The sequence below is a fragment of the Pollachius pollachius genome (genome assembly GCF_949987615.1).
Source record: "Pollachius pollachius genome assembly, chromosome: 6".
In the NCBI taxonomy this organism is placed as follows: Eukaryota; Metazoa; Chordata; class Actinopteri; order Gadiformes; family Gadidae; genus Pollachius; species Pollachius pollachius.
Genome location: NC_136939.1, coordinates 5365750 through 5495749, shown reverse-complemented (window position 1 = coordinate 5495749; position 130000 = coordinate 5365750). Strand labels below are relative to the sequence as shown.

General features: G+C 44.6%; 8 protein-coding genes and 1 long non-coding RNA gene across 12 annotated transcripts in view; 4 read left to right on the top strand and 5 right to left on the bottom strand.

Annotated features, from left to right (window-relative positions):
• Window positions 1-9109, bottom strand: part of LOC307077055 (rap1 GTPase-activating protein 2-like) — a 43862-nt gene extending 34753 nt beyond the window's left edge. Inside the window, 2 exon segments of the mRNA XM_079738317.1 lie at window positions 2595-2630; window positions 9015-9109. Coding sequence (XP_079594443.1) covers window positions 2595-2630; window positions 9015-9058 — 80 coding nt within the window. The 5' untranslated portion in view covers window positions 9059-9109.
• Window positions 9110-14366: 5257 nt separating this feature from the next.
• On the bottom strand, window positions 14367-35939 carry LOC307076487 (uncharacterized protein). 2 transcript variants are annotated; one of them, XM_079737513.1, is made up of 12 exons: window positions 35655-35939; window positions 29814-29966; window positions 26679-26786; window positions 23407-23866; window positions 21893-22123; window positions 20397-20512; window positions 19890-20034; window positions 19477-19529; window positions 18964-19061; window positions 18475-18649; window positions 17989-18189; window positions 14367-17429 (listed from the first exon to the last, which is right to left on the bottom strand). In XM_079737513.1, the coding sequence occupies exons 1-12, from the start codon at window positions 35673-35675 to the stop codon at window positions 16146-16148; spliced, it is 3045 nt and encodes a 1014-aa protein (XP_079593639.1). In that variant the 5' UTR covers window positions 35676-35939; the 3' UTR covers window positions 14367-16145. The 2 variants fall into 2 exon arrangements, with proteins under 2 accessions (XP_079593639.1, XP_079593638.1); XM_079737512.1 differs by having other exon boundaries at window positions 21893-22126; window positions 35655-35938.
• A 1413-nt stretch (window positions 35940-37352) lies between these two features.
• LOC307077579 (hexokinase-4-like) lies at window positions 37353-53041 on the bottom strand (the record flags this gene model as incomplete). The annotated part of the gene is made up of 12 exons (XM_079739009.1): window positions 37353-40191; window positions 40854-41087; window positions 41522-41677; window positions 42567-42750; window positions 43341-43440; window positions 43826-43921; window positions 46147-46269; window positions 46808-46956; window positions 47388-47550; window positions 51735-51827; window positions 52580-52620; window positions 53026-53041. 12 exons carry the CDS (start codon window positions 53039-53041, stop codon window positions 39984-39986), a joined length of 1563 nt encoding a protein of 520 aa, XP_079595135.1. The 3' UTR covers window positions 37353-39983.
• A 309-nt stretch (window positions 53042-53350) lies between these two features.
• On the bottom strand, window positions 53351-71771 carry uimc1 (ubiquitin interaction motif containing 1). Of its 3 annotated transcripts, none has more exons than XM_079738270.1 (22): window positions 71634-71771; window positions 71161-71279; window positions 70885-70963; window positions 70305-70423; window positions 69898-70054; window positions 69486-69628; window positions 67815-68963; window positions 67133-67214; window positions 66808-66914; window positions 66553-66671; window positions 64001-64238; window positions 62487-62591; window positions 62333-62373; window positions 61852-62048; window positions 61183-61244; window positions 60120-60264; window positions 58435-58692; window positions 56944-57028; window positions 56212-56326; window positions 55455-55503; window positions 55298-55325; window positions 53351-53918 (listed from the first exon to the last, which is right to left on the bottom strand). In XM_079738270.1, the coding sequence occupies exons 2-22, from the start codon at window positions 71251-71253 to the stop codon at window positions 53636-53638; spliced, it is 3654 nt and encodes a 1217-aa protein (XP_079594396.1). In that variant the 5' UTR covers window positions 71254-71279; window positions 71634-71771; the 3' UTR covers window positions 53351-53635. The 3 variants fall into 3 exon arrangements, with proteins under 3 accessions (XP_079594396.1, XP_079594395.1, XP_079594397.1); XM_079738269.1 differs by having other exon boundaries at window positions 71558-71647; XM_079738271.1 differs by lacking the exon at window positions 67815-68963 and having other exon boundaries at window positions 71558-71647.
• A 174-nt stretch (window positions 71772-71945) lies between these two features.
• On the top strand, window positions 71946-80502 carry znf346 (zinc finger protein 346). The gene is made up of 7 exons (XM_079738272.1): window positions 71946-72058; window positions 73176-73279; window positions 73520-73621; window positions 73828-73975; window positions 74382-74645; window positions 75978-76077; window positions 76399-80502. Exons 1-7 carry the CDS (start codon window positions 71965-71967, stop codon window positions 76679-76681), a joined length of 1095 nt encoding a protein of 364 aa, XP_079594398.1. The 5' UTR covers window positions 71946-71964; the 3' UTR covers window positions 76682-80502.
• Window positions 80503-81054: 552 nt separating this feature from the next.
• On the bottom strand, window positions 81055-85885 carry LOC307076672. Its single transcript, XR_013811908.1, has 3 exons — window positions 85765-85885; window positions 85450-85544; window positions 81055-82474 (listed from the first exon to the last, which is right to left on the bottom strand). It is a non-coding gene; the product is annotated as an uncharacterized lncRNA (long non-coding RNA).
• A 260-nt stretch (window positions 85886-86145) lies between these two features.
• On the top strand, window positions 86146-88277 carry LOC307076696 (E3 ubiquitin-protein ligase TRIM35-like). The gene has a single exon (XM_079737782.1). The coding sequence runs from the start codon at window positions 86276-86278 to the stop codon at window positions 87659-87661; it is 1386 nt and encodes a 461-aa protein (XP_079593908.1). The 5' UTR covers window positions 86146-86275; the 3' UTR covers window positions 87662-88277.
• Window positions 88278-91726: 3449 nt separating this feature from the next.
• On the top strand, window positions 91727-115253 carry LOC307077578 (uncharacterized protein). Its single transcript, XM_079739008.1, has 3 exons — window positions 91727-91885; window positions 102060-102993; window positions 113581-115253. Exons 1-3 carry the CDS (start codon window positions 91767-91769, stop codon window positions 114979-114981), a joined length of 2454 nt encoding a protein of 817 aa, XP_079595134.1. The 5' UTR covers window positions 91727-91766; the 3' UTR covers window positions 114982-115253.
• A 2430-nt stretch (window positions 115254-117683) lies between these two features.
• Window positions 117684-122380, top strand: LOC307077577 (E3 ubiquitin-protein ligase TRIM35-like; the record flags this gene model as incomplete). Its single annotated transcript, XM_079739007.1, has 3 exons — window positions 117684-117710; window positions 118403-118419; window positions 118570-122380. 3 exons carry the CDS (start codon window positions 117684-117686, stop codon window positions 119873-119875), a joined length of 1350 nt encoding a protein of 449 aa, XP_079595133.1. The 3' UTR covers window positions 119876-122380.
• Window positions 122381-130000: the final 7620 nt, after the last annotated feature.

Below are 130000 nucleotides of genomic sequence, written 5' to 3'. Positions count from 1 at the left end.
GAGAGAGAGAGAGAGAGAGAGAGAGAGAGAGAGAGAGAGAGAGAGAGAGAGAGAGAAGAGAGAGAGAAGGAGTGGGGAGTGAGAGGGAGAGAGAGTGAGAGCAGGAGGGGGGAGGGAGAGAGAGAGAGAGCCAGTGCCGGGGGAGATTTGAATGCAAACAAATATATTTGTATGGATGGATGGAGATTAGTTTTTTTTTGTGTAGTTGGATTTTATATGGGAAGGGAGTGAAAGAGAGACACAAAGAGAGAAAGTGAAAGACCAGATCTTTCTATCCATATATCCATTTGTACCTTCCTCCATTGATCCATCTATCCGTCCATTTCTGTCTTTTTTTCTCTCTCTCTCTCTCTCTCTCTCTCTCTCTCTCTCAAATTCAAATTCAAAAAAGGTTTATTGGCATGAGAAATATACATTTGCATTGCCAAAGCAGGTGAACCATAAAATAAACAGCGTTATAAAATAAAAAGTAAAAAGGTAAGGTCTCTCCCCACCCATCCACCGAACCGTCTTTCCATCCATTTATCTATCAGTGTATCTAATGGGGCATGTTAGCAGCTTAGCATGTTAGCCTGTTGTCGTGTGTCCAGTGAGCCAAAACGCCTCACAGCACAGCCAGGTCCCTGTGCTCTTCCTCACGCCTGTCTGAGCCTCTTCATCACAACCGCGCTGGATGGAAATGAAATGCTGGCCAAATTGCCTGCGGATTGTCAGGAAGATCTACGGTCGGAGGTTACAAGCAAAGTGTGTATCCCCCTGTGTGTTACCCCCCTAACCCTTTACAGCAGACTCCACCGTTTTCCCTGATGAGGTTGTTCCCTTCTTTCCTGAATGTTATTGACGATGCTCTTAAAAAAAAAAGCACAGACTCCAGCCCTGTTTTCATTTATGTTTTCAATTTTGTAAATGTGTGTAGAACACTTTAATGTGCTTGTGTGGATGGGGGCTGTGGTAGTGTGTGTGTGTGTGTGTGTGTGTGTGTGTGTGTGTGTGTGTGTGTGTGTGTGTGTGTGTGTGTGTGTGTGTGTGTGTGTGTGTGTGTGTGTGTGTGTGTGTGTGTGTGTGTGTGTGTGTGTGGCAGGGAGAGGGGGGGGCGGGCTAAACATGCTTGTTGTGTTTGATGTGGTTGTCACCCGCTGTGTCATTTGAAATTTGATTTCCAAACGTTGGGCAAATGAGCACGTCTTTGGTAACGCAGGCGCGCATCTATGTACATTAAGCGACCTCTAGTGGTCAGGATTATACACGACAATGATTTAATTTATAAGCAGCGTAAATACCAACATACCATGATGGGTGTTATATATTCCTTTTTCCATGTTTATCGACCATTTGCACAGACTAGAGCATCACATTCAGGTCCATCTTTGACCTCTTGTATGTGTCACATCACCAGGAGTGGGCGTGTCTGTGCGTTAACACGGAGATAACGAGGAAGATGATAAAGGGAAAGGATTCGCAAGTGCATCGACCTTGACAGCGACGGCCAAGCGGACGCGATGATGATCTACATTACCTGACATGAGAAACACTCAAGGGCACAGAGAAACAGACGCATCCACAGCCAACCTCGCACACACAAGCTCATTCAGGCTTGACCTTCCTTCACGTCGTTGACCTCTGTCCAGGGACACACACACACATACAAACACACGCACCTCTCACTCACTCACTCCTCTCCCCGACTCCTCTCCGCTTGTGTATTTGACACTGTTACATTTCCAGCGGTCCATGGTAGGACCTTGAGCTTCTATTAGGTTGTATTTGTATGTTTTTATAATTTGACCCAGTCTCTCTCTCTCTCTCTCTCTCTCTCTCTCTCTCTCTCTCTCTCTCTCTCTCTCTCTCTCTCTCTCTCTCTCTCTCTCTCTCTCTCTCTCTCTCTCTCTCTCTCTCTCTCTCTCTCTAAAATCCTGTATTTTTAATATTTCCTTAGGCTTCCCTGTGAAATGTGAATGCATGTTTCAGCACAGTGACATTTCTCTTTTGTGTGTGCTGTAGTCCTCAGCTTCTTGGTGGCTGGACCTCTTCCATGTGACGCATGCGTTGATCCCACACAATGTGCCGTTGAGTTACTTGGAGAGTGAAATGTAGTTGATTCAGGTCTTAGGACAAGCTTACTGATTGAAAGCATAAGCTTCAACCCACTCCCCCCCCCCCCCCACACACACACACAGAAACACACACACACACAGAAAAACACACAGACACACACACACACAAACCCACATACATTGAAATAGCGACAAGCGGATCCACTCTATGATACACATAGGTTTTCAAGCTTAGCCATCAGTTATTGAGTAGAAGTGCACATAAGTGCCTTCCGTTAATGCTGATGGTATATAATGGCATTCTCAGAGAAAGAGACGGCATACTTAAACACCACTGAATTTACTGATATTTCAATTGAGAAGATGAGATCAGTCAATCCAATCATGTTTGTTAAGATTGTTATTTTGTGTGTGTGTGTGTATAAGTGTGTGTGTGCGCGTGTGTGTGTGTGTGTGTGTGTGTGTGTGTGTGTGTGTGTGTGTGTGTGTGTGTGTGTGTGTGTGTGTGTGTGTGTGTGTGTGTGTGTGTGTGTGTCTTACCGAGCTCTCAATGCGCTCACAGTGCTCTTGTCGATCCTGCAGAGAGAGTGAAAAACGATACGATTACACAATTAAAAAACAAAACCCAACTATTAATAAGATTCACATCACAAAGCGGGGAAGGGGACACACCAAACTCACACAACAGAACTCCAAGGTTCAAACAGTTTACCAAAGTGAATTGTTATTTTTTAATAAGTTGTATCTTATCACCTGCAGGTGTGTGTGTTTGGTTGTGTGTGTGTGTGTGCCTATATGAATGAATGCATGTATATGGCGTGGGAGTGTATGCGTTAAAGGGGACATATTATGAAAACACTTTTCCTGGGATTTGGGGTGTTGTTTTGGGTCTCTGGTGCTCCGACACGCATACAAACTTTGAAAAAAGTCTGTACATGATTGAGTGAGATATCCATTTCTGAAAGTACCCCGCCTGCAGTTACCAAAGTTTCGGCGCCCCCTCCTATGTAGGAAGGGGGCGCAGTTGAATATTACCTCCCACTTACCCACTCCCCTCAAGTCAGAGCATGGCTAAGATTTTCGGGGGGAACTCGGCGGCAGCTCAGCTCCGGGAGTACAATCCCTCTCTCTGCCGGACAGACCGGAGGAGGAGACATGGAGGAGAAAGGGATTGTACTCTCGGAGCTGAGCTGCCGGACTGTCGCCGAGCTGGCCCCGCCGGACTTCTGAGCTCCTGGAAGACACCCGCCGGAGCAGGCGGAAAGCTTCGGCGGCAGTTCAGCTCCTGGAGTGCAATCCCTTTCTCCTCCATGTCGCAGTTCATGGACTTCAGAGAGTCAAGGCCAAAATTCCTTTCCCCGAATATCATCCGAGGCACACGTAGCTTTTGGCCGTGATATTAGATATAAAATTATATAAATACCCATATATAATATTATTATTATTATATTATATTATATTATATTATATAGATATAGAGCTCCAGGAGTCCGCAAACGGCAACAATCCCTTCTCCTCCATGCTGTGGTTCAGTCTGACAGCTCATTGGTCAATGGGAAGCAGCTCATTTGCATTAAAGCTACAGACACCAGAAACAGCGCATTCTGAAGAGACTGAAACAGGGGGGAATAGCAGTAGGCAAGATTTTTTTTCCTTAAAGCTATATCCAGCAAACAGCTTCAAAAACCTGTTTTCTGGAACTCAAATACTATGTGTACTTGTTGTGAAAACGCCAGAATATGTCTCCTTTAATGTATGTTATGCCATTTAAAGTGTGTGTGTGTGTATAAACAAATGCATACATATGGTATGTGAGTAAATGTGTTAATGTATGTTGCACATATAAACTGTGTGTGTGTGTCTGTGTGAGTGTATGAGTGTGTGTGTGTGCATGCGTGTGTGTGTGTGTATTCCGTAAAGGTGTGATCTGTTGTATTGAAGCACTGTGCTGCATTGCTTCAATAAATACTGGAGTTTTATTGGAACACACGTCTTGTAATAGCTCTGTTGACAGACACACACACACACTTGTTAAACTTCAAGATAAAGAGCAAACTCAGGTGTCATGTTTATCTTATCCACAGAGTGAGATAGATCATTGTGAAATGGAACACGGCCTGAATGGTAAACATTGACCAAGCTGTGTAGTTTAGCAGCTTGCATAAAAGGTGTGTGTGTGTGTGTGTGTGTGTGTGTGTGTGTGTGTGTGTGTGCACGTGTCTTTGTGTGGTTCATGTATTAAAAACAATTTTAAAACATTAAGTCACTTCAACGTCCACAGAAAATATGAACCGTGTAAACAAAGGACATGAGATGAGTGAGAAAAAATCAGAAAGAGAGAGTGAGAGAGAAAGAGAACCAGAGACAGAGATAGAGGACAGAGAGACAGACAGAGACAGAGAGCCAGACAGAGACAGAAAGACCGACAGAGACAGAGAAAGAGCGAGGTAAAGTGGTACGTCTCTGTGTTAAAAGAACCTTTTGATGACTCAGATAATAGGCTCTTCCCTGTGGTCATCAATTAAACATGACCGATTGAGCCTACTGCTAAGTCTGCTCTCTCTCTCTCTCTCTCTCTCTCTCACACACTCACTCTTCTCCGCAAGACACATTAATACACACATATTGTGCTTATCCCATACAAACTGTGTGCTGCACACGTTGAAAGAGAGGGAAGAAAGGGACACAGATTGAAAGCAGGTGGGAGAATAAAGAGAGTGGCTAAATGAACAGCTAGCCGGCTTTGTTGATCTAAAGTTATGCATAAGTTATGTATAAGTTGCGTTCAGCGATCTTCTAACCACGGCTCAGTCCCACTTGCCTCCTGTTGGGTTACCGATTACAGCTGACAGAATCCAGTAGAATAGAGGTCCATGTTTGACAGCGTGTGTTTGTGTTGTGAAGGGTAACATGAATGAATTATGCCCTTTAAAAAACGAGAGCTTAACAGGATAATCGGTAAGGGCACAGAGCAACACAAAACACAGTTTTGTTGGCCTCTCTAAAAGTCACAACCAACAGCTCTGTTATTACTACCAATCCTACACTTTCGGCCTGGCATTCAGCACTAGTCGGCCCTGGCTCATGAGATCTGTCTCAGACTGGAGATTAAAGGAAACAAATACTAGAAACAAATAATAAATGAAGGTGATGTTTACGGGGTGAGACAGATGTTACCATTTCTAACCTGGTATGAGTCGAGTTGGTTGGATTAAGCCACCACTTCCACTGAGCCCTGGAGTCAATACTGCATTATTTAATATGGAAACTCAATTACATCACTCTATCTATATGCCTTCCGCCTCTCCCACCCTCCTCCTTCTCTCTCTCTGTACAAACCCACTGCCTCTCTCTCTCCCTCTCTATATATATACATACCTACTCTCTCTTTCTCTCTCTCTATATATATGCATACCTACTCTCTCTCTGTCTCTCTCTCTTTCTGTGTAAATATTCATATAAAAATACTGCCTCTCGCTCTTTCTCTCATTTACTCTTTCTACACACACTTTCTGCCTCTACTTCTCTTTGTCTCTCTCGATTCACCCCGTCCTTTTTGTTCTAAAACCTCTCCTTCACATTCTCCCTCTCTGTTCCCGTGAAGAGAGACAAGGGGAAGGTCTCTGGGAGAAGGAGCCACACACAAGGAGGAGAGGTAGAGAAGGTGAAGAGATGGACAGGAGAGATGAGGAGGTCAGGAGCGAGACGAACGGTGGAGGGAGAAGGAGATGAAGAAAGGAGAGAGGAACTAGGGAAGAAGGCAGCGACAGGAACAGGGAGGGCTGGAGAGAGGAGGAGAATGAGGGAGAATACAAGAGCGATAAGATACGGACTAGTGAGCAATGGAGGAAGCGAGAGAAAGGGGAGGCCCTTTCTCTCGCTCCCTCCATGGCTCACTGGGGTAGAGAGGGAGGCTTACGGGATCTGGGGGGAGACTGAGACAGAAATACTCCTGAAAGGAAAAGTATCCACGGGACAGATGGACAACTGTAGAGATGCAACAGAGGATAAAAAGAGTGCTGTGAGAACCAATTCAATGTTCGTAAAGAGAAGGTGAGGTGAGACGGAGGGGTAGAGAGAGAGAGAGAGAGAGAGAGAGAGAGAGAGAGAGAGAGAGAGAGAGAGAGAGAGAGAGAGAGAGAGTATCCCTGCTCTAAGAAGCTGACATATCTGTGTGGAGAATTAGAAAGAGAGATTGAGAAAGGAAGACAGAAAGGGAGTGAGACACAGAGAGAGAGAGAGAGAGAGAGAGAGAGAGAGAGAGAGAGAGAGAGAGAGAGAGAGAGAGAGAGAGAGAGAGAGAGAGAGAGAGAGAGAGAGAGAGAGAGAGAGAGAGAGAGATGGAGTATCCCTGCTCTAAGAAGCTGACATATCTGTGTGGCAAGTAAGACAGATGCCTAGCACTGAGTGCTGGATACATTGACTCTAATAAGATTGAATTTGACTACCGACTCATTCGTTATTCATAAGGTCTCCATTGTAAACGTTGTTCATCTTACATCATCATTAACGTTTGTTGTGTGTTGTTTTGTCGTGTTTATCCAATCCCTTGCCAAGAGTGCTTCATCATTCATGCCAATAGAGCAAACATTGAAATGAATAGAGAGAGAGACTGGGAAAAAGGGGAAGGCCATTAAAAGAGGCTGTGGGAGAGAGACAGCACAACAGAACCTCTTCTCTGTTGCGTGGCCGAGGTCCGGGGAGAGGGGAGGAATAAAGATGAGCGGTGGTGGAGGGCGAGAGAGAGAGAGAGCACATGGGGGAGCAGGGGGGTTTGGGGGGGGGGGGGGGTATGGTGGCAGGGAAAGGTGAATGATTGAGGAACGCCTGTGTGGGAATCTGCAAACCTGTTCACTCTCACCCACAAACACACAAATACACGCGCAGACAGAGCTCACACGAAAACACACAAATGCACACACACACACAAACGTGTACACAGAGGCGCACACACACACCCTCACACACAAACACACATATGAACAGGCAAACAATCATGCAGGCAAAGCCCACATATGAGCAAGCAAATAAACACGCAGGCAAACAAAACACACAGCACACACAGGAGCATAGAAATACATGCTTCCAAACACATGCGGGCAAAGCCCACACATGAGCAAGCAAATACTTAAGCAGGCAAATAGAACACACAGCGACCCCGAAAGACGCATAGAAAATATACTTCCACACACATGCATCCACACGCACACAGAGCAAGGCAAACACCCACCTGGTTGGGGAGAAGGGGACAGACATACCAACAGACATGTAGGCTGACAGACAGACACGCTTGACTGAGAGCGAGTAATCACGGAATATTACGATTTCCAAAAATCTAAAATAAGGCAGTTTCGACCGGGAAAAGTTGTACTGTGACAGCCTAGGCGTCGTTCATGTAATCACAGAGTGATTCATGCACAACTACACGTCCCAGAGAGGAAGGGCTCTGGGTAGTAGAAGAGCCCCAGTGGTGGCACTCCATCAAACCCCCAGAGATTTGTGATGTCAACACGGGGAAGAACCCCAGCAGCCCAACCACGCTCTGGGGATGGCAAGATAAAGGCCGCTCCATTTGCCAATGTTCAACATAGTTCCTTTTGATGGACCCTACTTCAAAACCCTGCTCCCTGTCGCTAGCCTCAAGGGCCTCTTGGGAGAGGACTGTTTGATGAGTATTTTTACTCTCTTGGTTTTCTTTTAGTTTTTTCTTGGTTCCCGCATCTAGTCTATTTTGCGGTCCTTCTGCCACCCACAAACAAGACATTTTGCCTCAACCTTTTGATCTGTTTGGGAGAGAGGGAGGGCAGAGGTATTGTGTGGGTGGAAGAGCAGGAGAGATGATGTGTGTGTGTGTGTGTGTGTGTGTGTGTGTGTGTGTGTGTGTGTGTGTGTGTGTGTGTGTGTGTGTTTGTGGTGAAGGGGGGGGGTTAATGGAAGTTGGGATTGGGATCAAACCAGGTGATGATACGCGTCAGGACGAAAAGCTGAGGACCCGGCGTGCGGAGATGGTGTGTCACGTAAGACACGTGAACTGCAGTATTAAGGCCGTACGCAGGATTCTGTGATGTTAGAATTTAGCATTTGTATACTTGCCGAGTATGATTAAGCGTTTGTCTTTCTATACAACAAGCATTACATCATAATGGTATTTATGTTGAGTGCTATTTGTTAGCACCTCAACCAAAGTTTAACAAGGTAGTAGTGGAAGAAATTCCATGATCAAAACAGAGGGATAGTGACTGTTTAGGAGAAACGTTTAGCCGACAATGTGTGTTGTTTAGCGGGTCCAAGGTAATTTATTATATATTGACTATGAATTGAAATATAATTGGGTGAGTTGCATTCTTAAACAACTTGTACATAATTTGTTTTAGAAAGTGTTCATGTGTTGATGTACCAAAGCGGAAGAGGGGTGAGATTGCGATGCGATTAGCCGTGTGGTTAAGTTTTGTACCAAGCGGTTAGGCTCTGCCAGAGCCTGTAGTTTAGGAAGAACTAGAGAAGACTAACTGCATACAGAATCATTCATTTAGAATGCAGCTTTGCACACACAGTATGCATGCACACTCACACTAACACATGTATGCATAGACACACACATGCAAACATACACACTTATAAAGATAATGTACATACCGGTGTACACTCACAGATTCTTACACATGTAAACAGACGCAAACACACACACATTCACCATAACACATGTATACACACACACACTTACAAACACACATGCACACACACCACTTACAAATGTATGTATACACACTTTTAAAAAACACACCACACGCAAATGTATACACACACGTACATTTATACACATGCACACACCTACTTACACACATGCACACACACACACTGACAAACACCACTTACAAATGTATACACACACACACTTACACAAGTATACACACACACACACAGGAATATGCAGACGCACACACGTATACACACACTTACCATCCAAATCCCCCGAATGACACGCTTCTCTTTCTCCTCAGCATGTTCCCGGTCTCTTTCTGTCGCCTCTTTGTCGTCTGTTTCCCTTCGCTCTCCTCTTATTGTGTCTGGAACGGTTGGATCCTCCACTCCCCTCTCTCTCTCTCTCTCCCTCACCCTCACCCTCTCTCTCTCTCACTCTCCCTCTCACTCTCGCCTGGCACTCCAGCTCTCAGCCTTCCTCCCTGCCTCTCTGGCTCTTCATCGGCTGTCTATAAATACTCCCTCACTACTCTCAGGTTAGCTTGCTACATGGGTGCTGCTGCTGCTGCCCCGTGTGTGTGTGTGTGTGTGCGTGCGTGTGTGTTTTGTTATTTTCTGTTTACTTGCTTAGTTGTTGCTTATCTACATCCCCAAATAAGGGCTTTGCACCCAGCTGTGCTGTTTCTATCTCTGCACACATGAACCCACATTAATGACAACATTTGTGTGTGTGTGTGTGTGTGTGTGTTTGTAAAAGGTTAATTGAATAATCAGGGGAGTGTGATGGAATGCATTTTCACCTTTTAGCATGAATAATGGCCATGCCTGCTCTACTCCACTCTCCACAGAAGAGTACTGCACTTGTCTGTCGATCGAGTTACAAAATCTAAAAACCGAATTTCGCTGCGAGCAGGGTTCGAACCTGCGCGGGAAGATCCCATTGGATTTCAAGTCCAACGCCTTAACCACTCGGCCATCGCAGCTGTCCTCAACCACGTGATAGTGGACAATTTTGTTGTGACACGCTTTAAGCCGTTTAAAGTCATTTTTCTAATGTGAATTATCCTTTAATCCTATCATTTCGGCCGATAGTACTGAACATGACGTTCACTATGTGTGTTATCACGCAGAACATTCACATTCGTAGAGAGCGTGTCACTCAGGTGACGTGAATTTAGCACCAAAACTGCCGCGAGCCTCAGTCCAACAGGACTTCCGACGAAACGGCACCGGGTCCACGCGGCTGAATAATGAATGAACAGCAGCTACACACGGAAGACATGGAGCCGAAATAATGTACCGCAAATTCCGGTAGGAGGTGTGCAGGCGATCAGCGAATTTTGAGCTACGTTAAAAAATGCATGCAATTTAGCGTTTTAGTTTTGTTTTATCAACGACTTATTGCAATGTTACGCAATTCATTACTTCTATATAAAAAAAATGCTTTAATTCTCTGTAGACCTATGTGTTATCGATGGTCGTATAATTCATTGCCCTGAATTGAGTGTCTTAGCCAGTGTCGGTTGGTGATCAAAAATGTTGGTGAGGCGGAGTAATAGACGGGAATTTTTTTAATTTGGTAGATTTAATTTCCTGTATTCTGGTCCATTTTGGGGATGGCCACTACCTATTACCCATTGCCTGCTATTCATTCAGATTCATAGCCTAACTCCTGACTTGCAGGGCCTGGACAAGCTTACACTGTATACAGACCGACTTTATGGCCATTCCACTAGCCATTGCTATTTGGCCCATTGTTGTTATTCTGATATTGAGACAAATCATTATCACTGTCCTATAGCGTCAATTTTTGTGAGTCTCAATGTCTACTTCAAATACAGTTAGAAATATGGGACAGTTGCTTCACTTTGTTTATATTCTACAGGCCGAAAGACTTAATTAATATGTAACTTACTTGCTCCTTTTAGGTGTAACATTGCTTGGGGACTCCAATTCCTCCACTGAAATGGGTGGAAAAGTGCTTACAACTCTCTGCTAGTTAGCGAGCTATCTTTTCTCTACATCTAGCAGTTGTGTAGCCCGAATGCTGCTGAGGGAGGTAATCTATTCGATTGATTCGCTGAATTGTCCAATCATGTGGTGATAACAAAAAATAAAGGGATACCATTGGCCTGGGGCTCACACTGGTGCGACCCGAAGGCGAATTTTCTTGCGCCAATGAAAAGCTGTCTCTGCTTGAAAGACAGCAAAAAGTTTGCGAGCTTAGGGTACTGTCGGCGTTGGAAACGGACCCGAGACTGAGCTGGGCTATACCCTCCCTCACTACTGGACTGAGGCGAACCGAACCGAACCGCAACCTCCGGTGGAAATGCGCCATTACATCGACTTCAACTTGGCCGGCGCCCCTGACTTGGGGGAGGGCTTCATTTCGAATGCCCAATAACTAGCCTAGCCCAAATCATTGACGTCCAGACGCATTTGTATGGTTGCTGGCAGTGGCACGTACGGTCTATCGCACAATTAATCGAGGATACACGCTATGTAGTTTTGTTGATTTATTTTGTATTTATTATAGTTGATTCATAGTTGGCAGATACATTCGAGTGAATATTTCACGGAGGGTCGGCGCCCTAGCGCCCTCTATTGACCCACCGCCACTGGTCTTGGGAGGACGTCAGAAACTACCAGAAGTTGACTCAATAGTCCCATGTATCTAACCCTAACCCTGTTGGACATACATCCTTCATACCCACATATTGTATGAAATAAATAGTCGAACCAACACTTAGCACTTATTCTATTTTCTTGAAATAGACTAAGGCCCCGTTTATACAAGGACGCTTGCGGGTAAAAACGACAAAATATTTTATCGGAAGTGCCTTTCGTTTGGAGGGTGACGGCGTTTTTGGGGCTTAAAAACGCAAAAATCTGAAACCACCCTCCAGAGTGGAAAACTTGAATACGCTCCGCCGTAGCGTTTCCGTCTACACTGCCAAGACGCAAAACTCTGCTCAGATCTGCTCACGTCGCGTACGCGTTTACGTCACATATAGCGGCAGTACAGGGAAATAAACAAACATGTTGTATTATTTCCATGCGTCGGACCGTCAAGCTGCTCTGGCAGCTCTAATAAACTTACAGGATTCTTCCCACGAAATGTACAGGATATGTACAGATAGTATTACTGAACAGAGAAGGATCTGTAATTATGTTTTGGTTTTCGCGGCGCAGATAAGAGAAGAAGGAAGATTCTACACATACGCTCAGACGTGGTGGTGTTGTGTGATGGTGTATCACAGCACCACCTAGCCGCCTGACATGCATACCCAATCGAAATCCACACACTTTTGCGTCACCGTATGAACGCAGATTTCCTCCCGAAAACGCTCGTCTAAACGCGGAATAAAAAGTGAAACGCGACGCCACTTCTGCGTCTTCTGTTCAGACCGTCATCATGTAAACGTAGCCTAAACGAAAGGCACTTCCGATAAAATATTTTGTCGTTTTTACCCACAAGCGTCCTCGTGTAAACGGGGCCTAAATTGTTTCAGACACAAATATTGTTTACAATAGACTGAGAATCAACGCGACGTTGGAGAAGAAGAACCTGATGAAGCTGTCAGCAAAATAATTTCTTATATGATCGGATACAAGGTGGCTCCAGGCCGAACTGTCCGGTCCTTAGTAGGAGTAGTTAATACTAGGACTAATGGGTTGTTAAATGTTGTAACCATTTTAACGCGTTCATATTGAGGCACTGCCAATATAGAGATGTGTTCAGAATGACACAATGGAACATGCGGGGATGTAGCTCAGTGGTAGAGCGCATGCTTCGCATGTATGAGGCCCCGGGTTCAATCCCCGGCATCTCCACCTCTTTTAACTCGCCCAAAATCGCTGTGAGAAAGTAACCATTCATAAATACTCCTTACAAGCCAACCTTTGTGGATTTAATTACTGTAGCTAGCCCGGATGCTCACCCCATTAAATTGAATTAGTATGCTGATCTTAACCATCATTTTAGAGCAGCAGCTGCTAATTTGCAATCGTATTGCACTAAACTAGCTACATTACTTGGGTACGGTTTCTTTCATATTAATATACTTAGAGGTAGGCTACATTGAAAATTAAACAAAATCGAAGTAGGAGTAAGCATGTTTGTGATGAAAAGCACTGATTCCACTGGGGCTCGAACCCAGGACCTTCTGCGTGTAAAGCAGACGTGATAACCACTACACTATAGAACCATAAATAGTAACATACCAAGTGTCTGTATCACAACATCCTCCATCATAGTACATGCGATTGTGCAATGTATTCAGTACAAAACAAGGCCAAGAACGCCCACAGACCATTGACGATGTTAGTAAAGATGCCACTGAGAGGCGTTTCTTCTAAACAACCATGGAACTTGATAGACGCCACTCGAGTCGCCCTTACCGTGAAATTGTTTACCTCGTAAAATAAAGGTAACATAATAATAAACACAAAAAGGGAATACATTTCTCTTACTAGGTCAACAGCTCCGTTTGCTGGATCTGCTGCGTCAAAGAGTTGTTTAAAAGTATTGACTTCAGCAGTGGTTCCCAACTTCAGCAGTGGTTCCCAACCCCTGACTTTAGGTGTCCCATTCAATCGATCAGGACCTTTCGCGAAGCTTCTCAAGCGACAGATGACATGCAGTGACTGAGGAAAGTGCCAGTGACCTCTTTGTACACAATTACTACTGCAAGAGGTAAACCGTGGAAAGAAAGTCAGCAACGCTGTTTATGCTGCTACCAGTATGTTTATTTAGATAACACAAATGAACACTAAAACATCAATGGAAAACATTATCATGGAAAACATGGATAGTGTTAAACTCTTTTAAATTATAGCAAGCCATGATATAGGCCTATTGATTGAACAATATTTAATATATTTATTTTCACTTATCCATATTCGTTTTTTTCTTTTATTGCAAATGTGCCTACTACAAGAACAAAAATCCCACGTACCACCTGCAGTACTCTTGTGTACCTCAGGATGAAAAACAGTACACTACACAAGATGTAGTGAATTGTATATGTTACAGTTCTCCGATATCGCCTCTAGATGTCGCCCTAGTACCTCTGTAAATCGTGGTTCCGCATTCACTCTACTGCATGCGGAACCTATTACAACGGGGTTGCGCAGTGTTTAAACCACAGGCTTAAACTCGACGTTAATTTTGAAGGTCTAGAAAATTAAATCTGGCAGCTGTCCTCGACATTGCCTTCACAAAATCTTTATATTTGTAAAGCATTATAAAAAAATGGAGGCTAATTTGTATTGACCCTTTTCGTCTGTTGTTCTAGGATTAACTGCAAAACAGAAAGATAAAGCCCTCGGGTTTATTTGCAAATTACATGAGACGAATTGAGAAGAATAGGCGATGCCATATTTACAAATTGTGTTCCACCTGTCGATTACCAATCGAGTCCAAACCTTACTATTGAGCCTGGATATATTTGTAGGCTATCTATTTATGTAGGCTCATATACATTTTTGTATGGATTTATTTATATCCCCTTCAAACTCATTATGTGCAACTCAAAAGGACTTTCCACCCAATTCAAAACTAAATAATCCACCCAGAAGGAAATAAACACAGTTCAAGATATATTTCAATTTTATGTCTTTAATTCAGCTAAATCTTAGATTTTCTTATTTTCTTGTGACTAAAAATCTGCCAGTGGTTTAAAATAATCTCGTATACTTTTGAATGTAATAACAGTGGTTTGTCATCTTGAAAAATAAGCCCAAATCACGCATGCATTCGGACTCCAAGACTTCTCAAATCACCGGCAGAGTTCTAGAATCAAGACGATGCAGAATGGGCATCCGGTTTAATTAAAATAATACAACAAAAAATACAATATTTAAACAGACAAATAACAGCATAAGGTCAGCCTTGTGTCATTGTATGGTTTTATAGTCGAGTAAATAGGTGGGCATACAAAAACGAGTTGGCCAATGAAAAAGGTGTGTTGATATAAATACAGTGAGACGTTACATGAGGCAATGGGTACAGTAGATGTGCAAATGGATCCGATGTTTGAGAGCGACACAATGAAAGACACAGTGTGGCGGTCTCCAAAACAAAGCTTCCAGCTCGGCCTCCATCTTCTCGACCATAGAGACCAATGCCTCCATTATTATCAAATACCTGGACTCACACCAATAGCATTTCAGTTGCAGCGCTGAACACAAACAAAACAACATCGGATGGTTCGTTTGAGCCTCAGAAAATAACCTGTGTTTTGTGCCATCCATGACATTTGCTTTTAGTGTCGGTTACTCTTAAAAAAAATTAAATAAAACCATAAACCTGCCAAGAAGTAGTAATTAATGTTGAAATAAACGCTTCTCATATACTTTGGCAGTTATTTTCACTGAGATTGGGCGTCCAGGACGTAACCCGCCCCTCATAGTTTAAAGAAAGCTGTTTTTAAACTACCAGCTACTAGTCGTATACTGGGCAAACGAAACAGACGGAACGTAGTGAGAGTATTTCACACTCCAACTGCTCATAAGACACAATCTCCCTCGCTCTCTCGACGGCACTCTTTGCAGTGACGAGAGTCGCTGGGCAGAAATGGATGACGATAACGGCTATAGGCTAGCATTTTCCAGGAATGCTCATTGTCTCTTCCTCTCCCCCTTCTTCCTGACACCGGCGGCGGACTTGGGAAGGAGATACGTAACAGCCGCTCAATCATGAAGCTATCTTTAATGGGACAGGTGTTAAGCGAAAGGAGACTGAAACAGAAAGGAGCCCAAGGTCCAGGGATCCCTTTAGAGTGAACACAAGTCAACGCATCACAGGAAACAGGACCAGGACAACCTGATTTAAGGCACGAGTGTGTAAGACCAAGGGTCGGCTATTGTATTGCACCTCTTGGTTGCAACCGGACGTTGCGACTACATTATTTATCAGAGCCGTACAGCCCCGCGTAATATTTGTACATTTTTTAACACTATTGGTTAGAAAATAACAGCTTATCTCTACAAAAGTAGAGGAATAATAATTCAAATAAGCTAACAAAGTGATATATATTTATATATATATTCTCTGATGGTCTACATAATATTGAAACAGTATCTAGAAGTGTCCTTGAAAGAGGGGGGGGGGGGGGGGGGGGTTAGAGAAGGAAGATATTTTCAGAATAAACAAGATGAAAGACAAAACAATAATAACCCAGCAAATGAAACCATGAGCTGGCGTTAGGGATCACCTCGCCTCCAAAACAAAGAGCAAGAGTAGGTCTGGGCGCCAGGTCCTCAGGGCCTGGTTGTTGCCGGTATAATCCGGTTTTGACACAGTAAAGGGGCGGGCCGGCCCGTAGGTCCAAGCCTAGCAGAGTCACGGGGCCCCAGGTCGCCCCTGCGGTCCGACGCCCGGCTCCATCAGCTGTTCTGAGTCACCACCGCGGGGAGCAGTGTTCTGGCCAGACCCTGAGCGGGAAAATCCCCACACCTCACTTCCTCTTGGTCCTCCGCCACTTCCTGTCCGCCCGTGCTCCCGTCCCGGTCCGGCGAGAGGCTCACAGAGTTCCCCCCCTCCCCCGCCTCGTCGTCGTCTCCCACCAGCGGGGGGACGACGTCAGCGACCTCCGGCCCCACGTCCGGCCCCTCATCTTCCTCTGCCGCGGCCGGCCGCTGGGGGCCCCCGTCGCCGCCGACCCCCTCCATCGGCTCCTCCTCCTCCTCCTCCTCCTCCTCCTCCTCCTCCTTGTTGCCGGGAGGCGGGACAGGAAGCGACGTCGCCGAGCCGGCGTTTTCCAGGTCGTCGTCCAGGTTGACGCTGAAGGGCGGCAGGCCCATCAGGAAGGCTCGGATCCGGCTCGGGGAGCTGAGGTCGGCCGGCTCCTCCTGGGGGCCCGGCTCCGGGGGCCCAGAGGCGAGGGGCCTCCCGTCGGGGCCCAGCTCCTCCCCGTCGGTCCCGGCCGGCGGGTCGCCCGGCGCGGCCCGCTTGGCCGGCGTCTGCTCCAGGGACAGAGCGGCGGGCCTCTTGCTGGGGGCCCGCTGGCTGAGGTTGAGGGGCAGCGCCTGTTCCGGCGGGGGCGTGATGGGCGAGCGGGGGTGGGGGAGGGGCTTGGCCCCGAGGTCCTGGGCCAGCACCTCGGACAGGCGGCGGGTGAACGATTGCAGCTGGACCTTTCCCAGGGGGGTCCTCATCAGCTGGCGGACCTGCACGCTGCAGTCCAGGTCCAGGGGGAAGACCCGCAGCGGGGGCAGCGGAGGCCGGGCCTTCCCCTCCCTGGGGGCTCCCTTCTGGGCTCCCTCATCCGCCGCGCAGCCCGCGCACGGCTGGTGGTCGTGGTGGTTGTGCGCGGGGCAGGGCTCCGCCCCCGACTGCAGCGATCGGGGGACAGGCTTGTGGACGGCGGGGTCTTCCCCCCCGTGATGCAGGCTGAGCCGGGTGCGGAAAGTGTCCAGGGGACAGACGCCCTTCGAGGGGCCGAAGGTCCCCAGGATCAGGGGCTGGCCCAGGGGCCCGGAGAGGAGGCTGCCAGCGGAGAGGGGGGTGACGGTCATCCCCCCCGGGGGGTCCGCGGCCCACTGGTTCCCCTGTGGCCCGGGAGTGGGGAGGAAGGGGAGCAGGGGCGCCGTCAGAGGGGAGAGGTCCGGGGTGAGGGGCATATGGGCCGTGTGGACCTGCAGGGCCGGCTTGGGGGAGGGGCTCTGGACCTGGCAGGGGGAGACACAGGCAGAACCAGTCAGTTCAAAGGGTTGTCAAATAGTTTCCCCACGATGCCAACCAAAATCAGAATCAAACACTTTTCCTAACAGAATTTGCCCGCAAGTAAAGAAATTGAAAAAGACAGAGATATACTACGATATACAGTTTATGCATAATCGCTAATCCTTTATACTAGTTTATAGTGTGCCATGTACATGCTTTACACTCAGTGCTAAGCCAGCAGGGCAACGACGCCTCCCTTATCACCAGGTTGTAAACGGTGAGTGGACTGCATCTATAAAGCGCTTTAATCCAACGCGCTTTTCGATAGCGCCTGGCATTCACACACCGACGGCGGCGTCCACCATGCAGGGCGCCAGCCAGCTCGTCGGGAGCAGTGGGGGGGGGCGAGGTGCCTCTCCCAGGGACACCTCGACACTCAACACACTAGCAAGAGCCGGGGATCGAACCGGCAACCCTGGCGGCTACCAGTCAACCCGCTCTACCTCCTGAGCTGCTGCCGCCCGAAGGTTGTACACCTGGTGTTCCTGAAGGGGGGTGGGTTACCGTTAGCGGGGATTCTGGCGGTGGTGCTGGCGTGGGGGCGGAGCCAGTCGAGGGGGGGGAGGAGGAGGGGGGGACTGCGGTCTTGGCCTTGGCCTGCTGCTGGGCCAGGAGCTTGGCCTGGGCCAGGAGGGTGGCCTTGTTGCGTCTGCCGGGGGGGCGGCCGCGACCCCGCTTCACCACCGCCGTCCCGTCGGGGTTAACCTACGCGCACGCACACGCACACATGCCCGCACACACACACACAGACACACACACACACACACACACATGCACACACACACACTAAAGTTAATTACATTTGTTTTATGCAATCTAAAATCCAAAAAGGTAAACAACATAAAAAAACTGGTCTTACTTGCATATCCACCCATTAATAAAGAAAGACAGTGAGCAACAACAATGCTGTGGATCCACTTGAAGACAAGTCGTTCCGGGGACACTCTGGTAGTCTTGGATTACAGCGGGCAAATATAGACGCAAACTCACAGCAGGGGCTTTGGCGGGCTGACGGGCACTCTGCTTCGCTTTGGCCCCGGGCTTTCGGCCCCTGGGCTGGGCCTTCTTCCCTCGGACGGCCTTGAACTTTGTCGGAGCGGGGGATTCTGGGAGTTTGAGTCCTGCGCCCCCAGCCCGGACGTGCTCCTCATAGCCCAGCATTAGTCTGGGGGGACGGACAGTGAGTGAGTGAGTGAGTGAGTGAGTGACTGACTGACTGACTGACTGACTGACTGACTGACTGACTGACTGACTGACAAGTGAACAAGTGAAAATGAAGTTGGAAATGAACGGTCATGTCATTTCGTATAAAAAAAATCAGTTCAATTACACCGTTCACCGTTAATACCATGTTCATATCGAACTCAATGTGAACATCGAGTAAAGCGCACATGAACAACTATCGGGAGAGTAACGCAACCCTGTAAAACAGCAACAAATACGCGTCCATTTTGAGATGTTGCTCGACCGTCAGCTGACCTCTCATAGTGTCTCCTGGTGCAGGTGGCAGCACTGGTGCTGCCAGGACAACCGCCCAGGTCGTTGTACACCACCTTCCACAGGCGCTCCGACGTCACCTGTACACACACACACACACACACACAGGCACGCGCACCCACAGACCGACACACACAGTTAACAAGGGCTGTGGCTGAAAGGTTTCTGTGGATGAGTGTGTGAGGAAGGCAAAAGGTTTTAGGTGTGTTTTAGGTTTTGTAAAGACAGGTCACAATAGGAAAGCTAATCTTGCATGAAGGCCGAAAGACCAGTTCTGCTCATGCTCAGTATTTGCACAGCTAACCAACAATGGAATGGCAACAATTGAATTGTCCCTGCACGCACATTGTTAGCCTCGTTCTGACGCATCAGAACTCGAGTCAGCAGCTAAGCGGCTTGTGAAAAGAAGAAGTCACTACAAGAGGAGCAATCTTCAAAATTATTCTAAATCATTGCTGATGGACAGTGTTTTGAGAGTTTCAGTGACAGTCTTACCTTTTCGTAGCCGCCCATTCCCTGGACCACCGAGTACATGCGGAACAGATCAACTGAAGGAAAGCACAACAACCACAACATAAGCGCCTTGTCCAGACATAGCGGGCAAGTAGTGCTCATCAAAACATGTAAGAGAGGACCTCAAAATATAAATACTGTACTAAAACCGATAAGTCTCGTGAAAAGATTCAGATCATTAACACCAATCAAGAATGGAATCAAGTCAGGAAAAAAATAATACACAAACGCTCCACAGCCTTTCGCTACAGGAAGGGAGGAGGAGAGGGAGGGAGGGAGGGGGAGAGAGGGAGGAAGGGAGGGAGGGAGAGAGAGGGAGGAAGGGAGGGAGAGAGAGGGAGGAAGGGAGGGAGAGAGAGGGAGGGAGGCTCCACCATCGTCCGTGCGAGACTCACTCTTCTTGAAGCCCAGGTTGGGCACCTTGTTGATGGGGCGGCCGAAGCGCTCCATGAAGACAAAGAGCTGATCCAGGAAGAGCTGTTCTTCGGGGTGAGGGAGCCAGGCCCTCTCTGGGCTGGTGTCCGCGCTGCCCATCATGTTCTGTTACAGAACACAGAACACACACAGGTCACTTCAATGACTGGAACTAGGGCAACCCACCCGGGAGCATGTAGGAGAACTACCAGACTGTTGGAATGAATCATTGAGTGTGACAGCACTCAATGAGACTCCAGCTTCCCCTTTTCAGAAGGATAAATTAATTTAATATCCTGCTTGGATTGCATTTATTCCCAATTTTCCCTACATCTATTTTGGGAAACTATGCTGGTGGTAATCTATCATATTAATGGAGATAAATAGGAAGAAAAAAATAACGGAACTAAAAAAGGATTTACCTCACTTCAGTGACTGCTGAACTCAATCTATTCTGTACACTGCAGCCTGGAATACATGAACAATACCTTCATTTTGTCTATCCAGGATTCTGATTGGCTGCGGGTGAGCAGTTTCGGCGTTTCCTTGACATCCCTCTGTTTCTTCTTGCGCGGTCGACCCCGTAAACTCAGAGAGGGACACCCTGAGGGGAACACAAAGACACATTAACCTCACACAATCATCTGCAGGATGAGATGGCGGTTTCATATAAAGATTTTAATAGATAATAGTTGGTGCATTTCATTGAAATGGGGAAATAGTCATTGGATGGGTGGAGCTTATGAATACGTGTACAGTCCAGCACCAAGCTAAAAATTTTTTTATATTAACCGTTTGAAACAACACTCATTCTATCTTTCTCAGAGCAGCCAGCAGGAGGCGCTGTTAGTCTGCTTGAAACTCTTCCAAGTGCAGGAAGTCGTTTTAAATGAGCCCAGAGTGTGACGTCATTTTTCCTGCCCAAATAAGGGGTCAGTATCGAGCGAGAGCACTTCAGCTATTGCAGCTGCAATGCAACCCTCATGGGCAACAGTGCCCTTTCAATGTACGTCCTCCAAAAGTGCTGACCGGCCCAGATTGATAGCATAAGTGTCTGAAAACATAATGGAAGGGATCCCTGCAGAGAAATAACTATTTTCTTTTCTACCTTTTGCTTGATCTGGTCTGTTTGTTATTGGGTCTAACCAAGTCTTGCTCGAGGTATAGCCTCACTCTCAAGATTAGGGTTGTCGCAGGAAATATCCCTATTGTCATTACAATCTCAGCCCTCCTTCCCCCAATCTGTTAGATAACACTAAGCCAAGCTCTCTGTAGTCCAACACTACAATCTCCAGCCAGCACTCCTCTCTCTCCAACTCTCTCATTTTCACTGCTCTGTTCCGGCAACAGCTCAAGTCTCGTGAGAGTTCAGAGCGAGACTTCCCCTTTGAGCGAGATTTGGGTTGGACACTGACAATCCGACCGGATCCAGCGCAGATGGACGGATGCCATCACCCCTAGAGGGTTACAGTCGCAAATGGGCTGCAATGGAGCTCTCTTTTAATGCTGGACGGAAGCCACAACATGTTGTCGCCATTGGTCACTTAGACCCAAAAGGATGGGAAAATGGGGTCCAGGTTGAAAAATCCCATCCTTTAGAGCTTAACTGCTTTAAAGCTGCAATCAAAGACCCATTCAAACTGGTGGTGCAGATTCGCAAATAAATACACTTCCTTCTTCAAAAGTATACGTCAAATATGAAACAATAATTTCAGCAAATAAATATACAGTACCTCCTACTTCAAAAGCATACGTCAAATATGAAACAATAATTTCAGCAGCTAGAATAATATATATAGTATAGACTATAGTATATAGTGGTATCTTTAAAAATAGAAAAAAAGCTCGATTTTACCATGTCGTATATAGGGGCGTTTCGCACCCACAAATAATAAGAATGCAGAAGTTTAAAATAAGGAACAGAGATTACACATTCTCACTGTAGGACAAAAAATATATACATACAAAAAAGGCAAAGACTCACTGAAGTGGGGCCAGAGGGCGGAGCTGGCGTCCAGGCTGGGGTGGGTGAAGGTCTCCCGGCAGAACATCACCCGGGTGTTGGACAGCGCCACCCGCAGGCCGCCCAGCGCCAGCAGGCGGGGGTCGGCCCCGCCCGGGACCCCCGGCCGGTCCTGGAGCCGCCGCTGCAGGGAGCGGAAGCGACAGTACTGGGGGTAACTGAGCACCTTGACCCCCTGGGGATCCACGGGGGCTGCTGGAACCAAGGAACAAGGGGGGGGGGGGGGGGTGTTAAAATCAAGAGTGAGGGGACAGCTCCCTCTCTGGTGATACATGGTACTACAACGGCAGTCTGATCAGGCTGATAATGTCGCAAGCCAATCACAACGTGAAAAGCTCTAAATGCGGCTTTTTGGTGCAGAGTGGGTTAAAGTTTTGGTTATTCCTTCACTACCTTCACGACCAGCAGTTGGTCAATAGAAGATGGAGGACGCTACGGCGCAGGATTCAAGCGTTCGATCCCGACAAAATGGTTATGAGAAAAATGCCTTTAAGACAGATGATCATTTTCAAGGGAACGTGGGACAGGACAGCAAACCAAAGGCACGTCGCCGATATACCAATATTAGTCAGATAACAGGCAGTAACCTGATACGGCCTCCTGGAATAGCCCGGACCGAAATAGCCAAGGGCTTACTAGGTTTATTTTTTTTGACGTTGTTTTCAAAAAAACATTCACGTTCAGTAAAGATTCTATATGGCCTGCACAATAGACAGCAATATTCAGACTCATGCATGTCTGTGTCATTCCCCAACTATAAATAGCGGTGCTTCATTGGTTGCTATGCCAACCAGTGTAAAAAATTGATCTTATGCATGTGGGCCACTTTGAAGGAAACCACCCTGTGTAATTGCAATGGACCCTCTCTGTGATTATTTGCAGATTTCCAAAGGCAAACTAATACCCAGGCAGCTGCTCTGTGATTGGGCTAGACCATAAAAGGAACAAACACCATAAAATGAATAAATCTTTGCAGATGTGCTTTCTCTTGAGAAAAATATGCAAAAAAAAAAATCACATAATTGTGTTGTGCTTCAATATACAAATGTCTGCTGCTGCTTCCCGCTCTTTGGTATAATCAATATACAAATGATATACAAATGTACAAAATGTCTGCTGCTGCTTTTCTCTCTTTGGTATAACTGAGAAATAGAAAAAGAATGCTGTCCTCAATTTAATTGTATTGATTAATTGAAGGGCGGGGAGGGGGGGGGAAAGCAGGCCCGTTGATTTTTGCCTCCCGTTCCCATCAACTTCAAGCTCACGTAATTACACTGAGTTTCCGCCTCGTCTTTTAGTACTCTGATACTGTTATCTGCCCACTCCCTCCAAACCCTCCTCTCCCTGACGGCTCGGGTTCTTCAGTTGGATCAGGGGGGAGGGACGGACGAACAAACGGACGGACAGATCAAGGGCAATACAAACAAAATGGACCTGGCTTTTGGTTCCCCCCCCGCAGTAGCGGCGACTCTCACCATTGCACTGGTCCCCAGGTGGCTGGCTGGTCGGTTCTGCTGTGGTTCCGCTGCTCGGGTCTCCCGGTGCCGGGCTGGTCAGTTCCGATGTGGAACCGCTGGTTGGTTCCGCTGTGGTTCCGCAGGTCGGTTCTGTGACGCCGCTGCCGCCCTGATCTACAAGTGTCTGGCTGGTCGGTTCTGCTATGGTTCCACTGGCCAGTTCAGCTGTGGTACCACCGGTGAGTTCTGCCATGGTACCACTGGTCAGTTCTGCTATGGTTCCGCTGCCCTGGTCCAGTGACTGGCCGGTCGGTTCTTCTGTGGTTCCGCTGCCCTGGTTCTCCAGGGGGAGGTCTGGTGCTGGGCTACTGCCACCGGGCCTCTTCTGGTTCTGCCACACCACGGGCTCGAGACACGCCCAGCGCACCAGGTCCTCCACCGGGACCACTATCCTCCTACACACGGCCAGCACCTCGTCCTGCACACACACACACACACACACACACACGCACACACACACACACGGCTTTACATAATATGTAAATTTCCTAAAGTGCACACTTGAGGATAATGGAATCGGAGGCAAGCGGGTCTGTGTGAATGAATGCATCGGTCAGCACTGGTCCAAAAGTACTGGGGCAGAGGCGCCGTCCCCCCAGTGGAAGTTTACCGGGGATTCTGAAATCGCCGCCGCTTAATCTATTTTAACTCATCAGAGAGGAGTTGATCCAGCTACCCCTGGCCATGGCCTCCGCCAAACCCCCACAGTGTACCCAATGCTTGGTCTGATCTGAAATGCATTGCACTTTCTAAAATGCTTTTTTAACTTTGCCTTTTTTTTTTCTATCTATTTTACTATTTTTTTGCATATGTTTTCTTTTACTTCACTATTTTTTTATTTTATTGTATGACAATGTTTATGCCTGAAGCACTTTGAGTCTGCCTTGTGTATGAAAAGTGCTATATAAATAAAGTTGCCTTGCCTTGCCTTGCCTTGCAGTGCACGCAAGCAGCACATAAATAACATGAAATCCCCCTGCCAGATCCTTTAAAGAGCCCAAAGAAAAGAAAACAGCCCTGGAAGAGGGTTTCACAAGGCCTTGATGCCCAATAGGGGAGGCCATACACAGGGCTGCTAAGTGTAGCAAGACAAGAGACAACCGACACCCGACCAAGGTAAACGGATGATGAGGGGGAGGAGGGAGAGACAGGGCGGTGATAGAGCATCAATACCCTGAAGGACATCACACACTCTGGGAGGGACCAAATGTTTTGGTCTAGCAGTGAAATATATTCCCATTGCCTTTCATTTTGTTCTGGAGAGGTAGAGAGGAGGAAGAGTCAACTTTTCCAAAGAGCTGTGTCAACAAGGCTACTGCCTGGACATCGTGCTGCCCTGCCCTGCAAGACGAAAGCATTTACTGCCTGGGAGCCACGTGAAGGCAAAGCATTCCTGGATGGCTCCGCTTTGGCCACGGCCCCCATGGGCCCCTGAAGCTGATAGAGAAGCCCAGGGACCAGAGTGTGGATGGAGGGGGAGGTTCCTGCTCCCAACGTGAAGTGGGACACCGATCAGGGAACAACCGAAAACCACACAGGTGTTCTGTGTTGGCCTCACCACTTCTGGACTGGAACTGTGACTTTTTCATATCATATTTGTGGCGAGGACTGTACATGTTTTGTAACGCCGTGTGTGAATTGCCCGGGGCATTACTCTGACACACTTGTGCACTGTGACAATGTGATATGGATCACAGTCAATTGTATTGATGCATCAACTGTTGGTCCCCCTGAAAGCAAGCTCCAAATCTAGGTTAAAAGCTCAAATAAAATGTAGGTTATAGAAAATGATTAATTCCGGATGAATAACGTTTACCACAACCATTAGCCGTTCAGCAGATTCTTTAACCCAAAGTAAGTTTTTATCTTAAATATTTTAGTAGATAGGCTATTGGGTCACTTGGAACACTGCCAGCCGGAATTTTGAACAGTTGAGATTTAAGAAGCTATCAAATAGCAGTTGACCCTTCAATGGGGAGATCTGACGTGTTCAACTGTAGTTCAACTTAATCTGAGGAACGCAGTGAAAACAATCAGGGTTATAAAAAGGCAGCTGTCGTTGGGTTTATGGTGTCCTAGTTCGGGTGTGTTGGCGTGAATATAGTGAAGGCTCGATAAATGTATTTAACCGGGGGAGTCTAAACCTGGGGTTAGCATACCCTTGCAGGAGTAGCTAGCTCTTGTAGCTAGCAACAGTAGACATCTCTTATGAGCCGTTGACAGCCCATTACCCATGACCATTTATTTTGAGGAACTGGAGTATGATAGCTACCCCATTTTGCAATTTCTGTTTATGTACTGAAGAAGAAGTTTTCTAGATTTACAGTTGGTCGTGTTGAGTAAGATATGATTAGTCTTGGTTATATTTGATAAACTTTATTAGACCTTTTGGTACCAATGCCTTCCTTGACTGAGTATACTTTTTTAGGAGGATTTACGTACACCTTCATATTAGGATTTGTTTTATAAAATATTTATACCATAAATATTTCACACATGGATCCTTTCTTGGCATGAAATTGTTTGACTCGAAGCATACTTTATGTCGAAATGATTAAGTGCAGGACATAATCAGTACGCGGGGGAGGGGAAGTAAGGATCTCACCACCAAATAAAATTGTAATAGATAGATAAAAAAATGTAATAGATGGTGCCCAAATTGTAATCAAAATAATACCATTTATCTTTGCCTCTACAAAGGCTGTAAGTCATATGAATATACAGTAAGATAAAATAAATAAAAAATATAAATATACTAGATTAAATAGTGTGGAGTCATTACACATTTTATAAAATATGCTGGACGAAAATGAGAAGTCTAGGTACACAGCAGGTTGAAACCGGATTTATGATTTACATTTTAGCCATGTGTGGTTCTCTCCTTCAGTGGTGTGTTAATAAGAGTCCACAAGCAGAAGACATGCTGGGACATTGTGTGAACCAACAACATACAGCAGCAGAAGGAAGTGACTAATGACTTTACATTCATGACCTGAAACAGCCCCCTTCATACGTAGATATGGGACGTTCAGTTGAACCATCATAGAAGAAGTGGGAAGGGTGGGGCCAGAAACTAAACTTTAAAAAAAAAAAAAAATCATATTATAGCCTACTTCTTTTTTTTTTACGAATGAATACTGTTTTAATTAACAATTATAATTAATCCATCTTCCCTGCCACTGGATTAAAAAATCTAATATATGGCTGAATATGAATAAGCCCGCCCTCACCTCCCCATGCTGTCTTGTCCTCCCCTTAGGAGTGTCCTCCGGGAGGAAGTACAGTCTAGAGCTGGCCAGCAGGGGGTGCTGTCCCTGCTCCTCCCACAGCAGTGTTACCTAGAGACGGCGAAGAAAAATAAAGACAGGTAAAGCGACGCATTTCAATAAATATTCATTATTTACATACAACACTATATTTACCCACAAAAAAAACATTGAAACTCATCGTTATCTGTAATCCTGAAGGAACACCGACACAAGGGAATGATTAGCTGAAACTGAAAAACAGTAGTCACATATATACAGCTGAGTTCAGTCTAATAATTAACCAATGGCCACCGTACTTATGGTTAAAACAACCATTACTGCAATCACTAGGTACCTAAAGAAAGGTTCTTAAATCATGGGTTTCCATCACTAAAATAAAAGTGTGTGGGAATAGACGATTTAAGACTACAGTTGAGTAAATGAATATTAACCAAAACAAGGCCTGACAATTTATCCATCAATATCCACCCACACTTGGACAACATTTGGGAATGGTGCGCTTACAATTTGACCTTTCAGAAAGAGCTTTGTTAATTATAATAAATTGAGCTGGCATTGAAAAGGCTTTTTGATATGATTAATACATCTTTCATTCAGGATATTGAGTGCACTTATTGTAACCTCCCGGCTTCCATTCCTTCACAATGATGGTATGTAAATCATAGGTTTGGGCCATGCAAAACCGTAGCAGGTGGAGATATTCCGGATGTGGTTGAAGACACAATTTTATTATTACGCAACCAGTAGAATAAAAAAACAGCCTTAAAAATTCAAGCCCCATTTTGCGTAGAGGATGGAACTTAAATAATGAACTCACTTTACAAATAAGTTACTGATCCCAAAGGCATGACAGTGAGCCAGAGGTGGAAAATTACAGGTTTAGAGAGTGGAAGAGCTGCCATGCTCCACCCCTAAAGAGCCAGCTGACTTCACGCCTTACTGGGACCTCTGGGCCACTCCGATTAGCAAATCAGAGATGGGCGACTCCAAACACAGGGAAGGATATCAACTCCTGAACCGGGAATGTCCACCTCTGACTGTGACTGTGGTATTGCTCCATTTATTTATCTATCCATCCATCTATGTATCTTATAAAACCAAACAAAAACATGGCATTAAAAATGTTTAACATACTGATGAGGGGCGTTAAGATTCTTTTCATGGTTGTCTTGAGCCGAGGACTGGAGACCTTGTTGAATTTGAAACAGCCTTCAGGCCTTTACAAACATGACACCTTGGAGTGTTTTGCTGACAAGACAGACGCCTTGTATTTGGTCATTTGAATAAAACAATACAATGAAACAATTTGAGGTTGATGCATCCATAAAAAAAACAAAGGAGGCCACTATAATAAAGCCACAAAAGGCATTAGGGAAAAAACAAATGAATAGAAAAATACATCAAAAATAGCAAGGCCGTACCCTCCACCAAATACGCTAAATGGGCTGTCGCCATTTTGTTAGCATATGTGAAGCCATTCCCAGAGGTTGAAGGAATGCTAATCGAGTTAGCATGTTTCTGCCCTCCATGCATTTGAATAACAATTGATGAAACCGTAACTACTCCCATGACCCTGAAAGGTGTCCTCAGATAAGCCAGAGGAACTCAATACAATATGACCTTTGACTGTCATCCAACCAAACCATTCACAAACAACCCTCCCCCCAAAAGAAAGAACCTTAATTAAATGAAACAGAGTCCTTCGGGGAACTCTGGTTTCATTTCGACTGCAGCGTCTCAGTCCAATTTCAAAATATTGCAACTACATTTAAGTCTAGCCCATTGTAGATCGACTGGCCACAGTGGCAGAGGACAATGGAGCAGGGGAGAGCTTCCTGTAGCATTAGGGGTCAGTGCGCAGACAGTGGGCGCTGTATTAAGGAGAACTGAATTCACTACAAACAGTCTATTGGGCTATTGGATGTCGTGTCTCCCACTGCTGACCTTCTGCATCTCCCCTTTCCAAATCCTTATTAGATTCCACATGCGGCTGTCAGATAATGGGATAATCTATGTAGATCAAAAAATACAAACAAATGTTTAACGTTCCATCGCTAACACGGTTCACGTTTGCTGTAACCGCAGTAATTGATGTTCCTTCTTGTTCTTCTTGGATAAAAGCGTCTGCTAAATGCCCAAAATGCATGTAAAAGAGATGTAATTGCTCATTTGCATCCACAGTCAGTGCCCGTCTAACAGATATACAATGAAAAGTATGACTAAGTGAGTAATGTATAATTAAGGGATTATTATTAGTTATGTGATTCTGTACACAAAGGAATGTGTGACTCTCACTGCAGCCATCATCCTTCTTGAAAATGATGTACAACGAATGATATTATTATGATGATGTCATTACTATTATTATTCATTAATAATACCAAAACCCTGCAAAAACCTCTTGAGGGGGACTCAGTCTTACGATTATTAAAGTCTTGGTTGCATACATTAAAGATTCAAGCTTAGAGTGATTCTATGCATTCTTTTTATATTAGGGTTCGGGAAAAATTCCACTGCTGCTTTTGCAACCCACTCGAGCCTCACGCTGAAGTGGTTTGGATGAAGTGCCTGCCTGGGTCTAGCCCACAGATCCAGACTTGTAGATGAAAGCAAACAGAATACTTATTAACTAATGCCGTTGCCGTTGAAGTTTCCTCCCCCTAATGAATCAAGAGTCGTCTTCTGCCACGCGATTGTGCTTTGGATGATTGCGCTTGGTTTGGGAATACAATGAATAAATTGGAAAGGAAAGGCTCATAGTGGGCCGACTTTTACTTTGAGATATTGTGGCGACCGCTTCGACTAAAGGTTTTTTATTCGCCATTTGTGCAAAAAACACTTAGGAATTCTTGTTCAGGTCTTCCCAAGTCTAGTTCAGAATATATGAGAGAGAGAGAGAGAGAGAGAGAGAGAGAGAGAGAGAGAGAGAGAGAGAGAGAGAGAGAAATAAAAAATATACAAATTTAAAAAATTGGGATGAAGACAAACTGCACATTCTACATTGCATTGCAGAGAGCACCACAATAAGAAGTGATAAAAAATATACAAACTAAATAAAAAAACTCCCCCCTTCCCCCGGTTCACCCCGATGCCTACCTCAGCGATGCACACAGGCTCCTGGGGGCCGCGGCGGATGTAGTAGAACTCTCCGAGCCGCCATACCTGGAGGGGCCCGTCGGGCTGGGCCCTGCAGCTCACAGATTTATAGAAGGAATAACTTCCCCGCTGACAGGAGGGCGAGCGCAACCACTGGGAACCCAGAGAGACAGAGAGAGAGACAGAGGAGAGAGACACAGAGACAGAGGGAGAGAATGTCAACAGAATGTGTATGCAATGGAACAGGTTACATTTGCACATAAAAAGGAATTTGAGTCTGTATGTCGTTGGGAAACAGAATCACGGTATGGAAAGAACACACAGTGGTACAATGTATTGTACACACAAGAGCAGGTATTTCCATCAAATAACCGGCAGGGACGGCCAGTCTTTCTGTTTAAGCAACAAACTACCGAAGTAAAGATGGTTCTTGTTGCCGTGGTATGTTATCAGTGTGTGTACGACACAATTACTCATCCCCCATTTTGAAATATGTATTTTTGTTTCTCCACCAGTTTTTTTTTACACTAGAATTAAAAAAAAGCAATACCAACTGCCTGCCATTCTCTACTGCAAAAGAGAAAAAAGGCTTGACTTCTGAGAGAACAAAACCTGTTTACTTTCAGCCTGCAATAACAATTGGTTCTCACAAAGCCCTTTTATTTCACATGACTGATAAATGATAGTTATGTAAATGATGGTGGAAGATATTTCCCCCACAATGTGCACATATCCTGGCAAAAAAAATGGGCTGATATTTTAGGCCTTCCTGGAACCACGATTTCTCCTAAGGAATGTGTACATCAATCTTATTATATAATATAAAATAACACTACAGTTTAAAATGAGTTTCTCCAAAATTCTCCAATTCTATAGATCTCACTTGGGAACAAATACACCCAATCATAATCATAGATCTATAGAACTAGTTAGGCCAGTTCTGGAGACTATCTACACAGCAGATGTTTGAATTAACTTTACCAAGTATGTGGCCCTGCTGGGGTTAACGTGTAAGGACACACACTGGAAACAAAATACCACTCATTGACATGGAATTCAGCTTCTAGCAGATTGAAGAAGATACAAGCACAAAGCATCAAATTGTTTGTAATAATGTGCTTATTGTAAGACACTTCTTCTCTAAGTTAAGAGCAAATTGACAACGAATGAAGGACTGTAGACGCCTGCATCTTGTCGCTAAATTTCGCGCAAATATCGTTGCTATAGTCTATACAAATATTGTTTCTTGAAATGGCTGTTTGGATTATTTAATACTACTACACAGAAGAGAAAAGCCCTGATAAAATGCTTCTTGTGCCCAAAAACTAAATTAAAATAAAGACTTTTGCAATTGTTCAAGCTCTTGGATCAGAACAATGCTTTTGATGTGCCAGGAGCTAAAATACACCACCTTCTATTCAACCAACCGTAGCAGGGGAAAGGAAGGCAAATCCATGCATACATTTTTACATCAACTTTGCTGTAGTCTAAGAACGGAAATGAACATAATTTAACCTGACAACCACCATCCCCCCCACCCCAGGATAATTCTCCCATAAAATTCCAAGTTACAACCTGCAAGGTGAATAGAAGATTATTTTTTCAGAGACATACACTCCCATGACACACATTATTACCCCACCCAGTGCTGTGTTCACACTCTGCTGGATGTTTCTGCATCAAGTTGACATCGAAGGACGGTAAATCAATAAATCGATATGATTTGCAAAAGAATACGCCTCATTGGCGGGGATTGTTTTCTAAAAATAAATTTCTGATATACATTATTTACAGAATCAGTCACCGATTCAGCACAATGCAGTCAGGCCGATACACGTCAGAACCGCAACCTGTACTCGTTCTGCAGACTTTTTCTTGGTCCAGGATAGCTCCCCTAATGTACATGTATGGAAGGTGTATTTGACACAGCCCCACATCGCAGCTGCGCCCGGCCATGCAGTTGTTCACCTGGCCCTGACAGTCTGAACTCCTCCCACTGGGGACCGCCACTAAGACGTAGACCAGAGAAGCGCCAGCTGTGTGGAAGCAGCTGGCTATCAGAGTCCTGAGGAACTCCAGCTTTCTGTGAGGCGTAAGTGTGTAATGTGTCAGAAAGTGGGAGGGACTAAAACCAGGAACAGAACAAACCAGTTCAGCCTCATCGAACATACTGAGAGGTAGAATCCCAATGAGACTTCTGTGTTGGGAGTCAGTAAACAAGGACTGATATAAATAATAAACTGGCTGATTGTGCTGTGGAGGATGTTTCATAGACTTCGCACATTCGTTCCTCAGAATTGTTTGTCCACGAAGACATCCATTCTCAATGTAAATTGGAGATCTTTGCAGTTCTTTTACATGATAAAGTATAGCTTTGTGAGAACGATTTTGGCCATATCATCCAGCCCCAATTGATGGTATCTGCCATCTTAATCTGACTTAATTCTTCCCTGAAAACAGATGACAGCTTTCAATGAGCACCAAACATACCTCAACTAATAAGACACACAAGAGTAGCCACTATCAAAGTCCAGTTTGCTTACAAGTCATCGGAACGTATGAATATTCCATCCATACCAATATATGAATAATTGACAAATCACAATGAAATGGAGAGTAAATTATTCAGCTGTACCACACCTGCCCGACGGGGTTACATATTCGTCCGTAAAGATGGTACATAAAATAGAGACTGAAACGTACACTGAATAGTATCGCCTCAGAGGAGCATTGAAGCCTCCAAAACGTTTGTGAAAGGTTTCATATCATATGTCATGACCGTTCACTTCCTTTTCACAGGGTTTCATGACAGACACGTAACAACAAAGTGCCCGGGCAAAGTCTGAACCACTTTCTTTACAGAATATGAGCAGAGCTACAGGGAAGCAGCACAGCAATTATTCATATCTAATCAAGAAATCTATCTTATTATTATTTTTTTTAATTTCCTGCCATTAGTCAGTTTTTCTACCGAGCAGAATAGAAGAACAATGTCATGTGAGCATAACCTTAAATCCAATTGGAGATTAAATAAAGCCTTAAAACACAGAGTTATTCGGTTTCGGTTTGACACAAATCCCCATAGAAATGACAATAACCTCTTCACGTGTTTTCAGAACTCTGAGGATGTCTAGCGACTCATTTAGGGATAAACTCATTTTAGGTAACATGCATCACATTGTTTTCTTCTTATTTTACAAGTGATCTGATCACATCATTTAAATAAAGTTTGCAGCTACAAAAGGCTTAAACAAGATTATAAACCCCCATCATGACTCATGATTGTGTAGGAACACTGCTTGGCCAAATAAGGGAGGAAATACAAGAAATAAAGAATTCAATGAATACCATTTAAAAGAGTTATAATAATAAACACATGGAGAACGTGATCTGGATTATAGTTGGATGCTTCTGACGCTGTGTTGTGTTTCGTCCACTTGTATTTATAGGTAAATTCATGTTTCCGCCTTTTTGCAATCGGGGTCTACCAATGAAGTGCAGCCGGGAGGGCCCCATGCCTGGCTTCAACTCCACCCCCTGGGGGCCGTCCCAACTCCTAGGCTGCCTACGACTCAAGAAAGTTAAATAGTTCGGCCAGGAACCTAAACAATACCGTTTATATGTCTGCCTGTACATATGTAGTATCCGTGCTAAAATATCCACACTGTTCGCCAAGCATTCAGTAATAAGTGGGGACGACAGTATGGTGGTATTTCACTCATTGCCTAGTCATATCACCCCGCTGAAGGAGTGATGTGGCCTTCTGCGGCTCCGCTTCCACAGCTTTAGAATCCAGGCTCTATATTAATCTGCTTAGCGGCTAACATTACTCACGAGTGCCACGACGAGTATGTAGTCATTAAAGACTTGTTTCTGTACAATCGACCCACATAAAACCACCATTGGTCTGATGAAAAGTTACCAACCCCCTTGCAACTTGTGCTTTGTGGGCATGTGTTCACAAGCAATGGAAAAAGAGAAACAAAGCCTTTTAAAACAAATGTACCAGAGGGCAAAGAGGACGCATGCAGCATATTAGCCAGATAAAATTATAGGATACAATAGGGCTGGCGTCGCCTATAGACGCTGGTGTGGTTACAAACTACTGCTTTTCTTTAACTGATATGATTTGGATGAGAAAATAAAAATACCATGTGGAAAAACCGATATTTATAGAAATTGCTTGCAGACACTTCCTACACCAAAATAGTCACAGGGCTCAGAATTTGTTTCTCCAAATAACCATTACTGCGATCCATGCGTCGGCTCCACTAAACACCCAACCAATATACTTATATAAATCCCAACCACTCCCAGTCTTGTACGTATGCCCCAGCTGCCTACATGCGGAAAATTCTCAAATTCTCACTAGTGCTGCTGTGTGTCTCTCTCTTTCTCCCCCAACCCCCATCATATGGATCCCCCTCCCCCTGCAGCAGGGGCACTGCAAGCCGCCGCCGCCGCGCGCACACGCGGCGCGCACGTGCAGGAGCGCCAGGCGGCCCACTAGCGGTGGAAAGGAGGCAGCGCGCCCCCACAGAGCATGAACCACATCATGCAGACTCTGCTCTGCCAGCCTGGCTCTATCTACATTTGGAAATAGGATTTAAGATGGAAACCTTATTTTTAAACTAACCGGTTCGTCAGTTTTCACCTACTGCTGGAAATTGATGACGACGTGTGTCATTTTGGGGCAGGGGGAGGCAAAGAGACGAGGGATTAAATTAAGATATCGCTTTATAGCTTAAATAATACATTTGCCTACACAGAATTGACCTTGGCAAGATTATTATTCAAAGCAGTCCTTTTGTAAGAACGAAGCACAGCATTTGATCTCCGGGCGAAACATTTTACGACAATTACAAAATAAATGGAAACATTACATGTTGGTATTACGAAATGTACGAACAAAATGTGATAAATAATAGGTCTACCATAAAAACGACATCAAAGAGATTTGATCAAAAAAAGATCATGTAACAGTTACGCGTTCCACCTATCAAACCATGTGTCGTCGTATGCATTTTGGATTATAATATGGGGTTGTATAATACAGTAAAGATAATGCTGGCTATTTCCAGTACAGAAGTACAGATGGATTTCCTTCTCATATTAACATTCCAAGTTAGGCTAAAGCAATTAGACAGGCGACAAAATGTCGGGCACTTGATAATAATATCAATATGCTTCACATTACAGCCAATGCTGCTCCACCTAGTTCACTCGAAACAATATTTCAATCTTTAATATCACCGTACTCCAAAATCAACACAACTATTTTCAACGTTAACAAATTTTAAATTACGAGTTGATATACGTTGGTGTTTCTGTTGCTGAAATTGGCAACATAAAAGTTTCGTCATATTAGCTCCAGAAAAGCCCTGAATAAATTGTTATTTTATGTGGAAATATGGGAGTGGGGGTTGGTAACCCAGAGGAAGATTGTCGACACGACACAAAGAAATAAATCATTAACTTGACGAGTATATACTAAATATTAAAATGATATTAAAATAAATTTCGCTTGAATAAATGTACATATCGTGTCACATATTGCATTCTCTTTCAAATAATACCAGCGAGCAATTTCTCCTCTTGGAAAGTTCAGACTCGTTCAGTAAAGTTGTAATTGCAGGCAGAACTCTTGGCTTGCTTCATAGGATAACAATCAATGCGACGTTATAAACTAAATTCACAGCACCAAACAATAACTATTAGAAATTGAATTAACAGCATGACACAGGCGAGTTATTTCCTACATCAACAGGTCAGATGTGAATCCGCCTGAGCAAAAAAATAACGATTTATTTCAAAATAATATCGAGTAATAGTCGGCTTTACCTGTATTGTATTCTGCTCCATTGCAGTTCTACATTCCCCTATTCCTTCCCCGAGCTCCCGATCAAGTTACACAGCCGGGTACCCACCAGCACACAAACAAATGCACTAGAAGAAAAGCCTGCTTTTTTTTGTGAAAATAGGACAGGATCTAGGTGTGGCCAAACTTTGCGAGAGTATAACTTATTGTTAATAACAAATTTGATATATTTAAAAATGACGAGATGTTGACAAATCGATACGTGGTGATTGCTAAAGCTCCGAAAATAATCCTGCAGATAAAGCGAGCCCTACGAGGCGAAGCAGTGCCTTTTTTAAAGGTAGTAATATTGAAAATTGTTGAACTGATCCGAGCATTCTGTGTGTACTACTGAGCATGCGTGGAGCCAACGCGTGGCGTTGATTTTGACCATTCCCTAATCCATCGCAAACTCAAACCATGTCAATCTTCCTCAACAGCTACAGCACTATATGCGATGGAAATATACCACGTCCATGCAGGGATTCGATCAACGATGCAGTGTTTTGTAAGATTGGCCCTGACAGTGACGCTAGTCATCGATATGCCATTGCAACATCGTTGCAACGTAAACGTAAACCTATGGTGCAAACCCAACGAGAGACAGGTCGAGTATACACCGAAGAGCCTTACTGAATTACAGGGTATATTAATTAAATATGTATGTATATATATATATATATATATATATATATATATATATATATATATATATATATTTATATTAAGGTGTATAGTAATATACATATTACTTGCTGTTCTAAAATATATCACATAAATTCTAAATATATCCTGAGATCCCCGACACAACGCTGTATTTTTCCTATTCTGAAACGCTCATTATCTTGCTTGCTGTAGGTGAAAAGACAGACTAATTAAAATACACTGCATAAGGGTACTTAAACCAAGTGATCACATACCTGCACTTTCAGGCTTTGGCCGATGTGGGGCGCGCACACGTGTTTCATTCTACAGTGACTGCACTTATGAGGTATTGCTCCACCATCAAACTCGTTTCCTGGCGGTTCTAAACAAAGACATGTTAAAAGCAAAGGAGAATTTATTTAAAGGGCTTGGTACCGACATATAGGCTACTGATAAAACAACCAACGACTACCGTCCTATGATATCAATTGTGTTGATCGCGTATTGTCCGCACGGTTTACATTTTCTACCTCTACAGGAATAAGGATCAGTAGGCAGTTAAATAAAATAGATAGGCAAATTAAAAAGAGTCAGGGAATCAGGAAGTGCCCTCAGCTGGTGGGGGGAAGGGAAGAGGAGACTAAGTTAACTCTGCGATAGCTCTGCTCGTTTACAGTGGGGTTTTTAACAGCAGGGGGATAAAAGAGCATGGGTTATTATTAGAATGTATATATATATTTATATATATGGCATCTATATTCATCATACATATTGATTACGAGCAGAGCAGGGTAAAACACAGTGCCCTGCTATCGCCTCCACATAACTTCAGAAGCAATATCTTAAGATTTGCATCAGAATCAAATCTCACGGTCTCGACTCATATTATTTGGCTAAAAAAATGAAATGAGGTGTATTGTATTAACCCTCTGAAGCCCACATCATGATTCAGATGATAGCCTCGGTGTGGTGAATTATTGTTCTAAGACAGTGTGTATTTAATCATTATTGAACCAAAAATGTATGGAAATATGGTGTCAAATCAAATCAATAATTATTAGTCACTGGGTAAAATGTCACACTCAGAAAACTTAAAAACAGTCTGCCTGTTTGTTTTAGCAAGCATATATATATATATAAAAAAACATGCAAGAATAAAAGTCAATTTGAAATCCAAATGTTAACACAAGCGTACATGTGTTTGAGAGTCAAAGTCACAGAACGAAACCAGGCCATATCAGGAGCAAAGGGTTTTCAAGTGTAAATATCTTATCAGACTATCAGCCACAACGCCACGTTTCTCCAGTGGAGTTTGAGGCCTAATAAGGAAGGCCTGCCTGTAATTAAAGGAATCAGAGAATGTGTATTTCTATATGCATGAACACCGTTGCATTCAAGATAAAGATGGCCACCTCATCAGTGTGTTTGTGTTTGCGTGTGTGTGTGTGTGTGTGTGTATTTGTGTGTGGGTGTCTGTCCAAGTGGTGAATGAGATCCTAGCCGGTCAGCCCTTTTCATCCAATATTTAACATCCTATTTCAAATATGTATGAAAAAAGCTCAAAATCTGACTGCATCTCACATAATTGATGCATGAATCATCAAACCAAAAACAAGTGATTGAGGACTTAAACTAGCAAATGCATGCCAAGAAGTTATAACGTCAACCATCAGTGCATGAGCTTTGCCCCAACTTACCTCCATCATTACATTCACACATCCCAACATGCCATCATAACAATGAACAAAGCGCCGGCCTCACCCAGTAACCTATCCTAGAACTCCACCCACTTGCTGCAAGCGTCAGCGAGCAGGGGGAACAGTGGAGCAACCCTCAACCTGACATGACCAAGCCTAGTGGGCAGGTAGATTGAAATCCAATCCACCTCTTATTAATAGTTACTCACTCAGAGCATAGAATCTAATCCTCATGTTTTTTCCATAGGCACCAGGTTGTGAACTTGATAAGCTTTGTTGTGAAAGCAAAAACATGATTCAGTGAGTTTTGATATATATATATATATATATATATATATTAGAGTTATATATTAATATTCTTAAAGATAATTACCTCTGATGAGTAACAATTTGTCTATCATTTTGTCTTGCTTGACTAAGGTCGATTCTCGGATTATTTACTTTTCAATGGATTACTTGTGGCTGCTTGTTTAATATCCTTAAGTGTAATGTGCCATTTCCACCGCCAGGGTTATCATGACTGGTCTGCCTGAATGCTTTTGACTGACGAACCCAGAATGCAAAGTACAGGCCACGTAAACTGAACAGATATTGGTTATACTCGAAATTACGATTTTTTTTTTTCAATCAACACAAAGATGTGATCCCACGTAATGCATATTTACAATCACAATGGTTAAATACAAAAAATACAATTGAAGCATCTATTGACCGATAATGTATTTCAATAGACTTGTGTTGAATTTCAATTTGAGAACCCAAACATAACATGAACTGTATATTAATTAAAACGTGTTCCATTAGGATTTCAGCAATGATATATACAGTATAAAAAGGTTGCAACCTACTGACTAACACTGGCATGTGCAGTGGTAAGTCTACGCCTGCTGAGTTCCAGGCCAGGATTATGGACAACAAAATTCCAATAAAAAATAGCCCTTGAGGCAGATTCTGGCCCCCTGGTGGCAGCAACGCTACACTGCAGTAATGGATGGATTCGAAGGCGTAATGAAGCACGGATAGAACCATGTAAAAAAAATATGAAAATGACAACAAATACAAGGAAGTGGGCAGAATCACAAACCCTTTGTTCAACTCGGCGTGTGGTAACATGGTTTGACACATGACAAAAAGTTAAAGTCTGTAGAGTCCGTTAATATATAATCTGTATGGCAGTGTAAAAAAACCGAATGCTTCTGAAATGCCTAATTTCTGAAATCTCTCTGAAGACTTTAAAGAAAAATATAAAATATATATGTCCATTTAATTAAAGACAAAGTGAGTTCAGTGTTTAGTTTAAGGGTATGTTGGAGGAGGGCTGCTTTAGGCAACATCGCAACAAATCTTGGAGGCTTTAATAATGACTTTCGGGGTTGGTCAGCATAGGGCAATAGAGTACTAAAAGTGAAAACGTCACGATATCCTGGCAACCAGATTTTCAGTTCTAAACAACCGAACGAGAGATGGCGTTTTACACTGCTTCCATGTGTTGTTTCTTTCAAAATGAAAATAAATCAATTTCAAGAGGTGAAAATCACTACCAATCGAAACATGTCGAGGCGTTCGTGTTTTCCCCTGGGGTATTAAAAGGAAAAGTTTGTGCTAGCATGAGAGATAAAGTTTATAATGTAACGGTAAATTGTCCCAATCTCAATATTACTTACATCATTGGTAAAGCAAACTCGCAAATCAATTCGCAAAAAAATCGTTCCTTCTCTATAAAACGTTTGTGTGGAATAGGATTTCCCCTTGTTAATTTGGTTTGCGTAGAACCGAAAATCGGTTGCTACGGAAACGTGACGTCACACTTTTCTCTATTCCAGAGCTGCCCTGCTGCCCTTTAGGCAAGGCGTCCATCGGGACCCCAACCCACAGCCATATGCATACAAAGCAAGTTCACCAACAAAGCGCAAATATTAACAGCAAAGGACAAATATCTCCTCAATATTTCTGTCCATATCCCGGAGGCCTCTACTGATATTCATCGTCTTCCTCCACCTCCTCTTCCTCGCTCTCCTCTCCGTCGCTCTCCTCTAGGAGGCGGGACTGGCGAGCCAGCCGCTGTGCCACGGCCGTTACCATGGCAGCACCCTTCCCGCTGCCGTCCTCTGAGACCAGGAACTTGATGTGACACCTGGGGGCGAGGACCCTCACGGCGGCCTGGAGCTTCTGGCTGAAACTGGAGAAGGGGAGGGGTTTATAACAGGAGTGGGCAGAGCTTGTCTACAATGGGAGGAGTTACGGAGGAGGGCTAGGTAGGGGTTTACGAAGGGGTGGGCGGGGCTTGTTTATGATGGGAGGAGTTATAGAGAAGGGTTAGGAGGGAGGGGTTTAAAGGATGTGTGTGATATCAATGAGGTAGGTGTGTCGTGCGGAGGGTGGGTTTGTGTTTGTGTGTTTGTTTCGTTGAAAGACTGACAAAATGAGAAGAGCCAACGTATACGTAGAACAGGGAGTCAGTTGAGTGCTGGAATACAATGACAGGAAGTCAGTGAATACGCCAACAGCCCCCAAGGACCACAAGGATAACCATATCTGACTCACTTCCGAACAAAAAAGCATTGTATTAAATCAAGACCGGGTCATATTTCACTGACTCTAGATCAGCTGGGTTCATTCCCATTAGGGGTATATACTAACAACCAAAGGGTTGCATGTTTGATTCCCTTCATGGTTACGCTTCCCTGACTGCAGAAAAAGGGTAGTTTTAAAAACTATGTTTGGAATTCTGGGGATTTAGAAAACAAATTCACACTCATCCTTTTATAAATACCTGAAACAACAAGTCAAATATGCATTTGAAGGAACGTGCGGTAGGTGTTGGTCCGGGGTGATCCTTACTTGGGGTGTTTCTTGTAGACGGTGCCGTCCACCCCCACTGTGGTTTCCAGGCGGTCCAGTCCGCGGTTGGTCCGGATCCGCTTGGCCAGCGTTGCCAAGGCAGCGGCGCAGAGCTGGGCGGAGCGCGTGGAAATGGCGTCGCAAACCAAGCGTACCACACGGCAATCAACCGGGCCGGCCTTCAGCCCCAGCCCCGTCAGGATGACCTGGGCCTGGTCTAAGCCTACTTCCTCCCTGAGACAAAGAGAGACAGAGAGAGACAGAGAGAGAGAGAGAGAGAGACAGAGACAGAGAGAGAAAGAGAGAGAGACAGAGAGAGATAGAGAGACAGAGAGAGATACAGAGAGAGATACAGACAGAGAGAGAGAGCGAGAGAGAGAGACAGAGACAGAGAGAGAAATAAACATACATTATATTGCAGAATCTTACACTACATTATTCACTCCATTACACTAAATTGGGATTGCTGCAATCATTGCTGCAAAGATTTCCATTTCGTTCTCTTTGGTGACACCTTTGGCAATGAGCTGTCATTTTCCCAGAGATACAAACAGTGTTGGTATAGTGTTCAATAATCCCAGCATAATAATGTCCTTCAACAAAATGCAGCAGTGCAGAAAGACAAAAAAAAAAAGGACGTTGTCACTCTTTTGCAACAAGTAACCTACTGTTCAATGTCGGACATGTAGCGGGTCTCAAAGCGGCCCTGGGCGAGAAGGTCAGGGGACGTCTGTCCCCCGAACAGCAGGCCCTCCTGGGTCAGCCTCACCAGCACCAGACGCACCACCTCTCCCAGGTACATGCCACTGATCATCTTCTCAAACCTGGAAAGGACAGAACCAGCGCACCGCACGTCACGCTAAACCTGCACGATTACAATCCGCCGGCGAAGTTGCAGTTCAGCTGCACGAATACCTTTCAGGGATTTCCCCTTTACACTTGAAGTTATCAGATTGTACGTATGTATCTTATGCAAACAGACCGTATAGGACCGTACAGATCTTCTTCATTCGTGATTTGGACAGCACAGAAAACAAAACATGATTTGTATGCGTGTGTCTCCCTTTTTTCGTCATATTTTTTAATAGGATTTTCCGAAAGCCTTGGTGCCTTTATAGATAGAAAAGCGGGCTGAAAGACACAGCAAAGGAAAGGTAGCATACGCAATCGAACCCTGAGTCACCACAAGCACATGGTCCTTTGTATTTCACTGGGACGGGCGGAGCTTGGTTTGAGGGGATCCCCCAGGGCCCTCTAGGCCCAGGGCCAACGGTATTCTAGATATTCAAATTTATTTGCCTAATTAATAATATGACAATCAACATCTAAACAAAACAATGTTTCTGAGGAAATAAACCCTTCAAAAAGGGCCCATTCGAATTTGTGTTGGAACGTGAAGTTAAATGAGAGAAGCCCCTTTGTCAGCCTATCAGAATGCTGCTGACTCTGCGGTTGTTATACTAAAGTATACTAAATACTATGCAGCTCTGTGATTGGCGGGCCCAACATAACTTTCACAGAGGTTCGAGTAATAGTAATTGAGCCACCTCACCCTGTCCGCTCCGGACGAGCTGGCGGTCGCCTTGTGCGGTTTGCTCCGCCGCCTGTGCGGGATCGTGTGCCTTGCCCCGTTGTAAGTCACTTTGGATACAAGCGTCCGCTAAATGCCCCCGAAATGTACATGCAAACGGGCGGGCTTTGTTGCCGACATACGTGTGCACCCCGGGGTTGAGGGACTCGCGGTCCACCACCAGGTCGAACTCCGTCAGGATGCTCTGCAGGGAGCCGTCGTCCCCGAAGCCCCCCCACTCGGTGTTGATGCACATGCGTCCGTCCTCGCCCTCCGCCCGCTTCACGTTCCTCATCTCCTCCATGTAGCAGGCGTTAGTGCCCGTGCCTGAAGTCAGGGGGTCAAGGCGTGAGCGCTCAAACAGGGGAAGGACGTCTTAGCCACCCGCTCGTTCACAGCCGTTCGCATTGGAACACAACCAGGAAAACGGATGCGTTCCAATTAACATGTCGCTCATCGGCATTCGTATTAGTGCCATAAATTAGTGTATTGCACTAATGCTATATTGTTTTTTTTTGTTTGTGTCGTTTTTGCCTCTGTTTTCATTGTAATAGCACATGTTTGGGCTCTTGTGTCCTTGTTTAGCACTTTGTAACCCAGGTGTTGAAAGGTGCTGTATAAATAAAACTTTACTTACTTACTTACACACCCGAGTTCACGGGTGTGTTCCAATTAACAGTCATTCACAGGAATTCATATTGGAACACACCCGTGAACACGGGTGTGTTCCAATATGAATGCCTGTGAATGACATCGAGGAGTGTGGAAACGAAGACATTCACGTCATGCACATAAACTAAATTTCAGCGATAGGGAACGTGAAGGCTGTTGGGAAGGCGCCATGTTTAGAGGCCGCTCACAACTGGCGTGTGTGTACATACGTGTTTGTGTGTGTGTGTGTGTGTGTGTGTTAGTACCTATGATCATGCCAATCTCGCAACTCTGATCTCTATAACCACAGCTCATCATGGTCCCTACTGTGTCATTCACCATGGCAATGGACCCAATGTGATATTCCTGAGACAGAGAGAGAGATAGGGAGAGGGAGAGTGAGGGAGAGAGAGAGAGAGAGAGAGAGAAAAAAGGGTAGAGAGAGTGTGTTAACTTAGTCCCGTAAACATATGGCGGGGAGTGTATAGGTTATTTCCACCCGTGGGTGAGGAGCTGAATTGGTGGCTGTCCAAACTGGGACATGTGACAGGAAATGAGTCCACCACAATAAAGTTTGAGCGGCTAGATATTGAGGTTGTGATATTTCTTTAGGTTATTTTTGTATGTGGGTTGTAATGTAGAGCGCTGTATGCGCGCGTGTGTGTGTGTACATAGGTGTGTGTGTGTAGGTGTGTGTGTGTGTGTGTGCATGGGTGTGTGTATGTGTGTGTGAGCGTGTGTGTGTCCTTACCCCTATCCTCTGTACCGCCTCCCTGAGCAGCTGCACTACGTCGTAACCTTCGACCCCGTCACAGTTGAACCCTTTGGTCCAGCGAATGAGGATACTCTGAGGGAGGAGGGTCATCTTCATCATCATCACTATCATCTTCCTCCTCAGGATCATCGCCATTATTATCAACATCATCTTCACCGTCGTCACCGTCAACATAGTAAACCTCATCACAACCATCAGCATCATCTATTTGTTCTTTGCCGTTTTTCTGTGATGTTATACTGTTTCTCAACGCCCAGACTAGAGCACTCAAGTAATATTAGAGAAACAAAGAATTTTGAAACATAATAAGGTCAAATTGAGTTTAACCTGTGCAATTTCTTTGAACACTCCATGTATTATTAAGCTAGACCAGAGACTGTGGCTATGGGACTGCCTAACCCTAGTGACTGTGGTTATGGGACTGCCTAACCCTAGTGACTGTGGCTATGGGACTGCCTAACCCTAGCGACTGTGGTTATGGGACTGCCTAACCCTAGCGACTGTGGCTATGGGACTGCCTAACCCTAGCGACTGTGGCTATGGGACTGCCTAACCCTAGCGACTGTGGCTATGGGACTGCCTAACCCTAGCGACTGTGGTTATGGGACTGCCTAACCCTAGCGACTGTGGCTATGGGACTGCCTAACCGTAGTGACTGTGGCTATGGGACTGCCTAACCCTAGTGACTGTGGCTATGGGACTGCCTAACCCTAGCCACTGTGGCTATTGTTGTGTTCTTGAAGAAAGTAGCTCAATCCGGGTCGTTTTAACTGACTTTATTCGTTAAAGTATTTAGGTATGGTAACAATGAAGCAAAAGGAGGGAATTGTATTTAACGTGTGGAGAGAAATACCGCAGAGCTATCTTACAGCCCCGGGGTGCTTTCCCCGGGGCTCTCAACGGGTCTGCCATATGTCTCTGACCTCATCTGACTCCCGCTGCGCAGTTGTATCAAGTAGGCGTGGCCTATGTGAAGTAGGCGTGGCCTATGTGAAGTAGGCGTGGCCTATGTGACGTATTGGCTCCGGCTTCCTCACCTGTCTAAAGGTGCTGCCATCTGTGGCTGGAGTAGTTATTGCAGCTTATATGTTGGTCCTGCTCCCCTTGTGGCTATGTATAGTAATTACAGCTTATATGTTTAATCCTGCTTCTTTATGGCTATGTGGGGGCAGCTTATGTGCTTAAAAAACGTAACACTATGGGACTGTGCCGACTGTGGCTATGGGATGCCTGAACAGCTATTTTGGGGGTTTATATGGAAACATATATACATACATTTATACCAATATAACTAATATAAGTGAACATTTACTTAAAGACGGATTTACTAGTTCAAATATCCCCTTCGGTTTTTCCCGTTTTCTTTAGATAACATTTTATTTCAAGAATTTTTGATATTATTTTATTAGAATGCTATCTCTTGAGAGGTAGTTGGGAAATTGTAAACAACAAAAAGACATAGCTATCTAAAGTTTGCGTGTATGTGTGTGTGTGCATGCTTGTGCGTTGTGCATTGTTGCGTTCTTGAAGAAAGTAGTCTAATTCGGATCGCTTTTAACTCACTTTATTTGTTAAGTATTAAGTATTTCGGTATGTTAACTATGAAGCAAAAGGAGGGGAATTGTACGGACACGCGTGTGAGCAACAGCAGGCCTCTGTATCTAACTCCCTAGTATGGACTGCCGGATGTTTCTGATCTCGTTGGCTCCAGGCCCTGCTTCAATACCGAGTAGGCGTGGCCTATGTGACGTATTGGCTCCGCCCTCCTCACCTGTCTAAAGGGTGCTGCCATCTGTGGCTGGAATAGTTATTGCAGCTTATATGTCGGGTCCTGCCCCCCTTGTGGCTATGTATAGTAATTACAGCTTATGTGTTTGATCCTACTTCCTAGTGGCTATGTATGGTAGACCATGTGCTTAAAATACGTAACAGCATGTGTGTTCGTGCTTGCACGTGTGTGTCTGTGAGTATGTTTGTGTCTGCCCGTGAGTGCGTGTGCTTGTGTGTGTGTGTGTGTGTGTGTGAATGTGTGTGTCTGTGAGTGAGTGATTGAGTGAGTGAGTGAGTGAGTGAGTGTGTGTGTGCGTACCTGCGAGCGTATGGTGTGTGTGTGTGTGTGTGTGTGTGAATGTGTGTGTCTGTGAGTGAGTGAGTGAGTGAGTGAGTGAGTGAGTGAGTGAGTGAGTGAGTGAGTGAGTGTGTGTGTGTGTGTGTGTTTGCGTGCCTGCGAGTGTATGGTGTGTGTGTGTGTGTGTGTGTGTGTGTGGGGGGGGGGGGCGGGGGGGGGGGGGAGTCACCTTGTCGATCTCCTTCTGCTCGCAGGGGAAGGAGAAGGTGAAGCCCAGGGGGAGGGTCTTACCCTGGAGCTCTGGTTTAGAGTTCAGAAAGGCAGACATGCACTGGGCTAGATGGTCAAAGAGCTGGACAGACAGACAGACAGACAGACAGAGGAGAGACAGACAGACAGACAGAGGAGAGACAGACAGACAGACAGACAGACAGATGGAGAGACGGAGAGACAGAGAGACAGACAGAGAGACAGACAGAAGGAGAGACAGACAGACAGACAGACAGACGGAGAGACGGAGAGACAGAGAGACAGACAGACGGAGAGACAGAGAGACAGACGAGAGGATTAAGTTATGAAGCGACCAAACAATTCTCACTCACACAAACACACACACATACGCATGCACGAACGCACACACACATGCACGCATGCGCGCACGCAGGCCAAGACGCAAGCACACACAAAGTCACCCACACTCCCTCCCTCCCCCTCACACGCACACACAAACACACACACACACGCGCGCGCACACACACACACACGCACACACACACACACACGCGCGCACACAAACACACACACATACACGCGCGCACACACGCACACACAAACACACACACACACACGCGCGCACACACACACACACACACGCACACACACGCACACACCTTCTCCCCAGTGCCCAGCATGATGTCTTGAGGGATCTCACAGATCTGGCTGTCCATGGTGACCACCCTCTGCTCCTCGTGGCCCACGCTCACGTGGAGCACCCGGAAGTTGGTCCCCCCCAGGTCCAGGGCCAGGAAGTCCCCTCTCTCTGGGGACACATATCTCGCTCACGTCAGTCCAAGGATTGTCGTCACAATCCCCTCCCCGCCCAAAAGTGCGATGCCAGAGATCCTCTGAGTAAAGGGCTGATTATGGCTCCACGTCGGCGCAACGCAAGGACCACGCAGACGCCCCGACGCAGTCGGGAACCCGTTGGTTGGTCCTGCGTCGGGTTTTGGTGAGCGGACCAATCACAGCCTTTGCTGCTGTGTCGCCTCGACGCCAGGTGACAATTTTTGGGGGGCACACGTCAGGGGGTTTACGGACCCCTTACGTCCTTGCGGACCCTCCTTGCGTCCGTCCGCAAGGACGTAAGGGGTCCGTAAGGACGTAAGGGGTCCGCAAGGACGCTGCGTTGCGTCGACGTGGAACCATAATCAGACCTTAACTCTAGCTAGAGCAGTGATGGGGGACCCATACCCGTTCCGTCGGGCGTGGCCCTCACGAAGGTGGGCAGCATCTTGACGGCGGCGCGGCTGTGGCTGTGTTTGCCCAGCCCCCGACTTAGGTCCCTCCTCAGCCAATGGCTGACGTCGACCAGCCGGCTCAAGGACAGGTGGAAGGGCTGCAGGCACGCCTCCACCTGGACAGAGAGAGAGGGTGATTGGGGGGGGGGGGGCGCGAGGGGGAGAATGGGGGGCGAGAGGGAGGGAGAGGGGGAGGTCGAGGGGGAGAGAGGGGAGAGAGGGGGGGAGAGAGAGGGGGAGAGAGAGAGGGGGAGAGGGAGGGATAGAGAGAGGGATAGAGAGAGAGGGGCATAGGGGGAGAATGGGGGGAGAGGGGGAGAGAGGGGGAGAGGGAGGGATAGAGAGAGGGATAGAGAGAGAGGGGAATAGGGGGAGCGAGAGGGGGAGAATGGGGGGAGAGAGGGAGGGAGAGGGGAGAGAGAGGGGGAGAGGGACAGAGGGAGGGAGAGAGAGAGGGAGAGGGATAGAGAGAGGGATAGAGAGAGAGGGGAATAGGGGGAGCGAGAGGGGGAGAATGGGGGGAGAGAAGGAGGGAGAGGGGGAGGGAGAGAGAGGGGAGAGAGGGAGAGAGAGGGGGAGAGGGACAGAGGGAGAGGGTGATAGGGGGAGCGAGAGGGGGAGAATGGGGGGAGAGAGGGAGAGAGAGAGGGAGGGAGAGGGAGAAGGATAGAGAAAGGGGAGGAGGGGGAGAGTGGGAAAGAGAGGGAGAGAGAGAGAGAGGGAGGGGGAGAGTATGAGAGGGAGGGAGAGAGGGAGAGCCAAAATCAATCCACAATTTTAATTTGTATGGTTCATCAAAATGGACCTAACAAAACGCATCCACAAGGGGGCGGTGCTGGGACAGCATGTTAGGGCACTAACACGTTTCCTTCTGGTTTGGTGGTCGTAAAAGCTTCGCAGGAAGCAGGCTTTGTTGCTCTGTGTTACGGCCCCGAATGGGGCCTCTGGAGATGGCCGGTACAATGACTGGACGCGTTTCCTGAGTTGTTTAACGGGCGGAGAGCCCCATGCTGAATGTTGAGGAAGCACACGACTGTTGAGACAGATACGCTCAGCTTTGTATTTTCTTGAACTGTCTTTGTATCTTTCTAAATATGAAAAAAAAGAGGAGGAAGAGGCATTTGGATCAAGGTTTTCGCTACACAAAATAGAAGCCTATGCATCCTCCCTGGATTGGCGAGTTGAATTGAGGTCCCAGATATGTTTTGGCCCGATTACAAAATACCTGGGACATGACTCAACAGCTCTGATAGGCTGAAGACACTTCATGTTCAGTATGACACACTTGGCATTCATGCAAAGCGATTGGGACAAGTTTCAGCATTGCCCCGTTTAGCTTATTACACATTTTCCCAGCTACATTTTTTATCTGTCTCTGACTTTGTGTTGTCTCTTTTTCGAGTTGTGGGACTGCTCAGGCTCTCTCTCTCTCTCTCTCTCTCTCTCTCTCTCTCTCTCTCTCTCTCTCTCTCTCTCTCTCTCTCTCTCTCTCTCTCTCTCTCTCTCTCTCTCTCTCTCTCTCTGGGATCTTCCCTGTCCCGCCCGTCTCTGTGTTTGGGAAATTGCCTGGGCGTGGTTGTATGAGTGGGGCCATGGGAAGCGCTGAAGGTGGTGATTCACAATATTCTGAAATGAAAATATATTTTGGACAGTCTTACAAACATCTCAGCATAATCTAGTGGTCACCTCGTTTGACTCTCAGCCATAATGTTAAAGGTTTGAGTCCCAATGTTGTCAACCTACCTGTAGGCCTGACCTCCTCAATCATTATATATGAATATTCACTGGGAGTCCTTTGGTTTATAGAAAATACATTATCCCACAGTTACCTCGGACCAGTTTCAGGTTATCATAATAGTGTTGTTCCCATTGCACTATTTAGTCATTCAGCATACTTTTTTATTCAGATACATGTCATCAATAAGCAGATTTAGGTATGGCATTTTGCTCAATAAGCTAGACTGTGGACACTGGGATTCAAACCCTGAACCTCTTGCCTGGGGGACAAACTCTCTACACCCAACCTAACCATTGGTCTCTCCCTTTCAGCCTGTGGAAATCTGGATGCAGAGATTTTTAAAAACGGACATTAATAAATCCCAGGCTGTGTGAACACCCTGAAGGAGACCAAATGTACACAGCATAGTGCTGATATAATGGAACATGGTCATTGGCAGACTCACAGGCAGCTTTCACCAAGCTCAAAAAAGGGTGTACATGATTCTGTCTGTAATTAACAAGAACATATGCATGACTTCAGTATCGTACATCTTGGACACTGTGGCAATGCAAATATTACTGACATGCTGACTAACTTCATTAAGATTGGTGCTTAAGACACTAGCCTTACAATTTGAGAGAGGAAGAGAGCTACCGGTAAAGGCCTTGGTATTGGACTCATTCCAAGGCCTTTTGAGTTAACTAGTAGGGCAAAGAAGCTTCTATCAATTGTTCTATTAGAATTACGATTCCTTTTTCCGTGATACTAAGTTAGCAGCATCCAGCACGATGAGCTAACCGGGCAGAATGATAGGAGCATATATGGGGGAGTTTGACAATAGCACCAAACTGGACCAGGTCACAGGAAGAGAATCTTGTCCATGGAGCAGTTTTCCCGGTCTCTTTATTTTGAAGGAGATAAAGCCACGTCCGCAGCACCGACACAGGCGTCAAGAAGTGGCTGAGCACTTCCGTAGGAAACTTCATTCACAAAAACAAACCCAACACTCCCTAGGATAGTCACATGACGTAGTCAAGTGACAAGAGGTATGCATGTTTGCATTCCAGGCAGTGTCACAACATCACCATCCTGATCTACACACCGAGGCCGGTTCGGTGTGTGTGTGTGTGTCGGGGGGGGGGGGGGGGGGGGGGGGGGGGGTGTAACGTCACCTGGTGAGCAGACACTGTGAACTGCCTCTCCATCACGAGGTTCGTAACACCACAAAGAAGGATATGAAGCCACACCCATATGATAGAAAACACGACGCCCATTAAATGCTAGGAGATGCAGATTTCATGTGCTGGTAGGGAGGCGTGCGGACAGCCCGCACCGCTCGCGAGTCAGCGCAACAGAAATACCTCTCTTATCTAGGATTTAAAATATTCTAACCCACCCAGGTTTTCTAACGCATGCTTGGAACTGTCCTTATGTGAATAGTATGCAGCTCGGTCAGCCCTTAGCCACAGTGCATATCCCTTGCCATGTTGCGCAAGGAGAAAACCAACATTGCGGACGCACAGCTTAGAGGAGTTTGCATAAGACTTCAATGTTAATTTCAAAGTCTGCTTCTCTGATTGGCTAGTGTTGTTTGTTTGAGAAAAACACTCTAAAGGCTGCAACATTACAACAACATGAGGCAGACCATGTATACAGACAATATACTTTTTTGAATTGGGTTTTTTACTTTCATTTTTTTGAAGTTATTTCGCAAGTCATATGGAGAAATGGCGGTTTCAGGTCGTGGACTGTCTGGAGGTTACGCATGTAGAGAAGAGAGCTACATTGATATCAAATACTCTTGCAACATCTAACATCACATTTCTTTCATGCCTTCAAGCTACAGGAATAGCCGTTGTGAGAAACAAGAACCGTTCCCCGTGAAGTTCCCCCAAAAAAGTCACGAGGTCGAAATAAAACTCCATCAACTGACAATGACGACATTCGACAGCAACATGTTGTGTGACATCAGTTTATAGCTTTCTTGGGGTTTAGTTTGTGATCAGGCAAACGGAGGATGTTTATGTATCGTATAACCCAGGACATCACCGGTGTCTCTTGTTCAACCATGCTCCACTTATCTGTACATATTCTGTCTCCCTTATGGCCTTATGGTAGTAAGATGACAGCTCAGAAAGAGGGGCCCAGAACGTTCACTACTGTCCTGCAACCACCCCTCTCTCAGCGCCTCCCTGAAGCAGCTAAAACCTAGCTGACTTCCTAAACAGCTGTTTGAGGATAACTTGACTTTTAACAATCTTGACATTCCACCAAATATTTGAAAGAAATGTTGACTAATTTCAAAATAAATAAATGTGTTTTGTGTGTATATGAAGCATATGTTACACCTTGTGAATCCATCTAGATTTCTCTATCAGATACGTGCATTTCATTCAGGAATCGTATTGTTTTACAGTGGCTATTTATATAAAGTGATGGAGAAATTACTTATCTAAATATCGATTTACCCTTTCGGCACCGATGCACTTCAGCCAAACGTAGCCCAGAGGGTACTCTACGTCACCCTGTCCCCCCTAACCCCCCCAACCCCAGATGTAGGGGGACGCCGCGTAGACCTACCTGACTGAGTAGCTCTGCCGGGATGCCGTCCTGGTATGGGACCGGCAGGTCTCCATTGATCTCCCTTTGGTTGACACTCTGTGAGTCGCTCATCTGATGGCAAACAAGACAGGCCGTCGGTAGGGTTACAGGGTTGGTTAGCGTTAGACAGTCTTTCCAATGAATGACTGACGTATTGCATTCATTTGGAAACATAGAAATAGGTCTACATGGATCAGTAAGGCCGATCCTAGTCCAGGTGTAGGCCTAATGGAGCTTTTCCACTAGATGTATAATAAACATATGCCTGCACTAGCCTATAATACACATTTATGGAGCGTTAGGGGAATGGAAGATAACAGCGGTGAAAGCTGTCTCTAGGCCCCTTTTCGTTACTCATCACATATACTCTCGATTGTGACATTTCATGGGGAAACTGTCATGGAAGAAAAAGGGTAATATAATGAAACACTCTGGCTATACTAATTAGTAGCCTGATGACACACACTTCTTCTCACAATATTTATATGAACTTTAAGATGGAAAGCGTGGGAGCTGGGAGCTTTAAAATAGAAACTCTGTTCTCAAGAGAGTATATAGGACGCCGCGGTGGCATACTATAATATGTTAATTAACTGAAACACACGAGACCGGTCCCTGTATAACCTGCAGGTTTCAAAGGGGTTGACACACCTTCTAGTAATCATCGTAAGTATCTCTCAGCTGTTGAATATGAACATGAAGCCTAAAACAATCGCAGAAGAGGCAACGACTTGTATAGCTATATAGGCCTATCACCTTAATTGAAGCAAACTTAAAACTTCGTGAGCGATATTCATAAAGAGCGAGTGAAGGCTGTGACTCACCTTGGTGTGCGCGGGGCTGCGGTTGTGGATGCTGTGGAGATCTGGCAAACGGGTTTTATTCAGACACTGCACAGCAAACACACCCACTTCTGTAAACTGAGTTGGCAGCGGGAGGTATTCTCTCACTATCTTTCTGTCTCTTGCAAAACAACTGCAGCGGCTACCTGTGAGCGATCCGATCTTCTTCAATTTAGGCTGCGTAAACTGCGGTGTGTTGCATTACGCAAGAGAGGACGGAATTGCGCACGTCGTTCCTAATTGTAAAACTCTTGTCTTATTAGACCCTTTACACGGGTATGGCCAACACATCGGCAGAGTAAATGCAATGGGACATTGTGTCATGCACACAGTTGCCACATCGTTGTTCGAGTTGAAAGATGTGGATGGCTGAAGTCAGGTCTTTCGAGGGCGAACTTTTCCACTGAGTGGCTTTTTTTTTTTTTTACCTTTGCAATAACACATTATTGCAAAGGTAGTCCGACGGTAAAACAAAAGCTTAACTTTGTTTGAAATGACAAATACAAAAGTTTGAGTACCAAGATATTTCAGTGTGAATAAATATTTTTCATCACGAGGTCACATCGCAATTAACGCTTTCATTTTGAGAGCATATGGATGTTAGTAGGCATGTTTTTGGGGACATGGTTGATCGAACAGCGTTTCTCACGCAAGACCTGGCAAAACAAATATTGTATATATAAAAATGTATTTTTGAATTCAGTCTTCAATTCACACATACACGCGCACACGTTTAAAGGTGTTTAATAAATAAAAGGCATTATTTGTACACATCAAATATTCCCATTATATGTTACTCAGTCAATGACATGAATTCCCAGACATAAAAAGACCCTCCCCCCATATACAGAAACTCCCTAATGGCCAAACCAAACCATAAGGACGGCACCAAACAGATGAACTGCTGACCTCGTCAGACACAGCATTGTGAACATTTGGCGAGCTTCCTCTTAAAAAAAAATAAAACATTGTAAAAGAGCTTTGTTGGTAAGTCATGTAAACAAGTCTTTTAAATCAGAACTCGGCGCAATTGGAAGTTCATCTGCGTTTAAACTTCCGTTTGAACCCTCCTCCACCTCCTCTTCCTCCCCCTCCTCTTCCTCCCCCCCCTCCTCCTCTCCGGCCCCGGGCCCTCTGGCCGGGCTCCCGGGGGGCCGTCTGCCTCCTGAAGTCCACCAGGCAGTCCGAGGCCTCGGAGATGGACTTGAAGGCTCGGATGGGTGAGTCGCTGACCCTGAACGGCTGTCCGCTGCCTCCTTCCTCCTCTTCGTCGTCCTCCTCCTCCGAGTCGTCGTCATTGTTGCTCAGGTCGATCACGTCTCTGAGGGTTGGAGAGGAGGAAATGTTCTTTAGTGCACTGCGTACGTTCCTCTGAGACAGCTACCCACACAGACTCCGGGACCTCTCCCCTCCATGAAAATTAAGTGGGTTGTTGTCTTGTGAATCTTGCATGAATAAATAAATAGACAACAGACCGTCTTTAACGGAGACTTCTAGGTTCTTCAGCAAGAGAAGGTCAGACAAACTCACACACAGCCGACACAAGGGTAGCTAAAGGGTATTGGTCCCTGGGTTGGTAACGGACCAGTGACGGCGATTCTGCAGCCCACGCAAAACATTAGTATTACGCCACCAGGTGTGAGTGTCACTAGCCATTACAAGGCAAAAACCTGCCCTTCCCTGTGCCTCAGTGACATGACAAGTGGGTGTGTCCACCGACATGTAGGATGGATGGATAAGCAGCATTCTCTACAGTCCGCTGGGTCGGCATCAAACAACTGGATGGACACGCCCACTAGTGATGTCACTAAGGGACAGGGAAGGGCAGATTTCAAAACTGCTTGCAACGGCCATTAGCATAATATCACCCTTTTAGAATCGACACATACAACCCAAAGGTTCTGTGCTTGAACGACTCATTTTTAGAAAATTCTTCTTCTCATTTTTAGAAAATGCAACCATACAGGCCGTAACGTTTTTATGCTAGTGGGCACGGTATCTGTGTGAGGATACAGATAGAGAAATGATAGATACAAGACTGTTGTGGGAAGTTATAGAACACTAGAAGAACTGTTTGTGATATGCACTGGACACTCCTCACACCGCCCGTAACAAGCTGCCTACTGCTTGAATCATTACCAGGCCTTGAGAACAAAGAGCTTTCACCGCTTCAGTTCAGGGCACTGAAACAGAGTTGGACGTTTTGTTCCCTAACCAGCCCACTGGGACGGCGCAAATTTCTTCGTATCAACGGATGAATCAATTATTAATCAATTCTTAAATGATTTGTAACTAATGATATTATCGGTAAAATATTTGAATGCCATGTAACTTTGAGTCTTCAAAAGTCAACAGCCAGGAATCAGAGCAGGCCAGTTGATGGTGACCCTAGGGTGTGGATCCGCTCACTGGCCCCAGGAGCCCTCCACTGCCCACTGACCAGCAAACACAGCCCCTGAAGAGAGCCTTTCCTAGGGGCCCCGACCCCCTAGGCTGTTTTCAAATCACCAAAGTGATAGAACCGCCTCATAAACTAAACAGAGTTGATGTTGACATACACTCCATCTCATATAATCAATTTAATTATTCCCCCAATTTTCTGATGGTCCCGATTGCCCTCTGATTTGTTGTGGAGGACTGCGTTGCTTGTATTGAGAGATCCTATACACAGTTCTTATGTCACTAATCTATAGGACTTACCTGGGGAGTTTGGACACGGAGGGACCACCTTTTAAATGACAAACAAAACACAGAAAAGAGCAGTCAGCAGGAATCAATATAACTTGGTAATTCTCACACACGCATGCACGCACGCACACGCACACGCACACGCACACACACACACACACACACACACCTGGATGTCTGCGCTCTGTGGTCTCCAGGGCTGACAGCAGGTCTCCTTTCTGGGTAGGTGGAGAGAAATACATAAAGATACGAACCTCGGCTCTGCATGCTTATGCTACCATCATATCTGACCAGTTGGGCCCCCATTTCCCCTGTAACCACCCCTGGAAGGAGGGATCTCTCTTCCGTTTCCTCCCCCGGGTGTCAACTTTGACAGTCAGGGGAGTCTTCCCTTCAGACGGCCTTAAGGGCTCTTTATGGTTCCACGTTCACGCAACGCAAGGGGGGTTGCGGACCCTCCTTGCGTCCACCGCAAGTGCCGGACGTGTCCCTCCCAAAAAACGCAACCTTCGGTCGAGGCGACGCAGCAGCGAGGGCTGTGATTGGTCCGCTCGCTAAAACCATAAAGGTTCACGACTGCCTCGAGGCGTCTGCGGGGTCATTGCGTTGTGGGGCCATAATCAGCCCTTTAGGGTGGAGGGCTGGTAAAGAATAACAAGTGGGGACTCGTATAGTGCTTCAATATGTAAGGTTGCCTCTGAAGCCCTTTGAGACTGGAACTAAGGGCTACTAGAGTCACGTGCAACCGTTGTCTCATTAACCCATTTGTGCCGGCTGCTGCGCGGCGCAACATTGTATCTACTAGATACAATGTTGCGAACCAAATCAACCCTCTGAACCAAATCAACATCGTAGCTTTCCTACGGAGAGTCCTACTATAAACTGCTTTTCATGAGCCATGCAAATCAAGTGGAGGGCTGCGTTACGGGTGGGGCAGTGTGGGCCCGCTGCCTCTGGATGCAGCTCTCCGTGTGTCCCAGGTACTCGGCCAGCGGGACGGACTTGTGGCAGACGTAGCACCTCTCCTTCCCCTGAGGCGCCCTGTGGGAGACAGCATGGGCGGGTCAGACTCACTGTGTACACCACGGGGTCAGACTCACTGTGAACACCACGGGGTCAGACTCACTGTGTACACCACGGGGTCAGACTCACTGTGTACACCACGGGGTCAGACTCACTGTGAACACCACGGGGTCAGACTCACTGTGTACACCACGGGGTCAGACTCACTGTGTACACCACGGGGTCAGACTCACTGTGTACACCACGGGGTCAGACTCACTGTGAACACCACGGGGTCAGACTCACTGTGTACACCACGGGGTCAGACTCACTGTGTACACCACGGGGTCAGACTCACTGTGTACACCACGGGGTCAGACTCAATGAGAACACCACGGGGTCAGACTCACTGTGTACACCACGGGGTCAGACTCACTGTGTACACCACGGGGTCAGACTCACTGTGTACACCACGGGGTCAGACTCACTGTGTACACCACGGGGTCAGACTCACTGTGTACACCACGGGGTCAGACTCACTGTGAACACCACGGGGTCAGACTCACTGTGTACACCACGGGGTCAGACTCACTGTGAACACCACGGGGTCAGACTCACTGTGAACATTGAGGGGGGGGGGGGGGGGGGGTACTTACAGGGCGTAGCCGGATGGATCGCCGTCTCCACGATCTTCCGTCGCTAGGGATTTCAGCGCCCTCCTCTTGCTCGGCCTATGGGACACTGGGAGGACGAGAGTGCACACACATACAAACGCGCACACACACCAACACACACCTTTATTAGTGTGGTCATAGTAAAGGCATTACTTTGTGAAACTTTATGGATTACTTGTAACCAAACCATTTTGGGCGGGCCAGAGAGGTGATTGCAGTTTATAGTGTAACCAGGAATTTACTAGATGATAGGCAATACTAGGGCTGGGCGATTAATCAAATTTTGATCGCGATTTCGATATTAACTGTCAAACAATCACAAAATGAACATAATCGATTATTCTTATTTAGATTATTCTTATTATTTTTAATGTTTTATAGAAAGGGCAGAACAGCTGGACACATATCTGTTCATCATTTTAGATTGGAAACTTTTCATTTTGACCATTTGTGTATTTTTTTAAGGCGAAATTTCAAAGTTCTCAGTTACAAAGTTTTCTTTGGGAGAGACATGCTGAATAAATACAACATGTTTTCAAACTCAAAAATAATCGTTTGAATAATCGTGATTTCAATATTGACCAAAATAATCGTGATTATAATTTTTCCCATAATCGAGCAGCCCTAGGCAATACTATAGTATTGTTCTAGATTTTTATCTGAGTTGTTTGGCCCCATATTTAGAATGTAGATTATGTACATTATTAACATGACTCGCGGATGGGTTATCGCCATATAAAATAAAGAAATCATGTCTTTTGCAACTATCTTACTACTACTACTACTCCACCGGCCCTGTGGCCTAGATCAAAACCAACCAGGCCTTTTTTTAACCAGTCTTTTCATCTTTAATACTGCAATACAGCCCATAAAAGGCTGACGGCCATCCGGTTTTGGCGGCGACCACTCTGAGCGGAGCAGGTAGAAGTGACGAGCGCGCGGCCCGAGCAATCAAACGAGAGTAGCCTGGCTAATCAGGAACGTTTACTGCATCATTTCAACAGGTAATAGAGTAACGGACGCTGACTCTGGCTGCAAGGTGACCACCGCAGCCTTATTTCAGCCAGGAAGAACCCTTCACGACCAGATATATTCAAAAACATTTTATATTAAATAAAGACTAGTTCAAAGTGTATATTTTTTGCCCAAAAAAACGATTAGTTATATCACTGCGGTTTATTTCCCCTTCCGTTTGGGAAAATGAATCTCAAGGTCCAAAATGTACTTTTAGACTTTTGTATTTTTACCCAGCAGTGTAAATATCAACACCATACAGTTCTTTTAATAGTGAACCCAGATTTCTTTTCAACCGCCAGATAGTCAAATCTATTGTCCGTCGGCTGGTTGCAGGTGTTTATTTTGTAACCTGTCGGATATCCTAATTTGCTTAAGCCATTCCGACCTGGTTTCGAGTCATAACGTCCATCACATCATCGTGAACCCTGCTGGGCGCAAGAGACCAGTGTTAGTCACCTGGCGAATCCTCTACGGGGCACTCCACCACTTCCTGCTCGCCGTCACAGAAGGCGGCGTGCATCTCGATTTCGGACACGGGGAACGCGCGCTGGCAGATGGGGCAGTCCACGCTAGAGGCCGCCTCCGGCCCCGCCTCCATCCTCTCCTCTGCACCTACAGCTCCCTGCGTCTCCTCCTGCACCTGCTCCTGCCCAGACAGCGGTGCCTCTTCTCTGCTGGGACTTATGACAGCCGGCTGTTCACAGTTGCCCCCATCTGGAGGAAACAGAGAGAGAGCAGACAGGGGCATGTTCGATTCTGTTCATCTGTTAGCAATGGAAGCAATTTTTTTTTTTTGTTCCTCACTTCACTTCACAGGGAACGACTTTAAGTGAAATCGAGGAGCAAAACACTGAATAGCGGAACACAACAGTAACAGTTTTTGAGCCAGCGTTTCTTTTCAGATTGAGTTGAGCAGGTTAAAATTCAACGCTGGTTAGTTCCGTTCAAATATCATCGAATAATAACCAAATGCATTCTTTTCTTTGTTTAACCTTTTAGTGCATTGAGAGGTGATTGAGGTTCAAAGGTATAAATTATGTCAAAGTCTAAGTTTGTGTGAGTGTGTGTGCATAGCGGTTAAGACTGCAGAAGGCTGGCTAGCATTAAATGTTTAACATTTGGTCTTTTAAAACCATGAGAATGTATCTCTGACATCAGCTAAGCCTTGAGCTTTCCCTCCTGTTAATGGTCCCCTCACACCTGAACACAATCCTCACTAATTGGGTCTTCCCATTGGCTTGAGCCTGCTCAGCTGGCCTGAACCTTCTTGTTAGCTTTCCCGTCCTCTTCCACGTATATTAGAAGTATAGACGTTACAACAAGATAGTTAGCCATGAATCTGATACAATTCATTGAGATAGTATTCACAAGGCAAAAAAAACCTGACATAATAATTAGTTATAGATCTAGGCTTTCTCAATTGTGGTTTCACTTAACATAATGTGTTTCTAAGGTGTAGCCTTATTAGACACGATTAAACAATGTGTTGAATTGTATTTAATCCGACTGTTGACATTCCCCACGGATAATGGTCTCACTTCAGCATTTCTAGTTACACGATTACACGACTTACACGATTGTGTAAAAAAAACATACCAGAGATACCTTGGTTTGCTTGAATGCTTAGTGCATTCTTGTCAACATCCATGAAATGTTTAGTGTTATGGAAGGTCATAGAATGGAGATGCAACTGCCTCAGGCACTACCCTCTCATGGCTTGTATTGTCGTAGGGCTCGGCCGAACAACAATAGGTTGATCAAGAGGAAGATGTTTATGAGCAAGGCATTTCTGACGCTTGCTGTACGGCCCCCTTAAAAAGATGGCGCTTATTCCAACACATCAACGTTAGGCCTCACAGCTTGGATACACCCAGAGATGTCGAATCAACTTCGACATCTCTGGGTGTTGAAGTTGGCTGCTGGGCAGAACTATGGATTGGGTGGATTTCTGAACAAACGTGAACTATGACATGAAATACAAGACCTTCTGGCCTGAGGCGACAAGAGTCACGTTGGCTCTGGGACTGCATTTGAAGTATATTCATATTCACATAAAAAAATATAAACTAATGATGGCGTCCTGATACAGTGACGGAGAGGTTACCAGCACTGAATAACGTGTCAGTGTTTTATTAGCCTACCGTCCCCCTCCGCCTCTTCCTCTTTCTTGTTGAGGTCCTGTGTGTGAGTCTCCTCCTCCTCCTCCTCCTCCTCCCCCTCCCCCTCCCCCTCCCGACTGCGGGGGAGACTCTGGATCTGGAGTAGGGAGGGGCTGTCAGGCTGAGTCTGTTGTCACAAAAGGAGTTCCTGTTACACCCTCTGTTTCTTTCCATTAACCTGCACTGCCACTTTTGACCTGCGGCAATTTTATCCATTCACAAACAGCCACACTGCAACAAACACGCCCGTCCACGGGTCCATCCGTCGCGAGAATCTTTGTCTACAAATCCTTTTGTGAGGTCCACTTTTGCTCCTAAAACATGTCTCTAAAAATGGCACGGCTAAAGCTGTAATAACAACTCAATCCACTAGAGGCTGCTAAAGGGAAAACATACATAGGGCAGTCCTCCATAGAAAACCTTATTTCTGTTCACCAGCAGAGAGCATTAACTTGCTTATTTCACTGGGGTGTTGTGTGTTTCCCCACGGATGTCAGTAGAGGTTCGTGTCTAATCGTTAATCTCTTGTGGTTTGCAGGTTTTGAAATCGACGTGGACATTGGCAACACGTCCTGCTGGGTTTCGCATTACGACATTAAACCTCAAAAGTTCCTGCTCAACACCTCAACGGCCATTGAGGGATGTGTCAGGGCATTTTTTTATGTTTCGCCACATGATAAAAATGTTTAATATGGAGATAAGATAAGACTTTATTGAGCGCAAGAGAAAAATGCCTTGCGACAAAATACAAAATATTCATTACAATAGAATAGACCAAAGATTAAGTGCAAAATGTGCGTCATTTAAAATTTATGAGTTCAGGTAATTGAAGGGTCCAAAGTGGCTCAATCTAATTAAAACAGGGGGACAGAAGAAACTTTACTCTACATAGCCTCGCTCTTCATGCTAGTGGCGGCCATGTTCAGCAGCAAGTTATCTTGCGTCAAAGCCACGGCTGCTCCCTGCAACACTGGCTTGTGATCGCACACAATGTTACACCGCAGCCAAGCCGTGTCATGAGACCACACTAACTGCTGCCTCTTACCTCCTCTGCTGCGTCGGTGCCAACCACCAGATCCTGAGTCTCGTCGTCACTTAGCTGCGTCTCTTTAGTTCCGAAGGGCAGAAGGTTTACGTTAAATAAATGCGTCGTGCTGAACGACACAAACCTCACGTATAGCAACTGAGTCAATGGGAGTTTGATGGTATAATTCACATTAAAAAGGCTGAATAGAACAGGCTCAAATGATACAACTGAACAGGATAATTGGATTCAGTTTGTTTATAACCGATTGATATTGAGTAGTTTATGAGCGAGAAATCCTGGAATAATACAGTGCTGTTCTGTATTATTCTGTTCTGCCTTCTCGCTAGGGCTGCTAGATTATCGAAAAAAAACCTAATCCCGATTACTCAAACATTTCTCTCCAAAAAAAACACTTTGTAACTGAGAACTTTGAAATTTCCCCTTAATAAAAATAAGCAAAATGTTAAGATCGAAAATGTGCTAATAAAAAATAATGTACAAATATGTATCCAGCAGTTCTTCTATAAAACATTAAATGAATAAGTAAAAAAAATAATTTAAAAAAATTGTTTCAACTTCATTGTAATAGTTTGGAGATCATTTTGTCCCAAAAAATCAAAATCACTATCAAAATTAGACTGATTTCGCAGCCCTACTTCCCGCTATACACAGACCGAGCCGCCGTACCTGGACACACGTCACAGCCCACCACATCCAGGTCCTCCTCGCCCTCCTCCTCCGGCTCCAGCCCCTTCCTCCCCACGTCCTCCTCCCTGCCTCCTTCGTCTTCGTCCTCCTCCTCCTCCTCCTCCTCCTCCTCCTCCTCCTCCGACAGCTTCACCCCTGCTGCTCTTCTTCTGGATCGGAGGCCGGGTCGGCGCAAACTGTTTCAACCCAAATCACACAGAACCAACTTTATTGACACATTGTATACGTATGGTTATGGATACATTTAAACGCCCTGAACAGATTTCGGAGAAGGCACAGCTTGTTATGGTTCTAGTTTCTGTGCCATAAATGGCCGCTCCATATTTCATATTGAAATAAATTCCAGTGGATGTGGAATTATTATTTGTGCACTAGTTGTGTGTCCAGCTATAGCTGCATTGAAAGGTACACCAAAATCATAAAGGATCAATAATACTGACAATTTGAAAGTGGATTTTACCTTATGGTGGGGATCAGTTCGGGCGAGTCCTCAAGGGGTTCCTACAATGACAGAGAGTGGATTTGTTTTAACAAAGAGCAGAACGTTTATTTCAGTTGTTTTTTTTGCACACATTCGATCCAAGATGGCCGACTTCCGGAAGCCAATGGGCTACCTCCGGTTTGGGGGTGATGCCGTCGCCCCACTCTGCCTTCCTCAGTAGGCCTCTCTGAGCGTTCTTAAGGCTCTTCTCATACACCTCCATCTGGGCCAGGATCACCTGGAGGACCAGTAGCAGAACGCCAGCAGGGTTAATCACAGCCAGGCTAGAGCAGTTCAGAGCAATGATGCAGGACAGGTTGGGGCAGACGGTAGGGATGTAGGGATGATGGACACAAAAGTACAGATGGAAGTAAGGGAAAGGGAACCGGTTCCTGTTTCATCATCATTCATCCAGCTTTAAAACAGTATGTATCTGATAAGACCTGGTTAGTTCATTAAGAAGATCATCCGTGTTTACAGCTTTAAAACCGTTGTATCTGCTAGGATCTGGGTAGTTCATTCAGAATCTCACCCATGTTTACCAACTTTAAAACCGTATGTATCTGCTAGGACCTGGGTAGTTCATTCAGAAGCTCATCCATGTTTACCAACTTTAAAACTGTATGTATCTGCTAGGACCTGGGTAGTTCATTCAGAAGCTCACCCATGTTTACCAGCTTTAAAACAGTACGTATCTGCTAGGACCTGGCTAATTCATTCAGAAGCTCACCCATGTTTACCAGCTTTAAAACAGTACGTATTTGCTAGGACCTGGGTAGGTCATTCAGAAGCTCATCCATGTTTACCAACTTTAAAACCGTACGTATCTGCTAGGACCTGGGTAGTTCATTCAGAAGCTCACCCATGTTTACCAGCTTTAAAACCGTACGTATCTGCTAGGACCTGGCTAGTTCATTCAGAAGCTCATCCATGTTTACCAACTTTAAAACAGTACGTATCTGCTAGGACCTGGCTAGTTCATTCAGAAGCTCATCCATGTTTACCAACTTTAAAACAGTATGTATCTCCTAGGACCTGGGTAGTTCATTCAGAAGCTCATCCATGTTTACCAACTTTAAAACAGTACGTATCTGCTAGGACCTGGGTAGTTCATTCAGAAGCTCACCCATGTTTACCAACTTTAAAACAGTATGCATCTGCTAGGACCTGGGTAGTTCATTCAGAAGCTCACCCATGTTTACCAGCTTTAAAACAGTACGTATCTACTAGGACCTGGCTAGTTCATTCAGAAGCTCACCCATGTTTACCAACTTTAAAACAGTACGTATCTGCTAGGACCTGGCTAGGTCATTCAGAAGCTCATCCATGTTTACCAACTTTAAAACAGTATGTATCTGCTAGGACCTGGCTAGGTCATTCAGAAGCTCACCCATGTTTACCAGCTTTAAAACAGTACGTATCTACTAGGACCTGGCTAGTTCATTCAGAAGCTCACCCATGTTTACCAACTTTAAAACAGTACGTATCTGCTAGGACCTGGCTAGGTCATTCAGAAGCTCATCCATGTTTACCAACTTTAAAACAGTATGTATCTGCTAGGACCTGGCTAGGTCATTCAGAAGCTCACCCATGTTTACCAGCTTTAAAACCGTACGTATCTGCTCAGAAGCCCGGCGGTCTCCCCACCTGTGTGTATCTGTCTGGGTCCAGGCCATGAGGACAGAAGGGCACCCCCCAGTAGTAGTGCACCAACGGCTCCCCCCCGGGCCCCTGTGGGGGGGCAGGGAACCGACTGGAGGGCTCCTGGGTGTGGGAAGGCCCCGGCCCGGACCGAGGGACCCGCGGACAGGAGGTGCTGGCGTCTGAACCAGCCGCCTCCAGGGCCACGCCGGCAGGGATGGGATTCAACCTCAGACGCTTCGGGCTGGGAACCAAGCAAAAACAAAAAAACGCAATGGACCACATTTTCCCCATGACAATATTTGGTATATTCAAGATTCAAGAAAACTTTATTTATCCCCAGGGGGCAATTAAAGGTAAGGCCCGTAGAGCAGGCATAACAACGATGACAAACGCGACTAAAAATAGATAAATAAATAAATAAATAAGTTATGGACAATATAAAATAAAATAAAATAAAATATATATACAGTGGGGCAAAAAAGTATTTAGTCAGCCACCAATTGTGCAAGTTCTCCCACTTAAAAAGACGAGAGAGGCCTGTAATTTTCATCATAGGTATACCTCAGCTATGAGAGACAAAATGAATCACATTGTCTGATTTTTTAAAGAATTTATTTGCAAATTATGGTGGAAAATAAGTATTTGGTCAACTACAAACCAGCAAGATTTCTGGCTGTCACAGACCTGTAACTTCTTCTTTAAGAGGCTCCTCTGTCCTCCACTTGTTACCTGTATTAATGGCACCTGTTTGAACTCCTTATCAGTATAAAAGACACCTGTCCACAACCTCAAACAGTCACACTCCAAACTCCACTATGACCAAGACCAAAGAGCTGTCAAAGGACACCAGAAACACAATTGTAGACCTGCACCAGGCTGGGAAGTCTGAATCTGCAATAGGTAAGCAGCTTGGTGTGAAGAAATCAACTGTGGGAGCAATTATTAGGAAATGGAATACATACAAGACCACTGATAATCTCCCTCGATCTGGGGCTCCACGCAAGATCTCACCCTGTGGGGTCAAAATGATCACAAGAACGGTGAACAAAAATCCCAGAACCACACGGGGGGACCTAGTGAATGACCTCCAGAGAGCTGGGACCAAAGTAACAAAGGCTACCATCACTAACACACTACGCCGCCAGGGACTCAAATCCTGCAGTGCCAGACGTGTCCCCCTGCTAAAGCCAGTGCATGTCCGGGCCCGTTTGAAGTTTGCTAGAGAGCATTTGGATGACCCAGAACAGGATTGGGAGAATGTCATATGGTCAGATGAAACCAAAATATAACTTTTTGGTAAAAACTCAACTCGTCGTGTTTGGAGGAGAAAGAATGCTGAGTTGCATCCAAAGAACACCATACCTACAGTGAAGCATGGGGGTGGAAACATCATGCTTTGGGGCTGTTTTTCTGCCAAGGGACCAGCACGTCTTATCCGTATGACGGAAAGAATGAATGGGGCCATGTATTGTGAGATTTTGAGTGAAAACCTCCTTCCATCAGCAAGGGCACTGAAGATGAAACGTGGCTGGGTCTTTCAGCATGACAATGACCCCAGACACACCGCCCGGGCAACGAAGGAGTGGCTTCGAAAGAAGCATTTCAAGGTCCTGGAGTGGCCTAGCCACAGATCTCAACTCCATAGAAAATCTTTGGAGGGAGTTGAAAATCCGTGTGGCCCATAAACATCACTGCTCTAGAGGAGATCTGCATGGAGGAATGGGCCAAAATACCAGCAGCAGTGTGTGAAAACCTTGTAAAGACTTACTGAAAACGTTTGACCTCTGTCATTGCCAACAAAGGGCATGTAACAAAGTATTGAGATGACCTTTTGTTATTGACCAAATACTTATTTTCCACCATAATTTGCAAATAAATTCTTTAAAAATCAGACAATGTGATTTTCTAGATTTTTTTTTTTTTTCATTTTGTCTCTCATAGCTGAGGTATACCTATGATGAAAATTACAGGCCTCTCTCATCTTTTTAAGTGGGAGAACTTGCACAATTGGTGGCTGACTAAATACTTTTTTGCCCCACTGTATGTATATATATATATATATATATATATATATAAAGTGCTTTCATCATCACTAAGGGCCCTTGTTCGTGCACCCATTCCCACCCACACATTATCGTCATCAGCTTTGTTAGTTTGGTAGACAGGAGTTTGGGGAAGGAGTTACAACAGTACATTCCGTGCACACGAGAGCATGATCGCTTTACATGCGATCAATAAAGCAAATACAAGGCAAGATCTGGGAATCTGGAGAAACCAAACCATGTGAAAAATAGTTTTCCCAATCACAGACTAGTGAGTTTACTTTAAGGCACCACTCTAAACATTGCAACTGCAGAGGGCGCCGGTAATAAAGGCACTCCGACTTGCAATCCTTTATTGTAAAATATTGATAAAAAAAATAAATCTATCATTCTATATTTGTAATAAGTGGAAACTAGTGTGTGACTTAGTGCGTAATTAGGTTGGTCTTGCATCCAGGGCATTGAGAGAGATCCCTGGTCCAGTGGTTCTCCGTCACCAGTGTGTTCCCCTACCTGTGGCTGGAGGTGGCTGACAGGGCTGACCCGCTGTGTTCAGGGGAACACGTCTGGTGCTCAGCCTGCTGCGGGCGGCTCTCCTCTGGGAAGACAGGACTGGGAGACCCCTCTGACTGCTGTGGAAGCCGGGAGATGTGGATGTTGACATGAAGCAGCGTTTGATGCCAGGGATTGTTTGAAATTTCACAGCCGACAGAAGCTGGAACGAGAGTAGTGAATCACACCAATAACCAAACTGGAGAGCGAGTTTACCTCCAAGTCTTTCTCGTTGTCGGACCAACGTAAGGTCATGTCACTGGCCATCTTCATTATCTCTGGGATGGACTCCTCATCCCTCTTGGCGTGCTTCTCTTTACCGGCTGAAATCAGGAGGAATAAAATCCACACATCAAGTATTGCCCTCAACCGGCTCAGCCATCGGTCGATTCAAGTACAACGTGCTCATTGATTCAGGCCCAGCGGATGATGAGCTGCAATATACGACGGATCCAGCAGAGAACACCGATTAATCAGCGCTGGGGTGGCCATTAACACAACTGGTGTCATCATTCTGTGAATGAATAAAGGAAGACGTTACCCAAGGCAGCTGTTGTTGGCTTGCCGACGTGGTCCCCGGACGTGGATTCAGACTCCTCATCCTTGTGGTTCAGCCCGTTTGTCTGCAGTCAAAACAAAAACACAACACAAGACTTGGTTGAAGGGTACGATCACAGTTGGTGAATGACGGAAGATTTTATAAATAGTGGTTGGGACAAGATGGAATTATATGTTAATTGTAACATCCAGGCCTATGACAAAATGGTTTTCATTTTTCAAGTAAGCTGTTTATTTATGATATATTTGATAAGAGAACGTAAACCCAGATGACGTTGCAGTGGGGTATAGAAAATGTTTGAAATGATGGGTACAGATACATTTGAAATGGGAGATTAATCATTAGTGAATAATCGTGCGAGGAGAGGATCTGGTGAAGATGCTGCAGAAGATACAACTGGATTAACTTCAAACCATGCACTTATGGTCGGCCTATCACATTTCTACACAAGCCGTCGGTCAGCGAGGGCTCTTCGTCATTTTCAATGGTATAACCTCCTAGTCAAAAGCATCGTCTCAGATTGTCCGTATAAGCAGCTCATAAACAGTTTATTATCAAGACATTCACACGACACTGCACAGCAGAGGGGTTTCAACCGGGACAAGATCCATTCACTTGCCGTCCCACAAATGGTCATGTGAACAGGGCCCTGTGTAACACTCACCTTCTGAAGGCACTTTGGTGGCTGTCGGCTCTCCTTATTAGAAATGGCAGAAGCAGGCCGTGAAATGGCAGAGTAACTGTCCTGGCTGCTGGATTCCTGGCCTATGGTAGCCGGAAGAATGCTACTTCTTTCTGTCCTGGTACTGCCAAATACTGGACTGGTACTCCCAAATACTGGGCTGGTCCTCCCAAATACTGGACTGGTCCTCCCAAATACTGGACTGGTCCTCCCAAGTACTGGGCTGCTCCGGCCAGATCCGGTCTTTGGCAGACTAGTCTCGCAAAATCTTCGGCTTTCTTCTCTAAAATCTGGTCTGGTCTCACCACTGACTTGCCTGCTCTTTACAAATAGCGGACCAGTCCTGCAATGCTCTGTCCTCACAGAACAGCCATCTCTCAACAAGTCTTTGGCCTCTCCCTTCCCTGTCGAGGCTGGACCTTTTGGGAACGTCAGACCTTTAGACAACGTATTACTCGCAGAATGAATTGGTCTCTTGGAACGACTTAGCTTGGAAAACTTTAAACCCTCCGGGAACGTATCGTCATCACAGGTAGCCAGTGACTTCTGACTCGTGACTGAGGCAGCGATCTGGTTTTCATAGTCCGAAGCCTTTGTGGATTCAACCCTGCCAAATACAGGACTCTTTGCCGCGATGCTGCTGTTATCCAAAGCCTCAATGGATTCAACCCTGCCAAATACAGGATTCTTTGCCGTGATGCTGGTGTTATCCAAAGCCCTTGCGGATTCAACCATGCCAAATACAGGACTCTTTGGTGTGATGTCTGTGTTAGCCGAAGACTTTGTTGAGCCAATCCTGCCAAATACAGGACTCTTAGGACAGTTAAAACGTGGATCAGCCTCTCCAATTACTTCCACATCTGGATCTGAACAGTCAGTACTTTTTGGGAATTTCGGCTTCTTGGAATGCCCTACATTGTCCGAGTATGTTGCGCTGCTTGGAAACGTGGGGCTATTTGACGGGGAGGTTAGAGATGTCTGGGTGGAGGTCAGACTCTGCTGAGAGCACAAGACGAACCCAGAGGTTCTGCAGGTCTTTAGTATCCCCGGACTCAACCTGGGCAGTTGAACATGGAGTTTGCTGGCCGAGGAAGACGGTTTGAAGGTTTTAGGGAGCAGGCAGGGATCAGTCTGGGAGGAAGAAAAGTCCTGAGGTTCATCCGGGTTGAATGGATTCGTACAAACACGAAGACATTAGAGAGAAATTACACAGTGGCAGAGGCCTGAGTTACACATGTCATTTGAATGGAGCTTTTGTGATTAAAGGTTGAATCTCAAATCAAAAAAACATATAAATATCAACTATTACACTAGCTTCCTGCTAGTACCGTGGCAACAACTATTGTCGTGCATTGAAGTACCATTTCTGTTCCCACTCATGCAGTGTGGCTTTAACGACGAGGCCAAAATAAGATCCCATCACCCTGGGCAGCGTGGTTTGTCTCATCAAATCACAGTGTGAAATCTTCGTTCCAAAGCGTCTCCACGGAGAGACGGTTTGGAATGCATCCAAGGTCAAATCCCCCATATTGCCAAGACATCCAAGTCTGGTATTATTATTCTAATTATTAAACACTTTTAATTTAAATATGTATATATGTTTCTGAAAGCCCATGGTATTAAGATGTTAGGTAATATGAGCGATTGACTGACCTGAGAACAGAGTGGCTCCAGTGTCGAACTCTGAGAGCAGATCTTCTGGGTCTGCGGGAGGTCAGCCCGCTCCAGGGCCGGAACGCCAACTTCCCTCTTCCGTTTTCTCATGTTATGCTTATGAATCCCTGCGCCTCTCGGGTCTAGGGAACCACACAGCGGGAACCGAAAGACGGGGTTTTTGTTACAGAGGATAGCGGGTGACATGAATGTAGGCCTGGGGCGGTATGGCAGAATGTATGATCAGTTACATTTAGGGCATTTAGCAGACGGTTTTATCCAAAGCGACTTACAATAAGCACGTGTCATAAGAAGGGAAACAATTTATCGCTGTCGGTACAGTAAAGATGTTCATAGAACCAAGTGCAAGTAGAATCAGCTGCATGTGATAGCCTTCTTTTTGTGTACTTACTGTTTTTGACACTCAGCTCTTCAGCCAGCGACACGTTCTTGGGCACTGTGGCTGGGTAGGCGAGTTGGCGCCTGGAGGGGAGTTTTGGCGAGGGATCGGTGTTGCCGTGGTATCTTTGGCTTGGAGGCGAGGCACAGGGCTGGGTCTGACTGAACATCTAGAGAGAGAGTCGACAGAAGATCAGGTCGCCTGAGGCGCTACCGTCGTTAGACTATGAGCCTAAGGCCAGCACAGTAATGAGTTCAACAGGAATCGTTGTTACCGATTGGTCAAGGTAAATGCCACATGATTGCGTCTGTCTTACAAACTTGCACTGATTCACAAGTAACAATTTTAACAATGTAAACGAAGGGCACACCGGAACTAGCTGGAGGTTGTACAATATAAGGCGAGCGCTGGGTTCATACACTTTCTTTTAAGGCTTCCGTCATGGCCTCTTCCTCCTGCTGGCGCTTGGCAGCAGCAAGGCTGGCTTCCTGTTCACTCAGTCGCAGTGCAAGGTCCATCATCTCCTCCTCACTCATCTCTGAAAACAGCAGATGAGTGAAAGGTCAACAAAGGTCAACTACAAATATATGACTGGCCGCCTTCTAAAATTGCCTGTGGAAGCCCATGAATGCAACACTCAATATGCCACTCCATTCTTAATGACTAGTCTGAAGCTTATATTCTAAATGATCCAACACACTTTATTACTGTACACTGATTTTGCGTCTCAAATGGTAGAAAGCAACAACAGCTAATTATGCAAGGTCAAATATGGATTTAATGCAACCCTATGTGGACAACACAATATTGACATATGTGGTGAATACAGATGACAGATTGCTGTAATTAGCATTCACATATTTTTCATGATTACCTTCTATGAAAATGTTTTCATTCATTATTTTACCTTAATATTTGAACAGGATCTTGATGATGTCAACGTTACAGCATGTGTTGTGTGTTAATTATTTTGATGCACTTTAGTTCACAGGTTCATACCTTTCGGTTTTGCTTTAACGACCCTTTCACGCCTGCGAGACAATGACATTGAGGAATGTGGAAGCTCTTCTTGAAACATCTAGGAGTGAAGGCAAAAAGGCTTTTACTTTGAAAACCAAATAGAGTACATATCACCTGTTAGATAGTTAGTAGTAGACTATTATACCCCAAAGGGAAACTAACAAAGAGTAGCACAAAATCAAAAAGTTTTGTCGCTTTTAGTAGAAGAATATAGTAATGTATTGCATTGCAGTGACGACTCATCACTTCTTTCACCTCTTCATCCGTATCATCTGCTTCAACACAGTCCCCATCTCCCCCAGAGGATAAGGCCCTGGACGTCTTGATTACTTGCTTTCTAGGAGACATGTTGTTCTGTTTATAAAAACGTTGACCTAAAGAGAGAGAAAATACGCGCTCGGTTTAGAAAGTTCAGAAACAGTCACTTTTAAAGAGATAGATGTTGACATTGCAAGTATTTTTTTTCCGATCTGAATTACAACATAATATGACGACACAGTACATCACTGGTGGCGAAACGTCTACTTATCAAGTAGTTAGAAAAATCGAACCACTGCAGCGGATTTTAAAGTAGATGTAAATACTCAATTTAATTTCAATATGCATACATCAGCGACAGTGTGTGGGGGTGTTACACCGTGCTGAATCATACCATTACTGCGATGAATTGGTTGACTGTCAATGTGTTGTTGATACGTTCACAAAAAAGTTTAGATGCATTTGCTTACTCTCTTCCCACAGCCATGTTGGTTCCTAATCACGTGACTTCAGCCTGGCTGGCGCGTTCCTGTGCGTCACCTACTGGCGGGCGCGTGCTTCAAAACACGAGCGACTGGATGTTAGCAGCAAACTAGCTACCAAAAAGGGAACGAGTCATTGGTGTAGAGTCATAGCAACGCAGTTCCAACAACTTTTGCTTAATCCAGCTTTCGGTGTGCTTGCCTTCGAATCTGTGATGTTCTAGTCACGTTGTTTTTTATTTGCTAAATAGTAAACAACACAACACATCGCTCCACATTGGACCGAGCGCAACAGAAGTGGCACACGAATTAAACGCGCATGCGCATTGGATCCGCTCTTTGCTGTGAAAGAAAAATGGCCGTAGCGATGCAGATGGAAGATTTCCCCTACTTACCTTCTGGGCCAGCGGAGGGTATGCTCTGTCAATCATATCGTTTCATTCAACAACATCAACAACAACAACAGAAAAACGGAACTTATTATTAGCGTCGTATTCCCGCCACCCTCTGGAGGGACGTGTTATCGTCTGTTGACAAGTTAACGATCAATCGGCAGTGCTCTCCATGCAGACTGGGCGCTAGCTCACCACTGCTACCTTTTCATGCTCCAAGGTCGATTGCCAACATATACATTTGGCGATTATAACTTTGCAATATACCACTTTATTTAAGAAAGAGCAAGGCTAGTCATTGCAACGCAAGTTTGTATATTGTGCAGACGATATCATTGGATATCATTGACAAAATGTGACAGACATTAGCTTGCTAATGTTGATGCCGTATGCTCCAAATGCCATGCATTTTTTGCACATTTATCCCTGCTAGACCAGGTCCTTTTTAGGACGTTTATTTGTCCTGCATTTAAACTACCAAATAGCGAATGATTACATGGCAGAGCTTGTGTGTATGTACTGAAGATGGTGCTGTCGCAAATTTGACCTCCATCCTCCCTAATGATATAATGACGTGCATGACCCAAAACAAACACAATTTGAGAGCACAGCCAAGTGTTTATTCATCACATGCTATCAACATTTCGCACAGAAGAATACATTGCTGTCTAACTTTACTTTTTCTTCTATTGTCTACCCAACTGTCTTTAATATTGTATAGGAGCCATTATTCTAACTACACTGTATGTTCATGCTGATATTTATCTATGAAGACAAAATACATAGGGGGAAGGACGTTATCATGATTCATCTTGAATTCATAATGGAATGAACAACCTTTCTACTGTTGTTTTATAGGAGTGCTCAAATTGAATGAGTAATTGCTTAAATAAACGATAATTCGAGTTGCAGCGCAATTGCCAGTGTGAAGTTGGCACATCTTTAAACCACTCTGTAGGAATGATGATTGTACTTTATGCTGAGTTGAATACTAATCGGGCTCCTGTATAATTTCTTTTTTCATTTCACACTATTGTATTCTCGGTGTTGCATATTTAGTTCCTGCTAATTGTCCCATATTATACCATGTCTTACTGTAGACTGTGCTGAGTGGCTGGTTTTTGTCTCTGCCCTGCAGTCAACAAGATGATCAAGGAACATGGTGACCTGTTTTCTGACTCCCAGTGTAAAGTCTGCAGCGCTGTTCTCATTTCCGAGTCCCAGAAGTTGACCCACTACCAGGTCGGTCTGCCTCAACGTGGTCACCACGCCTTTCCTGTTTAGACTCTCCGAACACTGTTTTTAAGGGTGTGTTTGGCTAATTGTTTCTGTGGCATGGACTGTAAAACATGAGCGGCTAATGAGGACGTACAGCAAGACGTGCAACATCTACTATTCTTTATGTTCATTATTTTATTTCTATCAAAGGTAATTTATACTTAGGTTTACAACTAACCAATACGTTTATCGTGTCTTTCTCAGAGTAAGAAGCATGCCAACAAGGTGCGACGTTACCTTTGCGTCCAAAATGACAAGGAGCCCTCCCTGAAGAAGTTTAAGCCTGAATCATCTGTACCTGACAGCGTGAGTTATAAGTCTCCTCAACAACCTCTTTCAAGTCCTTCAGAAACCCACACAGTTGCTATAGCTGTTGTGGATTTATTTCCTTTTGGCAATATCAGGCAGTCCATTTAAGTGTGTGTGTGTGTGTGTGTGTGTGTGTGTGTGTTTGTGTGTGTGTGTGTGTGTGTGTGTGTGTACACTTGTTCCCCCCCTCTCTCTCCCTACAGGCCTGTAACAATGGAGACACGGAGCGATATAAATTGTGTCATCTGTGTAACATGACCTTCTCCTCGGCGGTAATGGCCCAGTCCCATTACCAGGGGAAGGTGCACGCCAAGAACCTCCGGCTGAAGACAGTGGGCCCTCAAACAGCAGGTACCTGTTCACCTTTCCTTTTATGTATGATGGGAAATGCATGTCAAATACTTGAACCTGTTTGCAGTTATCTGTTCAAACAGCAAGATAAGTGCAGGAACAGAATGTATGTACAGGAATTTGGGGGTTTGGCAACAGCCCTTCAATGTGTCCATGCTATGCATGCTATCATTTTTTATATCATTTACATCCTATTTAGATTAGTTGTGTGACAGTCCATACCATATAGGCTAAAATAAAGAATGCACTTTAAACATTGCTTGTATTGTGGGAAGGGATTTCTAGGCTATTGAGGAGGATGTATGCATGTTCACTCTGCTCAACCATTGAATTGGAAGCATGAATGAATGAACCCCTGTCCTGTTGGGAGTGGTCTCATCCTCTCTTACTGCCCCTCTGTCTGCAGCGCCCCAGGCCACCGCGACAGCCCCCCAGCCCAAGAAGAGCCCAGCCGCCGCCGCCGAGCCCAGCGGGGCGGGGGGGACGGGGGGGACGGGGGGGACGGGGGCGGCCGGGAGCAACAACAACAACCCGGACCGCTTCTGCTCCATCTGCCAGGCGTCCTTCAACAACCCCCTGATGGCGCAGCAGCACTACGCCGGCAAGAAGCATAAAAAGCAGCTGACCAAGCAGAAGCTGATGGAGACGTACGGACCCTCCACATCGCCAGGTCAGGCCGGCTGCGCTCGCCACGTGAGGCAGGAGGGTTTGGACTATGATAAGATAACAACAACAACAACAACAACGACACAAGCGCAGTAAACAGAGGAACAGCTCGCCTGTCCAGTTAGGGAGTGCAGTGTTGCAAAGAAAGGACAACCTCACTAATGCTGTGCACATGTACATGGTATTTATGTATGACTATTGCTCATAGGCCCACTCTCTTTGCCCAGAGAGCCTTTGAGGCGTTATAGGGGGATTATTTGTTTATCAACACGGCGGATGAGCGCGCAGAATGATGGCAAAAAGAACATTTGTTTGACCTGTTGCCATGGTTATCTCTGAGTGGTTAATTGGCAGTTGCGGTCTTAATTAGCGATTTTGTCAGCTTACTGTTACATTAAACTGTAATCAGAAAACGCGGTTATATGCTGTATAGACCCTAGAGTATCTGTGGTATAAAGGCTGGGAAGAATTTCGAATTATAAATATGTACAATCCATAACGTTAGCTCTCTGGCTCATAGCTCTGCGGATTAGGATACCTCCCGTTGCCAAGTCGTAGCTACGGTCCGTCCTATTTATGTGAAAAACGTTATATTTGGATTGTAAAACGCATGAAAATATAAATGAATGATCTTAATTTAATTTCTCTTTGGCAAGTGACCATGGTATAAGCGGGATAATGCCCTTCGATTTGTCAAAAACTTGTTTAATCGATCGTAATTAAAGGGGACAAATTTTTGAGGGAGATGAACTCAAACAGAGTATACATTTAATAAGCCTGCAATACAAATAAGAAAAGGCATAATTATTAAAGTATTTAAATTGTTTTATTATGTTGGGAAGCAAGAAGTAGAATAAATGGGATAATCAGTCTTATTAAAAGGGTTTGTGCAACTAATCGCACAACAAGACATGATTGCGGCTCTTGTCGCTCTCGTCTCTTTCTGCCAACGACATGCGCGTAGAGCGGCGACGGACGTAGAGTGACGTAGACTGATAATCCCTCTAGCTGGACGCTGACTGAAAAACTATACTTTTATGTAGTTTACGCCCCCACATAATATTTATTATATGCAATATTTGGATTCTAAATGATCCATTCATACTGAAAGGCTGTATGACCATATTTGTGACACTTTTTTTAAACGCTTGCCAACGCCTTCTGGGTATTAGTTGCTCACAAGTAATCTCACGGTTCAGAAGGACGGTGTGGGACACTGTGACTTTGTCGCGGTCGCACAGCGGTGACTATGGGCTGACTCTGAAGAGTCATACGACGACGGAACGGACCCCCAGTGAAGCGTGCCTCTAACCTCACCTTCCCCCTCGGTCCACAGCCTCCACGGTGAAGGGTTACTCCTGCACCCTCTGCAACATCGACCTGAACTCGGTGGAACAGTACCAGGCCCACGTCAGCGGCGCCAAACATAAGAACCAGTGAGTACAAGGAGGAGGAGGAAGAGCCGTGTTGAGCAAGGAGACGAGCCTTCATAGTGTTTTGTTGTTTCAAGTGTCTGTGGTTGTTATTACGACTTCTAGATAATGGGTATTTTGGGAGGGGCGGGGGTTGTTTTGTTTGGAAAACATGTTTTTATGTAATTAAGTTCCCTTGCTGGTCCACTTCTGGTCATTTCATTTTGAAAGGTAATTAGAAAAAAAATCCATAATTGTCTTTTGATGATCGATTCTATTAAAAGTTTGATCTAAAAAAATTCTGTTGATTTAAAAAAAAGAACAAAAACATATTTGTCTCCATAGAATGAAGAAATCTGGCATGGGCTCCACAGAAAACCAGCATAAAACCACACAGAACCAGTTCCCCGCTGGCGACTACCAGGCGGCCGACGGGGCCAACCAGTTTTCCACCGGAGACTACCAGTCCGTCGACATGGGCGACCAGTTCAGCACGGGCGACTACCCGTCGGTTGCCCCGGGTAACGAGTACTCTGGCGGGTCGGACCCCTACATTGCCACGGAACACCAGTACATGTCGGAGGGCAACCAGTATTCAACTGGCATACCGGAGTGCCAGTACACCTGAGACTGAACAGGACGCCCCCCACCCCCCCAAAGCTTCAGCCAGGAGAGAGGCAGCGACAGACCCCCTTTTAGGATCGAATCCCACTACTAATCCATCAGTTGACGACACTACCACCACCACCAACACCACCACCACCATCTGGTCCCTTTTGAACCCCCTGCAGTCATTTCTTTTGGGTTGTTGCAAAAAAAGAAAAAGGTTCAAGGCATGTAATTGGTTGGCTTTCCAAAAAATTTTGGATCATAAAAAAAAGAAACAAACAAAAACTGTCTTAGGCCGTGTTTACATCTAGCGTTTTTTGTAATAGGGAATAGTTGAGCCGACCGCTTTAAAAAAAAAAGAGCATTTTTTGGCAGCGTTTTTTGTCCCAAAAGCGCCAAGAGCGTTTTTTCGATTGCCTAGCAACAAACCCATTCTAGACCCGACGTTACTCGCCTACTACGTATCCAGGCTAGAGCCCATTAGACATGTCGTAGATATCGACATGTTCTGTAATTAAAACTATTAATCGCTCCACCGGCACTTTCCCGAGTGATTTGACAGTTGAGAGTTTCCTTCCTGACAAAGTGTCAATGTTCCGCTTGTGATTGGTCAGTTGCCGAAAAGACGCCTGACGTCGGCCGCTTTCTTCCTGAAAGTTTAACTTTTTTCAACGCTCTATATGGCAGACAAAATCGCTGGGAGAGGCGTTTAAAAAAACGGACGTGACTTTTTCCATAAACGCTCTGCTCCATAGGAATATAATGTTAAACAAGCGCTGGCAGATTTAAAAAGAAACGCTAGATGTGAACACGGCCTTAGGCGGTTTCTGTGGGTCTTCATAAACCTAAGATCTCCTAGCAGCATCTCCAGTGTCGGGGCGATCAAGAAGCCCCCGGTTTGATAGCACCCGGCCCCCGCGTCGTCCCAGGAGGTCTCCAGGCCAGCGACGGAGACACACTCCCATGTATGCGCTCCAGAAACCCCATGTTCTAGAAGGAAACCGCTATGTCTTAAGAATCTAAGTGTACACCAGAGGATAAGACCCGGGAGCTGCTTGCTCGCTGTTTCTGGCCCTTTTTAGGATCGAGGCTTTGTTAAATTCCCTAAATTCCTCTGAGGTTCTACCGGGGAGAATGGAGAATAGCTTCCAAGTTAGCCCATCCGCTTCGATGACGACTATGATCCAAATAGTCTGGCCCCTGTGATGGGTTGAACTTGGTTACAACAGAAATGTAACCATTCCTGTTGTAACAAAGGAATGCACCCCCCATTATTTACCATGTTGTCTGAGGTCATTTTATTTCTTCGTGAGCTTCTACACAGAGAACTACAGCTAGGGGTTAAACACTCCCAACTTATTACAGACTGCATCACCAAGCTGACTCTTACAGTTTAACAACCTCAACAAAGCAATGCTAAAGATGTCCAATGGGTTATGGTTGCGACGTGTGGTCTCCCCTCTGTGATTGGTCAACGGCAGCCCTGACAGGATCCATTTTAGGGAGGCTAACTGGACGTCCACCAGGTCGACGTTCTGACGGTTTCTCTCCCACAGTTTGAATATCCCTTTAAGTAGTAGTTGCGTCCTTGTAATACTTAATGTATATTGTTATTTACTTTGGAAAAGATTCAAAATTCAGTATGGTTTATTGTTAGAATGTAATTGGTAGGCTACTGGTGGCCTACAGCTCCAGATACTTTGAGGAGGTTACTTGGCTTCGGGCTTCCTTGACCAACGGCCCCAGCAAGGCCTTTCCCAGCCTTTCCTGGAAGTCTGTCCGGGAAGACCAGTTGAAATCCCACTGACGTTGTGACTGAGGCAGAGAAATATACTAACCAGGTTTGTGTCCATGTGTGGTATCTCCATTTCAATGTGTCCTGATAGAATGAGAAGGGTAACTATACTTTTTTTTTAGAGTTGAGTCTGTAATTCTTGGGGTCATAAGGTCAATACCAGGTTACACTAATTTATACGTTTTTAAATTCTAGGTTGGATTTTAGCCTTCTTGGTTCCATAATCAGTGTCTTGTCATTTCGTTGTGGGTGGTCAAAACGTGTTTTGAAACTAGGAAAATGTGATATTGGAATCACATCACCCCTATGATTTTGTGTTTTGACTAAATGTTAACTTTTACTTGCTTATAGGAAAAGTAAACTAGTCATGTGTATTATTAGCTGCTGAAACGCTAAGATGTCGGTTTGACCGCATCAGGTCAGATGGCCACTCCTTGTTTTGTACCGACTGCTCCATTAGGCTATTTAACTTGGCAAGTGTTATAAGTGAAATTTAAGCTAACTTAACACATTGGCCGGCTTGGATAAGGCTGTAACAGTCCATTTGCTTTTTATTTTATTTTTTATCACTTATATATTTGAACTGACTCTTCTTACACATTAAATCTTCATACCGTTTAGATTTGCGGTAAAAGCATTTTTCTTTTCTCAAACGGACAACCCAAGTTGTACACTTGGAATTTTTATTTGAATTAATTTAATACAAATGTGAACCATTTGCAACAGACACAGCTGTTTATAAATTGCAGGTTTTGCATTTGGAACAAATGCAAAGCTATACTTTTATTTTCTTACCTGCACTGTAGGCTATAGCCTCTCTGCAGATACTATAGCCTCCAGCCCACACAGTGGCTTCATTCAGACTGGGTCAAAGCTTTGTGTGTGTGTGTGTGTTTCAAATGTGTCTGGAGCAGACAAATTACAGCAGTCAATCCGTTGTGTTCTTCTCTGCCTCACAGGGTCTGGCAAAAAGTGTGTGTGAGCACGTAGTGATTCCGAAAGACTATTGGATATGTTTATATTGAACCTCCTGACCCGTCATTCATAACGGTACACAATTATTTCACTAAGTGGGCGTGGGCCGTCTGCGTTCACGCTGGACGATGCTAGCGTTCTGGTCCCGGGGCACACTTGTTAGTCTGACCTGGTGAAGAGAACCATGTCCGCCCCACATTGAACATAAAGACTAAAAAGCCTTCATCTTGTGTACCTCGGCCATAGCAGTGTGTTATTTGCTTTAGCCACGTGAATATGCGAGTAGCGGGTCGTAGCTGTTCGTACAACAGTTGATGTCATGAAGCCGGACGTTTGAATCTACATTTTATAGGAGCTTACTTCGCTGCTGCCCAGTATTTATGTGCAATCTTGATAGAGTACACCGGTTTATTTTGTACCCGAAACCTTTTTCTTGTATTTTAATTTGTTTAATTGAAAAGTTGTGAGGGGTGATGCATTGTGGGGTGGGAGATGGAAGGGCCCCAGATGCAGTTTACCGTCTTGAACTTTTTTAAGTTGTCGGGGAAAAGTTTTTACTACTTTTTCTGAACGGTTCCATCTACTCCTGTGATCAAGAGAAGCAGAATCTGGTCCTGGTGATGGGACGTGTGCTCATCAACACAAATACACACACACACACACACACACACACACACACACACACACACACACACACACACACACCAATATTGTACATGATACCTGAAAAATAACATTGCTTTTAAAAACCTCCTTGTTGCCGTGTAGCTGTTGTGTTGTAAATTATAAGATTTATTTTCCAGACAAACTATATGTATATTCAATAAGTGCTACCAAGTTGTGCATCTAGTAAAGGACATGTTTGAATTTGATTGTGTGCTTCAGAAGGTTCTTTGTAGAATGTAAGATGCAGACATATGGTCTAGGGGAAGGGGAACTGAGAAATCTTTTGAGACGATTGCTGTTTTTCTGGACAGTAATAGTTGGATTTCTATTTATGTACAGGTATATGAGCTTTCGAATTCATATTTTGAATGCCATTAGGTATTGCCCTATTATTCTGAATAAATAAATCGTGTAGAATACAAAAACAACACGACTGATTTTTATTTTTTGTGCAGTTGGTCTCACTGGGTCCCTATAGATACGGAAGAGGATTAGGTCCACGTGATTATTTTTTGGGAGTTCTGACTTTAATCTCAGAATTCTGACTTTAAAGTCAGAATAAAACAATTTCTGACTTAAGTCAGAATTCTGTTAATTTTTTTTCATAACACTACATCCTACAGTGACATACAGCGGCCACTAAGGAGCAGCTAAACATTTGTTTTGAGAGCGCGTGGGTTCGGAGTTTAAATGAAATTAGCCTTTGCGTTAGCCTTTGTGAGTTGAACCTGAAGGGAGCGTTGCTTTTTTCCAATACGCACTGCCCCCTTTCTTCTTTTCATGGCAACTTACCAAACATGACGAGGTTCAGATTGTTATAGAGTCAATTGACGATGCTGTTAATAAAGAAATATAATAATATTTTATTAGTTTAGATTAGATTTATTCATTGTCCTTGTTCACAAGTTTCAAAGAGATAACAACGAAATTATGTTTAGAGCATCACCACCACCACTGGCATACAAGTACCTGATAGAATACATTACACACTATAACGATAGATCTCCCATATGCTATGGTATATAAATATATTAATAATAAATAATAATAACCCAGAAGTGCAATAGTGCTAGTGCAGTTGAAATGTCAACAGTCCAGTTATAGCTACAATGTGTGAGAGGAAAGAGAATGAGAATGCAGCAATGCAAGTCCAGTCCATAGTTATTGTGATGTGTGAGTGTATTGGATGAGTGGTAAGGATGGGGGAGGGGGGGGGGGGGGGGCTGCAGTCCTGTAAGAGATGGAAAATTGTCACAACTTCATCAAGGCTTTAGTTTTTTATTTGTCTGTTTCCTGTTTTGCCACACTAACTCATGTCATTTCAGACTGCCACTCCCTCCTGCCCTGCATTACCTGCTGTTTTCATTCACCTGGCCTGCCCCACCCCCATACTCACCTGCTCCTCATCAGCTCATCAGCCCCTCAGTATATGTACCAGTCCATTTCCCTCAGTTCTTTGCCAGATTGTCTAGTGTGTTTACCTAGCTCTCCCTCGTCTGCTCATCCTGAACCTGCCTGCTCGTGTATTGACCTGCCTTTTTGCACTTTGTACCTTCCTTTTTGCCTGTTCCCACTGGATTGACCTGCCTGTTTGGACTTTGGACCTTCCCAGTTGCCTGCTCCTACTGGATTTGTTTGCTACACGGATTGACTACCTGGTTTGACCTCTGCTTGGAATAAACACTGCCATTTGGTGAAACCTGACAGAAAATAGTGTACAGTGCAGCAATGCAGTCCAGTTCACAGTTATTGAGTGGGAGTTATAGTGGGAGTTATGTGACCGAGGGGTTTGGGGTGGAGTGAGGGGGGGGCAGGTTGTTCGTTCAGCAGTCTGACAGCCTGTGGATAGAGGCTGTTGGTCCCGGAGCGGATGGAACGGTATCTTCGTCCAGAGGGCAGTAGCTGTAAGAGATGGTGCGCTGGGTGGAACTGGTCCTGTAGGATGTTGTTCACCCGGCGTAGGCAGCGGGAGGTGAAGACTATGGAGATCTCTGGGAGGCTTATCCCAATGATCCTCCCCGGAGCCTTGACCCCTCTGTGGAGGGCCTCCTTTTCTGCCCTGGTGCAGCTGGAGAACCCCACCAGTAGTCCTTAGGTGAGTACGCTCTCTACTGCGCAGTGGTAGAAGTTGACCATCAGTCCCTGGGGAAGTTTTGCCCTTTTAAGTTTCCGCAGGTAGAAGAGGCGTTGTTGTGCCTTACCCAAGGAAGAAGTGATGTTGGTCCTCCAGGACAGGTCGTCGGCCACAGTCACGCCCAGAAACTTGAAGTTGGACGCCCTCTCTACCTCCCCCCCCTCCGATTAGGAGTGGAGAGTGGCTGAGGTGTCTGGCCCAGCGGAAATCGATGATCACTTCATGAATGTTGTATGGTTTCCCTAACACGCAAGATGTTATAGGTTTAATATGTACAATTATGGATTATTACGGATTAAGTTGAACAGGGTTATATGCTGTTTAAATGTACTAAATAAATAAGTATGAATGGGTTAAATGATGTTTAAATGTATTACTGATTAAATTGAACAGGATTACGTGTTGGGTAAATGTGTGATAATCATAGTATTATATTTCGTTATTAAATCGAACAGGGTGATTGCTGGGGGAGTTTCAGAGGTAATTGGAAGGCCTGATTGTCATTTTGATTTTGAAGTCAAAGTTTGATTTTAAGACAACATCGCTTTTTGGTACTATTAACAGCACTCAGAAAATAATAAAATAGTGACTTGGGGGTGAATAATTAGGGTGAGTTTGCAAACGTGATAAAGTACATCGTACAGTGACGTACAGCGGCCACTAAGGGGCACTATGGCATCACCAGAGTGCTCTGTGGCCAAACACGCGGCCTAAATGAGTTACATTAAAACGCCCCGTTTGTAAAAGCATTGAATCGTAAAAGGTACCCGGAATACGATTGTTTTTTTTGTTTCCCCTTTTCTGAAATGTTGCTAGTGGAGTCTGGTCTTTTCTCACACTCTTCGTGCCGCTTTTCAACCGACAGCACCAGCATTTACATTACAGCTTTTGCCAATTGCTTGAACACTATAGACACATGCTTAGACCAAAGTAACACAACTTGAAGCTTTTGTTACTATACCTTAAACACATGTTACCATACCTTTAACAAAATCGCTGGTTCGCACTTTAGTTGCAATTGCGCAACACACTTGCTCCTATCTGCAACACACTTTCTCCTGCACACTACACACTATCATACATAAGACACTTCGTTCAAAAATGAAATCTCAGCATACCATTTGGAAAACACATCTATTCAAAATACAAAACACATTGGGTAATTGAAAATACTTAGATACACACCTGAAAACCCTTACTTACAAAACTGAACAACAATCAGCCAGCTACAAAAAGGCCTCAGTTAATCCATTTTGAGAACTTTGCTAGCATGGATGCAGGGAGAGCAAGAGGAAGAGGAGGACGTGCTGGAAGAGGCCATGCACAGACTATTATTTCCGATGACATAAGAGCAACTTTGGTCGGCCATGTCGTAAACCATGGCCTGGCTGAGGGAAGCTGGGCAGAGTCCACCCTAATCTAAGCCGTTTCATCCGTAATAAGGACATTCCGACTGGAAAACAGGTATGTCTTCAACTCTACTTTCTGCTCTACTCAGACTGTATCTTCAATATTTACAGTACTGTACCATATCACATTACCGTATCACATGTACTGTATTGCAGGGTGGCTAATGCTCCTTTTGGAACGGAAGTGGTAGTTCTGTGACATACTGTGATTACGTACATTGAGATGTTTCAGTACTTTGAATGGTATATACAGTAAACTATATACAGTACCGTAAAAAATAAACCAATACAGTAACATTTTGTGGTTGCCTTTTTCTTTAGAATGGCTAGAAGACCTTCTGGGGGACGGACGCCAACGCCTGTTCACCCAACAGCAGGAACTTGCCATTGTGGACCGAGTCAGAGCAAACAATGCCCTCGGTCTCAACCAGATACAGCAACAAATACTTGCAGCTAGAGAAGTATTCAACAACATAGACGGAGTAAGCATTACCACTATCAGACGCATCTTGGTAAAGCACAAAATTACCATGAAGCAATTTTACAGGGTCCCATTTGAGAGGAACAGTGTCAGGGTCAAAGGACTTTGACGTGAATATGTACAGGTAAGTGTTACAGTCCTTTACAATTACAATACAGTATTGGTGTAATCCAGTTACAGCTGAATATGTGCCATTGTATCAGTACCACAGACACATCCAGAGAGCTACCAGGTACCTGTTTGATGGGGTGGGGGTTCTGTATGTGTACTGTAGTTGTGTGTTTTGAGTAATGCTATTCCAAATATGTATGACTTTTTTTGTTAGGAGATGGATGGAGCTGCACACTCATGAATTTATTTACATTGGTGAGGATTCAACCTCAGCAAAGCAAGACGACGGGGTCGTAATATAATTGGCCAAAGGGCAATTGTGCACGTCCCGGGGCAGCGCGGGGGAAATAACTCATTGTTTGCCGCCAACAGCATTCGAGGGCTACTGCACCATCATGCAAATCTAGGTCCCTTCAATACCGAACAAATAATCACATTTCTAGATGCACTTCATGATGCAGCTGTACAGGACCAGAGCAGCCCAGGTTTGGGATAATGTTTGTTTCCATCGGGTGGTTTTGGTCCCGAACTGGTTCACCAACAACAATAATTTTGAAGTCCTATACTTTCTCCCTTGCTCGCCATTTCTAAACCCTATAGAATCTTTTTTTTTGGCTTGGAGATGGCGCGTATATGACCGCCAACCACATGACCTTGTGCCTCCTCTGAAGGCAATGGAACAGGCCTGCGGAGACATTAAGGTAGGGTCATCCATGGATGGATTCAGCACACAAGGCAATATTTTCCCCGATGCTTAGCGGGAGAAAACATTGCTTGTGATATTGATGAGATCCTGTGGCAAGACCCCAACAGACGGCGCAGGATGAGCCAACCCACGCACAATTGTCATGTTTTTCTGTATTTACAATACACTACGTATTTCTTTTTTCGCTTAAACTGTATTTACTGCACTTTAATGTACATAACTGCACTGTACATTATTGAGTATTTGATCTTTTGGCTGTTGGGAAAACGTGCCTTCTGTTGAACTGAATAAAAACAGTGAACATGAAAGTCTGCAGTGTTTTATATAAAGTAAACTAGTGTGTTGCTGCTGATATAAAAGTGTATTCCTATGATGCAAGTGTGTATCATTTTGTTATCGGAGTGACATTTTGACAAAGGATTGTTAGCTTTTGGCACAATGAGCCAAGGTTTGCAAAACGTGTTCAAGCAAAGCACCCCGGTTTTAAAAGCATTGAATCGTTAAAGGTACCTGGAAAATGTTATTTTTTTGTTTCCCCTTTTCTGATATGTTGCTTGTAGAGTCTCTGGTCTCTTCTCACCCGCTCCTCCGAAATGGACTCCTGTCTGCACGGCAGCAGGCCACACGGTGTTAATGCATCAAGCTCGATCACAAGTTCACACAGCAGCGTTGGATGAGTTGGATTAATATGCTCAGTTCTGTATAGTCGTCTCAAAGTTAAAAGACCAATTCTCAAAAGCATTATAGGTCGTCCAGCTCCAAGGCACTATAGACTGGTCTAATTTTAAACGGGCTTGAATAGCACACACGTTACCGTCTACTTACCACTTTATTCAGAAATGATCGGCGTTCTGTTTTGATCTTTGATATTTATTTTTTTATGAAATGAAAAATAAAAATTATATAAGGCCGAATGCAAGACCTGCTCTCAGTTTGGTATAATATGGAATAGTGTCTTGAGTTGAACCCGAAGGGGGCGTTGCTTTTCGCCAATACGCACTTCCCCCTTTCTTTGAGCCTTTTCATGGGAATTCCAAACATGACGAGGTTCAGATTGTTATATAGTCCATTAACGATGCTGTTAATAGAGAAATATAATAATATTTTTTCTCAAATAATTATAAACGAATACATTTAAGAACTGAGGTAATAGTGGCCATTTTCAGACTGTCGATCAGAGCCACTCCGTACTGATAGTGAGGGAAACCGTCAAAGGGATTCTACGTCACTACTCAAAGCGAAACTTATGAGGTGAAAGCAAAAGCGAGGTAACGAAAGAACACCAGGCCTCATATACCTCTCTGACCAGTCGGTTTGGATTCACTCTCTGACTAAAATGGCGTACACAGCCTCCCTAGTTGACGATCTCACCTGTTCTGTTTGCTGTGACATCTTTAAAGACCCTGTTCTCCTATCGTGTAGTCACAGTTTCTGCAAAGGCTGTCTACAGACATGGTGGACGCAAAACCAGGAACAGCAGTGTCCACTTTGCAAGAGGAGATCTTCAAAGACCGATCCACCCAGGAACATTGCCCTGAAGAACCTGTCGGAGGCCTTCCAGCGGGAGAATGCGGATCTCTGCCCTCTGCACGGTGAGAAACTCAAGCTCTTCTGTCTAAATGACCTGGAGACGGCGTGTCTCATCTGTCGACATTCTAAAAAACACGCCAACCACAGATTCCTTCCAGTGGATGAAGCTGCCGCGAGCCACAGGGAGGAAATCCAGAAATTACTAAAACCCCAGAAGGAGAAGTTAAACGACTCTGTTGAGACCAAGAAAAAGTGTGAGGACATAGCAGCGCACATTAATGTCCAGACCGCGCACACCGAGAGACAGATTCAAAAGGAGTTTGAGAAGCTTCACCAGTTTCTCAAAGATGAAGAGAAGGCCAGGATCACTGCGCTGAGAGACGAAGAGCAGTTGAAAGGTCAGAAGATGAAGAAGGAGATTGAGGAGTTGTCCAAGCAGATAGAAACCATTTCGCACACAGTCACCGACACGGAGCAACAGCTGGTGGCTGGAGACATTTCCTTCCTGAAGAAGTTCAAGGCTACAAGAGAGAAAGTAGCTCAGCCCCGACCCTCGCCAGCTCAACCCGAGGGAGCGCTGCTGGACGTGGCCAAACACCTGGGCAACCTGGCCTACGCAGTCTGGAAGAAGCTGAAGGAGAACGTCGCCTACTTTCCTGTGATCCTGGACCCCAACACCGCTGGCCCCGATCTCCACCTGTCTGAGGACCTGACCAGCGTGAGATGTGGAGCGAGACAACAGCTCCCTGAGAACCCAGAGAGGCTGAAGCATGGCGTGCTGGGATCTGAGCCACTTAAATCAGGGACCTGGGAGGTAGAGGTGGGAGACAGCGCTCAGTGGGAGCTGGGTGTTAGAGAGGGTAACAAAGGAAACAACCGACGCAATTTTTTGCAAATATTTTTGAAGGGCTTCAAACCTTGTCCTTATTATTTTAAAATAGGGTTACATAATGGTAGATACAGATCATCATCATCATCATATCAATCTAGAGGATGGGTTGATCTCCCAGTGATGCAAAAGTTACAGAGAATCAGAATGAAGTGGGATCCGACCACTTTCGAAATATCCTTCAGTGATCCTAAAACCAACAAGACAATACAATCATTTAACACCACATTTTTTAATGTAATACCATTTATCAATTCCACTGCTACAGTTCCTTTGAAGATTTCCCCAGGGAAGGAGCTGTAACAGTGGGGCCTGGGAGTTAGGAACCATGGGAGTGTACCTGTACAGCCCTTTATTTCTGTGTTCTAAACCATATTCTGTACTGTCCTTGTTGACACCGGTTAAACTGAACAGGGATTTAAATAATGCAAATAATAATTTTAAGACATGCATATTTCCTTGTCACATGGTCAGAGACGAATGCTGAATGCTTATTACGGAAGATCATGTTATAGGTTTAATATCTAGAATTATGGATTATTACTAAATAAATTTAACCGCATTACGTATTGCGTAAATGTGGGATATAACCAAGTATTGGTATTAGTTATTAAATCGATCAGGGTGATTGTTGGGGGAGCTTCACATGTAATTGGAAGGCCTGATTGTCATTTTGATTTTGAACACTGAACAAGGATTTAAATAATGCGAAGAATAATGTTAAGACATGTATGTTTCCTTGTTATATACATACATGTTTACATTGTTTCGTAATAATTACGTAAGATTGTGTTATATGTTTAATATGTAGAATTATGGATTATTAGTAATGAAATTTAACAGGGTTATTTGCTGTGAAAATGTATTAACTAAGTTTGACTGGGTTAAATGTCATTTAAATGTATTACTGATAAAGTTGAACAGGATTACGTGTTGTGTATATGTGTGTATTATTGTTAGTTATTAAATCGATCAGGGTGATTGCTGGGGGAGCTTCAGAGGTAATTGGAAGGCCTGATGGCTATTTTGATTTTGAAGTCAATACATTTTGATTTTAAGAACATTTTTCGCTTATTGTTAACGTTAACAGCACTGAGGCAATGATTTAAAAAAAGGGTTCAATGGGGGTGCATAATTAGGGTGAGTTTGCAAACGTGATAAAGTACATCCTACAGTGGCATAGAGCGGCCACTAAGGGGCACTATGGCATCACCAGAGTGCGGTGTGGCCAAACATGCGGCCTAAAGGAGTTACATTACAGTTTTTGCCAATTGCTTGAACACTATAGACACATGCTTAGACCAAAGTTACACAACTTGAAGTTTTTTTTACTAAACCTTAAAACACATGTTACCATACCTTAACAAAAGCGTTGCTTTGCACTTTTGTTGCAATTGTGCAACACACTTGCTCCTATCTGCAACACACTTGCTCCTGCACACTACACACACTCTCATACATAAGACACTTATTTCAAACATGAAATTTCAGCGTACCATTGGGAAAACAAATCTATTCAAAATACAAAACACATTGGGTAATTGAGAATATTTAGATACACACCTGAACTCACTTACTTACATAACTGAACACCAATCAGCCAGCTACAAAAAGGCCTCAGTTAAGCCATTTTGAGAACTTTGCTAGCATGGCTGCAGGGAGAGCAAGAGGCAGAGGTAGAGGATGTAGACGAGGATGTGGTGGAAGAGGCCATGCGCAGACCGTTATTTCAGATGACTTAAGAGCAACTTTGGTGGGCCATGTCGTAAACCATGGCCTGACTATGAGGGAGTTGGGCAGAGTCCATCCTAATCTAAGCCGTTTCACAGTTTCATCCAGAACTAGAAAATGCATTTCCGGCAGAAAATGCGGTGAGTGCTGTAGTAGGCCTACAAAGTGAGGTTGAAAATGATTTTTAATAAAGCCACAAAGATTAAGATATAAAGAAACGTTAAATGGCTTAAATCAAGTGAAGGGATTTGAACAAAAGTTCAAAAGTCTAAATGGAATAAACAATGTTAACATGCACACCATTTAAGAAAATGTAAATGGTTGGAAACAAATAGTGACAGCTGAATGAAAAGCGCAAAGCATCGCTAAAAATGCAGAAATGTAAACTGTCGTCAGCATCCCAAGTGCACTGTCCGTGCAGTGTTTTATATAAAGTAGACTAGCGTGTTGCTGCTGATCTGAAAGTGTATTCATATGATGCAAGCGTGTATCCTTTTGTCATCAGTGACATTTTGACAAAGGATTGTTAGGTTTCGATAGCAGTTTCAATTTGATGTGAATGGTATATTTCCCAGTGTTGTCTTATTTGCTTGTGTGTTCAGTTTTGACACAATGAGCCAAGTTTTGCAAAAAGCGTTCAAGCAAAGGGCAAGAACTGTAAAGTACCACCTATTTTAAAGCACTAAATCATAAAGGGTACCCGGAAAACGTTATTTTTTGTTTCCGCTTTTGTAACTGCCGCACATTGGCAGTTTGTTTAGTTGGTTAACCTCCCGTTTTTGGTTCCTACTGGTTATAATGGCACTGGGGCGGAACTAATTGCCGCCGTCATATGTTTCCTACACCACACCTTTAAGCGACGTACCTAGCCAAACAGCGCGAAAGAAGCAGCACAATCAATAAGCTATAAATTAAAGTTAAAAGTAAAAGCACATAAGAAGAAGAAAAAACTATAAAGGACAAGCAATAACATAAGATTCCCTCAAGTAGTAAGCAGTGGACGAGGTATGTTTATCATTTATTTATATCTAAGAAGAATGTGAACGATTTTATTGTGTTGCTTTCAATTGCATGGTTGTGCGTGATAGTGATTTGCATACTATGTAAAGTTGTGAATATGTTTATGTAAGTTAAGTTTGTAAATGTGCAAGTTAATATTGAGCTGCGGGCTGTATGTGAGGTGTGTGTGAAGTGTTTTTTGGTGTAATGTAACACTTGTTGTGCTGCTGTAAAAACGGACATTTGCATATTGTGAATTTGTATTTATTTTCATTTATTTTTCTCTCTAAACCCAGTTCTCACGGGTTGGTTCGACCTGGAAATAAAACCCCGTTTTCTAACAAAGACCTCTGGCCTCGTGTGAACTACTTGGGAGCTACAGCTTTGCTGATGTTGCTTGTGGAGTCTCTGGTCTCTTCTCACCCGCTCCTCCGAAATGGACTCCTCCTGTCTGCACGGCAGCAGGCCACAGTGTTAATGCATCAAGCTCGATCACAAGTTTATGTAACCGGTTAGTTTCTGGCGTTGTCTGCGTTGTGTTTGGATGAAGAGGCCCAGACCAGGATATCTTTGGAGGCGATCTCCGTTTATTCTGACAAAGGTGTAAATAACAATATCCTCCGGTCAAGTCTTATTAACGTGAGCTCCTACACAAATTAAATGACAGAAATATGTGAGCGTACTACACATTAAGTTTAAGCTAGCAGATAAACTTATAAATGTAGTTAAACAGAGGCTTAAACATGGACATTTCTGTGACCAGTGTCACTCACCTCTCCCAAGGATTACAACATCAAAAGGGGAGAGGCCAAAGCGTGAAGCACATTTATAGGGGGGACCCACGAAAGTGAACGTCGGGTACAGAAACTGATTCTCATACGTTCCACATATTGACTCAGGAGGCCGGACATGTCAGGTTGTAACAGATTTTGTATAATTATAATACTACATATTACTGTTGCACATTTGACTCTGTTACACATATTACTGCTGTATAATTGACTCTATTACATTCACACAGCAGCGTTGGATGAGTTGGATTAATATGCTCAGTTCTGTATAGTCGTCTCAAAGTTAAAAGACCAATTCTCTAAAGCATTCTAGTTTGTCCAGCTCCAAGGCACTATAGACTGGTCTTATTTTAAACGGGCTTGAATAGCGCACAGGTTACCGTCTACTTACCACTTTATTCAGAAATGATCGGCGTTTTGTTTTGATCGTTGATATTTTTTTTATTATCATGAAATGAAAAATAATAAAAGTACTAATGCAAGATCTGCTCTCAGTTTGGTATAATATGGAATAGTGTCTTGAGTTGAACCCGAAGGGGGCGTTGCTTTTCGCCAATACGCACTTCCCCCTTTCTTTGAGCCTTTTCATGGGAATTCCAAACATGACGAGGTTCAGATTGTTATATAGTCCATTTACGATGCTGGTAATAGAGAGATATAATAATATTTTCTCAAATAATTATAAACGAATACATTTAAGAACTGAGGTAATAGTGGCCATTTTCAGACTGTCGATCAGAGCCACTCCGTACTGATAGTGAGGGAAACTATCAAAGGAATTCTCCGTAACTACTCAAAGCGAAAGTTGTAAGGTGAAAGCAAAAGCGAGGTAAGGAGAGAACACCAGGCCTCACATAGCTGTCTGAACAGTCGTTTTGGTTCACTCAATGGCGTACACATCATCCCTAGTTGACGATCTGTCCTGTTCTATTTGCTTTGACATCTTTAATGACCCCGTTATCCTATCGTGTTGTCACAGTTTCTGCAAAGGCTGTCTGCAGACATGGTGGACAGAAAAACAGCAACAGCAGTGTCCACTTTGCAAGAAGAGATCAAAGACCAAACCACTCAGGAACATTGCTCTGAAGAACCTGTCGGAGGCCTTTCAGCGGGGGAACGTGGATCTCTGCCCTCTGCACGATGAAAAACTCAAGCTCTACTGTCTCGATGACCTGGAGACGGCGTGTCTCATCTGTCGACATTCTAAAAAACACGCCAACCACAGATTCCTTCCAGTGGATGAAGCTGCCGCGAGCCACAGAGAGGAAATCCAGAAATTACTAAAACCTCAGAAGGAGAAGTTAGCGCACTTCGTTGAGACCAAGAGAAAGTGTGAGGACATAGCAGCGCACATTAATGTCCAGACCGCGCACACTGAGAGACAGATTCAAAAGGAGTTTGAGAAGTGTTACCAGTTTCTCCAAGATGAAGAGAAGTCCAGGATCACTGCGCTGAGAGACGAAGAGCAGTTGAAAGGTCAGAAGATAAAGAAGGAGATTGAGGAGTTGTCGAAGCAGATAGAAACCATTTCGCACACAGTCACCGAGACGGAGCAGCAGCTGGTGGCTGGAGACATTCCCTTCCTGAAGAAGTTCAAGGCTACACTAGAAAAAGTAGACCAGCTCCGACTCTTGCCAGCTCTACCACAGGGAGCGCTGCTGGACGTGGCCAAACACCTGGGCAACCTGGCCTACGCAGTCTGGAAGAAGCTGGAGGAGAGACAACAGCTCCCTGAGAACCCAGAGAGGCTGAAGTATGGCGTGCTGGGATCTGAGTCACGTGAAACAAAGACCTGCACCTGGGAGGTAGAGGTGACAGACAGCGCTCAGTCGGAGCTGGGTGTCAGGGCGGGCAACAAAGGAAACCAGCCGGAACATTATGGGATGTTGTCGTTTCTGCCGGACTACCATGATGTTTGGATGATGCTTGATATCTTTTTAAAAATGGGTTTACATAACGGTGGATACAAATCAGTATCATCATTTCAATTTGGTGGATGGGTTGATCTCCCAGCGATGCAGAAGTTACAGAGGGTCAGAATCAAGTGGGATCGGACATCTTATGAAGTGTCCTTCATTGATCCTCAAAGCAACCAGACAATACACTCATGGAAGTGCACATCATTGTCTGTACTATCACCATTTATCAATTCCACTGCTACAGTTCCTTCGAAGATTTCCCCAGGGAAGGAGCTGTAACAGTGGGGCCAGGGAGTTAGGAAACATGGGAGTGTACCTGTACAGCTCTTTATTTCTGTGTTATAAACCATATTCTGTATTGTCCTTGTTGATCCGTAAGCGATGGAACTGAACGGGGATTTAAATAATGCAAATAATAATTTTAAGACATGCATGTTTCCTTGTCACATGGTCAGAGACGAATGCTGTATGGTTTCCTTATTACGGAAGATCATGTTATAGGTTTAATATCTAGAATTATGGATTATTACTAAATAAATTTAACCGGATTACGTATTGCGTAAATGTGGGATATAACCAAGTATTAGTATTAGTTATTAAATCGATCAGGGTGATTGTTGGGGGAGCTTCACATGTAATTTGAAGGCCTGATTGTCATTTTGATTTTGAAATCAATAAATTTTGATTTTATGAAAAAAAAATCATCTTTTGGTATGTGAACAGGACAGAGATTATTTTAAAAGAATGGGGTCAAATGGTGAGTTTGCAAATGTGATCAAGTACATCCTACAGTTACATACAGCGGCCACTAAGGGGCAGCAAAACATTTGTGATGAGTGCCTGTTGGTTCGAAGTCCTCTCACCAGAAAGCTTATTGACCTGGGACCTTTCTGACTTGGTTAAAGTAATATGCTCAGTCAGGGGCGCAACTGCCTACTTTTTGGGGGGTATGCAGACACAAAGCAGGCGCCCCCCCCCCCCCCCTCTTTGATCTGGGCACAAATTTGACCTAAAACACACTCTGATATTGAATCAAAAAAATAATTTTGAGTGCACCAGGACATATATCCGGTGTTTATTTTAGAGGCAGCCTTTCTAAGATGCTCTGCCAGTGTAACATCATACTGTGCTATGAGATCAAGGATACCCAGAAAATTTCGATTTCTAGGATTTCCTAACTGTGCATTTTTTCCCCTCAGTTGCAGGTTTCTTTCTGCAAGGAAGAGTATGCAGTCGATCACTCGAGTCAACAGTCTCTCTGCAATTCGCTATCAATAGTTTTACCTAGGCGTAAGCGGGATGCCAATTCTTTCCACATCAGATAAGCATTTATGTGATAACCACTTGTTTCATGGTGCTTCAGTATTTTTGAAAGACACTGCCAGTTATTATACCCCACCACAAGGCACGTGTCAGCAACTCTAGCTTCACCAAAAAGCTTACATGCAAAACAATAGACTCTTGTAGAGTACAGTAACCAATAGGGGTGGGAAAAATAATCGATTCTTCGATGCATCGCGATACTGTGTAGAACGATTCAGTCTGGATTCAGATTTCTTTTTTGATTATTAATTCATCTGAATTGATTTTTTTGTATCAACTTTATAACTCCGTTTTTACTGGGTCTATTCACATAAAACTAAGATTTGCATAGAGATTGAAGCAAAACAAAATAACCACAAACAAGTTCCTTTCTTTTTCTTGTCATGATCTGTTATATTGTAGGCTCCATCCTGATCAGTACACAGCTGCAAGACAACAGTAACTTGTTGTTTTACTAGTAGTAGATTTAGCTAACCTGAATATTTACAATCCTCCTCTTGATACACTGACATATAAAGTACTGTCTTTCAACCACTTTGAAAAGCTTTCTTTCATCCCTGCGCACTCTTTCTCCTTCCCAATCTTTGTTTTTCTATTTTGTGACCCCGAGAGCTTTCTTCTCTGCCTCTCCATATTGAGGTACGTGTCATCAGATGACAATACGGTTCAAATGAAAACACACTGGCGCTCGCCTACAGGGCGCGTGCTCGATGGATTGCTCGAGGGCGCGCCCACTGGAGCGCCGTGTGGGGAGGAGGGGGGAGGGAGGCGAAGGAGCGGGGGACGCCTTATCAGTGACGGTCCTCTGTTATTGATCATCATATCATTTACACAAACGCTGTTAAATACAGAAAATGCCGACTTAAATAATTTTACTTCCATCGCTTTGGCGCCCCCTCTGGTGTGGCGCCCCTATGCGCCGCATATAGGGCATACCTACTTTTTGCGCCACTGGCTACTGCACTGATTGACAACCCCTCCATCAGTAAATGGCTTTTTGTGTTGACCCAAAATCCAAGTGACTCTGAGGGAACATTCATTAGCACGTTGTTGGGCAGTGAATGAATGGGTCAGGATCCGGGTGGATTGTTCATATTGGGCTCTGAGACTGCTTATTTTTTGTGACCGCAGTTCAGACTTGAGTGGGTATGTCTGGTGAAAAACTTTGTGCTTTGTCTCTTAGTGGCGTTTCACGTTGCCACTTTTTATGAGTGCCACTGTCTCTGAGCATATGAGACAGACTGGTTTTGTGTTTCCAGTGGGAAGAATGAACATGAATGAGTCTGTCCATTCTGGGTTGAAAACTCTGTTTTCGCTGTCCACTTTTCTCTTCTTAGAAAGCGCCATGTGTAGATATTTTTCTGACTCCGGCTCACTCTGTCTATCTCTCTGTCTTTCTCACTCTTCTCCCGCTGTCTTTCTCACTCTTCTCCCGCTGTCTTTTTAACTCTTCTCCCGCTGTCTTTCTCACTCTTCTCCCGCTGTATTACTTACTCCTACTCTTCTCCCGCTGTCTTTCTCTTTCTTCTCCAGCTGTCTTTCTCACTCTTCTCCCGCTGTCTTATCTGCCTTCTCCCGCTGTATTATTCACTCTTTTCTGACTTTTTTCTCTGTAATTCTCGCACTTCTCATCTCTGGCATGATCGCTCACTGTCTGTGAGGCGGGCAGCCTGCGCCGGGAATGCACAGATTCGATTGGCTGAGTAGCATCACGTGGGATGGCTTAACCCATTTGTACTGGCTGCTGCGCGGCGCAACATTGTATCTACTAGATACAATGTTGCTCCGCGCAGCAGCCGGTACAAATGGGTTAACTCGAATGCAATTGGTCAGTGGATTTCCTGATTCGCTAAACCAGTACCGTAAAGTCTAGAAACGCTTTGCCGGTCGCGCCCCGTCAACATTTAAAATACTTAATTTTTTACTATAGGTCCGGGTCCGTATAGGACGGCGTCTGGGTCCGGAGCCGGACCGCGGTCCGCTTGTTAGTGACCCCCGGCATAGAGCAACAGGCAACCTTCATTATACTCGTCTGAAACAAAAGGAAGCATGTCTCTGAAATAGAATGCTCTTAGTCTTGGTGTGCTAAACTGACCCGGGGGTGACTGCAGCTTTCAAAAAGAGATATTCCTCCTTCTCGTTCTTGGAATGCAAAACACGACGACCTTTCCACTATGTAAATATTGATACGCCTCGGTGCTCTTGAAATTTTTCATGGCCGACCCATCGACGCCCACCGACAGCACTTAATAATTAAAAATATCCCCGTATGACACCTGAGGCCACCGCCGCATGTCATCCACCCACTCGGAGTTCATTAACCTCGGGTGGCGAAGTACAATCCCTCCATCCGAACTTTTGACATGTTTTTTTGTCTCTACCCACGTTAGCCTCTCCATCTTAATTCGCCGGGTATTTCAATGTAGCTACCTAGCTGTAGCTAGCCGACCGGAAGTTTCAACACAAAGCGGAAGACAATAACATTTAAAAAGGGGCGTGGCTAAATAAGGTGAATATAGTGCATGAAATTTACCACCGAGAATTCGAACACCACTAGAAAATGGCGAGCACCCTATATAGTGCACTATATCCGTGATGGGGAACGATTTCGAACACACTTACGCAAACTCATTGCTCCTACTAAAGTTGAGGTGAGCTAAAAAGGAAGCTAAACTGGCAGTTTACAGATTAAGATGTTCAACATGTATTTTAAAAACGTTAAGCAAAAACATAAAGATGTTAAAATGTGTTAAGAAATGTGTTTAAAAACGCACAAAGATGTTTAGAATGTTTCAAAAATATGTTTAAAATGTTTCAAAAAAATATGATCAAAGATGTTTAAGATATGATCAGACATGTTTAAAATGTGTAAAATAATTAAAAGATCTTTCAAAACAGGGATTTGTAAAAACAAAATTGGGGGGGGGGGGGCTCAGCTGAAATTTGTTCTCTGAGGGGGGGCTGACTCTCATACTTTGAAAACCCCTGATTTAGATGGTTCTCTCATTTCTTTTCCTAATTGCACATGCAAATGTAGATGTAGGTCGGGTACATGCAGTGGCGACATGGTGCCAGGGAAGTATTAGGATACAGGAGAGAATTATGAATGTGCGCAGTGTTTGCGACACTAAAGTTAATCGCACAGCTGTTTAAACGCAGCACAGCAGAGCCAGCCTCCATCCTTGTATAATGGGACTATTGCTCATAGGCAGCTTTCCCAGAGAGCCTTTGAGGTCTTATAGCTGGACACTGACTAAATAACTATACTTACATGTAATGTATGCAATATTTAGATTCTAACTGATCCATTCACACTGAAAGGATATATATATCCTGTATTCCTTATTTGTGTTTTTATTTCTAGAATGCGGCTAGTGTTTTTTTAGGATGTATAACCATATTGTTGCTATTTACGACCATATTTTTGACTCTTTTTAAACACTTGCCAATGCCTTCTGGGTCCTTTTGAACTTACAGTTCAAAAGAAAAAAATTCTGTTGATTAAATAATAACAAAAACATATTTGTCTCCATCGACACAGAACCAGTTCCCTGCTAGCGACTACCAGGCGGCCGACGGGGCCAACCAGTTTTCCACCGGAGACTACCAGTCCGTCGACATGGGCGACCAGTTCAGCAGGGGCGACTACCAGTCGGTTGCCCCGGGCAACGAGTACTCTGGCGGGTGGGACCCCTACATTGCCACGGAACACCAGTATACCGGAGTGCCAGTACACCTGAGACTGAACAGGACGCCCCCCACCCCCCAAAGCTTCAACCAGGAGAGAGGCAGCGACAGACCCCCTTTTAGGATCGAATCCCACTACTAAACCATCAGTTGACGACACCACCACCGCCTCCACCATTCGGTCCCTTTTGAACCCCCACCTAGGCTGCAGTCATTTGTTTAGGGTTGTTGCAACAAAAAAAAAGACTCAAGGCATGTATTTGGTTGGCTTTCCAAATATATTTGTATTGTAATAAAAAAACTAAATCAAACAAAAACTGTCTTAGGCGGTTTCTGTGGGTCTTAATAAACCTAAGATCTCCTAGCAGCCTCTAGTCAATGGGGCGATCAAGAAGCCCCCGGTTTGATAGCACCCGGCCCCCACGTCGTCCCAGGAGGTCTCCAGGCCAGCGACGGAGACACACTCCCATGTATGCGCTCCAGAAACCCCATGTTCTAGAAGGAAACCGCTATGTCTTAAGAATCTAAGTGTACACCAGAGGATAAGACCCGGGAGCTGCTTGCTCGCTGTTTCTGGCCCTTTTTAGGATCGAGGCTTTGTTAAGTTCCCTAAATTCCTCTGAGGTTCTACCGGGGAGAATGGAGAATAGCTTCCAAGTTAGCCCATCCGCTTCGATGACGACTATGATCTAAATAGTGTGGCCCCTGTGATGGGTTGAACTTGGTTACAACAGGAATGGAAACCAAAACCTAAATATCTGGATTCCTGCCGTTATTTTATTTTTATTTTCCAATTTTTTAACGCCCCCCCCCCCCCCAAAAAAAAGAAAGCCTCATAGGCCTTACGCCTGCCCTCCATACACCACCACTCAAAACAAACCCAAATTAACTACCATGTTGTCTGAGGTCCTTTTATTTCTTAGTGAGCTTCTGAAAGGCATCGCCCCAAACTCAACCTCATGGCCTCTGGAGGCCCAAGGAGTGTGACGGGGTAGACTAGCAGTAGCATCAGCTAAATAGAGAACTACAGCTAGGGCTTAAACACTCTTAACTTATTCCAGACTGCATCACCAAGCTGACTCTTACAGTTTAACAACCTCAACAAAGCAATGCTAAAGATGTCCAATGGGTTATGGTTGCGACGTGTGGTCTCCCTTCTGTGATATGTCAACGGCAGCCCAGACAGGATCCATTTTAGGGAGGCCAACTCCCTATAACGGATGGGATGTGGTGGACGGGACGTCCACCAGGTCAACGTGCTGACGGTTTCTCTCCCACAGTTTGAATATTCCTTTAAGTAGTAGTTGCGTCCTTGTAATACTCTTTGTATTTTGTTATTTTCTTTCGAAAAGATTCAAAATTCAGTATGGTTTATTGTTAGAATGTAATTGGTAGGCTACTGGTGGCCTACAGCTCCAGATACTTTGAGGAGATAACTTGGCCACGGGCTTCCTTGACCAACGGCCCCAGCAAGGCCTTTCCCAGCCTTTCCTGGAAGTCTGACCGGGAAGACCAGTTGAAATCCCACTGACATTGTGACTGAGGCAGAGAAATATACTAACCAGGTTTGTGTCCATGTGTGGTATCTCCATTTCAGTGTGTCCTGATAGAATGAGCAGGGTAACTATACCTTCTTTTTTATTTGAGTCTGTAATTCTTGGGGTCATAAGGTCAATACCAGGTTACACAAATTTATATATTTTTAAATTCTAGGTTAGATTTTAACCTTCTTGGTTTCATAATCAGTGTCTTGTCATTTCTTTGAAAATGTGGTTTGAAACTAGGAAAATGTGATATAGGAATCACATCAGATTTTGTGTTTTGACTAAATGTTAACTTTTACTTGCTTATAGGAAAATTAAACTGGTCATGTGTGTTATTAGCTGCTGAAACGCTAAGATGTCAGATGGCCACTTCTTGTTCTGTACCGACTGCTCCATTAGGCTATTTACTTGGCAAGTGTTATAAGTGAAATTGAAGCTAACTTAACACATTGGCCGGCTTGGATAAGGCTGTAACAGTCCATTTGCTTTTTTTATTTTATGTTTTATCACTTGTTATATATTTGAACTGACTCTTATACTTACATTAAACCTTCATATTTAGATTTGCTGTAAAAGTATTTTTCTATTCTCAAACGGGAAACCCAAGTTGTACATTTGGAATTTTTATTTGAATTAATTTAATACAAATGTGAACCATTTGCAACAGGAACAGCTGTTTATAAATTGCAGGTTTTGCATTTGGAACAAATGCAAAGCTATACTTTTATTTTCTTACCTGCACTGTAGGCTATAGCCTCTTAGCGGATACTATAGCCTCCAGCCCACACAGTGACTTCTTTCAGACCATTTGTGGATCAAAGCTTTGTGTGTGTGTTTCAAATGTGTCTGGAGCAGACAAATTACAGCAGCCAATCCGTTGTTAGCGCTTAATAATTCCGAAAGACTATTGGAATATGTTTATATTGAACCTCCTGACTCGTCATTCTTAATTCTTAGGTACACAATTATTTCACTAAGAGGGCGTGGCCCGTCAGCGTTCACGCTGGACGACGGTAGTGTTCCAGGGATGCACTTGTAAGTCTTTGACCTGGTGAAAAAAACCATGTCCGCCCCACATTGAATATCAAGATTGTTGCGTTCTTGAAGTAGTAGTCTAATTCGGATCGCTTTTAACTCACTTTATTTGTTAAAGTATTTTGGTATGGTAACTATGAAGCAAAAGGAGGGGAATTGTATGGACACGCGTGTAAGCGACAAACAGCAGGCCTTTGTGTCTAACTCCCTAGTATGGACTGCTGGCTGTTTCTGATCTCGTTGGCTTCAGGCCCTGCTTTAATACCGAGTAGGCGTATGTGACATATTGGTTTCGCCCTCCTCACCTGTCTAAAGGTGCTGCCCTCTGTGGCTGGAATAGTTATTGCAGCTTACATGTCGGGTCCTGCTTCCTAGTGGCTATGTATAGTAATTACAGCTTATGTGTTCGATCCTACTTCCTAGTGGCTATGTTTAGTAATTACAGCTTATGTGTTCGATCCTACTTCCTAGTGGCTATGTATGGTAATTATGGCTTATGTGTTCGATCCTACTTCCTAGTGGCTATGTGTGGGTAGCTTTATGTGTTTAAAATACGTAACAAGATGAAATAGCATTCATCTTGTGTACCTCGGCCATAGCAGTGTGTTATTTACTTTAGCCACGTGAATATGCGAGTAGCGGGTCGTATCTGTTCGTACAACAGTTGATGTCATTAAGCTGGACGTTTGAATCTACATTTTATAGGAGCTTACTTCGCTGCTGCCCAGTATTTATGTGCAATCTTAAATCTTGACACTGGATTATTTTATACCTGAAACATTTTTCTGATATTTTCATTTGTTTAATTGAAAAGTTGTGAGGGGTGATGCATTGTGGGGTGGGAGATGGAAGGGCCCCAGATGCAGTTTACCGTCTTGAACTTTTTTAAATTGTCAGGGAAAAGTTTTTACTACTTTTTCTGAACGGTTCCATCGACTCCTGTGATCAAGAGAAGCAGAATCTGGTCCTGGTGATGGGACGAGTGCTCATCAACACACACCAATATTGTACATGATACCTGCAAAATTACATTGCTTTTCTTGTTGCCGTGTAGCCGTTGTGTTGTAAATTATACCCTACCTTCTACCTACCACTTTATTCAGAAATCCTCTGTTTTATTATGATCTTTGGTCTTTTTTATGAAATGAAAACGAAGAATAATATAAGGCCTTATGCAAGATCTGCTCTCAGTTTGGTGTAATTTGGAATAGTGTTTAAGGTAGCCTTTCCTAACTACGGGTGTTGCTTTCCGCCTATACACACTTCACCCTTTACTTTGAGACTTTTAATGGCAACTTAGGAAACATGACGAGGTTCAGATTGTTATATAGTCCATTTACGATCCTGTTAATAAAGAAAAATAATATTTCTCAAATAATTATAAATAAATACATTTAGACATAGACATTTACATATAGTGGCCATTTCCGACTGTTGATCAGAGCCACTCCTTTGTGATAGTGAGGGAAACTGTAGCACAGTGATTCTCAGTCACAGTGAAACAAAAGCGAGATAACGAGAGAATGCCAGGCCTCATACACCTGTGTGACCAGTCGGTTTCGATTCACTCTGTGACTACAATGGCGTACACATTCTCCCTAGGTGAAGATCCCACCTGTTCTGTTTGCTGTGAAATCTTTAACGACCCTGTTATCCTATTGTGTAGTCACAGTTTATGTAAAGGCTGTCTACAGACATCGTGGACGCAAAACCAGGAACAGCAGTGTCCACTTTGCAAGAGGAGATCTTCAAGGACCGATCCACCCAGGAACATTGCTCTGAAGAACCTGTCGGAGGCCTTCCAGCGGGAGAACGCGGATCTCTGCCCTCTGCACGGTGAGAAACTCAAGCTCTTCTGTCTCGATGACCTGGAGACGGTGTGTCTCATCTGTCGACACTCTGAAAATCACACTAACCACAGATTCCTTCCTGTGGATGAAGCTGCCCCGAGCCACAGGGAAGAAATTCAGAAATTACTAAAACCTCAGAAGGAGAAGTTAAAGGACTTTGTTGAGACCAAGAAAAAGTGTGAGGACAGAGCAGCGCACATTAATGTCCAGATCGCGCACACTGAGAGACAGATTCAAAAGGAGTTTGAGAAGCTTCACCAGTTTCTCAAAGATGAGGAGAAGTCCAGGACAACTGCGCTGAGAGACGAAGAGCAGTTGAAAGGTCAGAAGATGAAGGAGGAGATCGAGGAGCTGTCAAAGCAGATAGAAATCATTTCGCACACAGTCAACGAGACGGAGCAGCAGCTGGGGGCTGGAGACATTTCCTTCCTGAAGAAGTTCAAGGCTACAAAAGAGAAAGTAGCTCAGCCCCGACCCTCGCCAGCTCTACCGCAGGGAGCGCTGCTGGACGTGGCCAAACACCTGAGCAACCTGGCCTACGCAGTCTGGAAGAAGTTGGAGGAGAACGACCCCAACACCGCTCTCCCCGATCTCCACCTGTCTGAGGACCTGACCAGCGTGAGACGTGGAGCGAGACAACAGCTCCCTGAGAACCAAGGGAGGCTACAGTATGGCGTGATGGGATCTGGGTCAATTAAATCAGGTAACTACACCTGGGAGGTAGAGGTGGGAGACAGCGCTTTATGGGAGCTGGGTGTCAAGGCTACCTACCTAGAAAACAAGCCACCAGGATTGAGGTTGTTTAAGTTGTTTCTGCATCGCAACCATGTTGTTTATTATTGTAAAATAGGGTTACATAACGGTAGATACAGATCAGCATCACCACATCGATCTGGAGAATGGGTTGATCTCCCAGCGATGCAGAAGTTACAGAGGATCAGAATGAAGTGGGATCCGACCACTTATGAATTATCCTTCAGTGATCCTAATACCAACAAGACAATACACTCATGGAAGGTTTCATCATTGAATGTACTACTACTATTAAAGTATTACCTTTTATCCGTTCCACTGATACAGTTCCTTTGAAGATTTCCCCAGGGAAGGAGCTGTAACAGTGGGGCCTGGGAGTTATGAACCATGTGAGTGTACCTGTACTGCTTTTTATTTCGGTGTTGTAAACCACATTCTGTAATGTCCTTGTTGATCCGTAAGCGATGGAAAACATACAAGGATTTAAAAAATGCAAATATAATGTAAAGGCATGCATGTTTCCTTGCTATTTACATACGTGTATATATGTGTATGTACATTGTTTCCTAACTACGTAAGATCATGTTATATGTTTAATAAGTACAATTATGGATTATTACTAATGAAATTGAACAGGGTTATGCTCTGAAAATATATTACTACGCCAGTAGTTAGGAAAAACTCACAACCGAGAGTATAGTAGTCGAACATAACTTTACTGAGGATCCACACAGGGGAGCGGGGAGCGCGCACGGAGACAGGCAGGAAAACAACAGAAAAAAGGAAAGGCAGGCGACGGCGCATGCGCCGATGAGGGTTAAACAATAACAAGCCAGCGGACTGGCGTGACCACCTTTCTTCCCCACCCCCTCCTAACCAGTGGGAGGCATCAGTGCAATACAACATAGCAGCAGAAACCACATGCTGAACCCATGGCGAACAAACATACAAATAGACGACCCATCTAGGCAAACTACACAATACACAGCTTCACAACCCAACACATGAGAACAAAACAACATCACATAAACACAGTATAACGTCATAAGACATTTGAAAAAGGATACGCCACAGGTCCATCACAAGTCCACGGCATAGTCACTGAGATGAGATGGCAGGCGGCGCGGCCTGGTGCATCGCCTGGGGGGAGAGGGCGCACTACCAAGGTCAGCGCATGCCGTCCCCGGAGCCTCCAGCAAATCGAACGATGGGGCAGTAAAGTCAGTGGGTTGACACACCGGCACAAGGCGGGGCCCAACGGGGCTCACAGGGGTGGGCACTGAAGCTATTTAAGGGGAATTAGCAGGCGGCACGAGGGGTTCCACCTGGGGCGCAGCCGGGGACCTAGGACTGTCGTCGTCAGATGCGTCATCGTAGCTTGTGGACCGAATGGCATCATGGCAGGTGACAGGGACTTTTAACAGTCCGTCGACTTGACTCGATAGGTGAAGTTCCTAAGTTGTGATCCGGCGAACTTGCGCAGACCACACCAGAGACCCTCGATGGAAACGACGAGATATCGGTCGCGGCTGCATGCTTTGTTGCGGTCAGTGCGAATGTAAACTAGATCGCCAACCTCGATTGGAGAGGGGACCAAGGTCCTCCCATGAGGGGCCTTAGATTTCTCACTGTGAGCGTGATTCTTGCTCCGCACATCGTGTTGTCTGCGTATAAGCTCCTCATCAGCTAGGGGCAACTGAGTGCAGGTGAACTGGTCTCTCTGTGTCCACATTTCCCGGGCAGACAGGCCACGTGAACGGAGTCTGGAGTTCAAGCAAGCGGTCGCTATGGCCAAGAGTCTCGCTGATATAGGACCACCCCGTGGCTGCTGCCGGAGCAGTTCCTCTTCCAACTCCTGCACTGCCTTCTCTGCGACAGGGTTTTTATTAAGGTTCTTCGCTCGCCCCAGCTCCAGTGAAATTCTGTGCTGGGCAAGGAGCGAGTCGGTGACCAGGGCCCTAAAGGCAGGGGCTGGGTCTGTCCGGATCACGGCAAATGGACCATCTAGGGGGCGCAATTCCACACACAGCCTGATGAGTCCATCCCGCAGGGTCTGGCTACCCTCATCCTCCACGAGCATGGCCACTGTAAAGGATGTCACACACTCACGTACCACTAGCACTAACTGACGTGCTCGCTTCATGACGTCAGCGGCGAAGGTGATGCCGACAGCAGCTGGGGGATCAGACGATGACTGTTCCACAATGACCTGGGGGGTGTGACGAAGGGCAGCACAGGAATGACAGCCATCAGTAACCCGGCTGACGGACTTGTCGAGGTCAAGGGCAAAGAAGTATCTCCCTACTGTCTTCCTGAGCTGATTCGCCGTTGGGTGACTAAGCTGCAAGTGTAAAGCGGTCACCAGGCCATCCAGAACCTGTCTGGGGACAATGATGCACTCCCTCGATGGGGAGAGAGGCTCATCACGTTTCACGATGAGCACGCCATCACTGACTATGGACACTATGCTAAGGTATCTTTTGATGTCTTTGATTTTGGTCATCTTCTTAGACGGCCGTGTCCCTTGAGTGAGATGAGCATGGGTGCGACGCAGATCAGAGCATTCAGACTGTAGGGACCACCATGCTGTCCTGCTCATGAACGGAAGTCTTGCGCGACCAGCCAGGATATCATCACTGGACAGCAAGCGCACGACTGAGTCCTGAGTCCGTTGCACAAAGCTGCACACTTGGCACGCCATATCAGTGCAGTCAGGAGGGTTACGGCTGGCAAAGTCAGATGGGAGAATGGCAGCGCCAGCCACATGTCGGACTGAAACTTGGAACCTGCTTGCCGTGGAGAGGAATGTAGACACACGGGGACTAGCAGAGAACTCACCCCTGCAAAGCTTCTCATAGGCTTGCACACATGGTTTGCTGTCGGTCAGGACACAGGCCCTGTGCGATGACTGAATGATGTAGGGACCAAAGTGTTTGACAGCCGCAGCAATGGCAAGAGCCTCCACCTCACAGGGCAGCCATGTTAATTGATGGTTACGTAACTTAGCGCTGAAAAAGCCAGCAAGGGCAAGCTTTTTGTTGCACATTATGTACAGGGTAGTGGCAATGCCAGGTCTCCTAGCGGCGCCATCAGACACAATGCATAGCTGATCATCTGGACGTGGAAGCGTGACTGAGCGGCTGGAGGAGAGGCACTCCTTAACTTTACTGAAGGCACAGTGTATTTCTTCAGTCCAAGTAATGTTCTCCTGTGACGTCTTCCCTGCGATGGCATCGTCCAGAGGAGCAAGGAGGGCAGAGCAGTGTCGGATCACACGGGCCATTACCTTAACCGCTCCAATGAAAGACTTCATGCCTCCTACTGTTGTCGGAGGCTCACAAGCAGCTAGTGTGGACACTCGATGGGGGCTTGGCTGAAGCTTACCCTGGGACCACACCCACCCCAGCACGTTTGTAGAGTGAGGGTTAATGAGTCTTTGACGCCGAAAGGCGCAGGTTGCAGCGTCTCAGAGCATGTAGGACCGAGGACCAGTTATTCACCAGCTCCTCTGGGGAGATGCCGCCACAATACAAATCATCAGCGAGCTTCGCCACCACACCGGCTTGAAGCAGATCACCCAGCACACGGCACATGAGTTCTTCAAGAGCCGTCTCTGATCCAGGCATGCCCATAGCCGAGCGTGCATAGACATGGACTCCTCGGAAGGGAGTGACAACGCCACAGTATTTCATGGATTTGTGCGACAGTGGTATTTGGTAGAAGGCATTTGTCAAATCAGTCGCTATCAGGTGTCTCCACTGAGCAATTTGACGTATGGTGCTGTCCACATCAGGCATTAGAGATGGCTGGGGTTTTGAATATCGGCCAACGTCAGCAAAAGCAGTCACCAGACGATAACCGCCACTCTGTTTCCTGACTAGGAAGGAAGGGTTGAGATATTCCACTGACACACCTACATCCTCTGGGCGTCGGAAGACCCCCAGACTCTCCAGCTCATCGAATTTCTGTTGCAACTCGGTAAGTTTGTCTCTGCCATATAAGGGTAAGCGGCCTTTGCGTTGAAGAGGCTCAACCGGACCCATGTTCACGTTGGATTCGAATGGGCCTACAGCGCCATTGTAACCCGAGATAGCAGGGTTGAAAACCCCATCATATTCGTCCAGCAAGGTATGAAACCTATCTTTAAAGCCGGGAGGGAGTAGGTTGTCTGGATCCACTTGGATGCCCCGGGAGTGTTTAACACCTGTAGTCAGCACAGGGAGGTGTCTGACTATGGGCGTGATAGTGTAAGAGTCCGGTGCTGGGTGTGGTGTGGACGGTGGTGAGAGGGGGTCCACTTGGCAGAAGTGCTGGTGAGGCTTCAAGACATGAGGCTCACTCGAGAGGTTCGGGATGCGGACCCTGCCTGCAACGCTTGATATCACTCCCGGGTGATGCGCGGGGTTGGAACCCCGCGCATCCAGGCGGGGTTCCAAGACATTTGCCGAATCGGACGGAGCATCAGGTGGGAGGCATATCTCCACAATCTCACCCGGCCAAATGGTGGTTGAAGTGGGAGGGGCACACAACAGTATGGTGCGGCGGACAGCGTTCCTGGTGAGTTGGGTGTCAGCGGAGCCGTAGGGGAATGCTGTACCATTGGCTACGGTGACCAGTCTTTTAGCAGGACGCACAGAAATGTCATTTGAGGACATGAAGGGGGTGCCTGCCAGTATGTCCACATCCAAGTGTTTAACCACGAGGCCGTCAAAGTGGAATTCATTTGAGTCACGACAGAACGCGAGGCGGGTCTCTCCTACCACCTTCATGGGAGAGGAACCGTCGGCCTGGTGAGCCGACTGGGAGCTCGGGGTCACATGAGCACCAAGGTGGCGTGCCGCTGACAGTCTTATCATGTTGCACGTAGCACCAGTGTCAAGAATAATGCGTGCATGGTGGTGTTTGCAAAAGGTGTCGATGTATGGAGATTGCCGAACTTGTACAGCGCAAGCAGTGTGGGGCTGTGTCGGCTCAGGGCACTCGTGAGGAAGTGGCTCATCAGGATACTCATGGTACACGGCTGTGTCGTCAGGATCCTCGTCAAGCACAGAGACAATCTGTCTTGCCTTCAGCATGAATCTACGGTCCTGTTCGGGCAAGTACTTGCATGCGCTGAGGAAGTGTGTGTTGCCCTGGCGGCCTACTTGTTTGCAGAGAGGGCATGATTTCTCATGGGGGCTCATTCTCATCGGCATTCTAGGGGAAGCACCGAATGGGGGCTTGCGTGGCAATGAGCTACTGTATGTGCGGCTAGTGGCAGCCGCACGCATGATTTTGGCATCGTCAGCTGTGCGGATTTCATTCAGGAGGGAGTCAAGAGCTTGGGAAATCTCTGGTTTGATAGAAGCCAATGTACGTGTGCGTAATTCAGTGCCGTAGCGTTGTTTGATAAATTTGGGTAAGCCAGTATGAATTAAGCGTAGCCATGTCACAACTACAAAGTTCTCAAGGGATGGGGACAGCTCTTCATCCTCAGCTAGAGTTTCGCCATGGTGAGTCAACACGCAAGCTTTGAGGAGGCTATCCTCTGTAAATGCCATAAGGCGCTGATATAGATCTTCAGGTCGCTCATCAGTTTCTAAGTGAATGTCCGAAAAATCAATGAGCTGAGCGCCAGTTGTCTGGAAACCGTAATGTAGTCAAATGGCTTGCCAGATACTATCTATCGATGTGGAATTTCGAACAGTGGTGTTACGTGAAATCACAGGGCAATAGTTAGCAATCTGACCTAGCATCAGTTCTAAATGGCTCACTTTCTGTTGAGCAGTTCGCCTGCGAGTTTCAGCAATTTGCTCACCATCGTCCCGGAATCCTCTGAGAACGGCAGTTCTACTCTTCTTAGCCCACGTCGCCCCCTCGACGAGAAATGGAGCAAACAATGTAGTTAGGAAACCAGTAGTTAGGAAAAACTCACAACCGAGAGTATAGTAGTCGAACATAAATTTACTGAGGATCCACACAGGGGAGCGGGGAGCGCGCACGGAGACAGGCAGGAAAACAACAGAAAAAAGGAAAGGCAGGCGACGGCGCATGCGCCGATGAGGGTTAAACAATAACAAGCCAGCGGACTGGCGCTAAGTTTTTAAGACTGGGTTAAATGTTATGTAAATGTATTACTGATTAAATTGAACAGGATTACGTGTTGTGTATATGTGTGTATTATTAGTTATTAAATCGATCAGGGTGATTGCTGGGGGAGCTTCAGAAGTAAATGGAAGGCCTGATTGTCATTTCTATTTTAAATTCAATAAAGTTGGATTTTAAGAACAATTTTCACTTTTTGGTACTGTTAACAGCACTGAGAAAATTATTTCAAAAAAAGAGTTAAATGGGGTTGAATAATGGGTGAGTTTGCGAACGTGATAATGTACATCCTACAGTGGCATACAGCGGCCACTAAGGGGCACTATGGCATCACCAGAGTGCTCTGTGGCCAAACACGCGGCCTAAATGAGTTAGATTAAAACGCCCCGTCCGTAAAAGTATTGAATCGTAAAAGGTTCCCGGGAAACTAAATGTTTTTGTTTCCCCTTTTCTGAAATGTTGCTTGGAGAGTCTCTGGTCTATTCTCACACTCTCCTCCAAAATTCCTCCTGTCTGCACGGCAGCAGGCCACACTGTGTTAATAATGTTCACACAAGTTCACACAAGTTCACACAGCAGCGTTGGATGAGTTGGATTAATATGATCAGTTCTGTAAAGTCATCAAAGTTAAGACCAAATCTGTTGTGTATTCAGTCCTATTATGTGCTGTTCCTGTTATTCCACCACACCATCAGAGGGCGCACTTGCCTAGTGTTATACGGATACCGTGTAGTGTGATGTAGAGTAAAAGGAGAAGAACGCAGTGATAAACGTTGAGTGAACTTACAGTGCCCGTCTCGTTCTTTATTTCTTTATATTAGCAAGTACAAGTATAGTATAGAACAAAATCTCAAAATCATTCTAGCCGGGCCAGCTCCAAGGCACTATGGACTGGTCTAATTTTAAACGGGCTTGAGTAGCACACAGGCTACCGTCTACTTACCACTTTATTCAAAAATCGTCTGTTTTGTTGTGATCTTTGATTTTTTTTTTTTTTTTTTTTTGATTTTTTTTAATGAAATAATATAAGGCCTAATGCTTGATCTGCTCTCAGTTTGGTATAATTTGGATTAGTATATGCTACGGGAACCTCTTAAGATGGCGCAATTTGATTGGTTCGGTATCTCAGGATATTGGGCAATGTGATTGAGATCTCAAACTCGGGATATAGTTTTCATCGCAAAATGTCTCGCTTTGTTTGCTAATAAAAACTAATAAATCCTGGCAAAAAGTGTTATCTTGTTTATTTTTGGAGTGTTCACGATAGTATATACTAAAACAATTATTCATTTCAGGCTCCATGAATAGTGGGGAATATTCCCCACTATTCACTTCGCTTTCGGCAAATAATTAGGTGAGTGCTGCATGCAGCGCTCAACTATTGTTCTTCATAAGTTTTATTCTTAATTTCTTTCTTTCCTCTCTACAAACTTTGGGACCTATCTCCTTCCTCAAATTTTCACCTAGAGACTCCATTCAAATTTTAAGATGTTCAGAATAGCTTGGAATCACACGCTTTTCAGATTTTTTAAATATTTTATGCTTTTTAGGATATTCTACTTTTAAAATACTATCTTTTTTTTAACATGGGAGTCACGAGGACAGCAGAGCTGTCCTCTGGTACTTCAACTGTTTAAGACGTAACTAAATACATTTTCAACCGTTTATATTCGTTCAAAACATTTAACAAATCTACACTCTTCTTCAATAATGTGTAAACGGAATTTCGATATAATTTAAACTTTCTTCAGAATCAAAGTTTTAGTTTCATACCGACCTTGTTTTCAGCTGTTTTCATTAAGGACGTCTACCCATTCTGACAGTCCTACTTATTAAGACATCGTAACTCAATCATTTTTCAACCGTTTACCTTCGTTCAAACTATTTAACAAATCTACATACAGTGGGGCAAAAAAGTATTTAGTCAGCCACCAATTGTGCAAGTTCTCCCACTTAAAAAGATGAGAGGCCTGTAATTTTCATCATAGGTATACCGCAGCTATGAGAGACAAAATGAAAAAAAAAAATCTAGAAAATCACATTGTCTGATTTTTAAAGAATTTATTTGCAAATGATGATGGAAAATAAGTATTTGGTCAATAACAAAAGGTCATCTCAATACTTTGTTACATGCCCTTTGTTGGCATTGACAGAGGTCAAACGTTTTCTGTAAGTCTTTACAAGGTTTTCACACTGCTGCTGGTATTTTGGCCCATTCCTCCATGCAGATCTCCTCTAGAGCAGTGATGTTTTTGGGCCACATGGACTTTCAACTCCCTCCAAAGATTTTCTATGTGGTTGAGATCTGGAGACTGGCTAGGCCACTCCAGGACCTTGAAATGCTTCTTACCAAGCCACTCCTTCGTTGCCCGGGCGGTGTGTTTGGGGTCATTGTCATGCTGAAAGACCCAGTCACGTTTCATCTTCAGTGCCCTTGCTGATGGAAGGAGGTTTTCACTCAAAATCTCACGATACATGGCCCCATTCATTCTTTCCGTCACACGGATCAGACGTCCTGGTCCCTTGGCAGAAAAACAGCCCCAAAGCATGATGTTTCCACCCCCATGCTTCACTGTAGGTATGGTGTTCTTTGGATGCAACTCAGCATTCTTTCTCCTCCAAACACGACGAGTTGAGTTTTTACCAAAAAGTTATATTTTGGTTTCATCTGACCATATGACATTCTCCCAATCCTGTTCTGGATCATCCAAATGCTCTCTAGCAAACTTCAAACGGGCCCGGGCATGCACTGGCTTTAGCAGGGGGACACGTCTGGCACTGCAGGATTTGAGTCCCTGGCGGCGTAGTGTGTTAGTGATGGTAGCCTTTGTTACTTTGGTCCCAGCTCTCTGGAGGTCATTCACTAGGTCCCCCTGTGTGGTTCTGGGATTTTTGTTCACCGTTCTTGTGATCATTTTGACCCCACAGGGTGAGATCTTGCGTGGAGCCCCAGATCGAGGGAGATTATCAGCGGTCTTGTATGTATTCCATTTCCTAATAATTGCTCCCACAGTTGATTTCTTCACACCAAGCTGCTTACCTACTACAGATTCAGACTTCCCAGCCTGGTGCAGGTCTACAATTGTGTTTCTGGTGTCCTTTGACAGCTCTTTGGTCTTGGCCATAGTGGAGTTTGGAGTGTGACTGTTTGAGGTTGTGGACAGGTGTCTTTTATACTGATAAGGAGTTCAAACAGGTGCCATTAATACAGGAAACGAGTGGAGGACAGAGGAGCCTCTTAAAGAAGAAGTTACAGGTCTGTGACAGCCAGAAATCTTGCTGGTTTGTAGGTGACCAAATACTTATTTTCCACCATAATTTGCAAATAAATTCTTAAAAAATCAGACAATGTGATTTTCTGGATTTTTTTTTTTCATTTTGTCTCTCATAGCTGAGGTTTACCTATGATGAAAATTACAGGCCTCTCTCGTCTTTTTAAGTGGGAGAACTTGCACAATTGGTGGCTGACTAAATACTTTTTTGCCCCACTCAATTTGTATCTTCAATAATATCCAAACGGAATTTCAAATTCATTTTAACTTTATTCAGAATCACAGTTTTAGTTTCATACCGGCTTCATTTCCAGTTGGCCTCATTGATTTACGTTGACACTTTTTCCCACCATTTCCCGTTGGGCAGTTTTTCCCGCCATATTGGGCTACATTTGGAAGACGTTCAGGCAGTGTTGCCAGATTTGGCTGTTTTTCTCGCTCTATTGGGCTACTTTTGATCAAGCACCGGCTCGCCATTCTCTTAAAGACAATCACACACACACACACACACACACACACACACACACACACACACACACACACACACACACACACAAACCAGCAGTGCAGGGCAATACATTTGACCTTTCAGATTCTTCAGTTCAATTCATTTTACATTCCTGCATTTTTAGCAATGCTTTGTGGTTTTCATTAATTCATTCAGAACCATTTACATTTTCTTGAATGATGTGCATGTTTACATTTTTTACTCCATTTAGACTTTTGAAGTTTTGTTCAAATTGCTCACTTGAATTAAGCCATTTAATGTTTCTTTATCTCTTAATCTATGTGACTTTATTAAAAAATATTTTCAACCTCACATTGCTCTACAGCACTCACCGCATTTTCTGCAGGAAATGCATTTTCTAGTAGTTCAATAGTGTTTAAGCAGCCTTGAGTGGGGGGCGTTGCTTTTCGCAAATACGCACTTCGCCCTTTCTTTGAGACTTTTCATGGCAACTTACCAAACATGACGAGGTTCAGATTGTTATATAGTCAATTTACGATGCTGTTAATAAAGAAAGATACAATTTTCTCAAATACTTATAAACAAATACATTTAAGAACTGAGGAGATAGTGGCCATTTTCAAACTGTCGATCAGAGCCACTCCGTTCTGATAGTGAGGGAAACTGTACCAGTGATTCTCCGTCACTACTCAAAGCGGAACTATGAAAGTGAAACAAAAGCGAGGTAACGAGAGAACGCCAGGCCTCACATAGCTGTCTGATCAGACATTTTGGATTCACTCTGTGACTACAATGGCGTACACATCATCCCTAGTTGACGATCTGTCCTGTTCTGTTTGCTGTGAAATCTTTAAAGACCCTGTTATCCTATCGTGTAGTCACAGTTTTTGCAAGGACTGTCTGCAGACATGGTGGACAGAAAAACAGCAACAGCAGTGTCCACTTTGCAAGACAAGATCTTCAAAGACCGAACCACCAAGGAACATCGTTCTGAAGAACCTGTCGGAGGCCTTCAAGCGGGAGAATGCAGATCTCTGCCCTCTGCACGGTGAGAAACTCAAGCTCTTCTGTCTCGATGACCTGGAGACGGCGTGTCTCATCTGTCGAGATTCTGAAAAACACAGCAACCACAGATTCCTTCCTGTGGATGAAGCTGCCCCCAGCCGCAGAAAAGAAATGCGGAAATTACTAAAACCGCAGAAGCAGAAGTTACATGACTTTGTTGAGACAAAGAGAAAGTGTGAGGACATAGCAGTGCACATTCATTTCCAGACCACGCACACCGAGAGACAGATTCAAAAGGAGTTTGAGAAGCTTCGCCAGCTTCTCAAAGATGAAGAGAAGTCCAGGATCACTGCGCTGAGAGACGAAGAGCAGTTGAAAGACCAGAAGATGAAGGAGGAGATCGAGGAGTTGTCGAAGCAGATAGAAACCATTTCGCACACAGTCACCGAGACGGAGCAGCAGCTTGGGGCTGGAGACATTTCCTTCCTGAAGAAGTTCAAGGCTACAGCAGAGAAAGAAGAAAAGAAGAAAGTAGCTCATACCCCACCCTCACCAGCTCTACCGCAGGGAGCGCTGCTGGACGTGGCCAAACACCTGGGCAACCTGGCCTACGCAGTCTGGAAGAAGCTGGAGGAGAACGTCTCCTACTTTCCTGTGATCCTGGACCCCAACACCGCTGGCCCCGATCTCCACCTGTCTGAGGACCTGACCAGCGTGAGATGTGGAGCGAGACAACAGCTCCCTGAGAACCCAGAGAGGCTGAAGTATGGCGTGCTGGGATCTGGGTCACATGAATCAGGGACCCACACCTGGGAGGTAGAGGTGGGAGACAGTGCTCGGTGGGAGCTGGGTGTAATTTTTTATTTTCGACGCAGCAGTGTTGTTCATTATTGTAAGATAGGGTTACATAACGGTAGATACAGATCAGAATCATCACATCGATCTGGAGAATGGGTTGATCTCCCAGTGATGCAGAAGTTCCAGAGGATCAGAATGAAGTGGGGTCCGACCACTGAAATCTCCTTCAGTGATCCTAAAACCAACCAGACAGTCCACTCATGGAAGAAGACCATATCATTTGAGAAATTGAAGGTTTTACCATTCATCAATTCCAATGATACAGTTCCTTTGAAGATTTCCCCAGGGAAGGAGCTGTTATAGTGGGGCCTGGAGTTAGGAACCATGTGAGTGTACCTGTACAGCTCTTTATTCCTGTGTTGTAAACCATATTCTGTATTGTCCTTGTTGATCCGTAAGCAATGGAAAAAAGAACAAGGATTTAAATAATGCAAATAATAATGTTAAGACATGCATGTTTTCTTGTCAGATGGTCAGATACAAATGTTGTATGGTTTTCTAATTACGTAAGATCATGTTATAGTTTTAATTTGTACAATTATGGATTATTACTAAATAAATTTAACATGATTATGTATTGCGTGAATGTGGGACATAACCAAGTATTTGTAGTAGTTATTAAATCGATCAGGGTGATTGTTGGGGGAGCTTCACAGGTAATTGGAAGGCCTGATTGTCAGTTTGATTTTGAAATCAATAAGGTTTGATTTTAAGAAATTGTTTAATCTTTTTGTACTTCAAACAGGACTGAGAGAGTATTTAAAAAGAAATGGGGTCAAATGGTGAGTTTGCAAAAGTACATCCTACAGTGACATACAGCCGCTACTAAGGGGCAGCAAAACATTTGTTATGAGAGGCTGTTGGTTTGGAGTCCTCTCACCAGAGAGCTTATTGACCTGGGACCTTTCTGACTTGGTTAAAGTAATATGCTCAGTTATGCATAGTCACCATAGACTGCTTTTAAATGGCATTAATACATACTAGAGTTTTCGTGTGTGCGCTGCGCGCGTTCAACCTCTAGTTGTAATTAAACCTATAGCAATAATGTGGAAACCCCAGTCGATAATGTAATAAATTCATGAGTGCATAATATAATAACATTTTGCCTATAATGTTACATTCGTTCACCACAAATTACTCTCAAAAGCAGTGCCAACATTTAAATATTTTTTAATATTTAAATATTTTAAAATTTTACAACAGGCTGATTATCATTTAGGGGGCCACTCAATGACATGCAGTAGTGTCATCAACACGCCCACTGAGGTGGTGTGAGAAATACAGACTTTCTACTCCTCATTCACATATATGGTAATTTACATTTCCTAGGGAGAAAATACTAACTCAGGGGTAGTATTATTCAGAAATTTTCAGGGTACAAATGTCAGGATATGTTGTTCACACATACGGCCCATCAGGAGAATATAAGGACTTACACGTGTGTCTAAAAGCAGCTAGAGTGTGAGCATTTGATTACATTATAAAATAAGTCAATTTATGGTAACGGGGGTAATTGTTCAATGGAAAATGTCGTATACAATGCATGCAAATCAATAATTTAGTAGCTTTTGCTGTTATTCAGGGCTGAAAAGTGCATTGACATCTTAAAATGCAAGGCAACTACTATTGGTTAGTTGAAAATAATAATCATCATTGAGATTAAACATCTCTTCCAGTGTCCTGGCCAAGAGGAGCAGCAGTAGTCTACAGTCACACATTAGCCTGGTCCTACCAAACTCTCGTACTTCATTTCATTTGTACAGAGAGTCTGGACCTACTCAATTGACAAACGTTAATTCACTTGAAGGCGGGTGTCTGTTGAAGTTTAAAACTATTGGATCTTCCCAGTGCCGCTCTGGATCTGCCATAACCAATCGCTAACGTTTGGCCGGGAATCACGTTGTGCTCATGCTGTAAACCAGGGGTCAGCAACCTTTTCAACATGCAGTGCCAGTTTGACATTTACTCGTTAATGAGTGTGCCTTAAGCAACAATATATTAAAAATTAAGCTGAATTATGACACAGCGACCAAAAACATTTCCAGAAGACCTGGAATTGTATTATTTCCATATAGTCCACAATCATGCGTCAACATTTTAAAGGTTTTTTTGGTTGTTATATTTGCAACATGGGCTTACAAATTATAATAACATATGTCCCATCTTAAAGCACCATTTTCAGAAACTCATTCAAAAACATATTTGGACTGTGAGAAATGTAAAAAACGAGAATATATGAGAATGTTGGAACCATCCACATCAGTATCTCTAAGACATGTACAGCTTTGCAAAACCATGTGAAGGCGATGCATACAGGCCACTTGCAACAATATTTTAAATATTATCTTCTCTATTACTCACAACATAGGTTTTAAAACTATTAATTGATCCCACCGAATAAAGTGCAAAAAAATCGGTAGCAATGATAATGCTGCCGCATTGTGCTGTGAATTTTTTTAATAAAAATAAAATAAAAATAAAAATTAAGTGTGCCAATGATTATGCTGCCCCGTGCCAGTGGTGGGACCCGTGCCTAGGGTTGCCGACCCCTGCCAAACCAAACGTCGTGCGTGAAGATGTCCGTCAACGAGAGCTGACTTTAACGTCATTGTTCTCAGCCACTCCCTCTGTTCGCTGATTGGACGCACAAAATTTGGATGGAGAAAACCCAAGAATATACCGCAGACCCAGACGTAGTAATGAAGGGAAAAGAAAATTGAGCGGAAGTACTTAGGCGGGCGGAGCCAGGCTGGTCACACATAGCATGCGCACAAAACATAAGAAAAATAAAACAACTAAAACAGTCCGCAGGGGGCCTCCCCCTGCGGACTGTTTTAGTTGTTTTATTTATAGGTATCAATATCGCAAGACATTTCGGGAGGAACAAGGAGGAGAGTACAGTGGCGGCGCAAGGGTGTTGCTTGCTGTAGCTATAGCAACACTAAGATTTGGCTTAGCAACACCAAAGCAACACCAAGTTGTCTAGATGTGAGCTGATGGCCAATATGATAAGGGATCAAATCAGTTGCCAAGTACGGGACAATGGGATGTTTGCACTTCTGCGTTGGATTAGTTGGATTAATATGCTCAGTTCTGTATCTCAAAGTTAAAAGACCGAATTTCAAAAGCATTCTAGGTCGTCCAGCTCCAATAGGCGCTAGACTGGTCTAATTTTAAACGGGCTTGAGTAGCACACACAGGCTACCATCTACTTAGCACTTTATTCAGAAATTATCGGCGTTTTGTTGTGATCTTTGATATGTTTTTAGTATGAAATGAAAAATGTAAATAATATAAGGCCCAATGCTGTATTAGGCCTTAAATTATTTTTTACTTTTCATTCATTCGTTTTGTTATGATCTTTGATCTTTTTTTTTTTTTCATGAAATGAAAATAATAAAAAAAGCCTACTGCAAGATCTGCTCTCAGTTTGGTATAATATGGAATAGTGATTAAGCAGCCTTGAGTTGAACCCGAAGGAGGCGTTGCTTTTCGCCAATACGCACTTCCCCCTTTCTTTGAGGCTTTTCATGGCAATTCCAAACATGACAAGTTTCAGATTGTTATATAGTCCATTTACGATGCTGTTAATATAGAAATATAATAATATTTTCTCAAATAATTATAAACTAATACATTTAAGAACTGAGGAGACAGTGGCCATTTTCATACTGTCGATCAGAGCCACTCCGTTCTGATACAAACTGAAAGCAAAACTTGTAAGGTGAAAGCAAAAGCGAGGTAACGAGAGAACACCAGTCCTCACATAGCTGTCTGATCAGTCGCTTTGGTTCACTCAATGGCGTACACATCATCCCTAGTTGACGATCTGTCCTGTTCTATTTGCTTTGACATCTTTAATGACCCTGTTATCCTATCGTGTTGTCACAGTTTCTGCAAAGGCTGTCTGCAGACATGGTGGACAGAAAAACAGCAACAGCAGTGTCCACTTTGCAAGAAGAGATCAAAGACCAAACCACTCAGGAACATTGCTCTGAAGAACCTGTCGGAGGCCTTTCAGCGGGGGAACGTGGATCTCTGCCCTCTGCACGATGAAAAACTCAAGCTCTTCTGTCTCGATGACCTGGAGACGGCGTGTCTCATCTGTCGACATTCTAAAAAACACGCCAACCACAGATTCCTTCCAGTGGATGAAGCTGCCGCGAGCCACAGGGAGGAAATCCAGAAATTACTAAAACCTCAGAAGGAGAAGTTAGCGCACTTCGTTGAGACCAAGAGAAAGTGTGAGGACATAGCAGCGCACATTAATGTCCAGACCGCGCACACCGAGAGACAGATTCAAAAGGAGTTTGAGAGGCTTCACCAGTTTCTCAAAGATGAAGAGAAGTCCAGGATCACTGCGCTGAGAGACGAAGAGCAGTTGAAAGGTCAGAAGATGAAGGAGGAGATTAAGGAGTTGTCGAAGCAGATAGAAACCATTTCGCACACAGTCACCGAGACGGAGCAGCAGCTGGTGGCTGGAGACATTTCCTTCCTGAAGAAGTTCAAGGCTACAAGAGAGAAAGTAGCTCAGCCCCGTCCCTCGCCACCTCTACCCAAGGGAGCGCTGCTGGACGTGGCCAAACACCTGGGCAACCTGGCCTACGCAGTCTGGAAGAAGCTGGAGGAGAACGTCTCCTACTTTCCTGTGATCCTGGACCCCAACACCGCTGGCCCCGATCTCCACCTGTCTGAGGACCTGACCAGCGTGAGACGTGGAGCGAGACAACAGCTCCCTGAGAACCCAGAGAGGCTGAAGCATGGCGTGCTGGGATCTGAGCCACTTAAATCAGGGACCTGGGAGGTAGAGGTGGGAGACAGCTCTCAGTGGGAGCTGGGTGTCAGGACGGGCAACGAAGGAAAACAGCCAGAACATTATGGGATGTTGTCGTTTCGGCCGGGCTCCGGTGATTTTTTGATGATGCTTGATATTTTTTTCAAAATAGAGTTACATAACGGTAGATACAGATCAGTATCATCATTTCAATTTGGAGGATGGGTTGATCTCCCATTGATGCAGAAGTTACAGAGGGTCAGAATCAAGTGGGATCGGACCACTTATGAAATGTCCTTCATTGATCCTGAAACCAACCAGACAATACACTCATGGAAGTGCACATCATTGTCTGTACTATTTCCATTTATCAATTCCACTGCTACAGTTCCTTTGAAGATTTCCCCAGGGAAGGAGCTGTAACAGTGGGCCCTGGGAGTTAGGATCCATGTGAGTGTACCTGTGCTGCTCTTTATTTCTGTGTTCTAAACCATATTCTGTATTGTCCTTGTTGATCCATAAGCGATGGAACACTGAAGGATTTAAATAATGCGAAGAATAATTTTAAGACATGCATGTTTCCTCGTCACATGGTTAGAGACGAATGCTGTATGGCAGGTAGGGTTGCCACCTTTCAGAAATGAAAATAAGGGACGCCCACCACGGGCCCGACTCCTGCGGGGCGGGGCACCCACAGCAGTGGTATGTTTTATTTTGTGCTGGTGTTTTTAGTAAAGGGGTGATCAAGAAAGCAATTAGTCGTACTTAAAGCTTGAAATGCTTTATTACCAATTAACATTCTCTTATAAAGTGCATGAATGAATGAATGAATGAAATCTCTTTGTGTGGCGTGTGCAACAATGAACTTTTAAAATATACACTAAATAAACTGAGAACTTCATGTAACTTTTTAAGTGCATAACTATAGGGACTCTCTTTGAACATTTTTACGAAAAAAAACAGTACAAAAAAACAACAAAAACACTTATGTAAAAAAAGAAAGTGCAAAACATTACTCCTTCCCTCAACATTACTCCTTCCCTCAAAACTGTTACTTATTTTTCCAGGTGTACTTCTTGTTACTCCTTGCAGCACTGAGTAACTCTTTGTCTTTCAAAGCGCTGTTGTAAAACTCTGAACAGGACTGCTCAAAGTTGAGAGTGATCAGAAGCTCACTTCTCATGAGCTCTGTGGGGCACCTGTTCCTGCAGTCACTCCATTTGTTGGCCATTCTGGAGAAGATCCTTTCCACATATCAGGTGGATGCTGGGATGCTCAGGATGTGGCTAGTGATAGACAGCATGTTAGGCAGGTCAGCTACTTGAAAGAGAGCCACCCACCTGGCAGCCACACCTTTGGACTTCCATTCATCTTCAGCATCTTCTTTGAGCCTCTTCAGAATGGGTTTTGCTGTGGAGCATTCATCATAAAGTTCATCCATGTTGACTTTATGGATGAGGTTGAGCTTGGTGGTCACCCTCTCAATGTCACTAAAGGTCATGGTGCCATGGTGCAGAGAGAGAGGTTGCAGTGAGAGCAACCAGTTGTCTTCAGAAAAGTTTCTCAACATTTCTCAACATATGAGAGTGCTGTGTTGAGAAATGCAGTAAAATCTGCCCTTGCCATGTCTGCATCACGTGGACGGAGACGCTGCAGCTTCACTTTAGTTAAGTAGCCATAGAACTGGTCATCTCGTCTCTGTGTGAGCTTTTGCTTGAAGTTATCCATGATGGAATATAACTCAACACAGGTGGTTTCATCACTCTCCAGCTTCTTTACAACTTCCTCAAAGAGAGAGAGGATATTATTGCAGAAACGAAGGTAAACCTCCACAATGTCTCCATCTTCCTCAGTTGAGTCCTCACTGAGCTTTAACAATGCTCAGTTGTTTGGGACACTCCTCCCCCAGGCTGATGAAGTATGATTTCAGTGCAATCCAGGTTTGCATTAGCCGGGTGATGGCTGGATTAAGGGAGAGCCACCTGGTTGTGACATGTCGCAGAATTTCCTGGAACTCAACATCACAAAACCTACAAAACTCTTTGAGTGATTCTCTTCGTTTGGCAGATGTGGAAAAGAAGGCATAGACCTTCAGCACAATATTTTCCACATCTACAGTGAGCTGGTCAAGAGCATGCTTCACTGTGTTGTGCACAATATGGGCATGGCAGTTTCCTTGCAGCAGATCTTTGAGTTTTGAATTCCGTAATTCACATTTGTATTGTCTGCACTAAATGCTGTCACTTGATCAAACGATAAGCCACATTTGTCAAGCGACTGCTCTATGAGAGCTACAATCCCAGCAGCGGATTCATCTGCATTTTCAATGAGATCCAGCATTTTGTTGGTGACCCCGCATTCTGGACTGAAGTATTGAACAGCAAGGGGGAACATCTTCCTGTTGCCTTTATTTGATGCATCTGTCTGAATGGAAAATGGGAGGGGTTTATCTGATGTTAGGGCCTTGAGAATATCAGCCACTGCCTTTGGAGCAAGGACATCTTTAACCACTGCCTCTGCCTTTGTTCTCCCGATAGTCTTTTTTTTTTTTTTTTTTTACAATTTTTGAATCCTGGAGAATCTTTTGATTCAGTTTATGTGCACAGTCAGCACTGTTGTAGCTGAGGTTGTGTCTGACTGTGTGGTACACCTGTGTAACCTCAGCTGCGGTAACCTAGAGGGGAGGAGTGGGATGACATATTGTTAATTAAATTGAACAGTATTTGTCTGCTGCCTGTCTTATGACTTGAAAGGAAGTCAGGTCATCCAAACAGTTAAACCACACTAATAATATAATTTATGTAATGATCACTGAACAAAAATATAAACATTTTGACACAGAATACACAGAAAGCTCTACAAACATTTTTAATCTAGGAAATGTATATATATATATTAAAGAATAAACGTCTTCTTTTAACAAATGTATTTATTTATTTATTTATTAACTTTTAATCCATTAGTATGATTTGTTCTTTAAATGGCCATATATAATATTTAAATTGGCTAATACTACTGTATATTAAATAAATTATCGTTCATTCGACTTTAAAAACTCAACATCCTAAACAATTAATCAAACCACAACAGTTTACTAAAATAGGCTCTGCCCATGCACTGCCATCTTCTGGCAAAAGCACAACCAGATAGGAAATCAATCACAACATAATGTCCCATACCGTATGAATCTCAGGAGATGATTGGGGTATGAAGAACTGTGACGCTGACGCTTGGGTCTTCTGTGATCTTTCGTGTCTGCAGTGCTGCTCTCCTGTTGCATGCTGTCTGATGTCAGACAGCCCACCGTGCGCCACTGAAAACACTCGCCGACATATTTAACAATTTGCCTTGTAAACATCTCCACTGACGCTGTCCAGCCAAGGATGTGCCTCTTCCCACTCACGTCTGTACTTCTGCAAGCGTTTCCGCTTTTGAGGACGTGGTGGAGTATCGGGTGTTGTGGGCATTTTTAAAAGGCGCGGGTTTTGTGAGCAACGCCAGTGTGTCTGTCGCTAGGCAACCGTGACCACCACACGCATGCGCAGACACACAGGACCGGAGTGGGTCCTGCGTAGATCCCGCCGCAACAATTTTGCTGGCCTTGGTATTCCCTGTGTTTTGTTTTTATCATTATTGTTAGATTTAGTGTTTGTGTGTGTGACAAACATGTGTATTGGACATTTATGGAAATACAGAACAAATCGCGTACCGTATTGGTTCAATACGGGACGCAACATTTAATTGCCAAATAAAGGACAATTCCGTATTTTACGGGACGGGTGGCAACCCTAATGGCAGGGGTCTGCAACTAAGTTTGGCCTCGGGACATTTCTTTTTCCAGCCAGTAGGTGGCCGGCCAGAACATTATCAAAGGTTCAAGAAATTGATTGCATCTGGAACTGCAGCGCAGACCCGTCAGCTGGCTTAGTCATATGCCTACCAAGCACTAGATGATTCTTTAAAGACGTACACATCAACAAGTGTATGCCCTAATCACGTGAATGTCATGCCTGATCACGTTATAAACAGAAAACTTGATTGTGATTATTGTATTAAAAAAGAAAAATAAGTTATTTCATAATGTAGCCGAGCGGGGGACAACCCGTTGGTATTTGAATTACTTTATTTGATCTCGTCCTCCAATAACTCTTAGTCTTAACCCTGAATATGAAGATAAAGTGAAAAAGTTGTGCAGTTGTCAGCCTGGTTCTCCAGCGGAGTCTGCCAGGTTAAAGTGTCCGTAGAAAGGGTCTCATAAAGCAAAGGCCACGCGTAAAGCCGCTCCTCCTTTCCTGTATATGCCGTCTTATGCACGCCTTTTTCGCTGGGGGGAGGAGGGGGGGGGGGGGGGGCTGCACTGTTTCGACAGAGACAACGCAGCGATATCATCATGAGCAGTTCCAACTGGAGAGAAAGTGAAATCTGCGAGCTGCTGATCATGTGAGAGAAGGTGATGCAGTCGTATTAAACAAAGATGTTGAAAGATGGTGCGATCTACGAGAGAGACGCAGAGGAACTGTCCTTACGAGGCTTCTGTCGGGATAAAAAACAAGTGGTCAGCAAAATAAAGAACATGTTGGCGTTTTTTGCACTTGTAAATAATCGCGTCTGTAGTCTACACTCAGACGTGAACTCATTCTTGCATGCGGGTGTCTTCATTCATAAAAAAATAAAGACAATCTGAAATATGCAAATTTTTCTAAAGAGGTTTAGACCATGCGCAGCCCCGCCTTCTCCACTGAACCAAGAAAGCCTGCGCCGTGACGAGGGATTTTACGCCTCGGGCGTGCCAAGTTTCGACCGAACCGGCTTGGCAGTGTAGAAAGGCCTTATGCTGGAGAGGGAGCAGTAGTGCGCACCTAAAAAAGCAGCCAACCAACACTTCACACAACACAACACAACACACACACACACCACGGCGGGTGATGACTGACTGCACACACACACATACACACACACACACACACACACACACACACACATCATGGCGGGTGCTGATTGACTGCGCGCACACACACGCACACGCACATATACACACACGCACATATACACACACCATGGCGGGTGCTGACTGAGTGCGCGCACACAAACCTCTGTTCCTATTCTCACTGTTAGAAGAGCTGTAGGCGAAGTAGCCTCATCAGAGACTCTACTTGCTTTAAACAGCAAAGTCTCTGAGCTTGGCGTCTAAAATCTTTTGTGGACTTTTGTCAACTACTCCTGCCTTTCTCTGCATGCAGTATCACACAAAAATACGTAATGTTGGGTCGCCATGGTGGTTGTATATAGGCCATAGAGGGGGGTTCCATTTCATTTAATATTGCATAGTTTCCAATAACTCCCGCTCAGCCCCCCACAGCTTACGCATGACTGTGACGAGTGTGTCTCTAACCTTCCGGGAGTAGTAGCAGGATTTGATACATTTAAATTCAAAAACGGTTGTGAAAGAAAAAAAAGTTGACTGTATCCGGCCCTTTACCTTGAAGCTAACAGATAAATAATAATAATATAACTTCAGAATAATCTGGCGGGCCAGATATTATGTCTTGCGGGCCAGTTATGGCCCACGGGCCGCCAGTTGCCAACCCCTGCTGTATGGTTCCCTTATTACGTAAGATCATGTTATAGGTTTGATATCTACAATTATTGATTATTACTGAATAAATGTAACAGGATTATGTATTGCGTAAATGTAAGGCATAAACAAGTATTAGTGTTAGTTATTAAATCGATCAGGGTGGTTGTTGTGGCAGCTTCACAGGTAATTGGAAGGCCTGATTGTCATTTTGATTTTGAAATCAATAAAGTTTGATTTTAAGAAGAAAAATCATCTTTTGGTATGTAAACAGGACTGAGAGATTTTTTTTAAAAAAATGGGGTCAAATGGTGAGTGCGCAAATGTGATCAAGTACATCCTACAGTTACATACAGCGGCCACTAAGGGGCAGCAAAACATTTGTGATGAGAGGCTGTTGGTTTGGAGTCCTCTCACCAGAGAGCTTAACTGACCTGGGACCTTTCTGACTTGGTTAAAGTAATATGCTCAGTTAGGCATAGTCACCATAGACTACTTTTAAACGACCTCAATACATGTATGCTAAAAGGCTTTCGTATCAGTTTGGTGCGATGGTCGTACAGATGCTGTTCTCACCTTCCACAACTCCATTTGAGGAACTGCTTTAAAACATGATCTGATGAAGGATACGTTCCCTAGACATTAGCCTACCGTTCTCTCTGATGGCCCACGAAGGAGCTCCAGTCTCGAGTCTGACTCGGCCCAAACAATTCATTCAAAAGGTAAACCATGGTGGGAACAATAATTTATTGTTCCCACCATGGTACTGTACATCATCGTGCATCTTGCTAAAACAGGTAATTTCGCCATGGATGCATGTACTCTTAAGATAAGATAAGATAATCCTTTATTAGTCCCACAGTGGGGAAATTTGCAGGGTTACAGCAGCAAAGAGGATAGCGCAAATAACCGTTAACAGTAGTGCAAAATAGAAAATACAATAAGAAAATACAAATACAAAATATAACCGCAAGCGGTGATTAAAAATGAAAAGTCAAGAACACACTAATGGAAGATATATAAATATGACATATAATTATGAAGGAAAGATATTGATGTTCCCCTTAATGCCATACTGTGCCTTGGCTTTCATGTGACAGAGCAATAGCCGAATGTCATGTTCAGCTTGTTCATAATTATCTAATCGTGATTTGAACTCTCAAACTAAGGATCACCAGTACAAGGAATTATCCCATTGAGCCACTGACAAACCTAAAATGTACCCTCATTCACATGGTGAAAATGTCTATTGATAAGCACACAACATCCAGAAAACTCCAAGCACACATTTCACAAGAAAATTAAGGGCTTTCTTAAAAGAGTACAGATCTGAAAATTTGCACTGTTAATGGTATCCACCTAATGATAGCCATATGGTAGTTATACAACAACAAAATGGTCACATAGGCTAAATAGATTGAAACTGTGGACGTTTGGCTTTTCTATGAAATTGTGGGAAAAATATTTTTTTTTAGAGCAGAAGACCGTGGGGAAAATTATGCATCTGATTTTAGAGATTAATATGATGATAGAATTTTTAGTCCAGGTCAATCTCGTAAGGAGAAATAAGGCTAGTTCATATTTTTTTTAAATAGCGCCATCTTTGGGTGCAGTAAAACAATTTGGGTTTATTAGGAGTGGGGGGTATTGGTATCCACCTAATAATAGTCATATGTTTTTTTATACAATAACAAAATAGTCATATAAGAATAATGGGCTAACTGCCCCAACTTTATTGGCCAATATTTCTCAAATGGAACAAAGTTAAACAAATTCTGTTTGATGATTTTTGTGAGGCTTGGTCGAAAGATTTTATGTGGCGATTTTGGCGAATTTTTGATTATTTTTGTAGCCAGGGAATCTCTTTATCATATTAGGGCATAAGTCCATGGATTTTATAAATGCATCTGATTCTAGAGATTAATATTCTGAAAGGATTTTGAGTCCAGGTCAATGTGGTGAGGAGAAATAAGCCTAATTCAAGATTTTTTACAATAGCGCCACCTTTGGGTGCAGTACCACAAATTTGGGTTTATGGTTAGAGGGAGTTATTGGTAACCATACCTGAAAATTTCAAGAGTTTTCGACTTACGGTATAGGCTGCAGTATGACTTTTGCAGAATTTGAGAAAAAAAAAAAACGTTATAGAAACAATAGGGGCCAAGCAGCTTCGCTACTCGGACCCCTAATAATGGACCATGTACAACAGTGCACTTTTGCATATGTATTGGCAGGGAGTGTGTGTGTGTGTGTGTGTGTGTGTGTGTGTGTGTGTGTGTGTCAGCGAGAGCAGTGCTGATTGTAGAGTGGCTGCTGCTACGTCTCCGTCACACACCGCCGGTCTCTCAGCCTATCACTGAATCCACCTGATTAAACAAAGCCTCCCAGCGTCTCCTCTGCACGCTGGGCTCCCTCGTTCTGATGAGTTTGGAAAAGGAGCGCTTCATTTAATGTGAACCGTATTACTGAGGAGAGACAAAGTATTTTGTAAGTTTTTATCGTTTATGAGAGAGAGAGAGAGAGAGAGAGAGAGAGAGAGAGAGAATTCCTTCGGAGGCCTTTGCGTCTCTCTTCTCCCGGAATTGATGGTGTGTGGGTCTGGTTTTTTGTGTGTATACATGTGTATGCGAATTTGTGTGTGTATGTATATGTGTGTTTGTGTGTATGAGGCTCTTCCTGTTGTTTTAGATTCCGCTTCATCCCTCCCTACCCCCCTCCCTGACACCACCCCTCGTTGTGACCTCTGACCCCTCTGAACCCAGCTGTCAGCTGCCCCGGACTGAGACAGCTCAACTCCCACCGACTGACTCTCTCTCTCTCTCTCTCTCTCTCTCTCTCTCTCTCTCTCTCTCTCTCTCTCTCACTCTCTCTCTCTCCCACACTCTCCGTCTTTCTCTCTCTCTGTCTTTCGCTCTCTCTCGTCTCTCTCTCTCTCTCTCTCTCTCTCTCTCTCTCTCTCTCTCTCTCTCTCTGTACCTCCCGGCTTTAAGTGCAATGATGACCCATGCAGCGGGAGTACATCTGTTGATTGTAGCAAGGGCAATAATACAATAAATAAAGAAACAATTCTACAGTTTCGGTTTGTGAGTGTGTGTGTCTGGGTGTGTATGTGGGTGGGAGAGAGAGAGAGGGACAGAAAGAGAGAGACAGAGAGAATGTGGGAACGTGGGAGACAGCGTTAGTCACGCATCACCCTTAACACAACACATACAGCATAACATGTGCAACACATATGCTTAAAACTAAACAAAACATTATTCATAGCTTTGACACCTCTTAGAATATAGATATAATATTAAACATATGACCCTTTACATGAAAACACATAACGCAAAATGTAAGACATCATTCCAAACATATGCATTTAACCCCCCACATATTTCTTGTTGGGCGCCAGGACCACCATGTGATTCACTCTGAGGGCGTTGTCACGGTAGCCGTACTCAGCCTCCGCCCCAGAGATGGTTACGGATGGGAGGCAAATCCCTCTGGCATGGGTGAGCTGCATCAGTGGAGAAGTTACAAGAAACATAGCTAATTAACATGGGATAAGCGGCAGAGGTGACTTATGTTTTTTTTTGAAAACTTTGTTTTAAAAAAAAGGTTTCAATGCTGTTGAATGGGTAAAGTTAACACAAATATTCGTCTTCTTTGCAGTCTTTTTTTTTGTTTCCATTTTTGTCCAAAATTTCTTATTTCAAAATATATTTCTCCCTGCCCCGTCCCAAGAAGTGGGCAAGTGGTGCTGAAACGGATTCGGCGACGGAAGATGTTTTGAAATCGTACACTAAATATCCTCTCCACGCTCATCAGAAGTCATTAGCTCGGCTCATATCCATAATCCCCTGTAATCCCCATCCTCCTTGTGAAGGAGGTGTGAAAGGACCGGGGGGGGGGGGAAGCTTCATCTTTGAAATGAAGATCTGCGCCTGAAGACAAAATACCTCGTGAGTCCGTTAGAAAACGTCCAATTCAATCACACTTTTCTCTCCAAAACCAAGACCCTCGCCAGAAGAGGGCCCTCACGCAAACACACACTCAAACACACACAAACACGAGCAACCGGATTCACACACACACACACACACACACACACACACACACACACACACACACACACATACGCACACACACACACACACGCATACACAATTTGTATACTGTAAAAACACTCCCGATGCTACTGCAACTGCACACCACAAGGCACGTAACACAGGCGCACACACCTCAAACAAACTTTGCATGCACATGCACTCACAATGACACACACACTCAATCAAATGCACTCACACAGACGCATGCGTGCAAACACACACACAATCACCTTACACGTACTCACACACACTCAATCTCACTCACAACCACACATGCACACACACAAACTCCTTCACACACACACACACACACGCACACAAACACACACTCACAGAATCAAACGTACACACGCACACACACACACACACAAACCTCAATCACATGCACTTATACACAAACACCCTCACACAAACTCCTTCACACACACACACACACACACACACACACACACACACACACGCACACCTCAATCACATGCAGGCACACGCATTGACACACACGCTACAAACACAGTCCCAGCACTAGGAAAAGAACAAAGGCGGGGGAAGTGTGGGGGGGAGGGGTGGTGAGAGCCTGAAGCGGGCCGCTCCTTGTGGGGATAAGAAAGAGACGAGGTGAAGAACAGCCAGCGCCCGGCAGCCCTGTGTGGAGTGGAAGGGCCTCATTCTCTGCAGCGCTGGAGAGCCATCCCGTGTGGGGTGGGGGGGGGGGGAGAGGCTATGGGGCCCCCACCCCTGGGGGCCATTGGCAGCTCGAGACCTGCGCTTAATGAGAAATTCCTGTGGATTTAGAGGGGTGCAGAGGTCTTCATTTTCTCACTGTGCCCACGGGCCCCCCCCATAGACCCCCCCAGCAGACCCCCGGTAACCGCCCGGTAA

Coding starts and splice junctions, on each gene's coding strand:
- LOC307076487 (XM_079737512.1), bottom strand. CDS start 35,675: ATGGAGCAGAATACAATACAG. Junction 26,787..29,813: donor AGCCTGTGTGCATCGCTGAG/GTAGGCATCGGG, acceptor CGCCGTCTCTAG/GTAACACTGCTGTGGGAGGA. Junction 18,650..18,963: donor ACCAGGAGACACTATGAGAG/GTCAGCTGACGG, acceptor CCGTCCCCCCAG/ACTAATGCTGGGCTATGAGG.
- uimc1 (XM_079738270.1), bottom strand. CDS start 71,253: ATGTCTCCTAGAAAGCAAGTAATCAAGACGTCCAGGGCCTTATCCTCT. Junction 69,629..69,897: donor AGAGCTGAGTGTCAAAAACA/GTAAGTACACAA, acceptor GTGGTTCCCTAG/ACCCGAGAGGCGCAGGGATT. Junction 67,215..67,814: donor CACCAAAGTGCCTTCAGAAG/GTGAGTGTTACA, acceptor TTTTGACTGCAG/ACAAACGGGCTGAACCACAA.
- znf346 (XM_079738272.1), top strand. CDS start 71,965: ATGCGCATTGGATCCGCTCTTTGCTGTGAAAGAAAAATGGCCGTAGCG. Junction 73,622..73,827: donor AATCATCTGTACCTGACAGC/GTGAGTTATAAG, acceptor CTCTCCCTACAG/GCCTGTAACAATGGAGACAC. Junction 73,976..74,381: donor AGTGGGCCCTCAAACAGCAG/GTACCTGTTCAC, acceptor CTCTGTCTGCAG/CGCCCCAGGCCACCGCGACA.
- LOC307076696 (XM_079737782.1), top strand. CDS start 86,276: ATGGCGTACACAGCCTCCCTAGTTGACGATCTCACCTGTTCTGTTTGC.
- LOC307077578 (XM_079739008.1), top strand. CDS start 91,767: ATGGCGTACACATCATCCCTAGTTGACGATCTGTCCTGTTCTATTTGC. Junction 91,886..102,059: donor AAAGGCTGTCTGCAGACATG/GTGGACAGAAAA, acceptor GTGTAGTCACAG/TTTATGTAAAGGCTGTCTAC. Junction 102,994..113,580: donor GCGCTTTATGGGAGCTGGGT/GTCAAGGCTACC, acceptor CTGTCTGATCAG/ACATTTTGGATTCACTCTGT.